The following is a 134,389-nucleotide window of genomic DNA, read 5'->3' as shown; positions in this document are numbered from 1 at the left end:
TTTCAGAGTCTGTGTCTCCCTCTCTCTCTGATCCTCCCCTGCTCACGCTGTCTCTCTCTCTCTCCTAGAAATAAAAAAAAAAAAACAAAAACAAAACACAGCTGTGGAGTAGACCCCTATCTATCGTAATACTGACAAATAATATGTGCTCATGGCTACTAGATACAGATCTTACCAAAGAGGGAAAAGCAGCAATTAAAATAAGGTGACCAAAATGGATCATCAAGAAGCAGGTTTGAAACTTTACCAGCCACATGATCTAGGGCAAGTTACCTTATTTGGATGGTGGGGATAAAATATTCACCTAAAGGCCACACTATAATCAAACCTCAACCCACCCATACTGCTGCCCAAAAGAAAATGCAAGCTAAATACAGGTTTGCCCGGTTATCTAAAAGTTCACTTTAACTTTTACACCATTTCGCTTTCACTAAAGGTTTCACAGGAATGCACTACTTTTGGACAATATGGGGAAATCTGTATCTAAGTTTATTTTCCAGTAGCCACAATAAAGTAAAAACAGGTAAAATTGGTTTTACATTTAAACCTGTACAAATTCGTTATTAAAAATGCTGAGTATTTTACATTTTTTTCATACTAAGCCTCCATAATCTGCTCTATATTTTACACTTCTGAAAAGTAGGTTCACAAATGCAAGCTGTTCAAAAGAAAGTGGTTCAAAACAAACACTAAATTGGGTATGTTTTAAAATTCAAATTACAAAAATTCAGTCTCTCAGATGCATACACTAACTACACTTCCATACAAGTCTAATGGTTACTGTACAGACAGCAATATTCCAACAGTGTCATTCCATACAGCACACAGTCCTGTTCTCCTGCTTTCAGGTGTATGCTCTCTGCTATTCTACTTACTCCACCTCCTGCTGTTATTAAGGGCATTATTTATACTATTTTTCACCAAAACCCCACCTCTGGTTTTCTCACACCTAACTAGTATTGTCCTTATTCAGCAAATGAGGACACAGTACTGACTTCAAGGAAAAAAGAATCACAGATAGTAAACAGCTGAACAAAAGGGGGTTACTGTTTTTAAGTTGGGAAAAATGCTAAAAAAAAAAAAAAAGAAATACTTCTGGGATTTAAATAGAAGTCTCTTAAAAGTTCCTAATGTAGCACAATGAAGGTAAAAACATGTAGCCAGCACTAAACTCCTATACTACTATATTTATCCAGATTAAAGTGTTTTGAGATGTCCTAAAATTTGGGGACCCTGGGTGGCTCAGTCAGCTGAGCTGTGACTTCAGCTCAGGTCATGATCTCTCAGTTTGTGGGTTCGAGCCCCACGCTGGGCTCTGTGCTGACAGCTCAGAACCTGGAGCCTGCTTCATATTCTGTGTCTCCTCCTTTCTGCCCCTCCCCCACTTGTGCTCGGTCTTTGTCTCTGAAAATTAATAAATGCAAGAAAAAAAATCCTGAATTTTCAGGCAACTTTTTTTTTTTGCCAATCCACAACACTGCCTTAAATGAAACCCAACATGTAAGTTAATCTACCCATAACTAGATGCTCTTATCCTATTACCTTGCTGCAGATTACACTATGCCCTTTTAACAGCTTAAATTGCTCAACTACGCAAATTATTAATTCTACCGTCATAAAAACCTAGGATTTAGCATCTGTATGCCCAAAGCATACAGACACCAATTTCCAAGTCCTGCAGATGGCCATAAGATCATAAACCCCACTTATCTTTTTATTTGTTTTTCTACCAAAGACTCCTTATGCCCGGCAGGCACACTATGCCCCATATTATCTTCTACAATTCTGCCTCAGGTGAGCTGGATTGCAGTCTGCAAAGGCTAAGAGTGAAAGGTAGAGGGGCGCCTGGGTGGCTTAGTCGGTTAAGCGTCCGACTTTCGCTTAGGTCATTATCTCACGGTTCGTGGGTTCAAGCCCCGCGTCGGGCTCTATGCTGACTGCCAGCTCAGAGCCTGGAGCCTATTTCAGAGTCTGTGTTTCCCTCTCTCTCTGACCCTCCCCTGCTCACGCTGTCTCTCTCTCTCTCCTAGAAATAAACAAAACATTAAATTAAAAAAAAAAAAAAAAGAGTGAAAGGTAGAGAAAACTCGGTAGTAACAGCCCCAGTACTTGGAAAACAGATGAATAGAATATGCTGGTTCTCTAGACTTAAGATGAAAAACTTTTACACATTATCAGTGACTTCGTGAACAAGGATGACTTCTGGCCAACTTAAGATCACCAGCTAACACAACCAGCATGTAAATTAATCCTGAAGTCCCTTGCATACAACCCATTGTCTGAAAAGCCTCAGTTCTGATATCAAAACAACCCCTCCCCCCCAACCAATAACAGTGCTTTTTCAAGACTGCCAATGATATATCATGATCTAAGGACTACTTAGATATATCATTTTTATGCTTCCATCCACCCATCCTTCCTTAGTAGCACAAAAAGTCTTCCCTAGTGCCACAACACATTTAGTCACTATATTACAGACTACCTATGCCTTCTATGAATGATTTAGAGACCTTACTGTGTGTGATCTAGTCTGATTTTTAACAGGCTGAGACTTGGCAATCACTTTTCCACAGGTCTATACATTTTAAAATCCAAGAACCAGGCAATAAATGTTTCAGGCCATGTCAGGTCACACTCACATATTCTTAAACAACCCTTAAAAAGGTAAAACCCAAGGTTCTTAGCTTGTAGGTCATATAAAGACAGAATGAATGAAAAGATTCAAGAAATGAGATAAGGGCCAACTGCTCTCTCCTTCAATTCCTCAACTGCATCCCAATTATTAGCTATTAAGCAAGTCCTTTTTAAAAAAAAAATTTAATAGTTTATTTTTGGGACAGAGCATGAGTGGGGGAGGGGGGGAGAGAGGGAGGGGAGAGGGGGGAGGGGGGAGGGAGGGGGGGAGAGAGAGAGAGAGAGAGGGGAACGAAATCTGAAACAGGCTCCAGGCTCTGAGCTGTCAGTAGAGAACCCGACATGGGGCTCGAACCCATGAACCACGAGATCATGACCTGAGCTGGACGCTTAACCAACTGACCCACCCAGGCTCCCCTAAGCAAGTCCTTTTTAATTGTAAAGCCAATCTGCACACTAAACTGGGCCTATTACTGCAATACCAAACTACATAAAATAGGCAGTGCAAAGCAGAAAGCTTCTAAAATCCAGGGAACTAACAGCACATACAGGAGCTCCAATGACATGCTAGGTATCACTTAGGAAAACTGTCCTTCAATAGCTAATAGCCACCCTAAGAAACTACCTGTAACTTTGTGGACAGCAACCAAACTGAAAAGGGCTAGGGCCTATTTTCAGGGACAGTAGAACAGCAGCTAATGAACAAAATCCAGTCAGAAAACAGTGTTCAAATCCTAACTCTGCCGTGCTTCCCAGGGCAAATTACTGCAGCTCTCTGTCCTCACAATAGTATCTACACCTCAAAGGTTTAAAAAATTAAACACCTTAGTTCAACTAAAACATTTACAATAGTTCCTGGTGTTAAGTGCTTAAGAAACATTAGCTACTTTTATGTGCCATCACCGCGTGAGGGAAGTCACCTTCATCAGTTACATATGTACATGAAAAAGAGAGACTAAACCAAGACTTAAGTATTTTTCGCTAAAGAGTTAGCTAACCCCTTTCTTGGCTCGGTTTATTATACATCTTCCTAGACCACAGGGAATAAATCCAAATGCATACAGAGGCCAGGCAGGAAGTCAACAACGGGAGAAAACGAAGCCTGACATACTGCAGTAAATAAAGAGAATGTATGCCTGTTTAAAAGTCGTAATAATACTTACTCATAGCCAGCTGTTTTATTTACATGGGACTTCAGGCCCCAAAGCTAAAATCCAGATCTAAAATGATAACTTGCGTACTTTGTATTTTGGGGATAATCCCCCTACCTTAAGCATCAGTAATTAATTCTAATACTTCTCAAGACACTGTTTTCCAACCAAAACATCTGGGGGTAGATTCAGCTAGCAGGTCACCAGTTTGTGCCCCCTTCCCTATTGGATTCTCTTTGCTCCAAATTCCTTGCCCACCCCCCAAAACTCTAGAATGATTAATTAAGCATTTTTAAGTACTGTGAAGAACAGGATTTCTCTTGTGGTCACTATGAAAGATCCATATCCCACTGAAAATGTTACTGACTCATGGTAACTTTTCATGAGTTTGGGGAGCATGGATTAATCCTCAACAGCTGGAAGCAAAGACAAAAATTAGGTTTCCAGATTTTAAAAACAGAACCAAACCATGAAACCACTGATCCCTGTTACATCCTTCTAATGACATCTTTCAATAGTTTAAAGTTTTTCATAATACAATGAAAAGCAATGGGGGGTGGTGGTGGTGTTCAACAAACCCCTCTAGTCACATAATCCAATTATCATTCTCAAAACAGGGCAAGAAGACTAACCATGAATTTCTCAGAATTCCTAGATTCTGCAGCCTCACAAAAGCACCCAAACATTTGATGTTTTAAAAGCTCTATGCTCTTACGCCTTTCATACAAGGCACTTTACTACCAGAAAAAGATGCGTTAAAATATAATTCTTACAAGACCATTATTTTCATAGGTAATACTTTAGATCAAAATATTAACAATGAAAATACATTCTTTAAAATTCAAAAAGTTTATGTAAGTTATCTTCATTTTAAATTATAAAAATCTGAAGAACCTAGAACATAACTCACAAAACTCCCATAAAATTACAGAGTTGCAGTAATAACCCCAAAGACTACATACACACGTCCTCTCCTTTATACAGAAGCAGCAGTGTCTACCTCCCCACAACCCTCCCTCCCCCATCGACAGCCAGGTGCCTCCACCCCTGTCTACAAACCCAACCAAGTTGCAAACTTCCAGACTATAGTTCTTTAATTTACATTTAACCTGCCCTGGAGGACTACCAATTGGGTTAATTGCAAGTTGGCAAGCAATGGCATCTCATGATATAAAAAACTTAAGAATATGTAAATAAACTTTTATCTCGGATATCAATTGTTCACTTAAAAAATCCTAACCTCTGTCCACTTAACAAAATATAGCAAAACATAAGGCACACATATACAATTTCTAAAGCACACAAACTGCAAGCTAACCACAGGAAACCCTGCAAATAACACTCCCTTCTAGCGTATACATCAACATTACATTGGGTCAACAATTAAATGCATTATTTTTCAAGGCATGGCCCACAAAACATAATCACTTGGAATTCTTGTTAAAAATGTACCCCAGAACCAATGAATCTGCGCTGGAAGTAAACTCAGAAATTTGCATTTTTAATACCGTTCCAAGGTAATAAGCATACTTTGAGAACTAATTGTTTTAAGGTATAGTCCAGTAGAGAGAATCAGAGTAAAATGGAAATATTAACTGAAATGCTAACATTCAGAGAGCAACTAAAACGTCAAATAGAAGCACCCAAGCATTCCCTTCCTTCATCACTAGTAGCCAATTATCAAAAAACTGATGAAAAAAATGTGGAGTTGGTCTGTCACAAAAACAGTGTTAATAACAGATGGAAAATTCCTAAGACTTTGGAAGAAACAAAATGTTTCCCCACAACTGCAACCGTGGAAAACAGACCATCAAATGCTTACAATCTCTTCTGCTTTGAGCATTTCCACAACACTTTATGGTTGAGTAATGAAAGGTTTTTCATCAGCCAATCATGTCTGTCTTTAAGCTTGATCTTGCCCACTTGGTTTCTTGCAGTAGTGTCCATTACACAAACATTCAGTGTTATTTCCTACTCTCAGATGTTCTTTTGAACATCTAGTTGTTGAATGCCTTCTGAAGCAAGAAGGTAAGAAGCTGCAGAGATGAAGGTACCCTACCTGGAAGGGCAATACACTAGGAGCACACACCATGCTCTACACCCATATGCAACAGCACTAGTAGCCTTGCTTGGCAGCCATCTTGGAAATGATGCCCGGCTCACAGGGGAGACCACGAAGAGTACAGTGTGTGGAAGAGTACAGTGTGTGAAAGCTGCACGTTATCATCACCATTGCTACAAATGACTACAACTATTGCTACAATTGACTCAAACGACTAATCCTAAAGATGAGGACAAAAAAGTAGGAGAAAAAAAAAACTGTGAAAAGGAAAAGCGGAGTTTCTTCCACATGCTACTGCAGGAGCAAACAAAACCTGTAGTCCTAATGTGAAACTGATCCAAGGCCTTCAGGACATCATGTGCTGAAACGTTAAACAAAGGCGACATAACCTGAACAGTCAAGATGACAAGACCTCACTGTCAAACCTTGTTCCCTCCAAAGGCTAACTAACGACTTAGAAATAATCTCTACCTACTAATCCAGTGGGTCACATCACATTGTTCAATATCCACTTCACTAACGTGACAAGGATAAAAATGCGCCTCAGAGAATTAGACCAGATCCTGATTTCCTCAGTTTGCCCTAACTGCTGAGAGTTGGCTCGCTCACTGCGCTTGGCTTTTAAATCGCTCTGTGCCAGAAGCAGCCTCTTCCAATGGCTTTCAATTAATATTTAGCTGCAAAACAAAGACGATCTCTAGATTCCCCGATCCCTTCAGCCTTCAAGAAAAACGAAATCTCACTACCACACCAGAAGGAACCAGCAACCCATGCTTAACCCCTTTCAAGCCCGCAGGGCCTACCCAAGGAGCAGAGCGCGAAAGGTAGGGCCGAGACTACGGTGGCGGTCATCTCACCTGTTGATGAAACCATATCCGTTTCTTACATTGAACCATTTTACTGTTCCCAAAACCTTCGTTGCTGGAGGGGGGGAAAACACACAAAAACACAAAAAAACCCACGATTACCAGAGGTTCTTTCTTAAACCCGCCAGGCTGGGGCACCTAGCCCCGCACGCGCGCCGCAGCGGCCCGAGACCCCCTGACAGCCGGGCGCGGGCCCCGCGGCACACGTGGGTGAGCTCGCGGCGGCGGAGGCCCGTGCGCAGGCCCTGGGCGCGGGCCGCGGCGGGCGGGCGCGGCTGCGGGGCGGGGAGCACGTGAGGGAAGGGGAAGCGTCCGGCCCACACGGGCCTGCGTAGGCGGCGCGCCGCGCCCTCAGGGTACACGCGGAAGGGAGCGGGCCGAGAGGACGGAACAACGGCGTGCGGGCCCGAGCGCACGCGGCCGCCGGAGAGGGGAGGGACCCTGCCGCACACGCGGTCGGCGGCGCGCGGCGGCCCGGGGGGGAGGGGCGCGCGGGGTCCGCAGGGGGCGCGGGAAGCGGCGCGCGCGAGCGCGCCAGACGGGCACGCGGACCGGGAGGGCCGGCGGCCGCGAGTTGGGGGAGGGGCGGCCGCGCGCCGCCGAGTCGGTCCCCGCCGGCCGCGCGCCCGCCGGCTCTCCCCGCTTCGGGTAACGGTTCCGCCGCCAGGTTTCCCTACGGCCCCACCCCCGTCCCCTTCCGGCCCTCACCGATGACCTTCTTGTCCCCGCCGGCAGGCGCCGCCGATGTGAGGCCGCCCGGGCCGCCGCTCCCTGCGCCGCTGCCCGTGGTGCCGGGCTTGGTGTCGGCAGCGCTGAGGGCGGGGGCGGCGGGGGGGGCGGCGGGCGGCTGCTGGGTCTCGGCCTCGCTGCTCATGGTTGCGGTGATGGTGACTGGGGCCGGCTGCGGCAGCTGCGGCTCCTCCCGGGGTGTGATGGTAACTAGGCCGGCGGCGGCGGTGGGGCTGCTCAGGGCTCTCTGGGGTCCGCTCTCCGCTCCCGCTACCGATCGAACTAGCGAGAATGGCGGGACGGGCGGGATAAGCCCTGCGATCGACCCGCCCCAAGCATCGTCCACTGGCCAGTAATACTGCCAATCTCACCACCTGACCCCGACTCCTGGCCTCTATTGGCTAATACTTTATCACTCCTCCATTCTCATTGGCTCTTAGGCGGCTAATTCGGCCGACCTACAACCGTTCCTGCCTCCGCCGCCGCCATAGAGACCGGAACTAGAATTAGAGTAGAGTCACCACGAGAACCATAGAGTACCCGAGAGGATGGGCAGAGTGAACGTGACTTTCACGAGGCAGCGTGGGACGGGCGGGCCCCACGTCCAGGGCTGGGTCCTGGCCGAAGGAAGGGCAACAGAGAAACGCTCGAGCCGAGATTGCCCGTCCTGACCCGGGGAGCTTGGAAGGGGACCCGACGGCACCTTCGCCCCATGTGGAGGGAAGGCCCTCCTCTCTCCCCCTGCCGTAAATGTGGTCCTTGTGACCCTGGACCATTACTGCGGATAAAGCCATCTTTTCTACAATGGCTGTGTACTCTCGGCACAGCCGAGGGTTTCTGGAACGTATGCATTCAAAGAGCGTCCGTTTCGGCGGAGCAGTCACCTTGGAGGAGCCACGCTGTCCCTCAGACCGCTCCTGCTCGGCATATTTAGGGCGGAGGGCGGTGATATACTCCACGGGGACTTGCCTTCTGATCCATCTTACAGGCATACAAGGACTGTCTCGTTAAGTATTCACGTCTTTCTGTATTGGCCACAAATCAGGTTTAATTTCAACTCACGTTTATTGAGCAAGCTAGGCATTTCCCTTGTATTTTATCCGTTCAACAGCCGTGTGAAATAGGGATTACTATTCACATTTCACAAACGATTTATAAATGAGGCTGCCACCTGATGTAGCTGAAGTCCTCCACCTCCATTTGTTCTTTATTAAGCTTCTACTATTGACCTGGGATGCTTTACTTCGCGAGTCATTTTCTGCCTTAAATTCAGTCTACGGATGAAGACAGAAATTTAAACACCCAACACTGCACAAATACTCCAGCTCTGCAAAAGCACAAAGCATTTTGGGAGTGCTGGCGGCAAGAAGGTGGAGCGCTGACTCCAGGAGCAAGAAGGTTTATGGAAAAGCCTAGAGGCAAGAAGATGGGGGTCTGGGAGAAATAGAAGTAAAGTAGTCGAGTAAGACTAGAATGAAGACTTTGGGTTATAAAGGTAGGCACGTTCCAATTAGTAACATTTTATTGGAAATTCTCCTTAGGGCAATAGTGAAAAGGGTAATTGTCAGTGGGGAGCGGAAGATTTTTTTTTTTAAAGGCTACTGGGTGTGGAGAATGGGTTGTAGAGGGGTGAGAATGGGTTGAAGAGGGGTAAAAAAGGAAGTAGGGAGGCAGTAAGCTAGTGCAGTAGTCCTTACCCCAGCAGTATCATCTAGGCTGTCACTTCCACCTCCTAAAGGCCTCCCCCAATCAGTCATAAGTATCTCTAAATGCCAAACCAGAGGCTCTTCATTCCTACCGCCATGACACTGGTGTAGGCAATCCTCTATTGCTTAGAGCAGGAGTAGGCAAACATCATCTCTAAGGGCCAGATAGCCAATATTTTAAGCTCTGTAGGGTTCAGACAGTTCTGTCTAAGCTGCTCAACTTCAGCCTGAAAGCGGCCAATCAATAAACAAGTGCACCTGTGTTCCGAGAAAACTTTATTTATGGACACTGAAATTTTGAATTTCATATTTTTACATGTCACAAAATAATCTTGTTTCAACTATTTAAACATTAAAAAAATTCTTATTCTTAGCTTCTGAGCCATTGAAAAACAGGAAATGTGATCTGACCTGCCAACCAGTTGCTGACCCCTCTCTTTAGAGCACTGCTGTGACCTCCTAGCCAGTCTCTACCTCTTTCTTTCTCTAACATTCTCCACCAGGACATCCAAAGTGTTCTTTTGAAAACATCCATCTGATCATGACAGTCATATCTTTCAGTGACTACTACTGTCTAAATTCCTTATTGTGATTTACAGGATTCTGCAGGGCTTCTCTAAGCTTATTTCTGACACTTCTTTCACATTCCTTGTTCAGCCTTACAGGTGATCTTTTAGGCTTGCTTCCTTTGAGCTATCACATACTAGTCCCTCTACTTATAATGTTCTTCCTTTGTCTCTTCTTATTTTGCTTGCTTAACTCTTCATCCTTTGGGTCTTGCCTCAAATGTTACTTCGCTAGGAGACCCTCGTATCCTAACACACTGTGTTGCACAAATTAAATCTTCCTCTCTTCAGACTGTGAGTTCCTGAAGCATGTAGCCTAGTACCGAAAAGACAGTATCTTAAGAAATTTGTTATACGAGGGGTGCCTGGGTGGCTCAGTTGGTTGAGCAGCCAACTTCAACTCAGGTTACAATCTCACGGTTTGTGGGTTTGAGCCCCACATCCAGCTCTGTACTGACAGCTCAGAGCCTGGAGCCTGCTTTGGATTGTGTGTTCCTCTCTCTGCCCCTCCCCCGTTCATGCTGTCTCTTTCTGTCTCTCAGTAATCAATAAACATTAAAAAATTAAAAAAAAAAAGAACTTTGTTATATGAATAACGTGGTGTAGAAAATGGACTGGAGAAGGTAGTGCAGCAGGCGGACAGCTGTGCCAGTAATACAGGTGAAGAAGGCTTACAGCAACAATACGTATGGAGAGAATAGGTGGATTCTAGAGCCGCTACTCATCTGTTCCAGCTCCAGATAACTTTTTAAAAATTAATTTATTTTGAGAGATGGACAGCACAAGCAGGGCAGGGGCAGAGAGAGCGAGAGAGAGAATAGCAAGCAGGCTGGGTGCCAAACCGCATAGAGTCCAATGCATGCCTCGAACTCCCAAACCATGAGATCATGACCTGAGCCAAAATCCAGTGCTTAACTGACTGAGCCACCCAGCCACCCCAGCTCCAGATAACTTTTGACTGTTAAAAGGAAAATGTTTTCTCAAAAGGCAGTTTTGCCAACACTGGGGACACTTAAAAGTGTGCCCTTTGGCTTGAGACTTTTTCCCCCAAGGTAGAGTTACAAAGACACTTAGAATCATGGGACCAGCACCTCTGCAAATAAATGAGCAACCTTTCCTATGTAACTGCTTTGAAGGGATGGCTTCTCAGCAGAAATGTAAATTCTGTAATATTCGTCTTTAAAATGTTACTTAAAAGTATCATTACTTATTCGATTATTTCACTAAGTGCTCTCTTCATGCTCAGTGAGCATAAAGACAAGTTATTTAAGAAACGAGTTTCCTTGTAACCACCTCCAGACCACTGCCAAGATGGTACTGAAGCCCTAGAGGGTAAATAGTTCATGCCAAAATTCAACCCCTGTTCCAAGGTGGGAACTCTCCACTCCGCAGTTTTGCTGGCCCCCTGCCACACTGCCTAGCATGGCAACCAGTGTAGACAACCCCAGTGCCTACCTTTAAGTGGTGTGAAAGGCAAGAGAGTTCATTCCAAGAATCTCCTTTGCAACATAACATTCACCTTGTCCTCTATCTCTAACAGACTCCGGCCCCAAAACATAGTTCCTCTTCCTAGAAAGCCCTCTCCACCCTTATCTCCTGGCTAATTCCAACCAATCCATCAATACTTACCACAAAGGTTACCTCTTCCTTTCACTCCTCCCCCTGCTGGCACTCCCTTCCCCCCAAACCCCAGCTCACCTCAGCATCTTGCACATGGCATTCACGCAACAGGTATTTCTTCAGCACTTACTAGGTACCAGATACTTACCTCTTCTAGGTGTGGGGACATAGCAGTCAAACAAAACAAAACGACCTACATTTCCTGCCCTAAGGTTCACATTTTAATACCACATTGAATGGAAATGTGCCTGTCTCCTGCCACAAGCATGGGCCACATCCTACTCACTTGCAGCTCCTGTGGCCAGGAAAGAGGCTGGCCTAGAATGAAGGTGCCAAGTGTAAGTGAATTTAGTTGAATGGCCCATCACCAGAATGTCAGCTCAGGATCCAGCTGCTCATCCCCTTTCCTCTCTCTAATTCCACCTTGTCTAGTAACTTAAAGATCTCTCCTCTGCCAGGTCAGTCCTTTCTTCCCTTCATTTCCTGAACCCTATTTGCTTAGCTACAGAGAGTTGCAAATACCTATACTGAAGGGACCTTATATATCTCACCAGCTCCCTTGGACCCCGATACACTGCAATGGCACATGTAAGCAGGTTCTCTTCTGTCATAGAAGTCAGCTCTGTGCTACCTCTGCCACTGCCAGGAGTTAGGAGTCATCCCTGCCCCTGAGCCAAGAGGGGCAAAAGTAGGAACGGGATAGCATAGAAGCTGCCTCATGAAAGCAATACCATGGAACTCCCTTAACCTCCTGAACATTATGCGCAGTGGGATCTTTCTAGGTGGGCTAGGTCCTTTCAAGATAAGCATTTCCAAGGCATGGTACTGTTTACAAGTTACCTTCCCATCCATTCTCGTATTGGACCCTTTCAACAGTGCTATGAGGTAGATAGGTATTATTATCCCCATTTTACAGATGAGAAAACTGGGGCTCTGAAAGGGGAAGAAAACTGGGGCTCTGAAAAGGGGAGCAAGACCTCTGCTGTTTATAAAATGACCCCAGGTTGAAACGAAGATTTTTGAGTAAATTATTCCCACTTCCTCATGATCAAGACACCTTCTACCAAATGGTCTCCCATCCAAAACTATCCCAAATTAGTGACCCATTTCCCCCAGGTTCTAGAACCAACCAAACTGAACCTACTGGGAATATCCTTGGAATAAAGAGTGCTTCTAGCCCTGGGGCTCTACCATCTTTGCCCAGCAGCTGGAGCCCGAGAGGGGGCTGCTACAACTGCCTGCAGGTCTGAGACATCACCTAGTCACAGCTACAGTTCGGCTCTGGTCCTCACTAGCCCGTGGCAAGGGCCAGGCTTCCCAGCCGAAGCTAAGGCATGAGGAGACAGTCTGTTATTACAACCATTACAAAACAACATGGGTACAAAACAAAAACAAAAACCAACCACTTTATTTACAGTCGAAAACTTAAACAGAAAATCTTGGGTTTCTGAATCTGTGACACTTCCAAGGTCTCTTGATCAAAAAGGGCGGCAGCAGGCAGGGAAGCAAACACAGGGGCCAATCCAGATTATCTTACTCAATAACGTCACCCAGAGCCAGGGAAGGCCTACAATGGCAGAGACAAGGAAGTCTGTTAAAGATGGAAGAGGCACTGGAAGGGGACTTTCCATGAGAGACAACACTCCCAGCTCTTCTCTACATTCCTAACCTGCTTTGCCCAAAAGCACAGAACTGGTCTGACTCTTGCCCTAGGTCAGATCTTTGCTTCCCCAGGGTAAGTTAAGAGGTGTATTACACAAGAACCAAGAAGAAAGAAACTAACATTTATAGCCACACGTATCATCTCATTTATTTATCCTTCACAAACTCTGTGCAGTACATATTGCCTGTAATTAAGTAAAAGAGGAAACTAGGGTCCCCAAGGGTTTAATGGTTTGACAGTGATGGGGCTTCCTGGTCTACTTGGCTCCAAAGTCTGTGTGCTTTTTATCAGACCTTGATGGCTCTCTGTAGAACTCAGAACAAAGAGAAAGCCTTCTTCCTTGCAGGTTTTGGTCCCAGGGTTATAGAGAAAGTAAAGTCCACACCCTCTGTTTATGGCCTTGGAGTTGGTTTTACTAAAAGAACAGGGTAAGTACACTCAGAAACTACGGTCTCCCGCCCCCTACACATGGCCACACCCCTTTTCCTCCAGGGGACAGCGAGTCCTGGAATCATACTGCAGGCTCAGACAGAAGTTTAACCCTGAGCCCCCAAGCAGAATGTACAAAACCGCATAAACATGATTTGTAAGTTCCATGGTGCTCCAGGACCGAAGCTCCATCATAGACCAGGCCCTATGTGTGTCAGTTACCATGGTCCCTGCCTCAAGGAGTTCTGTCTAGAGAAAACCAGGCCAACACATTTGTGATATGCTGTGTTAAATGCTGTGTAGAGAGACGAACGAAGTGCTGTGGGGGCACCCAGGAAGGCACCATTGACTGTGCCTACGCCTGGGAGGAGGTGGAGTGACCAGGAGTGATTGACAGGCTGAGGTCAGCCACATGTTCTTGGGAGCAGCTGAGAGGAATGAGGATCTGTTAAAACTATGTACATACGGTGTATATTTCTAAGATACATGGTCAGTATAGAAATTTCAAGCATATACATGACACTAGTAACGGGAAAAAAAGGACTCTGCTCTCTACACTGCAGAAAGAACTGTTACTAACAGTTGGCTATATATCACTACATAATTTCGAAAATAGTTATTCAAATGTGCTCAATTTTTTTTTTTTTTATTTTTTTTAAATGTTTTTTATTTATTTCTAGGAGAGAGAGAGAGAGAGAGACAGCGTGAGCAGGGGAGGGTCAGAGAGAGAGGGAGTCACAGACTGAAACAGGCTCCAGGCTCTGAGCTGGCAGTCAGCACAGAGCCCGACACGGGGCTCGAACCCACAAACCGCGAGATCATGACCTAAGCGAAAGTCGGATGCTTAACCGACTAAGCCACCCAGGCGCCCCTCAAATGTACTCAATCTTGACTTTGTCACTTAATGTACTCCAGAAATCTGCCAACATATATACAGATCTCCCTTTGAGGCTATGTGGTATTTTGCTGGCATGGTGTACCTCAATGTGTGTGACACCTGATTGCGAGGCTGGGAGCTCTGCCTTTGTACTGGATTAGACTGGAAAGGAGCCATTTTCCCCTTCCCTCCCTTTTTTAGCTGGCAGGGCTTCTGTCTTTCAGGGAAGGGAACAAACAGTGTCACACACCCAGCAGGCATGCAAATATTTGCTGCCATATCTCTGGAGCTCCCTAGGCCCATATTTTCAAGGGGGACCTGTTCTCTGGCCTGGCCTGCTGTAGCACACACCTCACCAGCCTCAGCTTACTCTCCACGTTGCTGCCAGAATCATCTTCAGAATAGGACAATTCGATCAGTGTTTTCCTGCTCAAAATCCTCCAGTGGCTCCCATTGGCCTGGTTCTTTTTGGAGGGCCAGGCTGCCTTTTGAGAACCTCGGGAGTACCATGGACTCTCACCCCAGGGGGAGAAAAGGTGCATACTGCCTAAAGCCTACCCCCATGATAACATATGAATGTCTCAGCCTACACTGGTGCTATAGCTGGCCCTGGCCTCCACTGGCCTTACCTCTTACCCTTTGCTTTTCTTTCATACCTTCCTGCTTTGGCCATATGGAATTATTAGCAGTGTCTTTACACTTTGCTCATGCTGTTCCCTCTGCCCAGAATACCTTCCCGTTTTAGCTACTGGAGACACTCTCTTCTTTCATATACTCAGCCAAAGCATCATCCCTTCTGTAGTCTTCCCAAACCACTCCAGGCAGACACTGGTATTCTGGCTTCCCTTACTTTTCCCAGCCCAGCGCTTTACTCTACTGTAGTTGTCAGTTTCCTCAAGAGACCGTGAGTTCCTTGAAGGCAGGAACTGGGCTTTTCAAATCTGCAGCCTCATATGCAGCACAGGACCCATCTCAATTAAGTGGTGCTTAGTTGAAGGAATGAAGGACCCGTCCATGTGCCACCAACAAGTCTTTCATAACCTTCGTCTATAGTAACATATCACATCTACAGGTAATCCTAGAAGCTGGGGCTAGGGTGTCCTAAACCTCAGTCATTCCAACAGCACCATCACCAATGTCCTCATAACCACCATCCATAAGTACAATTAATTTTTAACATAATCACAACTTTAATAAGGTCTGTTATAATAACCATAAAATTATGTGTTGTGCTAATTATATACTTTTTCTAAGATGCAAATGTTAAAAGATATTTATCACAGCACTACCTAAAGCAGGTTACCCACATTTCTCTGATAAGAAGCATCTTAGATGCTTGTTAACAAACACAGCATCCAGGATCCTACCTCAAACTCACTTACTCAGACTCTCCAGGGGAGGGATCTGGGAATTAGTAGGTTTAACAAATGCCCCCAAGTGATTCGATTCTTAGGGAAATTCGGGAAACACTGAAAGAAGAAAGCTATCTACTGCTTGCTACAGGCACCAGGTTTGTGGATAACCGGAAGGGCCACAATTCAGACTAGCTGGGCTGCCAGAGCTCACAACCACTTTCTATTCCAAGAGACTCTCTGGCTTTCAAAACAGAGGTTCCATTAGCCCCCAAGTGGTTGTAAGGAGCAAAGAACCCAGTTCAGACTAGAGCGGGCATCAGACTAGAGCGGGCAAACCCTGAGGCCAAGGTTCACATATGTATACCTAACCAAATTCCTCATAAAAAGCTTTCACAGGACCCACAGAGATAAAAGCATGGTTTCTACATCTAGAGTTGTACAGAAAACTTCATCCCCACTAAAACCAAAGTCAGGACCTAAGGCAAAACACAGAAGTTCTAGAAGGAAGTGCTTCCTAGGGAAGTAGTGCTGATAGTCACTGTACCTGTCTTCTATCTCCATCCCATCTTCATTTATTTCCAGAGCCTAGGCACAAGGCCCCACATGCATGATTAGGTGACACTTTGAATTGGAGGCAGTCGATTCTTGCTGGACCAGGACCACCAAGAGAGGACCTCCTGGGTCTTTTCTGATTGGAATATGGTGGCTTCTCAACGAAAAAGCAGGCTCTGTTATTCCATTACAGCCTTGCCACTCAAAGAGAGCATCAGCATCTCCTGAGGGCTGGTCGGAAATACAAAATCTCTGGCCCCATCCAGACCCACTGAATTAGAGGCAACATTTTAACAAGATCTCCTGGTGATTCGTAAGGGCAGTAAAGTTTGAGAAATACTGCTCAGTAGGGCTTGAAAACAGCATCTGTACTGGCTGTCAACCATTATCCTGTCCCAAATAACCTGGGGGACTTGAAACACCCCTGTGGGAATTAGAGACGCTTGTAACTTTAACCGCTAGGAAGAAAAATAATGGGATGATACTCCCATTCTCCCCAGAGAATTAATCTCTACTTTTCCTTACTTTCTCCCACATTACATTACTGAGAAACCCAAAGCAGGGCCCTTTTAGGTCAGGCTGCTACCTAGATTCCCTAACACCTTAAAACTTATGATAAGGATTTTTGGTAAAGTTAAATCAGATCATTCAAGTTCTTAGCTCAATATCTGACCACAAGAAGTATGCAATAAATGATAACCGCTATTATTATATTGCCCCTAAGTATTAGCTATGAAAGATTCAATTCTGAGCATGTCAGGGGTAGGAGACTGAATTGGAAGTACTATATTTAAATTAATTAAAATAAAATTAAAAAAATAAAAAATCCAGCCCTTCAGTCACATCAGCCACATTTCTAGTGCTCAACTGTCACATGTGGCTGGGAGCTATATGATGGATGGCACAGATACAGAACATTTCCACCATCACAGAAAGGACTTTCTACTGGACAGTTCTGGTCTAGAAGCCTCTGGAACATCAACTGGCCCCTGGGGGATCTGTTATGCTTGGGTTGCAGGCTGAGAAGAGAGGCTTCCACGGGGGCAAAGGTTTATGTGCCCTTTGTTATTAAAGGACGAGGAAGGGAGGGTTGTGAGCACCACCCTCAGAAATCAAACCCCCAAAAAGGATTGCCACAAACTTTGTCAGGGACTCAGAAAAATATGGAAATGAGGCTCCCAAACAAAGAATTTCTAAACTTTGTTCTTTTCCTCTCTGTCCTCCAATAGTGATCAGGGGTCAATCCCTAAAAGGAAAATGATCTGGTAGCCTAACTTAGGTTCAGCAAAGAAATAAGTGAGAGGAGGGAAATGCCAGCCACTACTGAAGGGGGACAGCAGGTTGTGCCCTAGGGACCTCCAGTTCTGGTAGAAGAGACAGCTCAGGGTGTCGCCTGTGCCTGAAGGGACCATCTGGCTGGATGAGAGGACCACGTGCAGCATTTAGCGCACACTTGTGCATGCCTCCCTTAGCATTTGCTACCACCAGTTCCTTGCCTAAAATGCCTGACATTCTCCCTCTCCATGAACTCATGTTGTAAATTTTTAATAAATGCCTGTAAGTGCCAGATGCTATGAACACAAATTAAGTCACAGAGGTATGTACAGTTATTAAAATGCTCTGACATTTGACTAGATCTCCATTCAGAAAAAAAAGGCAGAGAAAAGAAAAATAAATTCTAGATAATTTTTAAGTTTATAAATAAAATCACAGAAATATTAGAAAAAATACAAAAGACATTATGATCTGAGATACGAAGGACTTTCGTAAAGAAGACACAACCACAAAAGCCCTAAGAGAAACAACTGATAAGTTTGACCTCATCAAAATTTAGAACTTCTGTTTAACAAAGGACATCACCAAAGTTAAGATAAGCACCACATTGTTAGCTTTTTGCTTAAAATACGTTCTGGGCAAAATAGTCACAACATATAAAATAAACAAAGACTCAGAATGTATAACTATTCAAATTGTAAGAGAAGGGTAAAATAAGCTATATGCTACATAGTATATTGTCAGGTTTTTTTTTTAAGTTTATTTATTTTGAGAGAGAGCAAGAGAACAGGGGAGGAGCAGAGAGAGAATCCCAAGTAGGTTCCACACTCATAAATTGTGAGATTATGACCTGAGCCAAAATCAAGCGTTGGATACTTAACCAATTGAGCCACCCAGATGGCCCTTTTTAATTTTTTTTAATGTTTATTTAAACATTTCAGGTTGATACTCTGTCAACCACAAAGTGGTAGGAGTAAAATGCCCTAATAACCCTTTCTCTTTAGATCCTTACGATCAGCCTAAGAAATAAATATTATCTCCATTTGACAGATGAGGAGACAGGCTCAGAGAAGGGAAGTAATTTCTCCAAGGTCACAGAGAGAGGAAATGGGCTCACTCCCCACGTTTTCAAGTCTAAAGTTCCTTCCGCTAGACCATGCTGACTTCACTGGGGAATCCTTACCAGGAGGAGAAAGACACACATACCTGATCAGTCTCGCTCTGGACTACATCTCCCCACACTGTGAGATCACCACAGGTAGTTTGGGCTTATTGTTGGGGCCTGTGGGAACATTCTAGGAGAGAAAGCACAGTGGAGAGTCATCGACTCGGACACGCACTCACCAAACATTTAGTGATGCCCGCCAGCCCCTGTGCTAAGGACTGAGGATTCAGAGACTGAAATGGTCACAGTCCATGCATGTCCTAGCACAAGGGTACAGGTAATCCAGACCAAAAAGAAAAGGTACAACATTAAAAAAAAACAGCAAACCTATGATGTGTAACAATGTAATAAGTTATAAGAGAGTTTATACAACAGGGCAGAGGAAGCAACTAAATAGGTCAGGGAAAGATTTACACAAGAGAGGACAGAGAAGCTGGGCCTAGAAGGACGGATGGGATCCCACCGGGAGGAAAAGAAAGAAGAAGAGCATTCCGGTGGCGGAAACAGCATGAGCAAATGTTCAGGGGCAGGAAGCAGCAAGAGGCAGGAACGCGTATGCCATATTTGAGCAAGTGGCCTGCTGAAACCAGAATATGGAGGCAACACAGGGAGAAGAGGCTGTGGAGAGGTAGCGGGGGCCAAGTCACGAAGGATCTTGAATTCAATGCTGAGTAGGATTTTATCAAGTAAGTGAAGGGGCCACCAGAGGCCAAACCTCAGTGTACAACTAGAGGCAAATCTACAGGCCAAGAAAATGGAGGTGAGGGGCCACGACTCCTCTGTACTCCTCCCTCTTCCTGAGGGAGCCCGTGCCACCGGAGCAGGAAAGACTGGGCCTACCTCGCTGGAGCCGTCTCCTGGCTCTCTAGCCCCTCATACTACTCAGGGGCTACTGGACCAGAATGACCAAAAGACAGGAAATCAAAATAGAACTCACCTCAATCTTTCGCATCACTAGAAGTCCATCAATGATTTTTCCTGTGGGAAGAGTATGAGCTGGACTTTATTACTCTCATCTGCATAGCACTTTCCAGATTGCAGTGTCCACACTTAGCCATCATATCGTTTGATCCTCATGAAACCATCAGAAACTTGGGACTTGATGGAAGTGAAATGATTTGCCCAAGGTCACAGTTCATAAGGAGCAGAGTTCTAGGTCTGCGCGAGTGCAAAGCCCCACTGTACCATGCTGCCTCTGTGGGGCATTTCCTAAGTGGTACCACCTGGGTCTACCCCAGGCATACGTATCACTCAGGGGGGTTCCCTGCTACATCACACAGCCCTCCGCCCTTCCCTCTAGCCCTCTCCACCCCCCGTCGCTTCCGCCTTCCCTGCTACTGCCACAGCAGTCACCAGGTGGGCACTCCCGGTCCTGGAGTCTGGGGGCTGGGGTCTGCACTCCAGGACAGGAATAGGACTCACCGAACACTACATGCTTCCCATCCAGCCAATCACATTTTGAGCAGGTGATGAAGAACTGGCAGCCATTTGTACTGGGACCACTGTTTGCCTGACAGAAACCGAATATACCTTCAGTGAGTATCCCTGGCCATGCTAGCCGAAGGGTGAGACTCCGCAGAGAGCCTATAGCTCCGATTCCTTTCTTTCAGCAAACCTTACTGAATATCTACTATAAGCCAGTTCCTGAGCTAGAATCCAAGGCTACAGAGATAAAGAGGATACAAGTTATCTGCCATCAAGGAGCTAGATCCTTGAATAAATGTACGATTCTTCTGCAGGGTGAATTTTTATTAAGGAACAATTGTTCATGGGGCTTGATTTGCTATATTTAATCCAATACTGGCTATAACTGGATTACAGTCACAAATTAGATACTAGGGAGAAAAAGCCTGTTGCCTAGGCTGGGAAAAAAAGACTACATATAATCAATGATGTTTGCTTTTTAGAGCTACACCCAAAATCTTTGATTACTGAATTTTACAGGAAGAGTATTTTTTAAATTGAGAGTCTGAAAGTCTCCAGCCATATCCCATCTCCTCCCCTGAAATTCTTTCTGTATCTTTACATTTCATAATTTACTACAAAAGAACAGGCGAGTATTACAATGTAGAGTAATACTTTGTAAAGTGATATTTGACTTTCATAGTAAATGTACTTTCGTACTTTACATGTTGATACCACTAAACTGCCTATAATATGCTAAATTCAGACTTCTGTACAACAACAAATCCAAGTTACCTTTCAATAGAACTGCCTTACTGTCTAGCTCTGTGAACATTTTATTGCATAGTTCCCTTATTTTGGAAAACAAAGGAGTGGAAAATGGGAAACTGAAAGTACAATTAAAAGCATAGGTCTCCTAAATTTACTATGACTATGGCAGAACCAGAAATTATTAGATAGGTCACTAGCAGTAATCGGATGCTTAATGGATTTAAATTGGTTGATTCTGTGTTCAACCGTGCAAGAATAAAAATGTGTATCAAATACATTAAAGACACAGTCCAGGGGTACATTCTCATTACGATTTTATATTCTCCTTAGAAAGTCCCTATGTCTGGACTGCCTGAATGGCTCAGTCGGTTGAGTGTCAGCCTCTTGGCTTTGGCTCAGGTCATGATCTCACAGTTTGTGGGCTTGAGCCCCCCATCAGGCTCCGTGCTGGCAGTGTGGAACCTGCTTGGGAGTCATCTCTCTCTCCCTCTCTCTGTTCCTGCCCCACCCCCACATGCTCTCTCTCAAAATTAATTAATTAATTAATTAATTAATATCCCACAACAGTAGATGAGGCTATTCCTGGCTTTTGTGCATGCATTTACGAACATTTCACGGGAAATGCCTGAGGGGATGCCTGGGCTGTCATGGCAGGGGGGCCCTGTGGAACATGGGGTACACTTCCCAAGGGCTCCTAATTCTTTCCTTTCAATCGAGCTTTCTAATCAACCTACCTAACTAGCTGCTTGCTGTATAAACATTTACTAGCAAGCAGGCAGGAGCAGGAGAACAGTTATACAGGTTTTTATAGCTCAGGGGACATGCTTGGCCTTTATGTACTCATTTATTCATTCTTTCAGGCAGCATGGCTTACTACTTCCGAGAAGCAGCTCTGGAGCCAGATCATGACCTAGCTGGAATCCCAGCTTTACCACTGACCATGTGACCTTAGTTTAGTCACATAACCTCTCGGTGCTTCAGGATCCTCATTTGTACCTATTTCAAAGGGATGTTGAGAGGATGAAAATAAATTAATGCAAATAAGGTGCTTGTTGAGTAATTGCCCAATAAATGGGAGCCATCATTCTGATTGTCTTTCAGTCATTCATAGATATCTACTCAGCACCTTTCAGTATCAGGTAGTAAGGCTCAGAGATCAATGAGGCCCTGTCCCTGCCCTTGAGGAACACATGATCTAGAGGGGGATGGAAACAAAAACAATTACGCAATAGTATATGGGACAGGACAGCACAACTTCACCAGTGTCAGCCTGAAGGGAGTAGATACCAATGGTTCCTTCCATTTTTCTGAGTCCTCTATGGATGCTAACATAGTGGCATGCACCTAGAGGGTTCTAGTCCTCCTGGCAAAGATCCAAGCCCACCTAAATTACTCCTGCAGCATTTACCTGCACTTGCCTGGCCTGGCTTTCTGAAAAAAGGGGCTTGCACCCTGTTTGCTAGGCTTAGTGTTGTCCACTTTTCATGGCAGCCTCCTTACTGGCTTCTCTGCCCCCACCTCTCCATTCCCATCTGCTACTCAGACGGCAGCCAGGGTCTTCATTCTAAATTACAAAATTGATCACCCTTGCTCAATAAAGTATATACCTCTCCATAACCAAAGAATGCAAGTCCACACACTTCATCCTTATTCTGGCATTTAAAGCCCTTCAGGAGCTAGACCCACCTGCCTCTCCAGTGGTCTCTACTGGCCCTTCCCTTCCCGTTCACATCCTACGATCTCATCACCTTCCTCGCCTTCAGTCCCTTGACTGTGCTCCCCTGCGATTTCATGGTCCACAGCTTTGCCTAGGCTGTTTGCTCAACTTGAAATGCCATCTGGAATAGAGCTCCTTCCAGAACTCAAAAGCTTTCCCATCTATGAAGCTGTGCCTGACCCCTCAAAGTAATTACTCTCATCCCATGGGGCCCTCACGGTACCTTTACATACCCTGAGGTGCCCTCATCTTAATACACAGTGGCATGAGTTAAACCACACTGGATTTGTCATTTTGCATGTGTGATTCCCCCATTAGATGTTAAGTGTCACAAGGGCAGGGATCAGGTCTGTATCCTTGTACCCTACCCTGAGGCCTGACACAGAGTCGGGGTGTGTAAACCTTCACTCGATGACGACTGTGTAGATAAGTGGAAGGGGAGGCAAGCAGGATTGAGAGTGTCCCTGTAAATACTGGGTCTGGGGGAGTGAGTGTGGGGAAACTACCAGGGAAATGGGTGATGAGGAGGCAGGGAGGTTGGAGAGTGAGAGGGAAGGAAGGTGAGACGGGTAAGGGAAAATGAGGGCAGGGTGAATAAGGGGAAGGGGGAGTGAGCAGGAGTGGGTAGATGAGGGGGTTAAGTGGGACAGGTAGGGGGCTGAGAAAGGCGAGTGAGATGTGGGAGTGGGGGTCTAAGTAGGAAGGGGTGTCAGGTTGAGGGAGCACGAGTGGTCAGCGAGCCCAGAGAGGACCAGCCAGGAGGCAGCATGAGTGGAACGTCATCTTGGGACTCTGGGGCGGAGCACCAAGTGCACGGGCACTGGGCCCCGACAGCACAGCGGGCTGTGCTCTGAGTAGCAGGGCTGAAGGCCGAGCCGCACACCCTCACTCAAACAAAGGTAAGAAAACACACAGAGTTCAGGTTTGCCCCCCCACCCCCAAGACTGCTGAGGCCCCAGCCCAACCAAATCAAAGCCAACTGAGGAAGGAGGTGGGTGGCAGAGCTGAGTCCTGGGACAAGTGAGGGAAGCAAAGAACTTGGCTTCCATCCCAAGAGACAGCACTGTGCCTCAAGAGGCACCCACAGACCTGCTGGCGACAAATCTAACCCAAAACCTTGACTGGCCCGCACTTACCATGGAAAGCAGGCCTGGAGCAGAGTGCCTAAGTTTAAAATTTTCATCTGCAAATGGCCCCCGGTAAATACTGGCGACTCCAGTACCATCTCCCTGAGAAGACAGAAAGGACGTGTTAGCAGGTTTTGAGGGTTGGGTCCCCATCCTCGGACCCCTGGAGGAATGCTGCTGCACCATATTTTTGAAGGTGCACTCTTACTCCTGAAGGTCACTTTGGGAGCCACACCTCTCTAACCCTATCTTATAATCAAAGCCGGCCTCTTCCAAGGCACCTTGCAGCCCACAGACTGGCTGGGGCATCTCACAGATTGGGTAAAACAGGTCAGAGCTGGGCCTCTGGAAAGCTCAGTGAAGACAAGGCAGAGTAGAGAACAGTATAGTGATCACATACACAATCCTTGCCACTCCCAAGACTCTCATGCCTGTTGTCATGTAAAATTACCCACTTGACTGACTGCTATCTCTGCTCCCCCAGACAACACAGGTGGATGGGCTCTTGGAAGCCTAGTCTGTATGGACACCACCCTCCTGACCAAAGTTGATTGACCCAGGGGAGAACACCTAACTACTGCAGGGCCAACTAAAGTTCCTTCCCTGGGAATCACGAAGGACTGATGCTCTCTTTTTTTAAAAAAAAATTTTTTTTTTTAATGTTTTATTTATTTCTAGGAGAGAGAGAGAGACAGCGTGAGCAGGGGAGGGTCAGAGAGTGAGGGAGTCACAGACTCTGAAATAGGCTCTAGGCTCTGAGCTGGCAGTCAGCACAGAGCCCGACGCGGGGCCCGAACCCACGAACCGCGAGATCATGACCCAAGCGAAAGTCGGACGCTTAACTGACTAAGCCACCCAGGCGCCCCATGACTGATGCTCTCTTTGATGCTGAACGCGTATCACGTAAACCTGGAAGCTAGCTGTGACCATCTTCCGCAAGATGGACTGGAGAACAGAAAGAGAAGGCAATACACAGGTATAGAGAGCACCAGAGGAAGAGAGAAATGACTGCCTTGGTCCCATATGGCTTTCCAGGTCCTAGTTCTGTTTCTTCCTTTGGGTTTCATGAAACACCTTATCATAAGTCCCCAATTTCTGCTTAAACTAGCTTTATTTGCATGATCTCTTTGCTCTCCCAGTAACTGTGTGGAATAAGCGCTATCATCTTCCTCATTTTTCAAGTGAGCAAAACTTATGTCAGGGTAATAAAGTAAGTTGACCAGAGCCATATTTGCAGTGCCTTAAACAGAATACCTGGGGTCCAAAGCTAATATTAAGAAGGTGCCTGCCAAAAGACCAATCTCTTCCAACCAAACACTGGGTGAATGGCAGAAAGAGAAAGCACTGACCTAGGGAAGAATCAAGGGGCCCGTAATGGGGCAAAGATTACCAAACAGTATTAACATAAGCCAGAGAAGGAAGACGGCTGTCAGATGAAACCTTTATTTGACTAAAAATTACCAATAAAACTAAGCTCTGTATGGTTGAAAGGCATGGATGTGAGTTCCAGATCAATCATTTATAAGCTGGGAAAGTTACTTCCTATCACAGAGCTTCAGTTTCCTCAACTATCACGTGAATATGAAATCACCTGCTGTTTACAGTGTTGCCATCAAGATCCAATTAAATAGTGTCTGAGAGGGACATCTGGGTGGCTCAGGCAGTAAGTGTCCAATTTTGGCTCAGGTCATGATCTCACAGTTCGTGAGTTCAAGCCCTGCATTGGACTCCATGCTGATAGCTCGGAGCCTGGAGCCTGTTTCAGAGGCTGTGTCTCCTTCTCTCTGCCCCTCCCCTGCTTGTACTCTGTCTCTCTCTCTCCTTCTCTCTCAGATATAAATAAAAAACAAACAAATAAAAAAGTTAAAAATAAATAAATAGTATCTGAGAAAAGACCTTGCAATTGATACACAATTATATAAATGTGAGCTATTATATCTTTAATTCCACATAAAAACCTACCTACATACAGAAGGAAGAGAAAAACAAGTTCATTTCCAATTTCCCAACAAACCTGGGGGACAGATCAGTTACCACATCATTCTCTATAAATACACTATCAGTTGCTCTCCAGGAGCCAGAGTAGGGAAAACGACAAAATTAATTTCCAGAACAACCAACAGAAAGCAACTTAAGCCTTTAACAATAGTGGATTGATCAAATAAATTCATTGTCTATTCATAATGGAATATAGGTGGCTATTAGAAGAATGACTTAAATGACAAAGGAAAATGTAGACAATTATTAAGTATAAAAAATTAAAACATATACATGATCTTAAGTCTGTTAAAAGTTATATTTGGCACACATACACGTGCAATGATGAGACTGGCAGCTGTAAACTAAAATGGCAAGAATATATTCCTTGAGAAGTGAGATTCCTAGAGAGATAATTTTGCACTTTTGCAACCAGAAAAAAAAATTATTAAAACAAAGAAATACATATACTTGGCCCAACTTTCGAAGGTCTCAAGTCCTGCTTCTTCTGCTTCTTACTCATTCTATTTTCTCTTTCCTAAGAGTGGCTCTGAACAATTGTTTCTTGCTGACAAAGCCTTGTGGCTGACCAACTATACTGTCTGATTCTGGAGCTATCAGCAAGTGACTAGATGTGCCTGGCAATGATGCAAGAAGTTGGTCCTGTCCCTGTTAAGACAACATGACAATACAGGAACCTAGGGGAGAGAGAGGGCAGAGAATAGATTCTCAACCCATCTTACCAGCTAACAAAAAAGTATACGGTCACCCAAGCCCTACTACCATCAGTTGTTGTCAGGGATCGCAAACTTGAATGCCTACAGGGGCAAGTGACATGAATAAGGAAAGCAGGTGGTAGTGGCTGTGGTGAAATGGCGAGGACACACCCTGCTTAAAGACAGCAGTTATGTGATTCCAGACAATTGTTGGTACATGAGAAATACAGGCCTATTGCACCCCTATTTTCCATTTTGTAGAGAGAAAACAAAACTCCAGGGTTTTCTAGTGATTTTCCCAGTTTTACATCACACACATGGAACAAAGCATATCTGAAAGCCTGATCTGGCATAAAATCTGCCTCTTTGTAACCTTCCCTAAATAGGAAAGAGACAGGTCTTTAAAAACTCCTACGAAGAAGGGGCACCTGGGTGGCTCACTTGGTTAAGCGTCGACTTCAGCTCAGGTCATGCACTCACAGCATGAGTTCAAGTCCTGCATTAGGCTCTGTGCTGACAGCTCAGAGCCTGGAGCCTGCTTCATATTCTGTGTCTCCCTCTCTCTCTGCTCCTCCCCTGCTGGCACTCTGCCTCTCTCTCTCTCAAAAATAAATAAAACATTAAAAAAATTTAAAAACAAAACAAAAAACTCTTAAGAGTTAAACTACATAAATATACACATGAAGGAGAAAGAATGTCTCCCAGATCCAAGAAAATAGCAACATGACTAACCAAATGATATTAGTAAGAAAGACCATGCACACAAGAGGCTGGCCAAAGACAAAAGTAGATTTACGAAGAAAAGATATGGTTTATTCAGCACCCTCCTAGGTGAGAAGACGGGGATGAGGCTTGGTATGAGAGACACATACTTTCTAGTCACAAGAAAGACATGCTTCTCAATGAAGAACTATTCCACCAGGCTCTCCTTGAAAACAGAGGAAATATCGCTCCAGAACAATCTACCTCTGTTGCTCTGATTTTTTGTCCACTAATCAGTTTCTTATGAAAAACTCAGCTTTCCAGGCATTGTGATATCAGAAGTGGAAGGGAAATGGCGCATAAGCATTTAGCTCCTGGAAAAGGACTTACTGCTGTTTAGAAAAAAAAAAAAAATTGCAACTGATTTCTATAGAAGTTTCATGTGACTAAGTAGTTTGTGTCTCTCATGGATCATCTATAGGTGTGCTGGAAAAGTTCAGTTTCTGGACCTAAAAGGCTAAGATTTGGAAGTCAGTGAAAGTCAGTAACTCAATCAAAATGCTGATGTCTGTTATCTAGTGGTTAGAGAGTAGTAGCCAGAAACCCTAAAGAACATTCCTATCAGCCCCCCCCTTCCTACTTGGCTATTGTTTTCAAGCCTTAAAACCGCACCCTATAGTAAAAATAGCAGCAGCAGCAATAACAAAACACCACATTCCTGTAGGTCTTTGACAGCAAAGGAATAGTACTTACATTAACAAAATCCCCACCCTGAATCATGAAATCCTTTATGACCCTGAAACAGAAAATTAGGGATCCTGAGAGGAGGCTCTGTGGTTTAGAAAAACATTGATTTAGTCGTTATACTTTAGATTAACATTGATTTAAAAAGAAAATGTTTATCACTTTGGCTTTTTCAAATCAATTGCTGAGTTCACAAAAATTCCTTCTCAAGATCTAGGAATTATCTTATCATTTTATTTTCCTCTAAAGGGACTAATCCCCTAAGGAAGTGATTCGAAAAGCCTGCGGGGATGGCTCGCCAAAGACTTACCTGTGGAAGGTGCTCCCTTTGTATCCTATGGGAACCCCATCTTTTCTATAACCAAAAAGAAAGAGACTTGGAATGATGACAGGTAATCATAGGCCTTTCCAGTTTACCACACACTGGAGCCAAGAGACTCTGCTAAAGATGGCCGGGAGAACAGCGGCAAATAAGGCAAATAAACTGAAGACAGACCCATGGGAGTATTACTTATTACTGTCACCAATAATCATTCAAGGCCTGCTGGTGGTTCCCCCCAAACCCCACTGCAGCCCCAGGACACCCTTCAGGAGCAAGCAGAGAAATCAACCACGTCTGAGACTGACCTGAATTCTCCAGTGCAGAACTGCCTGAAAGGGAAAAGAGTAAATGATTCAGTCACCATGACATCACAGCTGAGAGCGCCCTAAAGGGGGGGTGGGTGGGGGGGAGGAGGAGAGGGGAGGTGACATTCGCGCCAGCATGCCCATTCAGACAGACATCCAGACACCTAAGCATAAAACTGACATAAATTGACATGGGAATAGTAAAAACGGTGACTATTCAGCCAGAGCGATACAAAGGGGACTCAGATCTCAAGGGCAGTGAGTGGACGGATAGAGGCAGGCACACAATACCGGAGACCGGTCCAGCTTCTGCTTGGGTTAATCTGGCAGAGCCGGAGCATCATCTCCTTACCTAAAATTCTCCGCCGTCTTAGGCACAACGTCGGCAAAGAGCTCGATTTTCATGCGGCCAACTTCCTGCAAGCGGCAGGAGACAGTCAGAATGTCCGATCCAAGACCACCAAGGCCTCAGCGAGCAGGGAACAGGAGGGTCTGACCCCTCTCTCCCGCTTTCTAACTGGTCTCTCCCACCTCCGCCTGCATAGCCTCTTCTCGCGTGGCGCCCCTTCCCTCCCCAGGCGGGGCGCTAGGATGTGCAAGGCTCCTCCTCTCCTTCCCTTGCCCCCTCCCCGCAGGCTGGTAGGTCCTGGTCCAGTATCGCTATCTGGCCTCTCGAGTCCACTATCCCTGGGTGGGTGAGATCTTCCTGGCTGGCCCCGTGCAGTGTCCCTTGGGCGCAGCGGCTGCCTGGACCTCACCTGGCCGCCAATGCTGACATCAAAGAACACCACGGGATTGACAGGGCTTGAATTTGCCACCGCCATGGCTGCGACCCGGAAGCAGAAGCCGGGGGCACTGGGTTCCGGCGAACCCGTTCCCGGTTCTGTGCGTTTACTCTCCGGCGCAGGCGCTGGAAGAACGAGCGGAGGCCAGGCCCCGCCCCCGGAAGCCCCGCCCTGCGCCCTGCGCCTTGCGCCCTCTCTTGCGGAGGGCTCTCTGCGTCTCTTGGTGAAACTGGGCGTTGCGGTGTGGCCCTGGCCGGAACCGTGCTTGCTGTTTTTTATCCCTGCCGATTAGTGTGTGCGCCCCCACGGAGACAGGAATCTGTTCATTCTCAGCGCTTAGAACAGCCTGGCATATGTGCCCCTTCTGTTAAGTCAGGACACCGGTTCGGCCGCAAGTTTCCGCTTTTGTCACTTACAATTCATTCCTGCAGAGCAGCCAGAGCTTCCCCTGCGCCCCCATCAAGTGGAGCTTTTATTTGTTTATTTTTTTAAAGATGTTTTATTTATTTCTGAGAGAGAGCGTGAACAGGGGAGGGTCAGAGAGAGAGGGAGATACAGAATCCGAAACAGGCTCCAGGCTCTGAGCTGTCAGCACAGAGCCCGACGCGGGGCTCGAACCCACAAACCGTAAGATCATGACCTAGCCAAAGTCGGACGCCTAACCGACTAAGCCATCCAGGCGCCCCTCAAGTGGAGCTTTTAAAATTAATCTGCTTATAAATCATTCCTGGCTTCCCACATTTAGAATAAAATCAATTCCTTACATACAAATGCCTATATTACATTATCTGTCCCCACATACCTGGAGCCAGATAGATCTGATACTCAAGCCTTTCTATCCCCCGAGGTCACAGAGATCAATACTCTCTTTAGAGACTTGGTAGTGTTAACTGTCTTTAGTACTCATCGATCTTAGTGGAGGTAAGGGAGTGCTCCTTATAGTTCAGGTCTCTCAGCTCAGCTGATGGGAACACTGCACTCAATCTGAAGTAACCCAGTCTTTCAGATGCATCACTGGTTTATTTCCTCATGCCACTCACCATCCCAAATTATACGGTCTGTCTCCCCACCTCTGTGTCCCTGCCACACACACGTACACCTTCCAACGTTACAGCATGTTAACTCCATGAAAGCAGAAATTGTCCTTGTCTGTCTTTGACAGACTATATAGGTGAGCTATAGTGGCTACTACTGAATAGCCCATAGCAGGAATTCAATAAATAGATTCAATGAATTGAGTGAAAGGTGACCCTGGGCAAGGTTTGGAGTCAGAGCATGTATCTGATATAACTATTATGTTTTATACCCTTTGATCATCCTTTCTAGGTCAGTGGTCTAAGGAAACCAGGGTTACATATAAAAACTCAATGTCTCAACTTATGGTATCTTTTTTAAATTTTTGGTTACTTTCCCTTTCCCTTTGGTCTCCTTCTCTATCTCCAATTAAAGGGGAGGAGAATAAGAGAAAGGGGCAGGAAGAGAAGAAAGAACCATAGGAATCACCCTTCAATATAGTTTATACTATTTTAAAATGCTTTTTAATTGGTAATATCCAATGTTGATGGGGTTGTAGAAAAACTAGTACATTCAAACTGCTAGTGAAAATAAATGATATCTAGCATTTGTTAAACAGTTAACTAAGTTCTAAATACACACTTCATGGGGCCCCTGGGTGGCTCAGTCAGTTAAGTGTCTGACTTCGGCTCTGGTCATGATCTCACCGTCCGTGGGTTCGAGCCCTGCGTGGGGCTCTGTGCTGACAGCTCAGAGCCTGGAGCCTGCTTCAGATCCTGTGTCTCCCTCTCTCTCTGCCCCTAACCCACTTTCTGTCTGTCTCTGTCTCTCAAAATAAAATAAAGACACAAAATTTTTTTAAAAAAAAGAATAATATGAAGACTATTGAAATGCAGGAAAATGTTCTATACTATATTAAACTAAAAATCAGACCATGAAAATGAACATACAATATAACCATTTAAAACATATGCGTTTGGGGGTGCCTGGGTGGCTCAGTCAGTTAAGCATCCGACTTCAGCTCAGGTCATGATCTCACAGCTCGTGAGTTCGAGCCCCGCATGGGGCTCTGTGCTGTCAGCTCAGAGCCTGGAGCCTCCTTCTGATTCTGTGTCTCCTGCTCTCTCTCTCTGCCCTTCTCCCACTTGCGATCTCTCTCACAAAAATAAAATGTTTAAAAATTTTTTTAATATATGCATTTGAATAACCAGAAAGTAATAAATGAAAATAGTTGTGTGGAAAATGCAGGATTATAGGAGATTTCTTTGTAAAGTATTTGCTTTAATATGATTACATTGTTTTGCTTTTAAAAAATTAATAATACCCATGATAACAGGGAAAAAGTGCTGAATTAGCCATATATATGCTCTGCTGAACAGAAACCTAATTAAACCATTGAACTTAAGTCACTATTATTGATCAACACAAGGGTATTTGAGGACATCAAATAAACTCGAGAACCCATTTTTACAACTGGTTTAATGAATTTATCAGCAATTCTGAAGATTCCTGGTTGGTGTCCAGAAAGAATCTGTGGTAACTCTTCACTATGTCATGTTCCACCTTCATGCCCAAGCTTTTTGTTAGCAGCTTTGATCAGCCTAGTTTTAGCCACCAATGATTTTATACTTCTGACTTTTGGTCTTGTTCTTGGGGGCAATGTGTCTCTTTCATAAAAGGCACATTTATGTATCCAGCTTCGGAATTCTGTGAACATGAGAGGGACTCGGAGAACTAGGGGTTTGCCATTGCTTCTTCTGACTTATGTTCTTCAATCTCTTGAAGACTTCCAACTGACTCTACCAAACCTGGTCCTGAAAAACTAAGAATGGCCATATGTGAGGACTTTGTGAAAATAGGATGTCTTGGTAGTACTTTGGGGTTACGGGGATAAGGCATCAATAGGATTTCAGTTTTTCACAATTATCACACAAAAGAAACCAAATAAATAACATTTACCTTAAATTGATGTTTATGGATTACTTTCTACTTTAAGTCAAGATTTGTCAGGGGTAGGAGTGAGAAAGTAGAAAGAAAGAAGGAATTGGAAAAGGATTCAAATACTAAAACTAAAACAAAATTACACCCAAATGCTGTGCTTTCTCAAGCCAACAACTCAGGATGAGTTAGGAAGCCATGAGTCTCAAGCATGCAGATGATTGTCTTGACTTTACTAACCTGGAGTTTGAAAGGGGCAAGATTTTTTTCAATACTTCAAATTCAGGGATGCCACTAATTGTTGTCTTCTAAAAGAAAAGAAAGGATGAAAATTTAAAATTATAATAATAAGCCATTGACAATACGATCCTAAAACTTATGCAGTATATACATTTTTGGTTATAGATCTAACGCCCTCACTGTTAGGATGGCTATCATTAAAAACAACAACAACAAATGCTGGTGAGGTTGTGGAGTAAAGGGAACCCTTGTGCACAGTTGGTAGGCATGTACATTGATGGAGCCACTATGGAAAACTATATGGGGTTTCCTCAGAAAATTAAAAATAGAAATACCATATGATCCAGCAATTCTACTTCTGGATAGCTGGAGAAAATGAAATCACGGTCTGAAGATATCTGCACACACTCCCCCCCCCCCCCCAGGTTTGAAGCAGCATTATTTACAACAGCTGAGACGTGGAACTTGTGTCCATGGACAGATAAATGGGTAAAGCAAATGTTTCTCACATACACACACACGGAATGTTACTCAACTGTAAGAAAAAAAAGAAGGAAATCTTGCCATTTGCAATGACAAAGATGGACTTTGAGAGCACTACGCTAAGTAAAATAAGTCAATTAGAGAAAGACAAATACTGCATGATCTTACATACACGTACAATCTAAAAAAAAAAAAAACAAAAACAATTCCTAGAAGCAGAGATAAGATGTGTGGTTGCCAGAGGTGGGGGTGTAGTGGATGGGGGAATTAGTTGAAGTTGGTCAAAGTGCACAAACTTCTAGTTATAAGATAAACTCTGGGGATATAATGTACAACATGAAGACTAGAGTTAACAATACTATATTGTTTGAAAGTTGCTGAGAAAATAGATGTTATAAAAGTTCTCATCACTAGGAAAACAACTAACTACGTGAGGTGATAGATGTTAACTAATCTTAATGTGATAATCATTTTGCACTGTATACGTACGTATATCAAATCATTATGCTGTATACTTTTAACTTATACAATGAATATCATATGTCAATTACATCTCAATAAAACTAAAGAAAATGTAATTCCTAAATACCTGAAGAATATTTGGTAATTATAAATCTTATACTTTTGTATTAGCACTATCATTGTAAGCCAACTTTTTACATCTATTTTTATATTAGTAGACATAATCATTCCATTCTATTTATTTAGGTAAGTTTTTACTTAATCTCTGGTAAACATTTTCTGTGCCTTTAAATCATGAAAAAAAAAGTGTCTTTGTTTTGGTAAAATCTATGACTTTAAAAACCAAATACCCTTTCTCACAGGAACCCATCAACACACACCAAATTTTACATACAATTATGGAGGCTTATTGATTCCCCTAAACTTGGACCTCTGTTTAACCTTTGATGCAGGTCAACTAGTTTCTGTAAGAAATTCTTAGTTACCTTGAAATAAATCAGAAGCTTTTATAAGGAGAAAAAATTAGCATTCAGAGAAATTCACAATGCATTAGAAATTTTACTGACTGAGAGGACAAGGCTTGAATTCTGGCTCTACTAGTCAGACTCTGACATGTCCTGTCACCTCTCTGAGTTTTGTCTCCTACATCTAAAATGAGAGAATCACAATACCTAATCTTTCAGGGTTGTTGTGCAAATTAATTAACATGAACTTACCTAACAATGGGAGGAACTCAGTAAGTGTTCAATATAGAAACAAGTGAATGTATGTGTACTGGGAGAAAGAAGCTACCTTTATTGAAGGGCATCTATTTGCCAAATAATACACTAGGTAATTTATGTGTATTATTCTAATCATTCTACTTTATCCCCTGTTGCCATCTCTGAAAATAATTAATTTATTCTTATAATAGCTTTATGAAGATAAAATTCACACACTATATAATTCACTCATTTAAAGTACACAATTCAATTGTTTTTAGTATATTCACAGAGTTGTAAAACCATGATTACAATCAATTTTAGAACATTTTTATCACTCCCAATATAAACCTAATTCGCTTTAACTATACCCCGTTATCCCCCAATGCCTCACCCCTAGGCAACTACTCATCTACTTCTATGTTTATAGATTGCCTATTCTGGATATTTTATATAAATGGAATCATATGAAAATGGTGACCAGCTTTCTTCATTTCACATAATATCTTTAAAGCTCATCTGTGTTATAACATGGATCAGTACTTCATTCCTTTTTATGGCTGAATGATATTTTGTTGTGTGGATATACCACATTTTATGTATCCATTCGTCAGTTGATGGACATTTGGGTTGTTTATACCTCTTGGCTATTATGAATAATGCTGCTATAGGGGTGCCTGGGTGGCTCAGTTGGTTAAGCGTCCGACTCGGCTCAGGTCATGATCTCATGGTTCATGGGTTTGAGCCCCACATCAGGCTCTGTTCTGACAGCTAGCTCAGACCCAGCCTGCTTCAGATTCGATTCTGTGTCTCCCTCTCTCTCTGACCCTCCCCTGCTCATGCTGCCCTCTCTCTCTCAGAAATAAATAAAACATTAAAAAAATTTTTTGAATAATGCTGCTATAAATATTCATATACAGACTTTTATGTGGAACGGCCACCTTTTAGTGTTATTACTTCATTTTCCCAGATGAGGGAACTAGAAGGTGAACAAAGTTTCCTTTTTTCACACAGCTAGTAAAATGCTGAGCTGGGATTTGGCACATAAGGTGCAATGAGAAAACCTATCAAGGACACAAAGCCAGATTTTGGGAGAGGGGGATTCAGAAAAAGCTTTATGGAAGAGAAGATATTTAGGTAGAATTCTGAGGGAAGGTAGGAACAAGCCAAGAGAAAATCTGAGGGAAGAAAGGCATGGGAGAAGGCAATAGAGGGAGAGAGATAGATGCCATAGAATTCAGGGACACAGACAATGTGGAGCCAAGAGTGGAAAGAGGAACCAACCAGGGATGAGATAGGTAAGAATGACAGAGGCCAGGTCATGGAGAATATGAAGACTGCATTGGAAAACTTGGGTTTTATCGTGAAGATTGTGGGAAGCCATTGCATGGTTTGAATCATATGCTCATAGTATATTTTGTAAAGACCCCTCTGGCTATAGACTAATGGAACAACAGGACTTCAAAAGACAAAAGCCAGGAAGATGAAAGAAGGAATGTAGGATGTGTGTTTCCAAGTAAGGGAAATACATGATCTGGAGGGAGGAAACTTCAGAGCTCTGGGAGAAACTGTTAATAGATTAGTTTTGTTTGATCAGACTTGTTTGATGTCAGAAAGGTATTTGGACTACGGAAGATTTCTATGTGGCTTCAGTTCTTCTGGCTTAGACGTCAACAACTCTGGAAGCCTTCCCTAAGTACCCCAGACAGGTTTAGATATCACTCTTCCTGCATTCACAGCATTCTGGGCCTACTGCTATTATAGAACTTACCACAGTGGATGGTAGTTGCCAGCGATATGGTGTCACTCTCACTGGGGCTGAGGTCTGTGAAGGCAGACACTGTATCTCATGTATCATCATATCTAGACCATATGGGAACAGAAGAAGGCCCATATTCTACATTGGATTATAATGCCTATATATGCCTAATAATATTTGCTGAATGAATGAGGTTTATCTCAAAGACAAAGGAAGTCTTTGAAACTCCATGAGATAAAGTACTATGAAAGCAGGTAGTGCTTCATGAAGATTAGTCTGGAGGCATGGGCAGGACAGATTAAGAGGAAAGACTGAAAAGAGATGTTTTAAGTTGTTGCTGTAACCCAAGGGCTAAGTGCTTGGGATGCAGAGGGTAACATGATGGGCATAGACCCTGCTCTCATGGCGTATATTTATAACCCAATAGAGAAGAAAGATACGATTATAATACAGGAAGCATTATGGTCTCTTACAAGGTTATGTCCCTAGTTACCCCGATAGCCCTGTAAGGGAAGTAGTAGACTTGGGGTATAATGAGATAGTGGCTAAGAACAAAGTACCAAAGAGAGTTGTTTTCAGCCCTTGTTCTTCTACTGCTTTGTTATGTGCCTTAAGCAATGATGTCACTTCACCTCTCTAGAGCTCAGTTTCCTCAGCTGTGAAAATGGAAAGATCATGTTGTAGATTAAATGAGATAATGTACATAAAATGCTTAGCACAGTACCAGGCACATAGTAAGCACTCAACAAATGTCAAGTTCTCACCATTTTAGCCTTTGAGGTATTGCAAGGTAGGAAGAGATCTAGGATATATCTGATCTCAGGGATCTATACACTGGTTTGTTTTTAGCGTGATACTCAATTAACAAGAATCAAAAGATATGAGAAATGTCAGCAGTAGCTGTGTGACTCAGGCATATCATTTAACCTCTCTGGGTTTTCTCTCCATCCTGTATAAAATGAGGGGGCTGAACTGGAAGATCCTTAAGATTCTAAATTTAAAAATGATTTTGGAGTTGTTTTAACAGATATGAAGATGTTATAAGTTGGTACTTTTGTCATACATGAAACATTGAGCTTGATGTAGTATAATCCTGATCCATGTCACATTTCTTACCTGTTTGAGAATAATATTGTGGATGTCAAGGCTATTGTTCTAGTATATACTCCATTAAGGCTCCAACTCACCACTTAGAATACTATAGTGCTTATTCATGCACGTCTCTGCCCTTCTCTACTAGACTAAAGACCTCTCGAAACAGGATCTATCTTCATATTCCTAGGACATAGCATAGTTCCTGGAGTTGATAAATGTTTGTTGAATAAATAGTAGAATGGTGAATGACTAGACAATTTTTTAAAAATATGTATTTATTTAAATAATCTCTACACCCAATGTGGGGCTTGAACTCGTGGCCGTAAGATCAAGAGTCACATGCTATTCTGATTGAGCTAACCAGGTACCCATGAATGACTAGACAGCTGAGCACAGTTGTAGCTTAAGCAAAAACATAAACTATTGGAAATTAAGCCATATAATCTGGTAGTTCTGCTTTTAAAAAAATAGGTTTTTTGTTCTATTTTATTTCAGAGAGAGAGAGAAACAGTGTGAGCAGGGGAGAGGGGCAGAGGGGGAGAAAGAGAATCTTAAGCAAGCTCCACAATCAGTGCAGTGCCTGACATGGGGCTTGATCCCACAACCCTGAGCTGAAATCGGAGTGGGATGTGCAATTGAATGAGCCACCCAGGCACCTCTGGCAGTTCTACTTTGGACAAAGTCTACAAAACAACTCATGTAGCTTGGAAATAACCACCTTTCCTAGAGCAAACCAGATGTGGGTCTTATGCTCATAGCAATAGTACCCAACAAGCAGGATCTACATAAAGTATCCTGGGATGAAACATCTAGGAGGTGAAATAGCCAGGGGAAAAAGAAAGCAGTCTCTCTCTCCTGGATTCAGAATGCAACTCTGCTCCCTGAAGTCCTTCTTGCTGACACATTCACCAGCTAGACTCTGGACCTTCGCTGAACCTATACTCTTTGCCACATCTGTCTGGACTTGGCTACCTGTCTGTTTGGAGGTTTGTAACACAATTTCTCTGTCTCTGACTCTCTTTCTCTGACTCTGGTGTTCTCCTTAGGCTTGACTCCTCGCCAGACCAGACTAGCTTCATTTACCACTGGGAGTCTCAGATTTGCTCATTTTTCAGACAGGGCTAAAATAATCCATGGCAAACGGGGTTGTTGAGAATGAGGCATATATGTGAAAATATTTAATATTCATTTATTCTCAGATGTTTAGGGAGCACCTGTCTATAGATACAATGACATATGAGATACAATCCTTGCCCTCCAGGATCTCACTGCTGAGTCAATTAGATAGAGAAGCCAAAAAAGGCAATAATGACATAGTGTTAGGGAAGAAGCTATGAGGCATGCACAAATCGCTTTGGGATCACATAGGATGAGAGCATTTAATAAAAGCTGACTCAGTAAAGAACAAAGCTGGCCAAGAGCAGTCTCAGAGTCTGCTGCCCTGGTGCAGCCAATGGGCCTCTTTGCCATAGTCCACCATGAGGCCAAGTACAGCCTACAACTATATGAAGATGAAGGGAAGGGAGAACTTAATACCCTTAGCAACTAGGCTTCATATGAAGGGCCTGATAGCAGCACCCATCTTACCTCTCCTTTGTGAATCTGGATGCTTCTTATGATATGCTCTAAGAGGCCAACCTGCTGGATGAGCTGGAGGTTGGTTTCATACAATTGCTTATTTTCTTTATCCAGGAGAAGTGCTCTAAGAATGGGATAAATCAGAAGAATAGCTAAAAATTTCTGTATCATTACTAAAAACTCAAAACTATGTCCCACTTCCAACTGGCTCTGGGTCTTAGCCCACTGCCTAGATTTTGGAACCAACTTGGGAAGAATAATTCCTCCCGTGTTCCCAGATAAAGTAGAAATTAATAAGCTTCTGGCCTGTACATAGTCATTAAATACATACTGAGAAGAGAGACATACCATATGCAACAGAGAAACTTACTGAAGGATATGATCCTATTTAGGGGTGGGACTGAAACAAGAGACTCTACATCCCTCCAAATAGTGTAGCTACCCAGTCTGCATCCAGTTCTGATCTCATACAGTCATCCTATACTTTTGTAGTAGTAGCAGCAGTAGTGGTAGCAGCAGCAGTAGTAGTGGTAGTAGCAGAAGTAGAAGCAGCAGTAGTAGCAGCAGCAGCAGTAACAGTAACAGTAGTAACAGCGGTAGCAGTAGCACCAATAATAGTAGCAGTAGTAGTGGTAGTAGTAGCAGCAGAAACAGCAACCATTTACCAAGTACTTACCATGCACTTAAGCACTGTAACCTACCCACAGAGTAGACATTTAAATCTGTTCATGTATTGGCTTATTTTTTTAAAATTTTAAATGTTATTTTTTTTAAATTTATTTTTGAGAGAGACAGAAAGAGAGACAGAGAGAGAGAGACAGAGAGAGAGAGACAGAGAGAGAGAGAGAGAGAATGAGTGGGGGAGGAGCAGAGAGAGGGATACACAGAATCCCAAGCAGATTCCAGGCTCTGAGCTGTCAGCACAGAGCCCTATGTGGGGCTTGAACCATGAACCGTGAGATCATGACCTGAGCTGAAGCGGCACGCTTAACTGACTGAGCCACCCAGGTGCCCCTGTATTGGCTCATTTTATTGATCCTTACAACTCTATGAAGTCAATGTGATTATGGAGCCTATTTTACATATGAGAAAACTGAAGCTCAGAGAAAAGCAACTTATTTGAGGCTATAAAACCAGGAAATCATAGAGCTGCTGAGATGCCAATCCAGATATTTCAGACTTGTAAGCCTGAGTTCTTAATCACTATACTAGGCTCACTTTCCAGAGCCACGGTTTAGTTGGGACACATGACGGTACAATAGTTTTGATCAGAGATTTGTGTTTGAGTTTTGGTTCCACCATTTACTTGCTATGTGATCCTTGGCAAATACCAAATCTGAGCCTCGGTTTTCTCATCTGTAAAAGGAAGAAGCATCCTGTAGAAGAAACGTACTCTAAGGAAAACATACAAGTCCAATCCAGATGGCCAGAACATGCCCTCAGGAGGGCAAGATGGGAATATCATTAATATTAAGGCACAGGTAACAAGTCAGTTGCATAGGGAATGTCAAAATCAATGACATAGTTTGAGAAAGGCAATGGATTATATAGAGTACATAAAAGGGGAGACATGGATAGTAAAAGATAATCAGAGACTCTCCAGGTCTGCTCAGAGAAGCAGGTGCCCACAAGAGCAGAATGGAGAGTTCCAATCTGCTGAACAGATCTCCCCACAGACTCGGGTGCTGTGGGCTCTAGAGCTAAGCTACTGGGGTTCACACGCTGCTCTGTCACTGACTAGGCTGCTTGAGGTCCTGAGCCTCTCTGGACCTCAGCTTTCTCACCCATGAAATAAGGCTAATCCCACTGTCTCCCTCCTGGGACCGGTGTGAGGATTAGTGAGAGAGAGCGAGCTTAGAACAGAGTCAAGCACATAGTGAGTGCTCGAAAAATGTTAATCATTATAAGTTTTTTTTTAAATGTTTTATTTATTCCTAGGAGAGAGAGAGAGACAGCGTGAGCAGGGGAGGGTCAGAGAGAGAGGGAGTCACAGACTGAAACAGGCTCCAGGCTCTGAGCTGGCAGTTAGCACAGAGCCCGACGCGGGGCTCGAACCCACGAACCGCGAGATCTTGACCTAAGCGAAAGTCGGACGCTTAACCGACTAAGCCACCCAGGCGCCCCTCATTATAAGCTTTTTTTTTTTTTTTAAATAAGTTTCATTTTTTAAATATTTTTTTATTTATTTCTAGGAGAGAGAGAGAGTGAGCAGGGGAGGGTCAGAGAGAGAGAGGGAGATACAGACTCCGAAACAGGCTCCAGGCTCTGAGCTGGCAGTCAGCACAGAGCCCGACGCGGGGCCCGAACCCACGAACCGCGAGATCATGACCCAAGCGAAAGTCAGACGCTTAACTGACTAAGTCACCCAGGCGCCCCTATAAGCTTTTTTTTTGAGAGAGGGTGCAAGTGAGGAAGGGGGCAGAGAGAGAGGTAGGGGGTGGAGGGAAGCGGGGCTTACCTGGGAGGGGCTTGTGTTTTACCCAAAGCAGGGCTCGAGTTCACCCAACGTGGGACTTGAACTCACGAACTGTGAGATCATGACCTGAGCCAAAGTCAGAGGCTTAAGGACTGAGCCACCCCGGTGCCCTTATTAGAGTCATTATTGGTGACACTATCTGTTAAGATCAACCCACTATCTTTGCCCTAATTCTGTGCTTCAGGAAAACTTTGATTGTAATTGAAGTTTCCTATAGAGGAGAGAGGGCTTGGGCTGGCTAATATGTGAAGTTTTCTTTGCTGGGGATACTTCTCATTACAAATGAATACATTGGGTGTCCTATGGGTTTCATGGATTTAAGTCACTAGTATGAGCCTGATCCTCTCTTGATCTCCCTTAATTCCATAGGTATTGAATGATACAAATGAGTGTCAACACACAAAGTCACAGGGCAGAATGAGCAGGCCCTCAGTCAGGCAACGCCCATGTGAGAGAGCCCAGCTGCATGGCCGACCCACCTCGTCCATGATCTTTTTCTCTTTAATTTCACAGCTTTTGCATGAACTCCTGGAAACAGCTGATAAGCAAGCAACAGTTATGAGATAGGCTGCAAACTCAAGGGATAGTCTCTGGAATAATCTCTTTGTTGAGGGAGAAGCATCTTGGTGGAGTTCCTTGGCTCCTGTCAGTACTGCACCTACCTGCTCTGGACTGAAGATAATATCCCTTTATTGCCCTGGATTAGTTCTTCTTGGTCTATGACTTGTTCCATAAGTTTCCTTTTCTCTAAGAGCAGTATATCATTTTGAGCAGTCACCTGGTCCTGCAATGCCTTCTCCTGGAGACAATAAAGTCCCTCGTTACTACAGCAGAAAGAAGAATGATAAAGGTGACAGCAAATTTCCCTTGTTGACTTCCTCTCCTGCCCCCTGGTCTGTTTTCACCTGTTTGCCGACATTGTCAGCTAGGGAGTTCTTCTGTTTATTTTGGTTATTTTTTTTTTTGTCGTGGTGTTTTGTTTTTTTTTTTTTTTTTTTGAGCAATTAATCATTCTTCTGGGTTAACATTTTAAAATACCTGAGCACTCAATATCCAGTCAGTTCCCAAGGCTCTCATATGTATTCTAATACCATAGGTATCAAATCACTAACAAATACAGTGGAACCCCCTGAAGCTCCAGTTTGCCATTTCTCTATTATACGTCTCCGTCTGCATTGTGGTGATAGTCTTCTTAAGGCAAAGGATGGAAGATGGGCATTTAGTCCCTTCACTTGGCAAGCAGTGTCAGGATCTCAGTTGCCTTGGCAAATGAAGCAGGTAAGCCGGCTACTGAGAGTATCTTTGCAAGTGATCATGCTGAAGAGACTTCCAGCTTGACCCCGTGTTTCATTTTCTACCAAGAATTTTCCCTGAAAGCAACAGCTAGTGAAGTTATAGCTAAAATAAAAAAGGACTATATCTTGTGAAAACAATACTAACCTTCTTATATTGAAAGAGTCCGTAGATATTAATATCACTGCTGGGGAGGAGTTTAGGAGCTCAGTAATGTAGGATTGCCCTCCTCACGTCACTAATGACTGTCAGCGTTAAGTGCCCTCACCCTTTGCTGTTTGTCCCCACCTGCTGATGGTGGGAGTGAGTGGGGTGGGAGAAGAATACGGAGCTGCTGGCAGATGGTGAATCATGGAGTTAAGAGGGGCAACTTTCTTTCTTTCTTCTAAGAAAGGCACTAATATAGATCATTCAGAAAAGACTCCATCTACTATTTAAGAACTATAGGAAAGGATATTACATTATATTCTGAAACAAACGACTCCAGGTTTTAAAGTCCTGCATCTGGGATCCTTCAATGTCTAACAGTAATCTTGTTTGCTCTTTTTTTTTTTTTTAATTTTTTAGTGTTTATTTATTTTTGAGAGAGAGAGAGAAAGAGAAAGGGGCAGAGAGAGAGAGGGAAACACAGAATCTGAAGCAGGATCCAGGATCTGAGCTGTCAGTACAGAGCCTAACGTGGGGCTCAAACTCACGAGCCATAAGATCATGACCTGAGACGAAGTTGGATGCTCAAGCGCCTGAGTCACCCAGGCGCCCCTTGTCTGCTTTTATTTAAATACATTTTTGGTAAGGATTGAGAAGTTATCTTGCAAGTAATACTCTGCAGTTACAACTGAATTAGAAAGGAAACTGGAGGGCGCAGGCTACTGACACCCCGCCCTTTGGAAATACCTTTTTTTTTTCCCTGAACCAGAAAATCAGGACACATCGTCTAATAAAAGGATAAAATATTTGGAGAAATCTGGTTCGGATGTTTATAATAGAATTCTAGTTTACAATAGAAGTTTACTGAGTCAGAAGACTCAGCTGGCTCACCCTAAAAAGAGAAGGCTGAAGGAACAAAGCCTCCAAAAGTAGTACTACTTTCTGCAGACTTGGTGCTTGGAAAGGAGCCCAGCCTTTTCTGTGCTCATGGCTCTGGTCCATAAGCCCTAAACTAAGTAAAGTCAGGACCTCCAGGTGTGTAGTACTGTGGCATAAGGAGATCTCACATCAGTCTTCTCTAGGCTAAGTATCTCCCATTCCATTAACAATTTCTCTTGTGAACTGTGCATCTACCACTTAACATGTTTCTAGGAGAGCTTACACACAAAAGAGAAGGAAGTAACACCTATGGGAAGTGGTATGTGTCAGGTGCCACTTCAGGCATTTCATATTTTAACTGCACAAAAGCCTTGTGAGATGGGGATCAGCTCCACCACTTTACAGGCAAGGAAAAGGATACCCAGAGACTCGTGCAAGGCCACAGAGCTTTTAAGTGGCAGAGCTAGATTTTGCAGCCACAGCCGTTTACGGCCAAAGCCCACAGCTCCCTTTCAAGGGCAGTGAGCAAAAGGGCCAAGTGCTCTTCCTTAGCCTCTGCTTATTTGCCATCTTTAAGCTGTACTTCCTGGAGACCTGCCAGTCTCTGGGTAGATGCGTCGGGTTTCCAGAACTGCTGTAGCAAGTAATCTCAAACTGGCTGGCTTCAAGCAACAGGAACTGATTTTCTCACATTTCTGGAGGCTACAGGTCTAAAATTGGGGTTTTGGCTGGGTTAGCTCCTTCTGGGGGTTCCACGCCTCTCTCTCAGCTTCTGGTGTTCGCAAGTCCTCCCTAGTCCTCCCTGGCAGAGCTGCAACCATCATCACGTGGCCTTCTTCCCTTGCACGTGTCTCTGTGTGTCTGCTCTTCTCCTACGGCCACCAGTCATCCTGGATTTCGGGCCTTGATTTTGGGCCAACTCCAATCCACTGTGACCTCATCCTAGCGAATCCCACCTGCAAAGACCTTATTTCCAAATTAGATCGCACTCTGAGGTTCTGGGCACACAGAAATTTGTGGACGACACTATTCAACCCAGTGCCGGCAGGGGAAAAGGGAACACACCTGCTGAAAGAAGGGGGCTGTGTCTGCCATGTAAGCCTGCAAGCCGAAGGCAGGCAGTACGAGAAAGAGATAACGCAGAATATTTCTGGTGGGCCCATGAACCAGGATTGCTCCTTTCTTCTGTATACTTGTCCTAATTGTGAGTCTAACCTAGAGTCTTTGAAAGTTTGACAGTGTGGTGCCCAGATAGAAGGAGACTGCAAAATCCACCTTATTTTTCTCTCTCACTGAAGTGTAGAGTAACAGGAGGATTTTCTTTTTAAATTAAGAACCCAACATTGGTGACCCATCTGTTATGATCCAAAAATGTCGCATGTGTGTAGTCTAGAATTCTTAACCATACCGTAACAGCCCATGGAATGACTGAAATTGCATGAATTCTTCCGGAATCCTTGGCACGTACAAAGCTATGAGTATTTTAGGAGTGGGGACAGAGTTTTTCAAAGTTCTGAGATGGGCTAGGGAATCTCAAGAAGGGAAAGCATTCCTGGCCTAGTCAGCTGCTCTCCACTTTGAATTCATGTTGTGTGATGATCTCAAGACCATTCTGCAGTCGATTCCGTGCCATCTGCCTCATTTTCTTCTCGCCTACCGGTAAGTCACAGGGGCAATGGGACAGGGGTAAAGAAACCATGGATATGGAATATGGGTCACTTATTTTCACTGCCATTTAAGACTGACAGCAATTTGCACGGTGAGGGCAAGGTGGACTAGGAATGAGTTACTAAGCGTGTCTCGGAAGAGTATGTAAAAGAAGACAAGACACTGATCCGGCACTGGAAGTGTGGGGTATTTTCAGTGTCTGATTCGGTTCAGCATCCCCACGAGTCTTACAGCCTTTTTGGCAGGTCTTAAAGGATGGCTCACATCGAAAGAAGCTGCAAAGAAGTGAAAACCTGGCTTCAAAGAGGCCACTGGTGGATTGCAGCCCAAGTGGGCTCTCCCCAACGGGCTGGGCAGTGGCACGCCGGGGAGCTCATCACCTTCCTGCCCACCTTCTCCATTTGCAGCTGCAGCACTCTGACTTCATTTTCCAGCTCCTCAATTCTCTTGTCTCGCTGTTCTACTTCATTAACTAAACGGTCCTTGACTCGTTGAAGCTTGGCTTTGTGGTAGAGACGTTTCTCGATGAGGTTTCTGTAAAAGTAAATTTCTTTTTATTTATCTATTTGCTTAGTTATTTGTTCTTATTTTATTTTATTTTTTGAGTTTATTTATTTTGAGAGAGAGAGAGAGAGACAGTGTGTGTGCGCAGAGAGACAAAGAGAGAGGATCTCAAGCTCTGCTAATAGCACGGAGCCCAACATAGGGCTCGATCCCACAAACCATGAGATCATGACCTGAGTTGAAATCAAGAGTTGGAAGCTCAACCGACTGAGCCAGCCAGGCGCCCCCAAAGGAAATTTAAACAGAAGCCCAGCCAAGCACTGTGGACGTTTCTGTTGCTTCCTCAGTGTGTGCACCTCTCTCTCCTTGCTCTGTAGAGGCCTGCAACCAGATGTGGACACTTGTCCCGCTTCACTCCTGCACAGGACTTCTTGCACCCAAGTGGGAATGGACTATGGTAACCTTTTAAATACCACCACCTTTAGTCATCCCCAACTCAGGACACGCTCCTTGACTTCTGATCCCTGACATCTAATTCTGAATCCTGCTCCATGGGGTCAGCTGATCATTTAGTTCTTGGCTATAGCCGTGGACAATGATATAAGCCACTCCAGACGCTGGTAACTGAGTCTTCTCTCGATCCTTGCCCCAAGACTGGACTTCTGAAGGCCAGTTCTATGTAGATTTCTGCTCAAGACTCTAACTCGGATTCTGACATAAATTGAACTTACTGCCAATAAGCACCTGAAAAGACATTCAATTTCCCTAATTAGCCATTAAGGAAAATGCAAGTCAAAGGTACTATGAGATAATACTTCATCCCCACTAAGATGGCTAAAATCAAAAAGATAATAACAGGTGCTAGCAAAGATGTAGAGAAATTGGAACTCTCAAACACTGCTGGTGGAATGGCAAATGGTACAGTCTCTTTGGAGAAAGCCTGGCAGTTCCTCAAATGGTTAAACATAGAGCCATATGATCCAGCAATTCCACTCCTAGGTATTCCTCCAAGGGAAATGAAAACATATGTCCACACAAAAACTTGTCTATGAATATTCATAGTAGCACTATTCACAATAGCCAAAAGGTGGAAACAACTCGAAGACCATCATCTGATGAATCGGTAAATAAAATGTGGAATATCTATACAATGGAACATGAATCTGCCACAAAAAGTAATGAGGTCCTGATCCATGTGACAATATGGATGAACCTTGAAAGCATTATGCTAAGTGGAAAAAGTCAGGGACAAACAACCACATATTATATGATTCCATTGGTATGTAATGTCCAGAGCAGGCAGACATAGAGGATTCCTTGTTGCCCACAGCTAGGGGTGGGGAGGGAAACTGACGATGGCAGACAATGGCCAGAGGGCTTTCTTTGGTGGGTGTGAAATGTTCTAAGATTGATTGTGGTGATGGATGTACAATTAAAAGCCATTGAATTGTACACTTTAAGTGGGTGAACTACATGGTATGTTAATTATATCAATAAACCTGTTGGGTTTTTTTAAAGAACAAAAATCTAAGTTATCATTTCAAACTACTATAACAGCTAATCTGAGTAAACAAGAAAACAGATTAATACCTGAATACCACCACTAGGCAAATCTCTTTGAGAATGGCTGTGCTTTCCAGGTAAGAATATTGTTATTCAGAAAGTGCTCCTTCCAATGAAAAATTGAGAAGTTCTACTTTGCTGTTTTTAAAAAAAATTTTTTTAATGTCTATTTATTTTTGAAAGAGATAGAGCGTGAGCAGGGGAGGGACAGAGAGAGAGGGAGACACAGAATCCGAAGCAGGCTCCAGGCTCTGAGCTGTCAGCACAGAGCCCGACGCGAGGATCGAATTCACAAACCATGAGATCATGACCTGAGCCGTAGTTGGACACTTAACAGACTGAGTCACCTAGGCGCCCCCAAGAAGTTTTACTCTGAACTTATTAGGTCACACAAAATCACTCCACTCTAGGGTTTCTTGACCTTTGCCCTATTGACATTTTGTGCCAGATAAGACTTTGTTGTGGAGGGCTATCCTGTGCTTTGTAGAATCCTTGGGCTCTACCCACTTGATGCCAATTGTACCTTCTACAGGGTGACAACCCAAAATGTCTCCAGATATTGCAAAATGTCCCCTTGCCCTGGGAGGCAAATCACACTGCTCACCGAAAACCACTGCTGTAACTAACGTTCCTACACCAGGTTTCCTCTAAGCCCACAGAAGTGTCCCTCAAACTGTGTCGTGACCAGTATCAGCATCACCTGGGAACTTGTCGAAACTGCAAAGCGTTGGGCTCTATCCCAGAACTGCAGAATTGTAAACTCTGGGAGCGGATTTGTGTTTTACTAACTCTTCTGGGTATTCTCATGCAGCCTAAAGTTTGAGAGAAAGCCCTGGGCGTATTTGGGAGGGATCCCTCACCACTTTCACTTCATTATAAAGACTACTTGTGGCAGGCTAAACACAGCGATAGCTTTTCTTCATTCCTGCTGGCAATACCCAGATTTCATTTAGGTGTCCACAGAGAGCTCTTGATCTCAAGAAAGGTGGGTGGGCCTCAGGTGTGTGTGTGTGTGTGTGTGTGTGTGTGTGTGTGTATGTGTGTGTGTGGCTGCGGGGACGGATCTGTGACAAAGGTATGCCTGCTGGTCACTTCTCAGGACTTGAGAAACCAGCCCTCTCTGCGTTGGGTGCCCTCCTGCTGGGCTTGCGCAACCTGCCCCTACAGTCACTGCCTTGTCACCATGATGTGACAAGCCTGAAGACAAAGGTGCTGCCCAACCAAGCACAGCAGAGCAGAAGGAAGGAAGGAGCCTAGGCCTTCACGACACTACTGAGCAGCTAAAGCTACCTCAACAATCCCCTTCCTCCAGATGTCTTCTTATGTAAGAGAAAATTTTGGTCTAAATCTATGTCAGGTTTTTGTTTTGTTTTCTTTTGATTTGATTTGTGGTCAATGACTTCCTGATATCTTAAAAACAAACAAACAAACAAACAAACAAACAACTACTCCAAACAAGCAGAAACTATCCTGAATGCCTAGACATTTGGGTAATGCCTTTTTAACAGAAACAGAAAGTGTTTAAGGAAAGAGGAATCCACTCTGTGTCACGGTAGATGCTCGAGGGCACAGTCACCCAGCCCTATGGTGCTGAGCAGTTTGCACATGTCAACTATCTGATCTTAACTGATCTTTCCTCTGATACTTAAACTGGGAGAAGCCCTAAGTGAAGGAAACTACTAGTTAACTAAAAACCTGTGCTCCAGGCTTTTCACAGGACACTTCATTGATTTTAAAGCAAATCTGTGCAGCCAATTGCCTTCTCTGTGAATCAGGAGAGGAGGCTGTGCAGAAGTAGACTTTACTCGGTGGAGCTAAGGTATCCAAACTCTTCACATTCCTTGACTGGCTCCCGGGAAACAATCTCTAAGGCCTTGGAATATCCTGCTTGATAGTAACATCTTTGTATACCTGTGACCTTGGACCACACCAGTATTTTAGGTTAACAGTATTATTGGGACACCTGGGTGGATCAGTCAGTTGAGCATCTGACTTCAGCTTACTTCATGATCTCGCGGTTCGTGAGTTTGAGCTTTGCATTAGGCTCTATGCTGTCAGCACAGAGCCTGCTTGGGATCCTCTGTCTCCCTCTCTCTGTCTTTCTCCTGCTTGTGCTCTCTCAAGAATAAATAAACATTTCAAAAAAACCAATATGATTTATGGTGAGTGCATTGCTGGGAGAATTATGTACTGCCCACCTACTCTACTGGGAAAGCACAATGGGCTTGCATCTTGTCTCTCCTGGACTCTGTCCTATGTGCCTTTCTCCTCTGCTGATTTTATTTTATTTTTACTAAAAAATTTTTTAATGTTTTATTTATTTCTGAGAGAGAGAAGAGACAGCGTGAGCAGGGGAAGGTCAGAGAGACAGGGAGATACAGAATCTGAAACAGGCTCCAGGCTCTGAGCTAGCTGTCAGCACAGAGCCCAATGTGGGGCTCGAACACAAGAACCATGAGATCATGACCTGAGCTGAAGTCAGACGGTCAACCGACTGAGCCACCCAGGCGCCCCTCCTTTGCTGGTTTTAATCTGTATTCTTTCACTGTAATATAAACCATAACCAGGAGTATAACAGCTTTTCTGAGTTCTGTGAGTCCTAATGAATCGCCAAACCTAAGGGTGCTCTTGGGACTCCTGACACAGAAGGAAATTACTTCTACAGAGAAGAATCTGACCTAAAACCTGTGATCTCCCACTATACCCCAATGCTATAATACCAGCAAAGCCAAGCAAACCAGACACTGCTAATTTCTCCAGTAAGATTTGTTTTTAATTTTTTTAAATTTTTAATGTTTTACTTATTTCTGAGAGAGAGAGTACATGGGAGGGTCAGAGAGAGAGGGAGACACAGAATCTGAAGCAGGCTCTAGGCTCTGAGCTGTCAACACAGAGCCTGACGGGGGGCTCGAACCCACAAACCATGAGATCATGACCTGAGCCAAAGTCAGACGCTTAACTGACTGAGCCACCCAGGCGCCCCTTTTAAAAAAATTTTTTTTAAATGAAATTGAATTTCATTATTTTTTAAGTTGAGGTATAATTGACATTATATTAGTTTTAGCTGTATAACATAATGATTTGATATTTGTATATATTGCAAAATGATCACCACAGTCTAACATCTATCAACATATACAGAAACTTTTCTTCTTGTGATGAGAACTTTTAAGATTTATTCTTAGCAGCTTTCAAAGATGCAATACAATACTAACTCTGGTCACCATGCTATACACTACATCTTCATGATTTATTTGTTTTATAACTGAAAGTTTATATCTCTTGATCTTACAGGGAAAGCTTTCAGCATTTCACGATTGACTATGATGTTAACTGCAGGCTTACATTTCAGGTCTTACACTCAAGTCTTTAATCCATTTTGAGTAATCTTGTGTGTGGTATAAGACAGTGGTCCAGCTTTATTCTTTTGCATGTAGCCATCCGGTTTCCACAACACTGTTTATTGAAGAAACTGTCCCTTCCCTACTGTACAGTCTTGGCTTCCTTGCCATAAATTAATTGACCATATATGTGTGGGTTTGATATTTTGTTTTATACAAGAACTAGGAGCCAGATGGAGGGGAGGAGTCAGACTTCTATAGATGCTAATTCTAGTCAAACTGTGATGGAAGAGCTACTTCAAGAGAGTCTTACAGCCTTGTAAATTATGTCCTCTTTTTAAAGCTTATTTGTTTATTTTTGAAAGAGAGAGAGAGAGAGCACGTGCAGGGGAGGGGCAAAGAGAGAAGGGGAGAGGAATCCATGCAGTCAGTGCAGAGCTCAAAGTTCAAGCCTCGGGTTAGGCTCTGTGCTGTTAGCAGAGCTGGGGATTCTCTCTTTCCCCCTCTTTCTGCCCCTCCCCTACATTCTCTCTTTCTTTCTCCCAAAATAAATAAATAAAATAAATAAATAAATAAATAAATAAATATTTTTTAAAAGAAATTATTTATTAAATTTTTAAAAAATGTTTTATTTATTTTTGAGAGAGAGAGACAGAGTACCAACAGGGGTGGGGCAGAGAGAGAGGGAGATACGGAATCCAAAGCAGGCTTCAGGCTCTGAGCTGTGGGCAGAGAGCTTGACGTGGGGCCTGAATTTGTGAACTGTGAGATTACGACCTGAGCCGAAGTCAGATGCTCAAGCAACTGAAGCCACCCAGGTCCCCCAGAAATTAATTTATTTTTTAAAGTAAGATGATAAGCTATAGAAAGTTTGGGAAGAAAACCGAACTCCCAATATGATTAGTATTAGTGTTGTATTTCCTTCTAGTCTTTTTATAAGCATCTTTTGCTTAAACCTTACCTATATTAAAATTTTTATCTTATGCCCCTTTCATTTATTATATCATAGGCATTTCCCTATGCTGCTGTCTAGCCTTCAGGGCCCCCATCGTTTACAGTTGAATCAGGTTCCATCAAGGGAGTGGATTAGGGTTGACCTAACTGGCTCCTGTTGTCTGCTCAGGCTTCTTCCTGTAGTGTCATGCATGGTTTGAAGAGTATGTTGACACAGTACAGCTGGTGAGAGCCTGGAGCCTTCCCTCACTAATGGTGGCTGGCTGTTTGGCATACCTTCTGCTTTGGTCAGAAGCTCTGTTGGCCAACTTGCCTGAAGAGCACATGTATTTTCTAAGTTTATTTTTGGTTTTATTAACTACTACATCTATGAGGCAGCACAATACTCATGTTCTAAAATTTAGGGACAACCTTTTGCTTATGTCCAAGTAAAACCAGATGGAGTTTTCTATTCTTTTTCTTTCAAAAAGGCAAGGAATTTGTTCCTCTGGAAGAGTGGTTGGGAAAGCATGGAAAAAGTCGGGGTTGTCCAGGTCAGGACTGGGATCAGGGGAATGAAAACAAAAATGGACTTTGAGTCATGACAATTCCTTCCATTTTCGTTCTTAAATCTGTGATTTTTAACACCGGATGGCCCATCAGAATCACATGAGGAAGCTTTAATAAGACATTGATCCCTAAGCCCGATCCCCACAGATTCTGATCTAACTAAATCTATGCTGGTGCCAGGCACATGCAGCTAGGGTCAGGATCCACTGTCCTGAAGGCAAGGGGAAAAGAACATGGAAGGATATTCAGCCTCACAAGCCATCAACAATTTTTGAGATAAAATGACAAATATTTATGACTATAAGCGAGCATTAAAAATCAGAGAATATGTTGAACAAAAGAAGTTGGACACGAAAGATTACATATGGTAAGAACCCCATCATTTTGGCGCCCTTACGTGGAGGCTTTGAGTCTTTTCATCTGGACTCTGAGCCTTGGTGCAAACTTGGTGAGTACCTTTTCTTTTCTTCCTTTATTCTCATTTTGGGGGGTTTTCAAGGAATGTAGTCTTATTGGAACACTTTTGTGTCGATCGCTCAGGCTGCAATCCTCTAGCCCATGGCTACTCTATGGGAAGGAGAAAGCCTGCCTTTTGGGTGGAAGTTAGTATCCTGGCAGGAATGGTAATAAGACCCAGGAACCTGATGCCCTCTCTTTATTCCTGTCCTTATACAAAGTTGTCTGTCTTGGGCATGGGACAGCCACCTAAGTCACCAGGATGGCCACTGATCTTAAGACTCCCATGTGAGGTTTCCTTCTCATTGGTCTAATGTGATTCCCCTCCACATCGCTGGTCTAACCGCTTGTAGCCAGGAGGCCTCCACCAGGAGCCAGCCAAAACCAGTACTCCATTGAACTAAAACCCAACTGGGGACCCTTTCCTAGGGAAGTTGGCTATAAAGCCTATATGTGTTAGAATGTCGCTTAGACCATGATGGATTTCTATCTTTACTGTTTTCTGTCAATGTCCTCTACTAACTACTATTTAAATTACAAAATTGGGTAATTCTCCCTTGTAAAACTTTTCCGGTATTTTCCATGGGTTAAAAACAGCGGTTTCTTCTCAGTCTTTTTGGCAAGGCAAACTCAGTCCATATGTCAGCACCCATCTGTAGTCTAGGATGCAATGGGGAAGTGGGGGCTTAGTTGGCTGGTCAGTGATCACAGCAATTTTGTTCCAGGGATGCTTCAGATCGTTTTGACACCAGGAACCTCTGACACATCCTGAGCATGGGACACCAACCTGGAGTCGGGGGTTGGGGGTTGGATCTTTGTGGTAACAGACCTTCTCTACTTTTCTCTCTTGAGGAAGGAGGAGCATGGGAGCTCCTTTTTGGGTCTCAGGGATTCTCCCTTGGGATGCCTTTTTTTAATCCACTGGAGACAATTTGCCTTGTAAAATTTAGGAAAGGACACTGCATGGCCTCAGTAGGATCCAGCAGTTAGATCTCTTCTGCAGGAAACCTGGCAAATGGATGGAGGTACCCTAGGTCCAGGTCTTAACAGCTCTAAATCAGGAGCCAGACCAAAAGTCCTCTTGCAGAATGTATTTGCCCAAAAGTGTATCGTTAGCAAACAGTCAGTAGAGTGACATACTGGATGTCTAAACAGGCCTCCTCCTGATAGAACTCAGTTGCTGGAGGAAACCCAGGCCATCCCTAATGAAGGGGACACTTGTCTCTCTCTGTTCCTCCTGCTAAGAGATATGAGGGCCTCTCCCTCATTCATTTCCAGGGTTAACGGCTATAATTGGAACCAACTGTGGTTAGTCTACCTAGGGACGGGGACTTTAAGGAATATTCCCAAGCAGCTGCTGAAACTCCATTTGTTTCGGGGGAAACAAATGTCTGTCTTCTCCTGCCTGACATGGACTCCATATTTCTACTTTGGAAACAAAACAAAACAAAACAAAACAAAAAAAACCCCTGGCATCTGCTCATGTGTCCCAGTGGACAGGCTTTAGGACCAGGAGACCTCTCTCCTTGCCCTCTAGGTTTTTATCTGCCTTCAGGCCTCTAGGTTGAACCTCACCTCTTCAGCCTTCCCCTCCCCCTTCTCCTATTTCTGCACCACCTTGGGTGTGGCTTGCATAGCTGGTTCTATACCATCCTCAGTGCCTCAGGCACCATTGGCTCCTCCTCCCACCCTCTAAGTGGAGGAGTAAAGGGCACCCCCTTAGGCTCCCCCACTGATGTAAAAACTAGTAACAGGGAACAAATTGACTTTTAAGAGGACGCAGGTGGAACATATTCAGTATTTAAACTCATTTAAGTTTACTGGTTTGAAATAAACCTGTTTATCAGCATTAACTATAAAACTGTTTTATTCTATCTAGGTTTGCTGAAGGTCAAATAAGCTCATGTTACCTCTGCAATTTGTTAGCAAATGGATGACTTAAAATAATGGTTAATCTTGTCTGTCTCGAAATTTTCAGCAGTAATTGTTAAGATAGCTTTCAAAGTCTTTGGTAACCTGAAACATTAAATTTTCGATTGCATAATAAATGGGATTGAATTCATTGGACATCTAGGTCTTTTCCAAATAGAATGGAATGCTAAAACATTAATTACCAAACATAGGTTTGTGCTTTTGACTTCATATTGCAGAAAACTAAGGCCATTTGGGTCTGTTGATAAACATGCTCAGTGCTTAAGTGGTTCATAAATTTGCCATCTAAAGAATTCTGGTAACAGTTCACAATTGGTTACTACCCAGTTTTCACTGGAAACTAAGGTTTCTAAGGGTTATAATTCTGCTGAATGTAGTTAAGACTAATGGAAATAAGGGAAACAACTCTGTATGTAAAAAAGGAGGAAATGTGTAAGAAGGATATAAGGAATGGAAATAATTTTTGTTGAAGGTAAAAGAAAGTAATTTTGTCCTACAGGTGGTTGGCTGTTTGGAGAGAAATGGCTTGGAACAAAATTTGAAGGCTAAGGAAAGTTGTAGAAGGTTCGTGAAGGGAAATCTTTGGAAAGGAATTTTATGTGTGGTTAGAATGGACTAAGGTTGCAATGAATGGATTTTAAAAGTAAACTAGTATAAGGTTAAAATTCTGCTTTTCTCTCTGTTCCAAAGACAAGGTTTTTTTGGATTGCTGATCTGCTCTTGATAAAAAAAATGATATGCAAAGTTTTTCTCTTTGGTCTGCAGGGAAAACGAAGCTTTGGATTTCTTCTTTATCAAGTCTTTGATTACATCAAGTTAAAACTTCTCAGTGTGAAAGGAGCTAAGTTTTGCTAACAACTATATAACCCTACATGTTTGCCTTTGGAATCTCTCATTGCCACCTTGGTTAAATAAATAAATAAGATTTGTAATGATCAGTAATCCTATTTAAGATGTGCTCAGTAACTGTCGAAGGTTTTAAAAAACTTCCCAAGATTTAAATTGTAAATGAAGTCTTTTTGACCAATTAGGCATTGTTTGGTATGTTAAGTTACTTGCAAAACACTGTCATTCATGGTAAACTTCAGGTTGTGTTGCACAGGTAAATGCTCCAATATAAATGCAATTCCTGACGATGCTCAGCATCCCTCCTCATCAGGGAAATACAAATCAAAACCACACTGAGATACCACCTCACGCCAGTCAAAGTGGCTAAAATGAGCAAATCAGAGAACTCTAGATGCTGGCGAGGATGTGGAGAAACGGGCACCCTCCTACACTGTTGGTGGGAATGTAAACTGGTACAGCCCCTCTGGAAAACAGTGTGGAGGTTCCTCAGGAAACTAACAATAGAACTCCCCTATGACCCAGCAATAGCACTGCTAGGAATTTACCCAAGGGATACAGAAATGCTGAGGCATAGGAGCACATGTACCCCAATGTTCATAGCAGCACTCTCCACAATAGCTAAAACATGGAAAGAGCCTAAGTGTCCATCAACAGATGAATGGATCAAGAAGATGTGGTTTATCTATACCATGGAATACTACATGGCAATGAGAAACAATGAAATCTGGCCATGTGTAGCAACATGGATGGACCTTGAGGGTGTTATGCTGAGCGAAATAAGTCAGGCAGAGAAGGACAAATATCATATGTTTGCACGTATAGGAGGATTAGGAGGAACTTGACGGAGGAACAAGGGGGAGAAGAAGGGCAGAAATGGTGGGGGAAAGGGAGAGAGGCAAACCATGAGAGACTCTTGAATGCTGACAAAAACTGAGGACTGATGGATGTGGGGGGGAGGGGGGGAGGGGCATGGAGGAGGACACTTGTGGGGATGAGCACTGAGTGTTATGTGGAAACTAATTTGACAATAAACTATTTGTAAAAAAAAAAAATGCAATTCCTGAAGTTTTAATATGTTTTGGTAGTAAGGTCATCACTTGATATTCTGATTATTGAAGTGCTATGTGTCACAAAAGTAGCCCAGTTTCCTTGTCAATTGCATCATAATGAATTCTCATATCAGATTGTTATCAATGTCCATTTCTGAGATTTTGTCATTTATACTTATTTATTCTGATGCTCTAACAAAACATGTTTCATCTTCAAAGAGATTTATAAAAAAGGACTTTTAGGACAAATACAGGTATTTGACATCTTTAAGATTAATACTAAAATGGGTAATAATTTCCAGCACTACAAGTTGCATTCAAACCGAACAAGAAAGTAACATGGGACTAACTGAACTGAAAAAGGTGGTTATAGTTCTGCAACTCTTGTTGTGAAGTATTGCTGCTTCTCTAACGTTTGCTCTTCCAGATTAAGGAAACTTTCTCAAGATATCTATGATATACAGAAATGTCATAAAGTATCCATTTGTGTACAAACGAAAGTATTTAACTTTTCTCTCTACCTAAGCCCTCTGCAATTCAAAAGCTCTCAGTGAGTATTCTTTCTCCCATGGCAATCACACTTGCTTGCGTAAGTGTGGTAGAGCCCCCCCTAAGGAATGTGATGAAAACCTCAAGACAAGGGAAGGCAACCTGGCTATGCGCACGTGCGTGCGCAAGCAACATTCCTCATGAGTGTGACACAGACTGCCCTTCAGACTGTATATTACCATATGTGGGAGACAACGGAGCAAAGATTGTAAAAAGACAACCTCCCTGCCCCTCGCCTGGTGCTCAGGGCTCAGCCTTTTGGGTCTTAGCCCGCTGAGCCTATGCTGGCACAAATAAAGCTGCTTCCTGTGTAAGCACACAAGTCTAAACCAGACTGACTCCATAACAGGCTTTAAGTTTCCCCTCTAAACTAGAAGGCCTAAGTTTCAGTTTCCCTGGAACTATCAGGCAGCTACACACTGCCCAAGGCCAAAGAAACTGCCCACCACATCACTCCACCACACTACCTTGGCAACACCCAATCAAGAAAGGCCAGCAACTATAGATAAAACTCTGTTACCTAATGTTAAAGTTAACCCGTTAGGTGCCGAACAAGACCCTAGGCTCGCTCTGTAATTGGTTGAATTTAAAAGTACTCTAGGTGTTGTAATTGGGTCTCGCCAAAAGTAACAAATACTCTAGACAATATGTATGGTTGAACCCACTGTCAATAATGTTGTATAATTATGACTGGATCACTGTTCCTATGTCAACAACTTCTGTAACTCCCCCGTCACAAACCCCATAAAAACCCTACTCTGCCTTTGTTCGGGGCTCACACTGTGATCCACTGTGCTGGTAAAGTCTGTGAGCCTGAACTCGAGCCCTTAGTAAAGCCCTTTGCCTTTGCATGCGTGACTCGGTCTCCCCAGTGGTCTCTGGTCATTGAGGATACTGCAATCTGGGTATAACACCTGGAAAGAAAAGCCTCGGTGTCCTGATTCTCTGTGTGTGTCTCACTGCTACATAAATACAGTAAGAAACTGTTCTCCATGGAACAGGACACCATTGGAAATATTGGTAATTCTACCAAGGCTTTGACCAGAAATATCATATTTGAGATACATGCATAGAGTCAGATATGACCATACTTAGTTCTAAGGAACTAAGGTTGACTTTATGCAACATGGAGCCAAAAAGCCCCTTGGAAATGTTGGCCTGATATCTTGCTTACAGAGTTCCCAGAAGCCTCCCCAGGTGAGTAAAGAATGTCACTTGCTGGCAGGTGCAGGAACCTCAGGATATCTTGGGCACCTTGTGAAGAAGAATTCGCCCAAATCTGCAGGTACTGCAAGGCATGGCTAAGAACTTGGCTTGGCTTCTGGCCTAGAGAGGCTACTAAAAAGTTCAATCCGGAAATTCCTTATAAAAAGTTCCAGCAGAGTAAAATTTAAAAGATCTATATGATCAATAGTTGTTCCTGCTGTAAATAATCAGGCCAAGTTTGTTAAACCTGGACTTGTTCTACAAACGAATTGGTCTTCATTTGGCTATCTCTGGAAATGAGGGATTTTCGAGAGAAAAACTATGCAAGTTTCATAAGGATTGTCTAAACTAGACGACTTGAGGTAAACTTCAGAAAAATTGTCACAATACCACAGTTATGGACCATCTTCTTGCTTGTTATTCTGTGGTGATAATAACAAAACCCTATGGGCATATGATTATCTAAACAACTGGAAAATGGGATGGATTCCCCCCCAAATTCTATGCAAAGACTTCTCTCCCTGTAGACCTATCAATAGATATAGACTATAGTGCTTTATTAAATTATTCACTTGAGGCCAGCTTAATTCATAAATCTCTTAAGTGAATATGCAAACCATATCCTCCCTAAACCTGATCTGACCTTTATTAGAAACCCAGAAACCTGGTAAATTGAAAGTCTAAACAAAACAGCGTCTATATGATGGTTAAACACCATCTGTTATACACACAAAGCCTTCAATGACTCTCAATAACATTAGGCATAGAACAGTTCTACAAAATAGAATGGCATTAGATGTTTTAACTGCTGCACAAGGTGAAACTTGTACTCTCATAAAACAAAATGCTCTGTATACATTCCAGATTACTGCAAAAATATTTCTAGATTTCTAACAGACATGAATACTCAAACTGGTGCTTTATTTTATTTTTAATTTTTTAATGTTTTTTGATGTTTGTTTATTTTTGAGACAGAGAGAGAGCACGAGCTGGGGAGGGACACAGAGAGAGGGAGACACAGAATCTGAAACAGGCTCCAGGCTCTGAGCTGTCAGCACAGAGCCCGACGCGGGGCTCAAACCCATGGACCGGGGAGATCATGACCTGAGCCGAAGTTGGCTGCTTAACCGACTGAACTACCCAGGGGCCCCTCGACCTGGTGTTTTAAACAAGCTTTTAATGATTGGGTAAACTTCTGGACCAGAAGATTTTTGTCAACTACCAGAGGACTTTTATTTAGGCTAATCTTTCTAGTTATTCTAATCATGTTTTGCTGTTTTCTCCCATGTCTCTGCCTGGTGCCAAGACTCCATCACTGCAATAACTGTAAGGCCACAAGTCTAAACGTCTAAACCAAACTGACTCCATGACAGGCTTTAAGTTTCCCCTCTAAACTAGAAGGCCTGAGTTTTGGCTTTCCCGAAACTATCAGGTAGTTACACACTGCCCAAGGCAGGAGTAACCACCCTTTCAACACCCAATCCAGAAAGGCCAGCGACCACCCTCCACATTATTAAGGGAGAGGCCTGGAGATAGAAACTATAGATAGGACCCTGTTACCTAATGTTAAAGTTAACCTGTTAGTCGCCAAACAAGACCCTAGGCTTGTTCTGTGATTGGTTGAATTTAAAGGTACTCTAAATGTTGTAATTGGATCCCGCCAAAAGTAACGAATACTCTAGACAATGTGTATGGTCAAACCCACTGTCAATGGTGTTGAATAATTATGATTGGATCACTGTTCCCATGTCACAACTTCTGTAACTCCCCCGTCTCAAATCCCATAAAAATCCTACTCTGCCCTTGTTCGAGGTTCTCAGCATGGACCCATGCGCTGGTGAAGTCTGTGAGCCTGAGCTTAAGCCCGTAATAAAGCCCTTTGCCTTTGCATGTGTGACTCGGTCTCCCTGGTGGTCTCTGGTCGGTGAGGATACTGCGATCTGGGTATAACATAAAGCCAACAGATGATCCTTTCCACTCAAGAAGGTTCATACTTGTTGTCCACCTTCTACCTTGGATTCAGCTGCCTCTCCTTTTTGTAACTCCCCGGTATCTTCCCCGACTGAACAATAATGACCCATATAGGTAGGGACATCTCTACACCCCTACTTAGCAGGAAGAAGCTACAGAAGATGAGACCTTCCACCTTCAACAATCTTAAAGATTTAAGGGTCAAAATTTTTCAGGGGGTAGCGGGCAAGCTGAGGGCAAAGTACAGGCTAACAGCAACTCCCCCACCCCCACAGGTGGGACATGTATGATATTCCTTGGACACTCCCAGCTACCCCAAAGCAGGAAAGGACAAAAAACAATTAAGAGTCTTTATCAGCTTACAAGAAAAAGGCAATCCCAGGGGCGCCTGAGTGGCTCAGTCGGTTAGGCGTCCGACTTCGGCTCAGGCCATGATCTCACGGTTTGTGGGTTCGGGCCCTGCGTCGGGCTCTGTGCTGACAGCTAGCTCAGAGCCTGTTTCAGGTTCTGTGTCTCTCTCTCTCTCTCTCTGACCCTCCCCTTCTCATGCTGTCTCTCTCTCAGAAATAAATAAAACATTAAAAAAAAAAAAAGACAATCCCATCAATGGCCTAAAGTCCAGGAACTCCCTACTGTCTTACTGTTAATGCTTTGCTAGAGTGAAAAACAACCTTAGCTTGACAATAGCTAGGCTTCCAGTAAGTCTTTAGCATGTGAAAGTCTCTTTGGAAACTTCCTCTTGACTTAATCTCCCTCAGACTCTATAAAAGGGTCACCACCGTGTTATGTGGAAACTAATTTGACAATAAACTATTTGTAAAAAAAAAATAAAAAAAAAAAAAAAAAAGGAAGAGAATATAAAATTTTATCCAAGCTATGATAGTAAAATCATAAAACTATGTTTAATTGACAGACACTAGGAGTAAACACAGAAAGGATTCTGGGTAAGCAATTTATATACATATTAGATACAGGATCAACTCACTTGGCAGGAATTGTGGCATTTTATATGCTCTAGACCTAGCACTTCATTCTTTCAACTCCCTCTAATACCACGGCAAGATGTGGAAAGAGCACTATATAGGTTCCTCAAAAAATTTTTTTCTAAGTTTATTTATTTTAAGAGAAAGAGAGCGTGTGCGTGTGCATGAACAGGGGAGGGGCAGAGAGAGAGAAAGGAGAGAGGGAATCTGCACTGAGAGTGCAGAGCCCAATACAGGGCTCACAAACTGTGAGACCTATGACCTGAGCTGAGATCAAGAGTCGGTCACTGAAATGACTGAGCCACCCGGGCGCCCCTAAAGAGGTTATTAGATGACTGACTTCTAACTTAGATTTGTAAGCAGCATGAACAGGAGCACACATACTCCCCTGACCATGGTTTGTACATTTTTCAGTATTATGATGATCAAAGCAAGGTAAGGAATACCAATGACTCTGAAAAAAACCCTTTGTGCTATAGCAGTTAACGGTGTTTTTTAAATTATCATCAATGTGATAATTACATAGGTGAGTAAGAACACAAGAGAATAAGACATTTCAGCCTAATAGAAGGAATAGAGCAGAAGATTGCAGAGCTGGGAGAAAGGTGGGTCATGGAAAAATAACCAACAATAAATAGATATGATAATAGCTGTGTGCTAGACATTGTTCTAAGTAAGTGTTTCACATATAGTGATTTATTTAATTCTCAAAACAACTTAGAGTTAAGTGCTGTTATTTTACCCATTTTATCCTTTTTTTTTATAAAATTTTTTAATGCTTTATTTATTTCTAGGAGAGAGAGAGAGAGAGACAGCGTGAGCAGGGGAGGGTCAGAGAGAGAGGGAGTCACAGGCTGAAACAGGCTCCAGGCTCCGAGCTGGCCGTCAGCACAGAGCCGACATGGGGCTCGAACCCACGAACCGCGAGATCATGACCTAAGCAAAAGTCAGATGCTTAACCGACTAAGCCACCCAGGTGCCCCTATTTTACCCATTTTAAAGATGAGGGACTTGACCTCAGTCACAGAGAGGTTATATAACTCACCCAAGGTCGCACAGATAGTTTCTAGAAGAACCAGGATTTGTTCCCAGACAATATGGCTCCAGAGTCCATACTCTGAACTCTGCTACTTTCCAGAAAGGAGGAGAGTGGGAGGAAGCTGGTGGCATGATGAGCAGGGAATGGAAGAAAAAGCAGGAAGTTCAGAAACACATTTTTTTATTGAGCATATACTATATATAATCCAAACTATGGATAAAAAGATGAAGACTATGGCCCATGCCTTTGAAAAGACTACAGTTTGGTGAGGAAGACAGGTGGTGAGTGACTCACACTATTTCAAGACAAAATGGCAAACTATGAAATAAGTACAAAGACACATGTTCAAAGGGCTAGGAGGATACAAAAATGAGCACTTCACCCAGCCCAGGCTGGTGGGGTCAAGAAAGGCTTCTTGGAGATGTGCCCTGGGGGGCTCAGTCAGTTAAGCGTCTGACTTCAGCTCAAGTAGTGATCTCAGGGTTCGTGAGTTTGAGCCCCGCATCAGGCTCTGTGCTGACAGCTAGGAGCCTGGAGCCTGCCACTGGTTCTGTGTTTCCCTCCCTCTCTGCCCCTCCCCTGCTCATGCCCCTTCTCTCAAAAATAAATAAAAGGAAGGCAGGCAGGCTTCTTGGAGAAGGTGACTCCTAGTCTGAGAATTAGGATTTGAAATGAAGAGTTGAAATGGGGAGAGGGTGGTCCAGACTGAGCAAAGTATGTGAGGGGGAATAAAAGCACAAAGGCAAATGAAAATGGTGTACTTGGGGAAAAGCATGAAATTCCTTTCCAGACTTTTTTTGTGTACCTCACATGGTCATCCAGCTGCTTCAAAAATTTCCTATATTCTTCACATAGTGCTTCCTTCTCTTGCTGCAAACTGGACAGCTTTATCGACAGTTCTTGGTTGCTCTTGAGACGCTGAAAAAAAAATTTTTTTTTTAAATGAGAGTATTCTGTGCTGTAAGGTTGTGGAAGTCTGAAAACTACATCTCCTAGACCTTCTGGATAGCAGAGTTCCAGCTTCATTTCTGGGACTGAGAAGCACTTGCACACAGTTTGGAAAGCACAGGCGGAGGGAGCCCCATGGTTCTCCTCCAGCACTAGCAGGTGGCTGAAGGGGCTGCCAGCAGCTGGGTCCTTTCCAGGGGCTTCAGGGACTGTTTCTACGAATCTCCCCTGGGGTGCTGCAGCAGTTGGTTTCCCTGGGATGCCTTTCTCTCTCTCTCTCTTTTTTAAAATGCTTTATGTATTTTTGAGAGAGAGAGAAAGCATGAGCAGGGGAGGGGCAGAGAGAGGGGACAGAGGATCCGAAGCAGGCTCTGCACTGACAGCAGCGAGCCCCGAGGGAGCTCAAACTCCCAAACTGTGAGATTGTGTCCTGAGCCAGAGTTGGACGCTCAACCGCTTAACCGCTCAACCGACTGAGCCACCCAGGCGCCCCTTCTTGGGACTTCTCAACTGGAGTTATTAAACGCCAGCAGCAGTTCTTTCTGACCCTCTACTCACCCTTACATCCCCCTTCCGACAGTTTGTAAGCATGTGATTCCTTGTGTTAAAACCATTCTTGCTTGAAATGTCTAGAGTAGTTCTGCTTGCCTGATAAACCTAAGGGGTAAAATGCTAGGCCCTCATTATTAGCTATGATTAGCTATCACTCAGGTCTATGGGAACAGGAGAGCTGAGAAAGTGTGTCTATTCACTGCTTACCTCGTCCAATTTTCTTTTCTTCTTTTCCATATATTTAAGTTGGGCCTCCTGCTGCTGAATTTTAAATTGTTGCTGAGAACTGGTTATTTCCAGTTGATGCCCTTTATCTTGTAAGATTCTCACTTGGTTTTGTAGCTCATTTACATTCTGATCTAGGAGTTTCCTGAGGGCAATTAATGTACATTAAATCACGCCGAATTTATGCAGTTCTTTGACCTAAAATTGTTATACCATCACAAGGGATTTTATTGGCTCAATGAGGTGGGGTGTGTGTCCATAAAATAAAGGGACCGACACCGGGGACCTCCTTTGTGACAGCAGCTTTTCTCAATTCTCTCTCTCATTCAGCAAAACAACCCTCTGAAAAAGAAATACCTTCCCTTGTGAATTTGTGGCACAGAGAGTTTTAATTAACTTGCTAGGACAAGATGGAGGTGGGGCTCTAATCCTGAATCTTCTATTATTTCTACTCATCTTCACTGCTTTACGAGCTGAGTCCCTTGATCTTCTTGGCTCAATATAGGGTTGTAAGTTACAAACACTATTGATACTAACGCACACATGTTAATACTGCAGGAGCTGAACCATCAGTGAGCCTGGGTTTGATGAGGAAATTCACCCTTTTCCAAAAGGGCCAAAAGTATTTAACTCCTTCAGGGGGAATCTCATCAGACTACAGTTGTGGAAGAGTTTCTGAGGATTTCCGACAAGGCTTTTTGGATTTAGGAGATTATCCAGAAGAATATGATAAGCATGATGAGGTAGCACTTACATGCCAGGTTATTAAAGTACTGAGACTGGACAAACAGGCTCGCTTTCTTTAACTTTAGTTTTCTGAAAAAATGGTGGATTACTGGCAAAATTGATACTTGAGACATGGGACTCCTCTCTCTCAACCTCCAGCACCTCCAGCTCCCGTCAAGGTTCCAGATATTAAGTGCAAACTTACAGGCCCTCCAGGTTTGACTTCTACCATTCACATCCACCCCTGCACCAGTACCACCCCCCTCCCCTCTGTTTCATTGCATTCTTTATACACCTGAACAATTCTCAGCTATTATTGTTTGCTTCTTTTTTTGGTTCCATTCTAAATTTCTGATCAAGGGACCTGACTAAGAGAAAAGTTTTGGGGCTCAAAGGGGAATTTTATTTTATTTTTTTTACAAATAGTTTATTGTCAAGTTGGTTTCCATACAATACCCAGTGCTCATCCCCACTAGTGCCCTCCTTCATGCCCATCACCCCCTTTCCACTTCCCCCACCCCCATCAGCCCTCAGTTTGTTCTCAGCATTCAAGAATCTCTCATGGTTTGCCTTCCTCCCTCTCCCCAACTATTTTTCCCCTTCTTTTCCCCCACGGTCCTCCGTTAAATTCCTCCTAATCCTCCTATACGTGCAAACATATGGTGTCTGTCCTACTCTGCCTGACTTATTTCGCTCAGCATAACACCCTCAAGGTCCATCCATGTTGCTCCACATGGCCAGATTTCATCCTTTCTCATTGCCATGTAGTATTCCATTGTATAGATAAACCACATCTTCTTGATCCATTCATCTGCTGATGGACACTTAGGCTCTCAAACAGGAATTTTAAACTGCTAGAACTAAAGAAACTTGAGTTAGAACTAAAGAAACTTGAGTTATCTGCAATAGAATTTAGGAGTTGGAAACTAATTCCTATATTACATATAGCTTGAACAAAGACTAACAAATAAGCCAGCTATGCCAATGAATGAAATTAAGAAGACTCTCTGCTCCTCCCCATTCGGGACAGCCACATCTTCTAGTGCAGTGCCAGCTGCATCCCCAAGACACAATGGTGAAGGTTGGAGTAAATGAATTTGGCCCTATTGTGCCCCTGGTCACCAGGGCTGCTTTTAACTCTGGCAAAGTAGATACTGTCTCCATCAATGCCCCTTCATTGACCATTGTCTACATGTTCCACTATGATTCCACCCATAGCAAATTTCACAGCACAATCAAGGCTGAGAATGGGAAACTTGTCATCAGTGGAAAGCCCATTACCATCTTCTTTTCTTTCTTTCAATTTTTTAAAATATTTATTTTATTTTTGAGAGAGAGACAGAACATGAATGGGGGAGGGGCAGAGAAAGAGGGAGACACAGAATGCAAAGCGGGTTCCAGGCTCTGAGTTGCCGGCACAGAGCCTGATGTGGGGCTCAAACCCACAAATGGTGAGATCATGACCTGAGCTGAAATTGGATGCTTAGCTGACTGAGCCACCCAGGCATCCTTCATCTCCATCTTCTAGGAGTGAGATCCCACCAACATCAAATGGGGTGATGCTGGTGCTGAGTATGTTGTGGAGTCCACTGGGGTTTTCAACATCATGGAGAAGGCTGGGGCTCACATCAAGGGTGGGGACAAGAGGGTCATCATCTCTGCCCCTTCTACTGATGCTCCCATGTTTGTGATGGGCATGAACCATGGAAATACAACAATTCCCTCAAGATTGTCACCAATGCCTCCTGCACCAATTGCTTGGCCTCTCTGGCCAAGGTCATCCATGACAACTTTGGGCATCATGGAGGTCTCACGACCACAGTCCATGCCACCACTGCCATTTGGAAGACCATGGACAGCCCCTCCAGGAAGCTGTGGCGTGATGGCCATGGACTGCCCAGAACATCATCCCTACTTCTATTGGTGCCACCAAGGCTGTAGGCAATGTCATCCCAGCTGAATGGAAGCTCACTGGCATGGCCTTCTGTGTCCTCACCTATAATGCATCAGTTGTAGATCTGATCTGCCACCTGGAGAAAGCTGCCAAATATGACAATATCAAGAAGGTGGTGAAACAGGTATTAGAGGGTCCCCTCAAGAGCATTCTGGGCTACACTGAGGTCCAGGTTGTCTCCTGTGACTTTAACAGTGATACCCATTGTTCCATCTTCGATGTTGGAGCTGGCACTGCTCTCAGTGATGAATTTGTCAAGCTCATTTCCTGGTATGACAATGAATTTGGCTACAGCAACTGGGTGGTGGACTTTAGGGTCCACATGCCTCCAAGGAGTAAGAGCCTCCTGGACTACCAGTCCCAGTGAGAGCAAGAGGAAGAGAGAGGCCCTCAGTTGTTGGGGAGTCATTGCCCCAATGTATCCCCTAATACACTGACAATCTCTTGACCTCCACAGTTTCTATCCTAGATCTCCTGAAGAAGGGGAGGGACTTGGGGAACCCTACCATGTCATGTACCATCAATAACATATACTGTACTCAGCCAAAAAGAAAGAAAGAAAGAAAGAGAGAGAAATTAAGAAATCAGTAGATTGATAAAACTCTCTCTCCCCAATAGCCTTAATCTCGCTTTCAATCCATCCCTTATATAGTAATCAGAGTGCTCCTTCTAAATCACAATCTAGTCATGTCATGTAGTCCAAACTCTCCAATATGGCCTGTGAGGTAGCTTACCTTTCTAGCCTCACTTTCCTGCTGCTCCCTCTACCCCCAAACATTTTGTTCCAGGCAATATGAACTTTTTTCACTTCCTGAAATAAGTCATCACCTACACTTATTCCTTTCTTGCAACTCCATTTCCTTACCTTCCTCTTCCAGGTCTTCCTTTCCCTAATATTCTCTATTAGCCATCCCTCCCAAATACCTCGCACTCAGCTTAAGTAGCTTTCTTTGAGGGAGGCTTTCTTGAGTTCCCCAGACTAGATGAGGTGTCTCTGCCAGGCACTATCACAGCATCCTAAGCTCCCTTAATATAATACTTACCATCAAGTCTATGTACAAGGACATTGGTTACATCATTATTTGTAACAGCAAAATGTCTAAAAAGCATTTCACATAAATGATACTATACCTATGTTACAGAATGCTACACAACTGTTTAAAGTAACATCATGGGACTAAAAATTAATAACAGAGGGGTGCCTGGGTGGCTCAGTCTGTTAAGCGTCTGACTTCAGCTCAGGTCATGATCTCATGGTTTGTGAGTTAGAGCTCCCCATTGGGCTCTGGGCTGACAGCTCAGAGCCTGGAGCTTGCTTAGGATTCTGTGCCTCCCTCTCTCTCTGTCCCTACCCACCTCGTGCTCTGTCTCTGTCTCTCTCTCAAAAATAAATAAACATTAAAAAAATCAATAACAGAAAGGTAGCTGGAAAATCCTCAAATATTTGGAGATTAAATAACATACTTCTAAATAATACATGTCAAAGAAACCTTGAGAGTTTTAAAATATTATGAATTAATGTATTTTACATGAAAATGCATCCTACAAAATTTGTGAGAGGAAACAAAAGCTGTGCTTAGAGGGAAATTTACACCATTAAATGCAAATATTAGAAAAGAAAGACCAAAAATCAATAACTTAAGCTTCCATCCCAGGAAACTAGAGAAAGAAGATCAATATAATCCTGAATAAAGCAGAAGAAAAGACAAAACAAAAATCAGAGCAGAAATTAGTGAAACTGAACATAGGAGAACAATAGAGAAATATAATGAAACTGATTCTTTGAAAAGATGAATGAAGTTGATAAATCACTAGCCCTGCTAACAAAGAAACAAAGAAGGCACAATTCACTAATGTCAGAAATGAAAGAGGGACCATCACTGCTAATCCTATGAACATTAAAAGGACAATAAAGGAATATTTTGAACAATTCTATGCCTACACATCTGATAACTTAGATGAGATGAACTGACTAATTGAAAGACACAATCTACCAACTCTTACACAAGGAAAAATAGATATTCTGAATAGGCCTATATTTATTAAAGAAATTAAATCAATATTTAATAATTTTCCAAAAACAGAGCAGTAAGCCCAGGTGGTTTCACTGGTGAGTTCAGTCAAACATTTAAAGAAGAAATGATATTGGGGCACCTGGGTGCCTCCATCGGTTAAGCTCCTGACTCTTGATTTTGGCACAGGTGATGCTCTTACAGTTGGTGACATCGAGCCTCACGTCAGGCTCGGCTCTGACTGTGTGGAGCCTGCTTGAGATTCTCTCTCTCTCCTTCTCTCTGCTCCTGCCATGCTCACACTTGTACTTTCTCTCTCAAAAAAAAAAATAAGTAAACATTTTAAAAAGGAGGAGGAGGAGGAAGAGGGAGAGAAGGAATGATATCGATTCTTTACAATCTCTTCCAGAAAAAGTGAAGAAGAGGGGACAGTTACTAACCAATTCTATGACACCAGCATCACCCTAATACCAAAACCAGATCTAGACCTTACAAGAAAGAAAAGCTGTAGACCAGGGTCTTCCATGAACATGTCCAAGATCCTTGATGTGGCCTGTTAGGTTCAGCAGGACCCAAGTCAAGCTCATCTTTCTAGCCTCCTTTTCTTGCTGCTTCCCTCATCCCCAGACATTTTGTTCCAGCCAAAATGAACATCTGTCACTTTACTGAAGATGATGATGATGACAATAGTAACAAAAATAACATGAAATATTGCAAGAATACTAACAGCACCTTTTTGGTAGAGGCTGGTAATGTGTCATACCTCTGTGTATGTTCCTGGTTAAAGTGGGCTACAAGACACACACTTTACTTGTGCAGGGTATGGAGGGCAGAAGTGAAGCAGTTTGGTTTTTACACTTGGAAATTCGGAGCAAGTGCTTTTGTAACTCATCTCCATTGCTAGGTATCTGCTGCTCACCTCTGCAGGAGGCAACAGCCAGGCCTGTGACTGACTGCTCCACCTTCCCTTGGATCCTCCTTCACCTTCTCCGGCTCCTGGGTCAGGTGTCCATTTAGGTCCTTGATGAGGGGGCCCATCTTGTCCTGCAGGATGCCTACTTTATCCAGTTTGGAGGGAGGGAGAACTGCCATGGGTTCCAGTCCATCCTCATGGGTTCACCCTGGGCTCATGGGGTTAGCTTGTCGTTGCTCTCCCTCACTTAATATCCATCTTCACTTCCTGAGTGCACTTCAAGCTCAGAAGATGAACGATGACAGCCTCACAGACTGTGTAGCCCTGCTCACAATTGCATGAGACAAACCCCTGGGGTGCCTGGGTGGTTCAGTTGGTTGAGCTTCTGACTCTTGATTTCTGCTCAGGTCATGATCCCAGGGTTGTGGGATCAAGCCCCACATAGGGTTCTGCACTGAGTATAGAGCCTGTATGAGATCCTCTCTTTCTCCCTTTGTCCCTCTTCCCAGCTTGTGTTCTGTCTCTCTCTCTCTCAAAACAAAACAAACAAACAAAAGACTATTGCTTCTACTAGTTCTATTCTGATTGAACTATGACTGATATAAGTGCTTACTCTGTGCCATATACTAATAATATAAGCCAACCAACCGCTTATAACTCATCCAATCCGCACAATGATCTTATGAAGTTGGTATGGACAGGCACTGAAAAGATAAGAAACTTGCCCAGGATTGTGTAGCTCTTAAGTGGCTAATAAGATGCCCATGTTATATTGTAAGGTGAAAAAGGCAAATTCCAAAGCAATATTTTAAATGGCTCAACTTCTGTTAACAAAATAAGAACAATAAAAAATATATGCATATGCATAGAAAAAATCTGAGAAATATGTACCAATCACTTGAAGTGGTTATTGCCAAAGGACAGAATTCTGAAGGATTTATGCTGTTTATTTTATACAGCTCTTTAGTAATTGAATTTCATAATGAGTAGTTACAATTACAATTGTACTTGCTAGAATTTATTCCAAGGAGGTGGTTAAGGATGTGTGCAAAAATTTGACTACAAGGATAGATATTATATCATTGTTTATTATGGTAAGAAACTGGAAAAAATGTAAACATCCAGCAATAAGGGATTAAATTCATTATGATACATTATGAAAATAATGTTCTGGAAGATTTAATAGAAGATAAACTGAACAGTGAAAAATGTAGGTTATAATCTAAATATTTAAATTGGAGTTCCTTTCCTCCAGGTTATGAAACAATGTATACTACATGGTTCTTTTCGTAGAAAAGAATTTCTCTACATATTTCATTTTCTTATAGCTAGCTTAAATATCACTTCTACATATTTTGTCTCAGTCAGTCTTCACAGAAGATGTATAAAGCTGGTATTACTGTTCCCACTTTAGAGATAAGAAACCAAATTACAGGAAAGTTAAGTAGCCTTTTTCCTTGTTCAGTTGTTGGATTACATCTTTTGTTACTTTTAAAAATATGTTTTTATTTGTGTTATTTTTAAGTTGAGTTATCTTAGGGGCACCTGGGTGGCTCAGTCGGTTAAGCATCCGACTTCGGCTCAGGTCACGATCTCACAGTTTGTGGGTTCAAGCACCGTGTCGGGCTCTGTGCTGACTGCCAGCTCAGAGCCTGGAGACTGTTTCAGATACTGTATCTCCCTCTCTCTCTGACCCTCCCCCACTCACGCTGTCTCTCTCTCTCAGAAATAAATAAAAACAAAATTAAAAAATATAAATAAATAAATTGAGTTATCTTATAGTTGACACACTATTACATGAGTTTCAGGTGTACAACATAGTGATTCAAGTTTATACATTACACTGTTCTCACTGCAAGTGTAGCTACAATCTATCATCATACAATGCAATCACAACGCCATGGACTATATTTCTCATGCTGGGGTTTATTCATTCCATAACTGGAAGCCTGTGTCTCCCACTCCCCTTCACCCATTTGGCCCATCTCCCTACCTTCCTTCCCTCTGGCAACCCTCAATTTGTTCTCTGTATTTACAGGTCCAATTTTCCTTTTTGTTTTTTTTTCTAAATACACATTCTTCTTTAAAAAAATTTTTTTTAATGTTTATTTTTGAGAGAGAGAGAGAGCATGAGCAGGGGAGGGACAGAAAGAGAAGGTGACACAGAATCTGAAGCAGGCTCCAGGCTCTGAGCTGTCAGCACAGAGCCCGATGCGGGGCTTGAACCTATGAGCCATGAGATCATGACCTGAGCTGAAGTCGGACGTTTAACTGATTGAGCCACCAAGACACCCCTATTTGGTTTTGTTTTTTGATTACACATGTGAGTGAAATCAAATGGTATTTCTCTTTATCAGTCTGACTTATTTCACTTGGCATAATACATTCCAAGTCCATCCAATTTGTTGCAGATGGTATGATCTCATCCTTTTTTATGGCTGCATAATATTCCATTATGTATGGTACACACACACACACACACACACACACACACACACATCACATCATTATCCATTAATGGGTATATAGGTTGCTTCCATATATTGACTATTATAAATAATACTGCAATAAACATAGGAATATGTGTATCTTTTCAAATTAATGATTTTTTCACTTTCTTTGGGTAAATACCCAGTAGTGCAATTATTGGATCATATGATAGTTATATTTTTAATTGTTTGAGGAACCTCCATATTGTCTTCCACAGTGGTGGTACCAATTTACATTCCCACCAACAGTGTATGAGGGTTCCTTCATATTTTTTCTTTAAAAACCTCATATAGTTGTTTTATAATCTACTATTCATAATCCCAGCTGCTGGAGTTCTTGGGGGTTATAAATCTGGTGTTTGTTGTTTCTACCGACTATCATTTATGGTAGCCAGTTTCCTTGTGTTATTTGGCGATTTTTTCATCGTAAGCTTACATTTGATTAAACTTAATACATGGGAATCTTTAATATCTAAATTGGGGTTGTTTTCCTCCAAAGGTAATTTGGGGAAGCCAGGGGGCTGCCTGTTTGGGAATACTCCAGCTCCTCAAGGTTGCCAGCTTAATATTAGAATCTCTAGTTCACCTCTCCCGCCTCGGGGCAAACTTCCTCAGCAACTTCTCTCAAACCCAGGGCTGATATTATTATTTGCCCTCTGACTTAGAAGCTTGTTCGCCCTGTTCATCATTTTTGTTGTAGCTTATTGTGTGTTTGCTCTTAGCGCTTTCTCTTGCTTTATTGTGGGCAGTGCTTAAAAGGTATACTTACTACCGTTTACTCAGGATCGAGCTGTATTACATCAGGAGGGTGGCCGGCCATCCTGCTGGCTGTAGCAGTGAGACAAGTGTTTTTCTACTGTACCTCCCTGAGTGAACTCATTATTCATTCACACATTCATTCATTTGCTTACTCACACATTATTCACTCACTAAGTATTTACTGAGTACTTTTTGAGTGCCAAGCCCAATGTTAGAGCTTTTAGCTAAAGCTGAAAATAAATTTCTGAGCTTCATAATATATGTGAATGTCTACATGTCTTTTCAGTGGCTAAAACTGTATTCTTCTTAAAATATATGTGATTCACTGTGAGTGTCAGAGAAATAAGCATCACTTACTGAAGTTTAGGGCATCTAGGAAGATCATTTAAGTAAGAATTCTAATAGTAATCGTAATAAATTTAGAAAAAAAAAAGAAAGCTGCTACCTGGAGACAGATTATTGATGATTAAGAGGTCTGTAAAGTGCTTGGAAGTTCTCTGAAGGAAATCAGCTGATAAATACAAAAATTAATTTCATTTAGTTTGCAGTTTATGCCAATCATGTTAGAGTTGGAAAAGCAAAGCCCAGAGTATCATATTTCATAGGAATCTAGTCATTCAAGAAAATTTACTTGTGCATCCTGTGTGTTTCAGAGCAACAAGAAATAACCCCTGCTCGTAAGAATCTGACACTCAATTGTGAAAGGCAAACAGGAAAAACAATTAGAATACAGTGTAACGAGTGCTATAGATAAGAAGTTGTGTGATAGAGTTCATGGTCAGTGGGAACACAGTGGAAATGACAGCGGTAAACTGACATTGCTGCTAAGCTCAATCAGGTTGGCCCATGGGAAACTGACATCTTTGTTGCTCTTACCTCTTCTGTTGTTCTTCCTGATATTGTTGCTTTGTTTTAGCTTCATTTTCTAGTGCTTCTTTTATCCTTTCCTCTAGTTGCTTCTTTCCCAAAATACAAGTGTCTGTGAGACAGACTTTATGAGCATGTTCTAATTTCTGCTGCAGATCCAAAATCTTGAAGGAAAAATTTCACAGATAAAACATGAAGAAAAGTGTGACCATTTTTCCAATCAGGGAAATGCCGTATGAGTAACTAGCATAGTGCTAACCAACAAATCTGATCTCAAGCAGAGAACATGGCTAGATTTATTTTAATTTTAAAATAAGTTACCTAAGTTTTATACTATATGATACACTCACATAGTTTAATGTATGTTTGTGTAAATGAAGCTGTGCAGTGAAAGCTCCTTCCTATCTCTATCCTGTCTTCCTGCCAGTTTCCTCCACTAAGTAGGCAATTCCTGGTATTAGTTTCTTGTCTCCCCTTCCAGGGATTTATTTGTGCCTATATAAATAAATATTATTATACAGTTCTCCTTCATACAAATATTTTTCACACAAATGATGGCATACCATATATACTTAGGCAGCTTGCTTTTTTAAAATAACAGTACACTTGCTGATTTTTCCATTATATATTTATGTAGAATTGCCCTCTCTTGGGGCACCTGGGGGGCTCAGTTGGTTGAGCGTCTGACTTCGGTTCAGGTCATGATCTCACGGTTTGTGGGTTCGAGCCCTGCTTCGGGCTCTGTGCTGGCAGCTAGCCTGGAGCCTGCTTCAGATTCTGTGTCTCCCTCTCTCTCTGACCCTCTCCTGCTCATGCTGTCTCTCTCTCTCTCTCAGAAATAAATAAAACATTTAAAAAGTTTAAAAAAAAGAATTGCCCTCTCTTTATAGTTGCATACCATTCTACCTTGAGGATATACTATACCTTATTTAAGTTGACCCCTACAGATGGACATTTAAATTGACTGCAGTCTTTAGCTATTACCAACAATTGCTCTAGAATATATTACGTATGGGTTTGCTGGGGCAAAGATTACTATTATTTGTTTAATAGATAATGCCAAGACAGGTGCACACCTATTAGGCCAATTTACTCTCCCAACAGCAATGTAGGAGGGTGTCTAGTTTTTCCACAGTATGACTAGATTAGGGATAAGATCTTAAAACAAAGCAGAAGTCTCTTACAAGTCAAGTTCCTATTAGCATATCACCTAGCACCAGTAATATACTCCTTAATGCATTGGTAGAACTAAAAAAATAAGATTTATGAATTTGAAAGAGAGATGTATAATTTTATTTTAGAATCTACATGTTAGATTAAAAATTTTTAAAAATTTATGAGATAAGTCTCCTTTTAATTTGTTTACATATTTTTATGAACTCTTGTGTCACCCCAGGCTGTGACTGGCACATAGTAGATGCTCAAATAAATATTGTTGAATGAATAGCTCTTAGCAGAATAGCTATTATGTCTTGAATGTATTACTGATCCAATAATGCATTCTTTGTGACGATTTGGCACCACACTCCCCACAAACATTCATGAACACCAGTGCATGGCAGCCCCCCTTTTTAAGAGCAGGGCTTTGTGCATCAGCCCTAGGTCTTTGCAGAGCCCACAAACTATAGGAGAGATGAAGATGCAGAATGATTCAAGGGCAATGGCAGTGGGCGGCCAGTCGTCCATGGCCAGTTCAAGTTCCTTTGAGCTGCCCTATTTAGTTCTACTAAGGGAAAATGCTTCCTTGAAGATATTCACTGTATCACTCCATTGGCTTCTTTATCCAGGACATGTGCAAACTTTTGAACCTGTCACCCAGTTTAAGAAAAGAACATTTCCAATACTTTTCATGTCCACTCTGGGACCTTGTTAATTACCCCTTTTCCCTCCCCACTTGAGAAAACCAATTTATCTTGAATTTTGTGTTAATCATTTCCTTGCTTTTTCTTTAATATATAATCTATATAACATGGCTTTTACTGTACATCATTTTGACCTTTATATCAATGAAATCATACTGTGTTATTGGTTTTTTAAAAAAATGTTTATTTATTTATTGTGAGAGAGAGAGAGAGTAAGAGCAGAGGAGGGGCAGAAAGAGACTCTCAAGCAGGCTCTGTGCTCTCAGCACAGAGCCCAGATGTGGGACTCGTACTCACAAACTGTGATCACACCCGGAGCCGAAATCAAGAGTGGGATGCTTAACCAACTGAGCCACCCAGGCATCCCAGCCAACTTTTTAATGGAGTACTAACATAGGTAAAGTGCTCTTATCTTAAAGCATACTGAATGAAGTTTTACTTATATACCCGCTTCCCACACTAAAATAAAGAATGCTCCCAGCACCAAGGAAGAGTCCCTCTCATCCTCTCCCGATTAATAACCCTCATAAAGACAACCACCATCCTCTGACCATAGCTTAGTTTTGTCTATTCTTGAACCTCCTATAAATGAAATTACACAGTATGAACTCTTTTGTTCTGGTTTCTTTAGCTCAAAATTAGGCTTTTGAGAATAATTTTAAGATTGCTGTCATCGACTTTTTGATGTTTGTTTTATATTTACATGGTTTGATTAAATTATTTATCTATTTAAGGATTTAGTTTTTATGGGAGATTTGACTCTCAAACCCACAATCAAAATGCACAACTGTTACATACTACTGCCACCTGGTGTTGCCCAGTCTACAATGCAGGGGCGTTATTTCAAAAACGGTTCACTTTGCAACACAAATCCACCCCAAAATTACAAAATAAAAATCATACAGAGAGACAATACAAATGAGAGGAGAATAAGTCTTTTAAAATGTTACATTATAAAACAAAAGTCATATGGTTTCAGTCAGTGACTTTAAGTTCATGCTATAGCTTTAATGAAACTTATCTTTTCAAGTTCATATCATTTAAGAAACTTGAGATTTACCGGAACTGCAGGAGCAAATGAAGTCGAAAGAGAGGAAGGCATGGATGAGCAAAGAAAAACCCTAGAATTCTAGGAAGTTTGCATCGTATCTGCTTTTTAAAATCCTTAGGGAAACAGGATTTCAGTAGTGGTATCCAGTATATGCTACTTATTAAGCATGGGGATAATTACCTTTTCCTCTGCATCAGCAACTTTTGATTTCTCCTGAGCCAGATTTTCCTGCAGACTGTTCTGTGATTTAACGCTCTGAGCCTGTGTAAGTACCTCCAGCTCCAGTTCCCTGATTTTCTGCTGACAGTGGTTCCATTCGGCCATGAGTGAAGAGTACATCTTTGTACTATCTAATAACTTCTGCTGGGCCAGCTTTAGTTCAATTTTGATCTAGAGGTAGGGAATAAACAAGAGTGGCAGAAATAAGGGTGGATAGAACGTGAACGTGAGCCAGAATAAGCACTTTCCAAGCAGTGCAGTCCCCTATGAGCTGAAATAATGAAAGTCACATGGCTGATTAGCTCCCTGGAGCTGTCGTGTGTCAGTAAGGTTTGCCAGATGCCAGACAGACAGGAGAATTTTCCTAAAAGTTTTTACACATGTATGGTCTAAACATTTCCATCCTTTTTTTCAATCTACTGCAAGCTGGCATTCATTCCCACTCTTCCACAAAACTATTTATGCTGGGACACTATGCATCTCCCCACTGCCAAAATGAATCCAGTGGACAACTGACCTCTTAGGCAGTATTCACCCCCTCTGTCTCAGAAACTTATCGTGGAGTCTGTGATACCAAACTTTCTGGCTTTCTCTCATCTCCTTGCAGTTCCTTCCTGGTCTCTTGAGTAGACTAGACTATTCTAATGCTACCCAGCTTCTAAATATCACTGGACTCTCCTAGGCTTTGAGAGTTGATCATTCTCTCCCTAGGTTCACTGTCACGATTTGAAATGCCATCTTTATGCCCTGTTACTGCCAAAATAAAACTCCTTGATTCTGTCCATATCAAAAATCATTTCCTGATTTCAGTAAATGATGACGTCATCCAAGGTTTTGTTCAGGCCAGTAGTCTCAAAGTCATCCTGAGTCTTCCTTTCCCATCATAAGACCATTTGGCACCTGCTGTCACACTCTGTCCACAACATGTCTCATATAGGCCCATCAGTGTCTACCACCCTCGTCTCCAAAATCATGGTCTCCAGCCTCGGTTGTTCAATAATGACATGGTCCTGCCACTTCCATTTTTACTCCCTTTAATCTGTTCTCTACACTGCATCCAAAGTGTTCTTTTAAAAACATAGATTGAGGGGCGCCTGAGTGGCTCAGTCGGTTAAGTGTCCGACTTTGGCTCAGGTCATGATCTCATGGTTCATGGGTTTGAGCCCCACGTCAGGCTCTGTGCTGACAGCTAGCTCAGAGCCTGAAGCCTGTCTTCAGATTCTGTACCTACCTCTCTCTCTGACCCTCCCCTGCTCACGCTGTCATTGTCTCTCAGAAATAAACAAAAATTAAAAAAAAATAATAAATTAAAAAAAATTAAAACATAGGGGCGCCTGAGTGGCTCAGTCGGTTAAGCGTCCGACTTCGGCTCAGGTCATGATCTCACGGTTCGTGGGTTCGAGCCCCGCGTGGGGCTCTGTGCTGACAGCTAGCTCAGAGCCTGGAGCCTGCTTCACATTCTGTGTCTCCCTCTCTCTCTGACCCTCCCCTGCTCACACTGTCTCTCTCTCTCTCAGAAATAAATAAAACATTAAAAAAAAATAAAAAAATAAAAACATAGATTGAACTATTCACTCCACTGCTTAAATCTTTCAGGCTTCCTTGAAACTGTGGAAACAAATCCCAGCAGCTTACCTGGCCTTCTATGATCTGGTCTTTGCCAACCTCTTTTAAATCTCAGGTTATTTAGTATCATGAAGTAAAAAAGGTCATCTCCATTTTTAAAAATTGATGACTAACTTTAATAAAAATTTTGAAATTTTAAATGAAAAAAATTTCTATAAAAATAAAATATACCAAAGTTCATACAGGAAGAAATAAAAAATGTGACTTCATATAACTAGTAAAAAACTGAATCAGTAATTGAAAATTTTCTGAAAAGAAAACTCTAGAATCAGAAGGATTCAGAAATGAGTTCTTATAATTATTAAAGAAGAAATAGTTGTAATTTACTCTTTTTAAAAAAAGTGTCTTTATTTTTGAGAGAGAGAGAGAGTGTGCACAAGTTGGGGAGGAGCAGAGAGAGGGGGAGGAGCAGAGAGAGAGGGAGAAAGAGAATCCCAAGCAGGCTCTGCTCTGTCAGCACAGAGCTCAACATGGGGCTCGATCTGAGTCTCGAAATCAAGAGTCAGACTCAACCGATGAGCTGCCCAGGTGCTCCAAGTGCCCTAATTGTAATTTACTCTTACAAATTCTTTCAGAGAACAAAAAATGAAGGTATGTTACCCAGATTATGTTAAGGAGCTGGGGTAACCTTTATGCTAAAGTTCGATGTGGTTGTTTTAAGAGAGAAAAATGACAGGCCAGTCTCATTTATGAACTAACATGCAAAAATTCCAAAGAAATACTAGCAAGCAAATATCAGCAATGTAGAAAAAGGATAATAATTTGGGACAAAGATGGGTTTATCCCAGGAATGCAGAGTTGAGTTAGCATTAGAAAATCAGTCAATGTAATTCACCATATTAACAGAACATAAAAATCTTATCTTCTCAAAAAATTATGCAGAAAAGAATTTGATGAAATTCAACAATGTACTCATCAAAAAACATTGGATGAACCCTATAAAAGAATTTTCTTAATGTGATAAAAAAATGTCTATTTAAAAACCCCTACAAGGCATACTAACTGATATTTTAGAACTTTTTCCTTGAGGCTGGGAATGAGAAAATGTTACACACTCTCACCAGTTCTATTTGGCACTGTACTAGCCACTGCTTAGACAAGAAAAAAGAATGAAAGGTGTAACATATGGAAGGAAAGAAAGAAAATTATATTTATTCTTAGATGATATGATTGCTTGCATATAAAATACAAAATAATATAAGCATCAATAATAAGAAGCAATTTAAAAGAATGGCAAGGTTTTTATTAGGAAAAATTCATGGCATTTTTATGTATTAGTGATAGATAGAAAATGAAATTTCTTAAAGTGACTATTTACAATAGTATGGACACTATCAGCATCTAGGAATGCATCTAACATAAAACATGTATACGATCTCCACAAAGAAAATTATGATATTGGGAAAAATGAAAGAAGACCTAAGTATAATATACACATATTTTGTAGACGATTCAATATTGTAAAGATTTAAACTCTGTCCATATTTATCTGTAGATTTAGTGTATAAATTCAGTGTATAAATCCCAAAAGGTTACGTGTTAGTATATATATATGTTGTGTGTGAGTGCATGTGGGTATGCACGTGTAACTTGACAAACTGATGACAAAATTTAAATTTCAAATGGGCAAGAATAGCCAAGGTATCCTAGAACAAGAACAACAAGATGAAAAGTTGTGCTCTATTAAACATCAAGATTTACATGATGCTAAAATAATTAAGATAGCATGCTATTGCACGAGAATAGACAAAACAGAGCAATGGAACAGAAGAGAGAGCTCAGCCTGCACACTCAAGCCACTCATCTTCATTTGTAAACAGGGGAATGCACACTAAAACTTCTAGGAGCTACTGCCGTACATGTATATGAGATTAGCAGAAATTTTAAAGTCTGACAATACCAAGAGTTGGTGAGGATGCAGAGCAACAGGAACCTTCCTACCTGCTGGTGGGAGTATAAACTGGTAGACAGGAGTTGACGTACACATACCTTACAACACAATAATTCTACTCCCACGCCTTTCCTAGAGAAATACATACTGCGGACACCGGCATACATGTATGCGAAGGTTCATAGCAGCAGTTTTTTTAAAAAAGTAGCGGCGTTACTCAGATCCTTTTGTCCATCTCACTGTTGAGGAAAGAGTCTTACATTCAATAAATGAATGTATCTGAAATAATGTGCTCTTATAGTCTCTGTTTTAAAGCAAAGATCCTTGGATAAAACCTACTCAAGCATCCAGAGTGCTAAGCTTATGATACCTCGTTGTGCATTAATTTCTGAAGACCAGCTATGCCATCTCCAAAAATGTTAACAGCCATGTAAAAATGATCAAAATAATGTATTAAACAGAGTAGAAATGAATGTGTATAGAAATGAAGAAGTTACACCCTACAAGTAATATCTCTCGATATCATTGGTGGGTCAATGTAGATCAAGAGGAAAAACTAGTGTAATAAGTTAGAGTTTTTGGTATTACCAAAAAGAATTCTAGATCAAGCTTTAATAAGCCTCCCAGTAAAAATCTTTGATCTCCCTCTACTACTCTAAACCCGCTCAACTTCTCTCTCTCCTTTTTTTTAAAATTTTTTTAATTTTCTCATTTTATTTTGGAGGATTGGTATGGCTTTTGAAACTTCATTGACAGGAACAAATCTACTAAATCTTGATTTCTTCTCATAGGGCACTCTAACCTATTAGATAGCCTGGAACTTTCATTTTTCAAGAACAATGTAGCCACGGATAGAGAAAGACATATGATTTCACTTATATGGGGAATCTGAAACACAAACCAAACCAAACCAAACAGAATGGATTCATAAATACAAAAAACAAACTCGTTATTACCAGGAGGGAGTAAGGTGGGGCAGATAGGCAAAAGAGGTGAAGGGGATTAAGAGGTTAAAAAAACAAACAACACAGCCATGAAAAACTCAGTAAGACACAGACAGATCTAATGACTAGAAGAAGAAATCAGGGAAAAGAAGAAATCAAGTGTTAGAATATTTGGTGCACTGGATTAGTTCAGAGTTTTGAAACCTAAACTTCTTACTGTAAATAGAAAAGGTACAAGTCTTTTCATAATATATTGTCCACCTCTTCCACAGTCCAAGAAAGCTAAAGGCCTCTGGGACTTGTGATCATCAGACCTAGGGCTAACATGTGGCGTTTTGGTCATGCTGGTATTGATTGAAAGAGACAACAGTGGAGCAAACACTATTATGGCCAATGATATGTGCATGTAGGAGGGCCTTTTTAATTATCGGTTGGGATGTTCAAGCACCAGTAAGAGGATCCAGTACAGCGTCTCAGTGCTGGTGATGGCAAAAACAACTTTCTGCCTGAAGCTCTGCAAGCCTATAGCATTCTTCTTAATAGCCCAGGCTAGAAACATATGTGATGTCCATAAACCATAGAAAGAATATGTGATGGCAAGTTCTTATGGTGGAATACTATACTGCAAAGAAAATGGATGAACAATAGCTATACACCACAACATGGATGAACGTTCCAAACCAAGTAGGTCATAAAAATATAGAAGGTGCATATACTCATTTATTGTATTTGTAAAATATTCAAGGATAGGGAAAGCTATTTTGTTTGAGATTCACAGGTGGTGAAACTATAAAGTAAAGCAAGAGACTTATTAATTAAGATTAGTGGTTACTGCTATAATGGGAAGGGGATAGGATTATGATGGAAAAGAGGCAGGCGTGCGGGCAATGTGCTGTTTCTCATCCTGGGTGGTGGTTAGATGGGTACTCTAGAACAATTTGTTAAACTATACACTTATGTGCTTTCTGATGGTTTAAAAGTAATAAATTAATACTCTGGTTTCTTTCTTATTTGAGAGAGAGAGTATGTATATGTATATGCATGTAAGTGGAGAAGGGGCAGAGAGAGAGACAGAGAGAAATCTCTTAATCAGGCTCCATGCTCAGTGCCGAGCCAAACTTGGGGCTTGATCCCACAATCTGGGATCATGACATGAATCAAAATCAAGAGTTGGGCACTCAACCAACTAAGCCACCCAAGCGCCCCATACTCTGGTTTCTTAACCAGTCTTATAAGTATGCCTAACATTAGCCAGAGCCCCAGAATTTGATCATCTCTGAGTGGATTTTTTTTTAATGTTTATTTATTTTTGAGAGAGAGAGAGACAGAGCGTGAGCAGGGGAGGGACAGAGAGAGAGGGAGACACAGAATCCGAAGTAAGTTCCAGGCTCTGAGCTGTCAGCACAGAGCATGACATGGGGCTCGAATTCATGAACTGTGAGATCATGACCTGAGCCAAAGTCAGAGGCTTAACCGACTGAGCCACCCAAGCACCTCTCTGAGTCGATTTTAAAAAGTGAGTTCTGAGTGTGTAAAGCTGAGGTTCCAAAATGATCCCAAATTGAGAAGAGGTGTAATATGGAAAGATAACTCTATATAGGGAAAAGAGAAACATACCTGAATCTAAATTCTGACTCCATGATTTGTTAGCTTCGCAATATTGAACAGTTTCTCATTTATAAAATACTGACCCTTCGGGGCTATAGGCAGGTTTATAAGAGATAAAGCAGACAAACTGTCAATAAAAGGTAGTTGGCTCTTGTATATGACTTTGCTTAGGTGCCTGGCCTAAGGGACCACCCAAAACACTGATGTCTCATGACTGAAATGGCCGATATTTTACCCCACCATGAAGGGGATTTAAAACAGAACAAAATATATCTTCTCCTTTTACCAATTTATCATTTACCCATCCCTAAAGGATTCATTCATTAATTCAACAAAACTTTCTACGGTGTCAGCCACAGATAAGGCATCATAATCTGTGTTGTTCTGATCATTACATCTTGAGAAAGATGTAGTATTGCTTGAATATTTTCAGAGTTAGTTAAAATGATCTCAGAAATGTTTTTGAAAGGAAAAGTAAAAGGCTGACTTACAAGGAAACGTGATAAAGGTTTGGAATTTAATTTAAAACAACAAAGGCCTGTGAGCATATGATCAATATTCAAAAAATCTTGAGGAGTAAGGATAAAGAGGTTTATTCAAATAATCCTGAATCATTAGGACTCACTCCCTAGAAGGTCTTCCCTTAAAGTTTGACATGAATGACTACTTGTTTTTGTCTATATCTCCTTTACTAGATCGTGAGTTCCTAAAATGTAGGGACCTGTCTTAATTCATTTATTAAAATTTTATCTTGTTTTTTTATTTTTATTGAGAGAGAGTAAGAGACAGAGAGAGAGAGAGAGAGAGAGAGAGAGAGAGAGACAACACGCCTGTGATCAGGGGAGAGGAGCAGAGGGAGAATCTTAAGCAGGCGCCACACTCAGTGTAGAGCCCGACACAGGGCTCGATACTACGACCTTGGGACCATCACCTGAGCTGAAATCAAGAATCGGATGCTCAACAGACTGAGCCACCCAGGTGTCCCTTAATTCATTTTTATGTCACTTTTTGAATAAAGTACCTTGTTCCCGCCTCACTGGATGTTATGAATTTACCTATAAAAGGTCAAGAGAGTAAATATTTTAGTCTTTGTGGGCCACATGGTCTCTGTCAGAACTACTCAAATCTGCTGTTGCAGTGCAAGAGCAGCCACCTATAATATGTAAACAAACAGGCATGGCTGTGTGCCAATAAAGCTTTATTTACAAAAACAAAAAGCAGGCACGATTTGACCCTGGATGGGTCCCTATTGACCAGGGGATAAGAATTATACTGGTTTTACCTACAACTAAACCCTTATTATCAACAAGATTGTGTGCCTAGGATATGACTGATGCTTAGTACATATTTGTTGAATGCTGAATTTCAGAAATTAGATGGAGACTTACAGAAACTAGGTCCCTAATATATGTTTACAGAATTGAACCTCAATTAAAAGAAAGCACTACATTACATGATGGTCCAGTTTGAATATTTACATGGTTCACAAAATTAAAAGACTCCCTGGATGACAGTTCTCCATAGATTATTTTATTTGTTTATTGTTTTAGAGTGAGAGGGTACAAGTAAGCTAGGGGCAGAGAGAGAGAGAGAAAGAGAGAGAGAATCCCATGAGGGGTAGAGGGAGAGAGAGAGGAAGTGGGGCTCACCCGAAATGGGGCTCATGCTCACCCAATGTAGGACTTGAACGCACAAACTGTGAGATCATGACTAAGCCGAAGTCAGATACTTAATGACTAAGCCACCCAGGCACTCCACCATAGACTATTTTAAAACAAGCATGTTGGGGGATGTCCTCCTAACTTTTTGATGGTCTTGAGTCAGGAAGAACAAGTTTGCTCTCCTGTGAAGTGCACCTTGATGCAGTTGATATTTGATTCCACCAATGGATACATCTCTTAAGGAATAGGTAAGACTACAGCTAGAACTAGGTCAGGACCACCAGTGTTTGGGATCAGGTCATTCAAATTGAGTGTTAAAAGTTGTAGCTAACGATTTCACAAGATTGTGTAGTGTTTCACATTGACAGGTTGACAGTATACACACAGCTTCCAAGCAGAGAAACAACTGAGCTGTGTACCTACTTGGTCAGGCAAAGTCAGAGTGAATTATCAGAGAGCTCACGTTGTCCACTATCTGTGGATCCTATCACGAGTTACACCACTGAGGAGTTCTAATTTATTTATCCGCAGAGCCAACTGAGCAGTTGAGACCCTCCAATCAAGGATATGCCCACTAGAGTTACCTTAATGCTTTCTTCCTCAAGTAAGCTATTATGTTGCTTCAAGTCCAAGTTCTTTCCTCGCTCATACCGGAGTTCTTTCTCAGCTGAGTTGCACAGAATCTGGATCCGGTGCAAATTCTGGCGAAGCTGTTGTACGTCCTCTTGCTGCTGGTATTTCTGTTTTTCTCTGGATGATGGATACTAAAACAAACATTTTAAAAGAGAAACATGGACAATTTAAAGGAATATTGGTGAAATGTGGGTTCCAGCTGTCAGAAGCAGAAATGTCAGCACCTGATTATTCACAGGTAAATATTTTTGGAGTTGGCTTACCTACAGCAAATTACTCTTTTTATATTTATGTCTAGTTGGTACATGTTCATGTGATCTAACTCTTGTTATTTTCGAGTGAAAATATCAAAGAAATTATTTAGGCAAAGCAGTGAGGCAAAGACAACTAACTTTCTTATTTTTCACATCAGTGAAGGGAAACAGAAGCATGGACCATTTTAGGGTAAAATATTTCAATGGAAGTTTCAAAGAGCCTATATGTGAAGAAGGAAAGCATGAATATGTATGCAGTGTTTGTGTGTGTGGGGGGGTATCTGTTGGCAAAAAGAAATAGAACAGTTAGAAGAAGATCTTAAGTTGTCAGCCTTCCTCATCACTTTCCTGTTACTACCAGATGATTCTTCTTCAGTTACTATTTGACAACCACACAACACCCTCCTGTCAGGTCTCCAGAGCAATAAAATCACCTTGACCAAAGGAGAAGTCACTTGGATTTTCTAGAAGGTAGGCTCACATCAGTGTGCAGTGGAGATAAAGAATTCAACTGTACCCAGTTCAACAGATAATATATATTTAGAGTTTCCTGAGTCTTGGTCCAGTGTACTTCCTGTCCATGACTTCCCAGAAAGCCCATGTCTCTTGCTTACAACAGAACTGCAACGCAAAATTGTCCAAGTCTTCTAAGCTCTTCTTTTCCTATCTTGGTGTAGTCAAAAAGGCAGTCTAAGTTAAATTTGCTTGTCCCAGAGTTTCATGTGTCTAAGATCCCCAGGAAAAAAAAATCTTTAATGAAATTATAATGTAGTTGTTAAGAACCCTAGCTTTGGAATTAGATACATCTGGGTTTCAGTCCTGAATCTGTCTTAGAGAAGTTCCTCAGTCTTTCTGCTTTTCATTTGCCTCATCTTACAATGGGGGTAATAATGGTAACTGCTGGATGGAGTAAAGGATAAGTAAGATAATGCATGCAAGAACTCAGCATGTGTCAGTGACACTACCTAATTTTATTTTAACTGACTTCTGTTCCAACTGAAACAAGAGTTCTGAAGCCTGGAAAGCCTTGATCACCAGTCCAGCTTCTTAATTAACTATTTGACAACACCAGCTTCTATTATTATTAAAAAAAGTTTTTTAAATGTTTGCTATTTATTTTTGAGAGTCAGAGAGAGACAGCGTGAGCAGGGGAGGGTCAGAAAGAGAGGGAGATACAGAATCCAAAGACAGGCTCCAGGCTCTAAGCTAGCTGTCAGCACAGAGCCCAATGCAGGGCTCAAACCCATGAACTGTGAGATCATGACCTGAACCAAAGTTGGATGCTTAACCGACTGAGCCACCCAGGTGCCCCAACACCTGCTTTTAATAATCAGTTAGTAGTCAGCAGCCCATATGGGCACTGCCCATAGATATACAAGAGAAGCACCCCCTTTATGCCAACATATGGAAGTTGTTTGCCTATTTCAAAGATGAGAATAGCCAGAAGATAGTTTTCCTTGCCTATATTTTCTAGTCAAGTCACTGGCCAGAGTAGAAATGCAAACTATTTTTCATGAAAGAAACTACCTGTCAACCAGTCAAGTGGCCTCTATTTTATTTTATTTTATTCTATTTTTACAAATAGTTTATTGTCAAATTAGTTTCCACATAACATTAAGTGCTCATCCCCACAAGTGTCCTCCTCCATGCCCCTCCCCCCTCCCCCCCACATCCATCAGTCCTCAGTTTTTGTCAGCATTCAAGAGTCTCTCATGGTTTGCCTCTCTCCCTTTCCCCCACCATTTCCCCCCTTCTTCTCCCCCTTGTTCCTCCGTCAAGTTCCTCCTAATCCTCCTATACGTGCAAACATATGATATTTGTCCTTTTCTGCCTGACTTATTTCGCTCAGCATAACACCCTCAAGGTCCATCCGTGTTGCTACACATGGTCAGATTTCATTGTTTCTCATTGCCATGTAGTATTCCATGGCATAGATAAACCACATCTTCTTGATCCATTCATCTGTTGATGGACACTTAGGTTCTTTCCATGTTTTGGCTATTGTGGAGAGTGCTGCTATGAACATTGGGGTACATGTGCTCCTATGCCTCAGCATTTCTGTATCCCTTGGGTAAATGCCTAGCAGTGCTATTGCTGGGTCATAGGGGAGTTCTATTGTTAGTTTCCTGAGGAACCTCCACACTGTTTTCCAGAGAGGCTGTACCAGTTTACATTCCCACCAACAGTGTAGGAGGGTGCCCGTTTCTCCACATCCTCGCCAGCATCTAGAGTTCTCTGATTTGCTCATTTTAGCCACTCTGACTGGCGTGAGGTGGTATCTCAGTGTGGTTTTGATTTGTATTTCCCTGATGAGGAGGGATGCTGAGCATAAGTGGCCTCTATTTTAAAGGGTCTCTATTTTTTCCTCACATGTAAATTGCTTCCCGGCAGAAATTTATTAGGGAGACAGTTAGACTCACTCAGCCTACTAGGGACCCTGTAGGGGTGCAAAGTAAAGTACATAAGCATCCTTTCTTGATCAATCAACGGATTTATTAAGTCAATTATCCTCTCCGAGTCTCAGCTGACTCATCTGCAAATTAAAGGCATGAGCCCAGATGATGGGTAATGTCTCTTCCATCTTAAGGAATTCATAATTCCTTAAGAATTAAAAGAAATAAAAATGGAGCCAGCATTAATTATCTTAATTTTATAGGCTTAAAGTCTAGCTTTTAATATTTTAAAATATTGTCTTCACAAAAGAAAAATTTAATATGAACCAAATCCATATACTGGTTCCAGTGACAAGATCATTCCTTTTGTGGAAACAATTAAAGCCTATGAACCTTAAATATTCTTATCCAGTGTGGATGGAACAGGCTGTCCAACCTGTGAATCTGTTAATCAACAAAGTCCACTTGTTCTGACTCTCTACTTGGCAAACATCCTTCAGATTTTGATTTTTCTTTGCTCTCTACAGGTAAACATGCTGTTCATTTAAACATGTTCAAGTGATAATTATGATTAATCATTACGGAATAATCACTAACAGGCATTCTGATTTTTACCCAATAGTCTTGAAAATTTGGTTTGAGTTTATCCTCAAGATACAGATCCATTCTAGGGGGACTAATACATCGAGTTTTGGAGCCTACAAGCCTAAGGGCCAAACCCTGAATAAATTCACCAAGATAATCTATAGGAGACATCCTGAGAGGCCTTTTGGGAGACAGCTTGTCAGCCTTCCTTAGGAAATTAGCTCTATGTGAGAACTGTATGCTTTCTTTGAATTTCTCAGCAGGGGAAACAAATCAAATAGCAGCTAAAAGGTCAAGGTCTAGAGTAGACAGACCCAGGTTCCACCACAATGTGTTATTCTGGGAAAATTATTTAACCTCTCTAAAACCTCAGTTTCCTCATCTATAAAGTGGCAACAATAATATCCTGTCTTCTTGTGTTGCTTAATATACACAAGGTATTTAGTATAATGCCTGGAACATAAGTAAATATTCAATAATGCTATGTAAAACTATGAAACTAGATTTTAACCCTATAATATTGAGATAATTAATGGTGATTCCAGTGTATTTCACAAATACTGGGAAATTAATCATCTAGAATTCAGTTATTATAACTGTACCTGGAACACCGTTGAATAGCAGAAATCAAGTCACCAAAGGCAATCAACAGCCACAAATGATGTCACATATACATATGAACAATAGAGCTCATATACTTTCTCATAAAAGAGGCTCTCACCATTCTCTTTCTATGTATTTACTATCAATAAGCATTCTTTAAAGTCTAATATCTAGTCTCAAGCTGTAGTCACTTAAACAATGTTTTAAACATTTATTTTTTTTTTTGAGAGACAATAGGAGCAGGGAAAGTATATATAGAGAGGGAGACACAGAATCCAAAGCAGGCTCCAGGCTCTCAGCTGTCAGCACAGAGGCTGACGCAGGGCTCGAACTAACCAACAGTGAGATCATGACCTGAGCCAAAGTCAGACGCTTAACTGACTGAGCCACCCAGATGCCCCGAGCTATAGTTGCTTAAATGTGTATGTTATGTATGTATATTCGTATGTTATGAAATTGGTTGGATAATCAGGTAGGCATTAGACACTATAATCTGACAACGGGGGTGAAGACCAAAAACCTCACATACACGAGAACTAAAAAGTAGAACAATTTATAGCCACCAGTAGATCCAAGCACCCTTTACACAGAAAAAGGTTCTGAAATTATCACTGCACAGCACACTGCAGAAAAATTAAAGTCTGTCTAAAATCCTTGCCTGCTTAAAGAAGTAAATGAAATAATGTGCGTTGTATTGTTTTGGGAAATGTAAAGTTCAAAACACGAATATGTTATTTTTTCCCATGAGGCTCACATCTATCTTGTTTCCTGTTGTATGTGCTCTAACACAGGGCCTGGCATGTCATAGATGCTCAATTAACAAGAGTTGAATAAATGAGTAAGAGCAACTTAGTCTTCTTTCAGTAATTCAAAGTCCTTATTGTGGAATAAAATTACTGAACTCTGCAAGAATTCAGTAAAACCCTAAGAAGCCATGTGGTATAAAAGACTATTTGTCCTTTCAGAAAGTGGCTATTTGCCCAGATTTCCCATATAATTCATATATATTTAATAGTTTTTCACCTCCCTCCTGGGTAGTGAGAAATGATTCTTCAAATAATGAGAAAGGATAAATTAAATAAAATTAATAAATTAACCAGGGTGTTACTTCTCATACTCTCCAACTCATTATTCTGTATGTGCATTGATCATTTTAAGCTCACAAACAAAGATTTTATAATCTTTGTGACCACAGCGCTGAGCCTCTTTTCAAGCCGCCTACACTCACTGGGTCACTTCCCAATAAAGGGAAGGCATGGGGGATTTAAAATGAACTTCTTTTTTTTTGTGGAAACTAATTTGACAATAAACTATTTGGAAAAAATAAAATAAAATGAACTTCTTTTTGAACACTTGATGTCCTAGATCACTCTAGGCTTCTAAAGAAACCCAGAGTCTTCCTTCTCTTTCAAATGTATCTGAATCTCCTCTCAGGTATCTATTTTCTTTCTTTACTGTGACTTGCCTAGTTTTCAGACTATATCTGAATTTCTTTTCAAATGCTTTTTTGACTTCCTTTACTATTACTCTGCCTTTTTTTTTTCTAAATATACACTTGAATCCATTTTAAAATGCCTATTAGCAGTCTTTTGAAGTTAGTTTACCTATGTGTACAAAGGCTTCCCTCTGTGGATCTCAAAATAAATTCCTAGAAAGGTATGTGTAGGCAAATCTTAGTTGGTACAAGAGAAAACCTGCAAAACTGAGCTGTAAGAGCTGAAGCATGGTTGGTCGTCACTCTCTTGATCTCTCCAGCAGGTAGATCTCTAGTAAATGGCAAAAGCCAAACTGAATTCCAAGTCTGTGGTCTCTTCCCCACCCAAACAAAGTATTCTGTACATGTAAGCTAGGTGCAATGAACAGAAAATGTGGCACAAATCCTGCCCTTCATGATTTTACCTCCCAAGGGCAGACATTGACAACCCATCAGCATTCCTTCCTATGGAGCCTAAAGGGAGCCTAAGAGCCCTTTATAACAAAGTGCATCAATGACAGGGCTTAGTTCAGATTCTGGTTGCTATTTTATTACCATTCAGACCACAGTTATGAGCTTGCTTAACAATACACATTGATGCTGATATAAAAATTACGCCTATAGCCACAGCTGACCGGAGGAAACAGACCCAGTCAGAGTGTGTGATTACAGCACCTACCTGGGTGCCACTGTCATCTGAACTATCCCCAGAGCTCTGAGACTGAAGGAGGCTCTGATTTACATGATTCAGCTTTTCTCTAAGCCTCACAATTTCCTCAGGCTTCAAGGTCAACTGTTGTTCTTCGCTTTTCATATCTTGGTTCTGTTGTGAGTCCTCCTCCTTCTGCCCCTCTCTTGGCAAAGTGCCCTCCTCTACTGACTCCTCTGGAATTTCCTTCTGTTTACTTTCTCCTAGTTCAGGACTTGGTGCAAATACAACAACAAAAAACTGTCAAAATGTTCATTACAGTAGCAGAATATGGAGGGAAAAAAACCCCTACCAGTACTACAAGCAAATTTTCTAACTTGAATTCTTTAAAAAAAAATTTTTTTAATGTTTATTTAATTTTGAGAGAGAGAGAGAGAGAGAGAGAATGAGAGAAAATGAGCAGGGAAAGGGCAGAGGGAGGAGAAAATGAATCTGAGCAGGCTCTGGGCTTTGAGCTGTCAGCACAGAACACCCCCGTGGGGCTCGAACCCATGAACTGTGAGATCATGACCTGAGCCTACATTGGATGCTTAGCCAACTGAGCCACCCAGGTGCCCCTCCAATTTGAATTCTACAGCAGAACAGTTATCTTACTCTCATACATAAACTTGAAAAACAAATGAGTCATTTTTTTTATAAACTCACATACAGGGAGATGACCCAAGAGAGATTTTTGTCTATACCGAAACAACCAGTTTAAGTGAGTTTTTCAGTTTTCAATTTTAAGTATGGCATTGGGCATACTTAACGATTTTTTAAAATTTTTATTATTTGTTATTAAAATATTTTTTAATGTTTATTTATTTTTGAGAGACAGAGAGAGACAGAGCACTAACAGGGGAGGGGAAGAGAGAGAGGGAGACATAGAATCCCAAGCAGGCTCCAGGCTTTGAGCTGTCAACACAGAGCCCAACGCGGGGCTCGAACTCACAAACCGTGAGATCATGACCTGAGCTGACGTCGGCTGCTTAACCAACTGAGCCACCCAGGCTCCCCTATTATTTGTTATTTTTAAAAATGTTTATTTTATTTATTTTTGAGAGAGAGAGAGACAGAGAGAGTGCAAACAGGGGAAGGACAGAGAGAGAGGGAGACAGAGAATCTGAAGCAGGCTCCAGGCTCTGAGCTGTCAGCACAGAGCCCAAGGTGGGGCTCACACTCATGAACCGTGAGGTCATGACCTGAGCCAAAGTTGGTTGCTTAACTAACTGAGCCACCCAGATGCCCCTAAAGATTTTTTTAAATTACTCAATAAGCAACGGGCACTTTGGTAGGCACTAGGACATATCCCTGCGCTAAAGACTTACAATTTAGTGAGAAAAAAGATAAGTAATTAAGTGAATAGATTAAACTAGTAGTAAGTAATCCGAGACCTGATGGATAAGTAGGCACAAACTGGGCAAACATAAAGGGACAGGTGTGTGCATACTTGCATGTGTGAATGTGTGTTGGGAGAAGGTGCTGATATAGATGAGAACAGAGAAAAAAAGGGTGTTCGAGTTTGACTTAAAAAATAAAATGGGTAAAGGCCCAGAGACAAAAGAGAGAACATCTTTTAGAAAGATCATTTGGATGCCACGTGGCAGGAACCAGAGATTACCATAGTGATCCATGTGATAAACCATAGTGACTAGAACAAGATGGTGGGGGTGGAAACAAGTGGTGGATTCTAGAGATATTTAGAACACAATATTGATAAAAGTTGTCATGAACTGGCTGTGGCAGGGGAGAGAGAAAAAGCAATAAAGGATGACATGTCTGGGCAGAGAGACCAAGAAGGGGGAATGGGAATGTAAACTGGAAGGGTGCCTCTGGTGAAGATACAGACACAGAAAAATATGAGCAGAAGCCTTGGGATGGGATAGCATGAGCCAAGGAGAAGGCGGGAAGTCAGAGGAGGAGGACCATGCTAGATAGGAGCCTAAAGACGAGTAAGAACAGGCAGGGGAATGAAAGCCTGGAGAGGAGGCTGAGAAGCCAGGGATGGAGGGAGGAGGGAAACCAAGAGACCATGAGACACAGAAGCCGAGGGGAGGGAATACACCTTCAGTAGTTAGTGTGGATGAAAAGTAGTATGAATACAAGCATGACCATTTTATTTTTGCTCCTTCATTTTAAATTTGTTTCAGCTCCCTTGGAGCCTAGCATAGCGTGCTTCACAAATCATAGCTGGTGCTCAGATTCTTCAGGAAGGCAATTTGGCAGTACAGATCAAGAGCCATAAAAATGTTCAGACCCTTTGACTGAATAATTGAATACCAATGAATTTACTGCAGTAGAATAATTCATGAGAAGGAAAGAGCTGAATGTATAATAATGATCATAAGCATGCTATTTAAAACAGTGATTAAATGGAGACACAGAAATGGCTGAGAGAATTAAAGATAAATCAACTTGAAAGTGGAATAAAGACTATTCATCAACATGAAAAATACTTTAATTAAAGTAAAATGGTCGGACAATAAACTATATATGTGTATGTATATGTGTATAAACATATATAATACCATGAGAAATGTATATACAGAAAAAACTGGAGAGGAACAGGGGAAAAATTATGTCTAGGGAATCTATTTTTCCGTTTTAAAATTCCTTTAGCATTGTATTAAAAAAAGAGAATTAAATATTTTATTTTGGACTCAGTAGTTTTTAAAAGATAATATATTCAAACTAGGGGCACCTGGGTGACTCAATCAATTAATGATCCTTGGTTTTTGTTCAGGTCATGATCTCATGGTTCATGGGTTTCAGCCCCATATAGAGCTCTGCACTGACAGTGTGGAGCCTGCTTGGGATTCTCTGTCTCCCTCTCTGTCTCTCCCCTGCCCACTCTCCTTGTCTCTCTTGAAATAAATAAACTTAAAAAAAAGATATATTAAAATATATAAAACAATATGAAACAAAGAATAAAATGCTTTAAAATTAAATTTCTGATAAAATAACAATGATGTTTTCCATCCTCCATAAACTCTTTTCCTTTTCCTACTCCCCTGGAAGCCAGATACACTTAAATACTAGAAAAATGTAAACATATACCTCGTAATTTTTAAAATGGAAAAACTAACTTGTTTCCAGGAAGATGGAGTAAACATACTTTTCCCTCTGTCTCCCACCAAGTACAACTAAAAACAGGGAGATTAGATATAAGACAGACATAAGAAGGTAGAGAAGAAAGGTAGAGAGAAGGCAGACTAGCTAGGGTACTCAGGCCCTGAGGAATGACATGACTGGGAGCCTCCTGGGTTTTCTTTTTACTTCAAATATCCTAGACTTGCAGGTGGAGAAACCAGCAACCCACACGGCACCAACAAGTATTGAGGACCAGGAAATGGACAGTAAAACAGGTAAGAAAACTTGTGGACAGTATCTGCTTTACTCCAAACGCCACAGAAGAAAATTGTGGCCCCACCCTCACCCATGTCAGCAAAGGTCAGGTTGGGAGCCTATACTTCCACCTTCACCAGGCTATAATGAGGCACCCCAAATACCCATTGGGGTGCTGTCACAGGCCAACAGGGAGCAGGGACTTTCATCCCTGCCAAGCAGTAACAGACATGGAGAGTCTTTCATTCTCACCTGGCAGTGAATAGACCCTTTCTCCCTTTCCACTGTGGTGATGTCAGAGGAGGACTAGTGGAGAGTAAGAGCTTTCACCACTGCCCAGAATAACAAGATCCCCCTACTCACCTCCGTGTGGTGTCGTGGAGACCCAGTGGTAGCAGTAACAAGGCATTCCTCCCCCTCACAGCCAGAGCAGTCTAAGCAGAGGCCTGGTGGAGAGTAAGGACTCCCATCCTCACTAGCAGTAATGAGGACCCTCTCCTTTCCTTGGGTGTCCATGGAGGTTGATGCGGAACATGGACTTCTACCCTGCCTGGGGTGGTAGTGAGGCAGCACCCTCCTACTCCCCCTGCCACAGGAGTATTAGAAGAAGCCAGCTTAACTGAAGGTGTGACTAAGACCTAGAGTCTCATAATACCCCAAATATTCTGATCTAATAAAAAATTACTCCTCATTGCAAAATACAGGAAAAGGATAAAAGGCAACAATAGATGAAAAAACCAACATATCAGAATTATCTGACAAAGATTTTTAATCAGCTGTTATAAAAATGCTTTGATAAACTTATGAATAAGCTTGAAATGCATGAACAAATGCAAAGTCTCAGAAAAGAACTATAAAGTATTGGCACAGAAATAGAGAATAGAAGGAAGAATCAAGTAGAAATTTTAGACATGAAGAGTACAATAATCAAAATAAAAACTGAAATGCAAAATGGACTTAAATGTAAAATCACAAATAAATTGAAAGAGTCTTCAAGATTTAAAGTTAAGCAATATTCTAAGACTTAACACCAAAAATATGATCCATAAAAGGAAAGACTGATACGTCATCAAAATGAAAAACTTTCACACTGAGAAAATCCTGGTAAGAGAGTGAAAGATGAGCTACAGACTGGGAAAAAATATTTGCAAATCACATATCTGACAAAGGACTAGTGTCTAGAATTCATAAAGAACTCTCCAAACTGAACAGTGAAAAAATAAACCCACTTAGAAAATAGGCAAAGGCATGAAAGGAGACTTCACTGAAGAGGACAGACAGATGCAAATAAGCACCTGAAAAGGTATTCAACATTATTAGCCTTTAGGAAAATGCAAATTAAAGCTATAATGAGCTATCACTATACACACACTGGAATGGCTAAAATTTACAAATGGCAACACCAAATGCTAGTGAAGATGCAGAAAACTGGATCACTCCTATATTGCTAGTGGGAATGTAAAATGGTATAGTTACTGGGGGAAAATGGTTTAGCAGTCTCTTAAAATACAGCAACAAAAAAACCTAATATGTGATGACCACGTAGCCCAGAAATTGCACTCCTGGGGATTTATCCTAGAGAAATGAATGATTACAGTCATATAAAACTTGAATATTTATAGCAGCTTTATTTAAAATAGTCCAAACTAGAAATAACTCAGATGTCTTCCAATGGATGAGTGGTTAAAGTGGCACAGCTATACTATAGAATACTATATATAAGAGTCAAAAGGATGCAATTATTGTATCAATAACCCAGATTAGTCTCCAGAGAATTATGTTGAGTGAAAAAAGCCAACCCCAAAAGGTTACATATTGTAGGGTTATATTTATATAACATTCTTGAAATGAAAAACTAACAGAGATGGAGAATAGACTAGTTAGAATTACAGTAGAATAGCCTAGAGTTAAGGAGTGGGTGAGGTGGGAGCGAAGAGAGTAGTGGGTATAAAAGAGCAACATGAGGGATCCCTATGGTGATGTAAGTGTCCTGTATCTTGATGTATCAATGTCAATATCCAGGTTATGCTATTGCAATACAACTTTACAAGAGGTTACCAATGGAAACTGATAAAGGGTACATGGGATCTCTCTATTATTTCTTACAACTGTATGCATATGAATCTACAAGTACATAAAAATAAAAAGCTTTCCTTAAAAAAATGGATGGATGCCTTGGTGGCTCAGTTGGTTGAGCATGCAACTCTTGATTTCAGCTCAGGTCATGATCCCAGGTTTGTAGGATCTAGCACCACATAGGCCTCTGTATGGAGCATAGAGCCTGCTTAAGATTCTCTCTCTCTCTCTCTCTCTCTCTTTATCTCTCCCTTTGCCCATCTCCCTTACTCACATGCATTTTCTTTCTCTCTCTTTTCCATAGTTTAAAGATAAAGTTTAAATGATCTTTTTCTCAGATGAGTCTATGAGATGTGCCTCTGGAGCCATATTTAGAGCAAGGCAGTCAATAAGTATTCCCTGACTTGGAGGGAATAAGGACCAGTACTCTCTAGGGCACAATCCTGGGGCTGACACCATTTTATATCTTCATTAATGGTCTGGATAAATTAATAGCATTCATATGAATTCATTAATTAGTTAATTAGAGAGAATTAGCAATATCTTAGAATATGGGAATTTAAAGTGTTCTCTTTTTTATGTTTATTTTATTTTATTTTTAAAATTTGTTTTAATGTTTTTATTTATTTCTGAGAGAGAGAGAGACAGACAGACAGCATGAGCAGAGGAGGGTCAGAGACAGAGGGAGATACAGAATCCGAAACAGGCTGCAGGCTATGAGCTGTCAGCACAGAGCCCGAAATGGGGCTCGAACTCACCAACTGTGAGATCATGACCTGAGCCTAAGTCAGACCCTTAACTGACTGAGCCACCTAGGTGCCCCTATTTATTTATTTTAGAGAGAGAGTGCATGCGCATGAGCAGGGAAGGGGCAGAGAGAGGGAGAGAATACCAAGCAGGCTCTGTGCTCTCAGCACAGAGCACAATGTGGGGTCCATCCCATGAACTATGAGATCACAACCTGAGCCAAAACCAAGAGTTGGTCAGTGCAAAATTCCTGAAGTGTAGAAATGCTTTAAGGGCTAGAGGCTCTGAAAGGTTGCATGATGAACAAGGCAGAAAATGGTATGGTGAGGAAATTGGAGAGGTAGGCAGAGGCCAAGTCACAGAAGACCTTACAGGTCATGGTAGGGTTTTATTTCAAGTGCAATGGTAAGCCATTGAGAAGTTTTTAAGAGAGAGAGTAATACTATTCAAGTTGTATTATTAAAGGACCACTTTGGCTCATCTATGGAGAATGGATTGAGAAAGAGGTATGGAAGCAGGGAGGTCAGTTAAGAAGATATTGTGATAGGCCCAGTGAATGATGCCAGTGTTAGGAAGTGGAGTAGTAGCAGTGGAGATATAGATAGAAATAAGTAGGTTAAATATTTTATATTTTCATGGTAGAACTGACAGGATTTGTTGATGGCTTAGATGTGGGGAGGAAGCAGGTGATTCTTAGGTTTTGGTTTGATCAACTGTGTGAAGGGAGGAGCTATTCACTGAATAGATTGAACTGGGGAAGGAATAGTTTAGAGGAAGAGGAAAATTGCATCAGTAGTCTGTGCAATAGATATAAATTCACTGTCAAGCTGAATCGGAAATGAAAATCAACTTGAACATTTATCATATAATTCTTTTTAAAAAATACTTATTTATTTTGAGAAAGATAGAGTGAGAGTGTGAGCTGGGAAAGGGCAGAGAGAGAGGGAGAGGGAGAGGGAGAGAGAGAGAGAGAGAGAGAGAGAGAAACCCAAGCAGGCTCCTCACTGTCAGCACAAAGCCTGATGTGGGGCTCAATCCCATGAACTATGGATCATGACCCAAAGCAAAATTGAATCAGATGCTTAACCAACGGAGCCATCCTGGTACCCTGATTGATTATATAATTCTTGATAAAGGTAGTAAGAACGTAATGAGATGGTAAATAAGAATGTGTTAGAAAACAATACAACTCATTAAGGTCAAGGGAAGCTACCAGATGCTCTGGCCCAGGCTTCCTAATAAAGCAAACCCAGGCTGAGATCAGCTGGGCTCTGCAAGCTTAGAGCTGCCATTGGAAGTCCAATTTTGGGTTCAGCTGCAAGTATACACTGGGAGTAGGAGGAAATCTCCATTCATTCGGTATTTTTAAAGTACCTACTGTGTGTCAGGCATTGTTCTGGACACTGGAGACAGTCCAGGACAAGACAGATGGGAATTCATTCTTCCCCCCTTTCCACCCTCTATGTTATGCATATACAGAGTCCTGAGAAATTTTTTAACACCATAAAGCTCACTTCCATAGCAATTGCCTAGAACCCTAGTGTCCCAGGACCTTCTTGCCCTTGGGATATTTGTGACTATGTCCTTTTTAAAGTAGATAAAGTGGTAACCTCTGACTCAGGGTTAGAAGATGTGGACCTGCTGCAGTCCTGCTGATAACTTGCTAAGTATGTGACTGTGACTGAAATAGTTACTTTAGTTCTCTTGGTCTCAGAGACCTCTTCTGTGTGAAAGAAGAAGACTTAGCTAATTAGCAGTGGTTGTCAAACATTTTAGCTGTGGCCCCTTTCTTGAAGTAAAATCTTATATAGAATTTTTCTCGTCAGTCTTTCCTCATCTCCCAAGGCAGTTTCTGAGACCCCTACAGAACTCCTAAAGTTTTAGAAGGTTGAAGTTTGTAAATAAACCACTAGAAGATCTGCAGGTCTCTCCTGTTCTAAGACCTGCTGCTCTATAAGAAAAGCACTATAAACAACAGAACAACAAGACACAGTCCATTACTTAAAAGGAGCTAAAATCTAGTAGAAGGGATGTGCTACAAGAATCAATCAATTTGGCTTATGGAGCAGCTTCTATGTGCTTGGGACCATGCTAGGTGTGCTGTAACACTTTCTACTTCTCTTCAAATGGAAGGTTTTGGCTCGTGGCTTTCCAGTGTCTTCTTCACCCCAAGTCCTGCCATCATCCTGGAAGATTCCAAGGCCCATACAGATCACCCACCAATGCCTTGGCATCTCACTTCCTTAGTCTCCTTATCTCCAATCACCTCTCCCTCTTTGCCAACTATCTGCATAACCACACTATGGGTTGTATCATCAGCAAATGCTTCACTTCCGAAATAACTAAAATGAGATATCCAGATCCCAGCTTTTTCTTTTTACATAATTTTTACATAAGTACCTTCAATTCCTTTCTCCTTTTTCTATCAGCTCCCTTTACCTGCTTCTTTATCCAATGTAGAACTTACTGTTCATTACTTTAATCACTGCCTAAACAAAATATTCAGCTTTCTTCCCCCATTGCCCTTCCACTGCACTCATGTGGCAAAACCTTAGCCCTGGACAAACCCAACTGTCTTCTCATGCCGATACTAAATGTTGCCCCACAGATCACATATTCTCAAAGATAGATGCCATATAAAGTCACAGTCTCTAGCCTTAACTGGGTCCTCAACACTCTCTGCCCTCCCTAGTTAGCTTCCCTTTCCATTTGCCATAGTGATTATTTCAAACTTTTTTTTCACTCTGTTATAAACTGATATTTCTATTCCTCTCTTTCAGCCCATGACTTTCTTGCCTACTTCACAGAGGACGCAAACCATCACAGAAGTCTTTTGATTTCAAGTTAAAAACTCACTTGGATCTCTGTCCATTCTCCCTTTCTTCCTCCTGTTACAATGGACCAGGTGGCTGACCTCCTAAGGCTAGTGTCTCTCAGGTATTCAGAACCCTAAACCTGTCCATTTGAGGACTCTCTCATAAGCATTTAAACATACACAAATTTCCTCTAATTTCAGCTCCATATTCCCTTCTCCCTTTCACAACCAAACTTTGAGCGGTTACACTCATCAGTTTTATTTCCTCAAATTCCACTCATTCCTTAGTTCACTCGCATTCACAATCCCATGAGATGGGATCTAAGAAGCCATTTGTTTTTTACCCTTCCTTGGAGCTACCCTTACTAAAGTCTTCAACTACATTCTTAATCCAATTTAATAGTCACTCTTTATTCTTTATTTTCTTGGCAGTACATGACACTATTTGCTTTCTTCTTGGAACACTGTTTAATCTGGCTTCTGTAACACATACCCTCCTGACTTTCCTTCTAATTCTTTGGCTGCTTTGTCTCAGTTAGTTTGAGCTTTCCTTAGGTTTCTGTGTTAGGGTACTTTCATCAAGCAACAACCAGGCCATCTCATTCATCACATGACTTCTGCTTATGTCCACTTATAGATGATTCTCATCTCCTGCCCAGGCTTCATTTGCTCTTGGCATGGCTGTTCCAGAGACACTTCAAAATCAGTGTTTCAAAAGCTGACCTCCTTCCCCTCCTCCCTCAAAACTGTGTTCTGTAACTCAGAGGATGACACCGTCAAACCAGAACCTTGAAAGTCTTCTTCTTCTTCTTCTTCTTTTTAACGTTTTATTTATTTTTGAGAGAGAGAGAGAGAGCATAAGCAGGGGAGGGTCAGAGAGACAGAGAACACAGAATCCGAAGACAGCCTCCAGGCTCTGAGCGAGCTGTCAGCACAGAGCCCGACGTGGGGCTCGAACCCATGAACTGTGAGATCATAACCTGAGCCGAAGCCAGACGCTTAACTGACTGAGCCACCCAGGTGCCCTGAAAGTCTTCTTCTTTAGCCTCTTCCCACACTCTGATTACCATACCTTCTTCCTCACTTCCTATACTCATTAATCCTGAAGTCCTGTTGAGTCTACCTCTTCTCAATTCCCTCCACTTTTCTCTGTCCTCACAAACACCATCATTTCTCACCTAGATTATAATAATAGTCTTCTAACTGGTCTCATTGCCTTTGTTCCTGTAATAACAATCTATTTTCCACACAGTAGGCAGAGTGATTTTTTCTAAAGCACAAATCTGTTCGGTCTCTTCCATGTTACTAAACCCTGTGATAGTTTCCTATTGTCCAAACTTCCTCATGCAGGCACTCATGTTCCCTCATGATCAGGTTCCTGCCTACTTCTTCACTCTCATGGTCTCCTTCATGCTCTATGCTGTAGCAGCACTGAGGTCACTGAGTTCCTCAAACAAACCATGCCTTCTCATGTACATGTCATATACCCCTTGAAAGTTAGTCCCTCATCTTTTTGCTTGGCCTTTGGTTACCCATACTTCAGGACTGTTTGTTATCTCCTTTAAGAATATTTTCCAGGGGTGCCTGGGTGGCTCAGTCAGTTAAGCATCCAACTTTGGCTCAGGTCATGATCTCATGGTTTGTGAGTTCAAGCCCTACATAGGGCTCTGTGCTGACAGCTCAGAGCCTGGAGCCTGCTTCAGATTCTGTGTCTCCCCTTCTCTCTGTCTCTCCCCCACTCATGCACACACGCATGCACGCTCTCTCTCTCTCTCTCTCTCTCAAAAAATGAATAAACATTAAAAACAAGAATATTTCCTGGTTTATTAACCTGGGCCAGGGCACTTCCTTCGTGTTTCCGAAGTATCCAATACTATCTTCCCCCAGCAGACTATTTGGACCATAAGGGTAGAAACTATGTCTTATTTTATATCCTCAGTATCTTCCTATAGTAGCTGGCACATGGTAGACAGGCAATTTTCCTGTGGATTGTGATTGTGTCATGCATCTGAGATATGTGGAGGCTATGAAGTGGGACAGAGGAGATAAGCAAGGAAACATTATGAGAAGGAGAGGGAAGTATAGGGCAGAAATGTAGACTTCTCACAGTCCGGGTGTTGGGAAGTAATTTGGACCAAGTCAAGGAAACAGGTCACAGCAAGGAGCTCTTTATAGAGAAGTCTAGTATCTTTATCTAGTATCTTGCTCTATGTGGCAAATATCTCTACCGATTCTTTCAAGTCATCTGGTTGGATTTTTGTCAGCTTTGATAATTAATGTCAACTTCTTCTCTTGAGAGTGTTCAGATTGGTCACTTCATCTCCACTGCTGCCCCCTCAATCTAGGCCAGTCTTCCATCTGTGGCTCATATCTGGATTAATTGGTCTGTTTTTCTTCTTCAGTTTATCTCTTATAGAGATACTAGAATAATCTCCCTCAAAAACCCAGTAATATACTTCTCCAGTGCTCAGGAACTAGACTTCCTTTTTCCCCTACAGCAAACCTAAATGCCGTGATCTAGCTTCTTGGCCCTTTACTCTTGTGACCACTATTACCCCTGTTCCCCGCCACATCTCCAATATGCTTTTCCCACTTCTGCAACTAGGTTTCATGATTGTGAATCTTGGACTCAGCACGCTCTAAAGTTAAAAGCAACTTTTAAGAGGGCATAAAATCCAGGGGTCCAAAACTAGCAAAAAAACCTCCTTCTATGTTAAAACATTTTGAAAGATATAAATGTGGCCATACCTAGACCATATTTTCCTAGTTCATTGATGATGTATTCTTTAGTATATAATATATAAGTCAAATTGCTATCTTTTGTTTCCTTTTGATGATCTAATTCTAGGCTTTTGCCCAGGAAGAATTCAATTGCATCTATTATTGTGCCAAGGCAGAGTAATACATTTGTCCAAAGTCTAACAGTTTCTGTGAAAAATACTTTTGGTGAAAAAGTAGGAATACAAGAGTTAAAGGGCAAGATTAACAAGAAAGAAAGGAAGAATGAAAAAAGAGGAAAAGGTTATCAGATACAATGTTAAATAAAAACAGCAAGGGGCGCCTGGGTGGCTTAGTCGGTTAAGCGTCCGACTTTCGCTTAGGTCATGATCTCACGGTTCGTGGGTTCGAGCCTCGCGTCGGGCTCTGTGCTGACTGCCAGCTCAGAGCCTGGAGCCTGTTTCGGTCTGTGACTCCCTCTCTCTCTGACCCTCCCCTGCTCACTCTCTCTCTCTCTCTCTAGAAATAAATAAAAAAAACCTTAAAAAAAAATTAAAAAAAAAAAATAAAAACAGCAAAAAACCCTCTCAGCTTTTTTGATATTTAGAGTATAATCTAATTATGTAAAAAAAAAAAAACCACATATATGTACTTTTATAGAGAGAAGAAAGAAAAATTAGGACATTAACATATCTCCCTGGTGACATTATGTGCTATTAACAACTCCTTTCACTTTTCCATGCTTTCCAAATTTTCTACAAGAAGTATAAAATTATTTTAAAAAGCAGGAAAAGATTTAAAAATTTAATAATATATCAAAAGGAAACTTCTTGGGGAATTCTTGATTATAACTAATTTTTCCACTCATACCATTTGGAAACAAATGTCAAATTCTTATAATGATCAAGCCAAATAAAACATACCCTCCAAATAATTAATACGATATGGGATTTTCTCAATTTACCAGAGTTCCTTTCCCTCTTCCTTTGGGCTTTGAATCTCTACTTCCAAAATTGGTACTTTAGACACAAGATCTTGACAGTTATTTTCACTTGTAATTAAATCAGCAGCTGCAGTTTTGCTCCCTACAGTAAAATGATTTAATTGTTCAAATTCTTGTGAAAGCTTCAAGACCTGTAAAGTTAACATGAAAAGACAAATATTCTATTTTGCATACTCTTATAGATAATTATTAAAAAGGTACATTTAGTCCATTAAATGCTTAAATAATTATTGACAAGTATATACATTGACATCCTAATTGGGGTCTTCTTCTAATTTAACTTAACACTTTGCAGTTGTTATAGAACTAATCCATTTTTACCATAGGCATAAGGATGTGTAAATCCATGGTTTTAAAGAAGGGGATTTTTGGAAAGAGGGAGAGAGAGAAATAAAGAAAAAGCAAGTGTAGCACCAATCATGTTAACATTGGAGAGGTGAAGGTATGTGGACATTCTTTTTACTATTTTTGCAACTTTTCTATAAGTTTGAAATTATTTCAAAATAAAAAGTTTTTTTTTAAGTGAGAGAGAGCCAGATTACCAGGATAGTGATATTATATTCTTTTTGCCTAAGTTCATCTCCTGTGTTAAACTATCCAATCATATTACATAAGACAAGATGCTTTAATTGTGCAGTGTGATGATAACTCACTGTATTCTGGACCCTCCCCTCCCTAGGTCACATACTACTTGATCCATATCCCAATCGCTCAGCAACTTGCGCCCTGCTTTCAGGATAGAACTTCACATAGGATAAATGAGGCCTGGACTTGGTCCTCTGTTTCACATGTGGTACTAAAATATAACCCAATGTATTTTAACTGTGTGTTCAAGCCTTCACTTCCTTCTGCCATTTTAATCAAGACCAAGAGAATAACTGAGGAAGGGACATTTCAGCCCGGAGTTGTTAATAATAGGTGGGACTCCAGAAATTACACTACAGGCAACCTCCAATGCTGACTAACTCTGGTCTAGCAGCCATTTTTACACTTGGGGAACAAAGTGGGGTCAGGACATTTAAATATTTTTCTAATTTTAAGTATAAGCCTAGTTTTCAGGATAACTGGGAAAAAATGCGTTCATTTGAAGGTTTAAGGTTGAAGACCCTTAAGTAAACTTCTGTTTGTTTTGAATTTTGGGGGATGGTGGTGAAATACACCTAACATAAAATTTACCATCTTAACCAGTTTAAGCGTGTGGCTCTGTGGTATTAAATACATTCACAATGTTGTGCAGCCACTGCCACCATCATCCCAGAACTCTTTTCATCTTGTAAAACAAACCTAATACCTATTATATAATTACTGTCCTTTCTTGTCTCCCCCAGTCCTGGGCAGCCACCATTATACTTTCTGTCTTTATAATTTTTACTACACTAAGTACCTCATCTAATTGGAATCATAGTATTTGTGTTTTTTGTGATTGGCTTATTTAATTTAGCATAATGCCCTCAAGATTCATCCATGTTGTAGTATACTGCAGAATCTCCCTCTTTTTTAAGGCTCAGTAACTTTCCATTGTGTGTATATACCACAATTTGCTTATCTATGCATCCATCAATAAACACTTGGGATGCTTCTAAGCTTTAACTATTGTGAAAAATGCTGCTGTGAAAATGGGTGTGCAAACATCTCTTCAAGACCCTGCTTTCAATTCTTTTGGGAATATCTCTCCAGAGAGTAGAATTGCTGGATCATTTGGAGGTTGTCTTTTTAAGCAAACCTTTTACATTATAATACGTGCTCCAAAATTTAAGCTTTTCGGAAATTGACTTAAAGTGAAAAAAAAAATTCACAGATTAATTCTAAGAGTGAAAGACTGGAAGAAGTCTATTCTGAGTCATAGCTTGGCTTATAGACTACACTATATGGCAATTTATTTTCTAATAATAAAAGAAACTCCAATTTGCACGTAAACTGTTACTGAAAATTAATTTCCTTTTATCTTATCCTCATAAAAGATGAAGTCAAACACTGAACATTTAAAGAATTAATTCAGTCTCACCTTTGTTTCTAATTCAGAATTCTCTCTTTGTAGCAGGTCATATGCTATTAAAAAATGGTCTCTGTCTTCTGCTGCCCCTGGAAGACTTTGAATTTCACTATAAAGGCATATAAGTTCTGACTTTGAATTTTGCAATTCCTGATTAAGAAATAAAGACATTTAGTAAAATAAAATGAGATTTTCCCCATAAAAGTCATATTTCTAAAAAGGAATCTTTGAAACGACTCTCACGTTTTTTTTTGTTTTTTTTTTGTTTTTTTGCTTTCCTCCCCCAACTTATTCTTCTAGCAGAACTACTTTCTTAGTGGTTAAAGTTAACTTAAGTCAATTAATGAAACTGAACATTCTTAGTTTCTATCATTCACAGGTTGAAGGACTGGGTTTCTAGAGTCCTGTGGAGAGGGTACATTCTTCAGTAACTCCTGCGCTAGATATATTATCTTTTTTAAAGTGTATCTTTTTCTAATTTACCTTTTATAGACTAACTGCACCTTAATCTTGTGACAACCTCATGTAGGAGGGCTACTGAAGCAGGCTCAGAGAGTGTAAGTGGACTGCCCAAGGTCACATAGCCAGGAAGTGGTATAGCTGAGATTCAACCATCTGACTAATTTCAAACTCTGTGTTCTTAACAACAAATTATGCTGCCTTAGTTAATAATGTATATTCAGTGACTTAATCAACTGGGACTTCCTCTAATCCTCTGATTTTTTTTTTCTATATCTGTGAGAGAAAACCCTTTAGTTATATGTAGATTCTTATCAAATTTGTACATCGATGACATGGAATATACAGTTTGGTTGGTGGACGACTGGGGCCTGAGAGTTGGTCTGTGGTGTCCTATGAAGGGAACAGGTGATATAAAATTTACTTTAGGAGAGGAGTCACTTGGTACTTTCCCAAAACCTTCAAATCAGAAGGAGAAGAGAATGTTGATGAGGAAGGCACTGGGCAAAAAAGAGAGAAAACGGAGAGTGGTCACAGGAAGAAGGCAAGTGGTATCAATTTCCTACCTCATTGTATTGAAAAATTCCTGCAGGTCATCAGGATGGGATTTGGGGCATTGCACTGGCTGTCACCCACCCTGCAAACTGATTAAATGTCCTCTAAATTGGTGATCTAGACTTCCATGGACTTACTTCCAGGTCTCTCTTCTAAATATAGGCTGGTTATCTACTGATAGACCTTTCCAAGATGGTAGGACAAGCAGTTAAAAGGAGAAAGTCCATGCCTCTATGACCACCAGAATAATGAAACACCTACTACTTAGAGGTCTCTTTTTGGCTAGTGCTGGAGCTGGAACTCAGCCTGAAGGAACAACAGTCACCCCATTATTACTAACAGAAACACATATTCTAGAGCTACAATTTATTTTAAAATCAAAATAAATGATAACATGAAATCTCTAAATTAGGAATGCAAAAAGAGGAGAATAATATCCTAAGTGGCAGAATACCTCACTTTCAACTTGCAAAGCGTTCTGTACAGTATTAAGATCGGATGTCAGTTGTTTTATCCCTTCTCTCTCTTTTGCCAACTCACTTTCAGATATGTCAGTGTTTTCTTGGCTCATTTTTGAAATCTGCAAAAAGCATTTTACATAATTATTTCTCTACACAATGATGTTTCCTATAAATTCTAATAATACTAATTTCCTCCCTAACTAAATTATAAATTCACCTAGAGGAGATACGAAGCTGGGAAAAATAGTTCATGGTACCATAGCTCATAAGAGACATTTTTCTCTCTGAGCCTGTTTTCTCAACTGTAAAATGGAGCTAATATTTGTCCTACATACATTATAGCCATCAGAGGAGGAATAAAGTGAGATTTTGAAAGTATTTTGTAATAATGTTAAGCATCTACCAAATGGAAAGTATTGTTGAAATCTTTCTAAATGAATTGATAACAGTAATTGGAATAATAATGAGATCAGCTACTAGTTAGTGCTTACCATACGTCAGATATTATGTCTGGTACATGTTTTACTTGTGCGATCTCAGGAACCTACGAAATTGGAACTACTATTTTTATTATTGTTATTATTCCTTTTTACAGAGAACAGAGGTAAGGTTCAGATATATTAGATATTTTTCTCAAGATCACACAGTCAGCACTGGGATTCAAACCAAATTTCACTTGTATGTTCTTACTTTTAATATCTACTCTATTCAGACTTGCCAAAGTACATTTTCTCTTGTCACAAAAATTTATCAGGAAATTCAGTTGAGGGCAAAATGCAGGTTAGTGACTACAGACTGAGAATTGAGCCAATTCCCTTAACACTACCAGAACCCTCTTAACTGTCAGAACACACCTGTCAAGTAGACGAATTGCTCGTTTGTCTCAGCCTGCCAGGGAACAGCGTGAAACTGATAGGTCTCTAACTCTCCAACTTAGGAAACCAAGAATGATATGTGGGAAAAGAGTCTTATGGGTCTTGTTCTATTCACCAACAGTGGCATACTGAGCCAGTTATTTAACCTAGCCTCAGTTTCCTTGTCTGAAAAACAGGGAGAATGATGCCTATGCATACATAGTTGCTTCATGTACAGCAAATGCTCTATAAATGGGAATTTATATTATTGGATTGTTCTGAATTTTCACATTTACTCTGCAGCGAGGCAGTACCTTTAGCCATCCTTACAATTTCAACACACTAGTTTATAGGAAATACATTTTTTCTTTTCTTTTCTTTTCTTTTTTTACAAATAGTTTATTGTCAAATTAGTTTCCACATAACACCCAGTGCTCATCCTCACAAGTGCCCTCCTCCAGGCCCATCCCCCCCTCCCCCCCACATCCATCAGTCCTCAGTTTTTGTCAGCATTCAAGAGTCTCTCATGGTTTGCCTCTCTCCCTTTCCCCCACCATTTCCCCCCTTCTTCTCCCCCTTGTTCCTCAGTTAAGTTCCTCCTAATCCTCCTATACGTGCAAACATATGATATTTGTCCTTCTCTGCCTGACTTATTTCGCTCAGCATAACACCCTCAAGGTCCATCCATGTTGCTACACATGCCAGATTTCATTGTTTCTCATTGCCATGTAGTATTCCATGGTATAGATAAACCACATCTTCTTGATCCATTCGTCCGTTGATGGACACTTAGGCTCTAGGAAATACATTTTCATTGGGCTCCTTACTGACTGCCTACTCTTGGGAAGGCTTTCTGTAACCACTGATCACAATTGCAGGATGAAGGATTTATCATTCCCAGGGGTGCACTTTCTCCCTTTGCCTATTTTCAGCTATGCTGAAGCATCCTTATGGAGTCTGCCTCACCTGTGTTAGCAACTGTCACTGAAAATGACCTTTTTATTTCTTACCTCATTTGAATCTTGTACTTGCATGGTTTCTTGACCTTTCATGTTGGTTTCTCTCTGTCTTCCTATATTACTGATAATTCAGGCTCTAAGATGGAAATCTTAATCCAAATAAATCATCAGTTAAAACATATACATACATGTCTTATTCTAAAAAAATGCCAGATGGGGGAGAAACCTATAGTTTTCAAGTGTCCTTCCCTGGAACAACAGCCTTGAAAACTTTCCCTCCCACAACTTTTACTTCTTCTATGGTCTCCGAGCCTTTGGAGAATTGCTTTATTAAGTATTTGAGCCTTGCTGCTGTTTGGTAGTGCAACCAAAGTGACCAAGTATTGGAAAAATAAACTATAAGATCTTCATTGTCCTGAATTAAGCTGCTACTGTACCTTCCTTTTTTTCACTTTTGAAAAGTAACCTTTTTAAAAAAATTTTTAATAAATGTTTATATATTTTTGATAGAGAGACAGAGTGTGAGTGGAGAAAGGGCAGTGAGAGAGGGAGACAGAGAATCTGAAGGAGGGGGCACGCTCTGAGCTGTCAGCACAGAACCCGACACAGGGCTTGAACTTAGAACTGTCAGATCATGACCTGAGCCAAAATCAGAGGCTCAACTGACTAAGCCAACCAGGCTCCCTGAAAAGTAACCTTTTATTGATGATTGGCCCAGTAACAAATTATATGCAGAAAAAGCTTCTGAGTATTTAGATGTAATTTACAAATAGAAGACACCACCACTGATATTACTTTTATTCAGAATTAGGCTCTAACAGAAACTTCAATTAAGTTTTTAGTTTAATTCAGAGATAAAAACACTCATTTACTTAAGCTGGAGGAAGGAAAGAGTGGATCCACCAAAGAGTTTTGCCTAATTAAATTTTGGAGAAAAGTATTCTGGGGTTTTGCTTGTACTTCTGGATTCATAATTTACTGCCAGATATGTATTCATTTGTTTCAAAAATTTTCACTAATTCATTTTCAAAAATTAATTCATTAGTTTAGTAATGTTGATTACCAGCAATTCCCCTTTTTCATGTTTAATATCGATAAAATAGGAAGAGATGAGTTGGAAAGAATGGAAAAGACAACTGGAAAAAAAAATGCTAAAGCCTCGGTGTAACTTTTAGAAATACTCCTGTCAAAGGGTATAGAAAAAAGACATGGTTAAGAACGAGGCCAACTTCTCAGCAGCCCTGTAAAAGGATCCAGGAAAGGGTATCACCCCCTCCTGCTCTGGTGAATGTTTCTGCACATCCACACGTGACATGCTGATGCATTCAGCACTCAAGGCAAAGATCTCCTCGGCTCCACCCTTCCACCACCTGAGATGTCTCCATGTAAAGTGCGGGGGGGGTGGGGGGGGCGGGGGAACGTTTCAACTCCCCTCATTTCCTTTGTGCTTTCCTTTGTGTTTTTTAGCATAAGAATGTCATGTATTTTAATGCCATAACTTTTAAAAGATACCTTTCAAAGGAATGTATATTTGTAATCTCCCATACTTTATGCCATACTAAAAATAGTTACGCATTTAGGCAATTTATGTCCTTCATGGACTTTGTGGTGACCAAAGTTTCAAGCAGAGAAACACAGGAAAGGTGCAACAAACAATGTGAGAGGTGAGCGGCGGGATGGCGAGAGCTCTGGGTAGCTGAAGGCAGCCTACCTACCTCATTTGTCAGGCAGCAGTGAGCAGAGGGAGGCACTGACAGGCGTGCTAGGGAACTGCCTCACCAGCGCGGGGGAGCCACCAACGACTCTGGAGAATCGTGTAACAGCTTGGAATTTTCCACTTTCAGTGTTCTACTACCCGAAAGGTGGGGATCATCTAATGCTCTGGGCCAAACTGTGCTCCCCGGGCATGGTGTGACAAGTGTTCCTGCCACCCCTGCTCTGTGCTTGCACTGTGCTGTGCCCTCACACAGGCATAGCCAAGGGGGTGCCAGATGTGGGTGCCAAACAGGACAAAATATGCCCAGTTAGCCCATCCAGGTAGACATGGTTTATGTACTCAGTGCTGGGCACGTTGTGACCTCCATCGGTTATAATAAATCCCCTATATAAATCCCTCTGTAAATCCTCATAAGAGTTGATATGATGGACAAAATCAGCTGGAAGCCCAGACAAATATCTCCTAACTCTGTCTCTTACATTGTTCAAGTTCCTTTGAATTCTCCCAAATATGACATGGGACTACCCCCCCCCCCCACCTTGGGGAGGGTTGTTATAGGGATTACATGAGATTATGTTTATAAAACATCTAGGACAGAACATGGCATATGAGAGATGCTCGACATATTGTGGCTTTTATCATTCCTACCAGATTCCTAGCATTTCTTCTCTTCTAAGCATTTTCTCTGAGAATATGCATACTAGCCACATTGAGAGGATCTAATGAATGATAAATCTGTCTGCATATAGCAATCGGTAAGGAATACAGGTCATTATCTTAAGGAATTGGTTTAAAAGATTGTTTTTTTCTAAATTATTTGTTCTTCTTTTAAAATTTTTAAACATTAATTAATTACTTATTTATTTTTGAGCGGAGGCGCAGAGAGGGAGGGAGGGAGAGAACCCCAAGCCAGCTCCATGCTGCCAGCACAGAGCCTGCTGTGGGCTCGATCCCCAGGAACCGTGAGGTCATGACCTGAGCAGAAACCAAGAATTGAGTCACCCAGGGGCTGCTGAATTATTTGTTCTTTTAAAGTCACTCCTTCTCATTCTTGAATGCTGTGAATAAACTAAGGGCTGAGAGGGCTGGGGGTGAGGGGAAGGGGGGTGATAGGCATGGAGGAGGGCACTTGTTGGGATGAGCACTGAGTGCTATATGTAAACCAACTTGACAATAAACTATTTAAGAAAAAAAAAATAAAGTCACCCCCTCTCATTTATTTTCAGAAGAATACTTATGGGGACACTGCGTCTAGGGATCCCAGAAATGAGGCTTCCCTGGTTGGTGTGGAGGCAGAAAGCCTGGAGCTTTGCATCTCCAGCAGGAACGTCAGGGATCCCTGAAGCACAGTTTTAAAGTCACGGTGGCAAAAGCATGGGTTTTGTAGTCAGTTGAAATTTGAGATCTTCCACATTTATGAATTTGTGATCTTGGATTCCTCACTATGCAGGAGGGTGAATGATACTTACCTCCCAGAATGTTCTGCTAACATTACATGAGTTGTATCAAACCCACAGCAGAGTCATTACAACATTGTAGGCACTCAGATCTTAATTTCCATCCTTTTCCTTCCTATTTGGAGGAAACAGGAAGTAAAGAAGCCAGAGACCAGGAATGATGGCTGAGCACCTGTCTAAAAGCTGAGGATCATGCCAAGGGTGAGCGTGACCCTGAGTCAAGATTGGAAGCTCCTAACCTGCTGATTACAGCACTCATTTCACTCAATTCTGCTGCTGAGAATGATCCTTTAGTTAATGCTGAGTGATATCACTATTGCCTGGCTGCTAAACACAAGCAAGAAAGCTTGGGTCTTTTTCTTCTTAAAAGATTACAAGATAACTTTTATGGGAAAAATCTATTTAGTTACTTCCTCTTTCCTCAAGAAGTGATTTTATTGACTATTTTTTAAAAAGTTTATTGTTTTTTAGTAAACTCTACACCCAATGTGGGACTCAAACTCATGACCCCAAGATCAGAAGTCACATGCTCTTCCCACTGAGCCATCTGGGCCCACAGTTAACCAAAGAAATGATTTTAAAAGATCATTTAACTATAATTTACTACTTATTCACTGAATACCTATTCTGATTTTAAAGACTTCTATTTGTAAAAATTTTTAAAGGGAAGAAACATTTATTTACAATGTTCCTCCTTAGCCCCTTCTGGGGGCTCTATGTGGGATGAAGTGAAAGGATCATCAAAAGTCAATATAAGCCTTTATTATTTTAGAAATCCACACATATTTCAAGTCTTGATGACAAAGTAGAGAAAACTGGTTTACATCACAGCCACAGGACTAAGATTAGACAAAGAGAAAAACCTCTGGTATTTAATATTAAACATGAAAGGAAAATGTGTTATTTTCTTTTCTAAACATGTTTTAAAATAAGACAAGATGCTCATTTATTCAGAATGTCATAGATAACATCTATCCTGGGGGGGAGGGATTTACCAGTTACTCTATAAGGATCTGTTCTACTGTCAAGAATTCTATGGGATGCCTGGATGGCTAAGTTGGTTGAACGTCCGACTTTGGCTCAGGTTTGTGGGTTCGAGTCCTGCTTCGGTCTCTGTGCTGACACCTTGAAGCCTGGAGCTTGGTTTGGATTCTGTGTCTCTCCCTCTCTCTACCACTCCCATTTCCCACTCGTGATCTGTCTCTCACTCTCAAAATAAATAAACACTAAAAAAAAAAAAAAAAGGATTCTGTGATACAGAGGGCCACATGGAACTGTACCCCTGGTAGATACCTTTCCCTTCAGGAAAGAACTTGGTGCACTCTTCCCAGCCACCCTCCAGTAAACAACTGAACATGGTTAGGGATATTAAGGCCTGGCCATTTCTAGTTAGTGTGGCATCTCTTCATAGGTTATCACAGTGCCAAAGCCCTGTTGGTCTGAATAAGACTTCTCAGAGCTACACCACAGGCTGAGGCTCTTCCTATCCAATCTTCCTTCCTTCTTCCTCTTCTTTAACAGATATCAGACCCGCATCAGGATCTAAAGGCTTTGATAGCCCACGTCTGCTGTTCCCTGATCCTTCTCGAGTACCACTCCCAATAACTCTCCTCTAGGTTTGTCTTGGTGCCTGCTTCCCAGATCAGCCTCCTTCCAACGGATATATGGGTAACAGAATAGGAATGGGTCACAGTCGTGGTCGCCATCAAAGACAAAAGAAAATGACCATTTGTTTAAAGATATGAATATAAGCATCCGAGAAGCTCAATGAACAGCAAGGAGTATGAAATGAAAGAGACCCATACCAAGACACATTATAATCACCAAACTATTGAAAGACAAAGACAAAGAGATAATCTTGAGTACAGCAAGAGAGAAGTGACTTGTCACTTATAGGAGATCCTCAATAAGATTATCAGCAGATGGGCTGATATATTCAAAATGCTAAATGAATACTCTGGTTTATCTTCAGATCACATAAATCTTTTGCCTTTTACACAATTCTAAATGAAAAAAAAAAAAAAAACCTGTTGGCCAAGAGTTCTATATCCAGCAAAACTGTCCTTTCAAGAGTGAGGATGAAATAAAGACATTCACAGATAAATAAAAGCTGAGGGAGTTTGTTACTACTAGACCTGCCCTGTGAGAAATCCTAAAGGGTGTCTGCCAGGTTGAAGTGAAAAGATACATGACAGTAACTCAAAGCCATATGAAGGGATAAATATCTCAGTAAGGGTAAATACATGGGTAATTATAAAAGCTAGTATTATAGTAACAATGGTTTAAAATTCCACTTTTTGGTTTCTACATGATTTAAGAGTAATATCTTGTTTAAAAATTATTATTAGCCTAAAACCTAGTCCTATTGTACCTTTCATTCTAATTCCATAATTTGGTTTCTATGTAACTTAAGAAACAATACATTTTAAAAAGCAATTATTATTTCATGGTTTCGGACACACAATATATAAAGGGGTAATTTTGTGATGTGAGGTACTAAGAACAGCTGTAAATGAGCAGAATTTTTGCATACTATTACAGTTAAGCTGGCATAAAATCAAATTAGAGTGTTATAACTTTATCATGTTAAATGTAATCCCTATGGTAACCACAAAGAAAATAGTTATAGAGTATACTCAAACGGAAATGAAAAGGAATTAAAATGTTTTATTACCAAAAACTCAACTATACACAAGAGAGACAATAAGGCAGGAAATGAGAGGGGACAAACAGCTATAAGGTACATAGGAACAAATGGCAAAATGACATAAGTCTTACTGCAATAATTACTTTAAATTTAAGGTAATTAATGTCTTCAGTCAAAAGACAGACATTGGTATCATGAATAAAAACAAAACATGATCCAACTATATACTGTCCACACAAGATTCACTTCAAATTCAAAGATGCAAAGAGGTTGCAAGGTAAAGGATTTAAAAAGTTTTTCATGCAAAGAGTAACCAAAAGAGGGCAGAGCTAGTTAAACTAATATCAGACAAAATAGACTTTAAATTAAAAAAATTACAAGAGACAAAGAAGGACATTATATATTAATAAAATGTTCAACGTTTATGACATTTATGTTATATTATTCAACAACAATAAGACATATATTTTTTTAATGTTTTATTTATTTCTAGGAGAGAGAGAGAGAGAGACAGCGTGAGCAGGGGAGGGTCAGAGAGAGAGGGAGACACAGACTGAAACAGGCCCCAGGCTCTGAGCTGGCAGTCAGCACAGAGCCCGACGCGGGGCTCGAACCCACGAACCGCGAGATCATGACCTAAGCGAAAGTCGGACGCTCAACCGACTAAGCCACCCAGGCACCCCAACAATAAGACATATTAATACCTAATCACCAATCAAAATATATAAGGCAAAAATTGGCCACATGGAAAGAAGACAGAGACATTTATACAAAAGAATTGGAGACTTCAATACCCCCTCTTCCTTCCTTCCTTCCTTCCTTCCTTCCTTCCTTCCTTCCTTCCCTCCCTCCCTCCCTCCCTCCTTTCTTTCTTTCTTTCTTTCTTTCTTTCTTTCTTTCTTTCTTTCTTTCTTTCTTTCTTCCTTTCTTCCTTTCTTCCTTTCTTCCTTTCTTCCTTTCTTTCTTCCTTTCTTCCTTTCTTCCTTTCCTTTCCTTTCCTTTCCTTTTCTTTTCTTTCTCAATATCCTACTTTCAATAATGGATAAAACAGCCAGATATGAAATAAGTAAGGAAACAGGACTTGAACAAAACAATAATGCAGTAATATTTAACAGACATACAGGACTCTCTACTCAATGACAACAAAGTACTCATCCTTCTCAAACACACAGGTCATTCTCCAGGACAGACCATATTTTAGGCCACAGACTAACAGATTTTAAAAGACAGATACCAGGCAGAGAAGGACAAATATCATATGTTTGCACGTATAGGAGGATTAGGAGGAACTTGACGGAGGAACAAGGGGGAGAAGAAGGGGGGAAATGGTGGGGGAAAGGGAGAGAGGCAAACCATGAGAGACTCTTGAATGCTGACAAAAACTGAGGACTGATGGATGTGGGGGGTAGCAGGGGCTGGGCATGGAGGAGGGCACTTGTGGGGATGAGCACTGAGTGTTATGTGGAAACTAATTTGACAATAAACTATTTGTAAAAAAAAAATAATAAAAAAATAGAAGACAGATACCATACAAAGTATCTTCTTTGATCACAGTAGGATGGAGACAGAAATTAAGAACAGAAGGAAAACTAGAAAATTCACATATTTGTGGAAATTAAACAACATACTCTTAAACAACCAACAGATCAAAGAAGAAATCACAAGAGAGATTAGGAAATAACTTGAGATGAATGAAAATGAAAGTACAACATATCAAAACTTATGAGAGGTAATGAAAGATGTACTAAGGGGGAAATTTATAGCTATAAATGTTCACATTAAAGAACAAGAAAGATTTGAAATCAATAACCTAATTTGTAATTTAAGAAAGTATAAAAAGAACAACAAACTAAATCCAGACATATTTCCAGAAAGAAATAATAAAGGCTAGAGCACAAATGAAATAAAGAATAGAAAATCAATACATAAAATCAGTGAAACCAAAAATTGGTTCTTTGAAAAGATCATAAAATTAACAAACCTTCAGCTAGAAGGACTAAGAAAAAAAGAGATTCAAATTACTAAAATGAAAGTTGAAAGTAAATGCATTACTACTTATTCTGCAGATATAAAAAAAATCATGAGTACTCTGAACAGGGGTGCCTGGGTAGCTCAGTGAGTTGAGCTTCCAGCTTTGGCTCAGGTCATGATCTTTCAGTTCACAAGTTTGAGACCCTGTACTGACAGCTTGGATCCTGGATCCTGCTTCAGATTCTGTTTCTCTCTCTCTCTCTCTGCCCCTCTCCCGCTCATGCTCTGTCTCTCTCTCTCTCAATCTCTCTCTCAAAAATAAATAAAAACATTTGAAAAAAAGAGAGTACTCTGAACAATTGTAAACCAATAATTTAGATAACTTACATGAAATGGACAAATTCCTAGATACACAAAATCAACGAAGACTGAATCATGAAGAAACAGAAAATTTGATTAGACCTATAATGAGTAAGGATACTGAATCAGTAATTAAAAATCTCTAGTACAGAGAAAAGCCCCAGGCCTAATGGCTTCTCTGGTAAATTCTATCAAACATTCAAAAAAGAACTAACACCAATCCTTCTCAAACTTTTCTCAAAACTTGAAAGGGAAGAAACACTTTCTAACTCATCCTGTGAGGTCAGCTTACCCTGCCATGAAAGCCAGACAAAGATAATACAAGGAAGAAGAAACTATAGACCAGTATCCTTTATGAGCAAAGATGTAAAAATCCTCAACCAAGCATTATCAAAATGAATTTAACATTATGTTAGAAGGGATATACACCATGACCAAGTGAGATTTATTCCTGAAATGGAAGTATGGTTCAACATACAGAAATTGATCATTGTGATATACCGCATTAAAAGTATGAAGGAACATTGACATGATCATCTCAACTGGTGCAGATAAAGCATTAGACAGAATCCAACACCCTTTCATGATTTAAGAAAAAACACTAAAGAGGTGCACCTGGGTGCCTCAGTCACTTAAGTGTCCGACTCTTGATTTTAGCTTAGGTCTTGATCTCAGGGTTGTGAGTTTAAGCCCTGCATTGGGCTCTATGCTTGACATGGATCCTAATTAAAACAACAACAACAACAACAACCCACTAAATAAACTAGGAATAGAAGAAAACTATCTCAACATAATAAAGATTTATAAGTAACCCATAATGAGCATCATATTCAATAGTCAAAGACTGAAAGCTTTCCATGTAAGATCAGGAACAAACTTTCACCACTTCTATTCAACATAGTATTGGAAATTCTAGCCAGAGCAATTAAGCAAGAAAAAAAAAAGATATCCAAACTGGAGAAGAAGAAGCAAAATTATGTTATGTATGTATGATTGTATAAGATACAATCTTATATGTAGGAAACCTTAAAGATTCCACAGTTGGACATAATACATGAATTTAGCCAAGTAGCAAGATACATAGTCAACACACAAAACTCACTCACACTTCTACACACTAACAATGAGCAATCAGAAAAGGAAAGTACAAAAACACTTCCATTTAGAGTAGCATCAAAAAGAATAGTTAGGAATTAATTTAGCCAAGGAGGTGAAAGACTTGTACAATAAAAACTAGAAAACATTGCTGAAAAAAATTAAAGAAGACAAAATAATGGAAACAGATTTCATGTTCATGGATTGGAAGACAATATTAAGATGTCAATACTATCTAAAGCAATCTGCAGATTCGATGCAATCTCTATCATAATCCCAATGACTTTTTTTTTGCAGAAATAGAAAAACCCATCTTAAAATTCATATGGAATTTCAAAGGATGCTGAACAGCTAAAACTAACTTGAAAAAGAAGAACAAAGCTTCAGGACTAATACTTCTTGATTTTAAAATATACAGGGCACCTGGGTGGCTCAGTGTGTTAAGGGTCCAACTCTTGATTTCTTTTTTTTTTTTAATGTTTTTATTTCTAGGAGAGAGAGAGAGACAGCGTGAGCAGGGGAGGGTCAGAGAGAGAGGGAGTCACAGACTGAAACAGGCTCCAGGCTCCGAGTTGGCAGTCAGCACAGAGCCCGACGCGGGGCTCGAACCCACGAACCGCGAGATCGTTACCTAAGCGAAAGTCGGACGCTTAACCGACTAAGCCACCCAGGCGCCCCTCTTGATTTCTGTTTAGGTCATGATCTCAGTTTGTGAGACTGAGCTCCATGGTGGGCTCTGTGCTGACAGCATGGAGCCTGCTTGGATTCTCTCTCTCTCTCTCTCTCTCTGCCCCTCCCCTGCTCACATGCACATGAGCATGCTGTCTCTTTCTTTCTCTCTCTCAAAATAAACATGTCTTTAAAAATTTACTACAAAACCACAGTAGTTAAAACAGTGTGGTACAGGCATAAATACAGACATATAGACCAATGGAATAGAATACAGAGCTCAAAAATAGACCTTCATGTATATGCTCAAATGATTTTTGACAAATGTGCCAAGACCACTCAATGGGAAAAGTCCAGTCTTTTCAACAAATGATGCTGGAAAAACTGGACATGCATTTACAAAAAGAATTAAGTTGTACCCTAACAGCATATATAAAAATTAACTCAAAATGAATCAAAGATTTAAATATAAGACCTAAAGCTATAAAATTCATAGAAGAAAACACACAAAAAGCTTTATAACATTAAATTTGGCAATGACTTCTTGGATATGACATCATAGACACAGGCAATAAAAGAAAAAATACACAAACTGTACTTTATGAAATTTAGAAATTTTTGTGCATCAACACAAAGTGAAAGAAAACCTATAGAATAGAAAAATGTTTGCAAGTTATATATCTGATAAGGAATTGATATAAGCAGAATCTATAAAGAGCTCCTATCCTAAAACTCCATAACCTAAAAACAACCTGAGTTTAAAATGGGCAAGGGACTTGAATAGATATTTCTCCAACAATGACATATGACTGGTCAATCAGCACATGAAAAGATGTTCATCATTAATTATTAGGTAAATGCAACTCAAACCACAATGAAAAACTACCCTGTACTCATTAGGATAGCTACTACCAAAACTACAGAAAATAAGTGTTGATGATGATGATATAGAGAAATTGGAACCCTTGTGAAACTGTTAGTGAGAAAGTAAAATGGTGCAGTCACTGTGGAAAATGGTATGGTGGTTCTTCAACAAAATGAAAGCCAATTACTATATGATCCAGCAATTTCCCATCTAGGTATTGAATTGAATTGATAGGCAGGGACTTGAACAGATATTTGCACACTTATGTTCATAGCAGTGTTATCCACCATAGCCAAAACGTTGAAGCAAGTGTCCCTTGATGGATGAATAGATAAACAAAATGTGGAATATACAATGGAATACTATTCAGCCTGAAACAGGAAGGACATTCTGACCTGTGCTACAACAGTGATGAAACTTGAAGCTATCATGCTACTTGAAATGAGAGTCACCAAAAGACAAATAGTACATATGATTCCCCTTATATGAGATGCCTAGAGTAGTCCAAATCATAGAGACAGAAAGTAGAATGGTGGTTGCCAGGGGCTGGGAGGAAGGGCAGAAAGGGGAGTTACTGTTGAATGAATATACAGTTTCAGGTTTGCAAGATGAAGGGAGTTCTGGGAGTAGATGTTAGTAATGACTGCACAACATTGTGAATGTGCTTACTATCACTGAAGTGTACACTTAAAAACAGTTAACATGATAAATTTTCTGTTACATGTATTTTACCACAGTAACACACAGTTTTGGGGGAAAAAAAGTAGAACAAAGACTTTTGCAGACAAACGAAACCAAAAAAGTTTATCACTAGTAGATCTCTACTAGGAGAAATGTTGAATCATGGTCTTTAGGCTAAAGAAGTATGGTACGAGATAGAAACTTGGATCTATGCAAAGCAATGGTGAACTCTAGAAGTGGTCAATATGTGGTTAGATATGAAAGACTTTTGTTTTCCCTTTAAATGTCATAAGCATCAAGGTTAAAACAGGCCACATCTTATACAATTTGTTTGGAAAATATGATGGTTAAATACTCAAGTTCATCACTTCCAGGTTCTACTTTCTGCTCAATGGTAGAACATAATTCAACCATGCTCTCTGCTACTTTATAACGAGGATCATCTTTTCCCCAGAGTCAAGTAGCATGTTCCTCATTGCTCTCTGAGGCCTCACCAGAAGCAGCTTCAAAGTTCATGTTTCTAGCAACATTCTGATCATGGCAATCTACATATTCTCTGAGGGGATGGAAGCTTTCCCTATAGCTCTCACTTCTTCCTGAGCTGTCACCAGAATTACCTTTAAGTCTGTATTTATGCCAACAATCCCTTCAAGGCAATTTAAGCTTTTTCTATCTAGCACCCCAACATTATTCTAGTTTCCACATATAATACAAGTATAAACCACTTCTACAGTTTTAGCTATTTGTGATAGAATATACCTCACTTTCTGGTACCAAAATGTCAATGAATTTCTGAAAGCCCCCATGACAAAGTACCACAAATTGGGTGGCTTAAAACAACAGAAATTTATTCCTCATCACTCTGGAGGCTCAACTCTGAAGTCAAGCTATCAGCAAAGCCATGTTCCCTTTGAGACTTTGGGTGGAGTCTTTCATTGCCTCCTCTAGCTTCTGGTGGTGACTTAATCTTTGGCATTTCTTGGCTTGTACCTGCATCACTCCAATCTCTCCTTCTGTCATCACATGGCACTCCCTGTGTGTCTCTGTCTTCACACGGCATTTCCTCTTCTCATAGGTACACTGGTCATATTGGATTTGAGTCCATCCTAATGACCTCATATTAACTTGATTGCATTTGCAAAGACCCTGTATCCAAACGAGGTCATATTCACAGGTACTGAGGGGTTAGGACTTCGACATATTTCAGTGGAGACACAATTCAGTCCATGAGACATGAATAAATAGAATATATAAAGAGCCCTTGCAATAAAAAGACAAATAACTCCATTAAAATTGGCAAAGGATATGAATAGATATTTTCTTTTTTAAATTTTATTTATTTTGAGAGAGAGAGAGAGAAAGGGAAAGAGAGAGAGAGAGAGAGAGACCACACGTGCGCGCATGTACACACACGTGAGTGGTGGAGGGGCAGAGAATGAGAGAGAATCCCAAGCAGGGCCTACTCTGTCAGCACAGAGCCCAATGTGGGCACAAACATGAGATATGACCTGAACTGAAATGAAGAGTTGGATGCTAAACAGACTGAGCCACCCAGGCGCCCCATGAGTAGACATTTTCTAAAGAAGATATACAAATGGCCAATAAGCATAAGTAAGATACTCAAGAGCACACAGGAAACGCAAATCAAAATTACATTAAGATCCTACTTCACACCCACTAGGATAGCTATAATAAAAAATATAGACTATAACAAATACTGGCAAAGATGTGGGGAACTTGGAAATCTTGCTTGCACACTGCTGATGGAATGTTATATGGGACAACTGTTTTGGAAAACAGCCTGGCATTTCTTCAAAAGTTTACACAGAGAGTTAACATATGACCCAGCAATTTCACTCCAAGGTACATACCCAAGAAAAATGAAAATATGTCCACACAAAAAATTAGCCTAATATATAATAGTCACAAAGTGGGAACTACCAAATGACCCTCTGCTGATAAATGGAAAAACAAAATGTGGTGTAATCCATGCAATGTAATATTATTTAGCAACAAAAAGGAGACAAAGCACTTATCTGTGCTGTGATAGGCTTAAGTCTTGAAAAGATTATGCTAAGTGAAGGAACCCAGATGCAGAAGACCACATACTATCTGATTCCATCTGGATGAAATGTACCAGATAGGCAAATTCTTAAGAGACAAAAAGTAAATTAGTAGTTGCCAAGAGGCCGGGGGCTAAGGGAATGGACAATGACTACTAATGGGTATGGAGTTTCTTTGGGGAGAGATAAAATGTTCTGAAATTACACAGTAGTGATAATTGCATAACTTTGTGAATATACTAAAATTCACTGAACTATACACTTTAAAAGGGTGAATTTTATGGTAATGTAATTATACTTCAATTTTTTTAAAGAATAAATGTAATTCTACGCAGGTAAGAACTGTGCTGAAAACTACAAAACATTGCTGAGACAAATTAAAGACCCAAATAAATGGCAAGATATAGAACATGTTAACACATTGGTGGACCCGATATTGCTAAAATAGAAATTCTCCCTCAATCGATCTGAACATTCAGTGCTATTCCAATCAAAATCATCCTAGGCATTTTTGTCGAAATTGATAAGCTCATTCTAACATGTATATAGGGGAGCACCTGGGTGGCTCAGTCAGTTAAGCTTCTTACTGTTGATTTCAACTCAAGTCATGACCTCATGGTTTGTGAGCTCCAGCCCTGCACTGGGCTCTGCACTGTCAGCACAGAGCCTGCTACAGTGCGGAGCCTGCTTAGGATTCTATCTCTCCTTCTCTCTCTGCCCCTCTCCTGCTTCTGCTTGCTCTCTCTCTCAAAAATAAATACATAAACATTAAAAAAATAAAATGTATATGGGAATGCAAAGGACCTAGAACAACAACTTTAAAAAAGAAAAAGTTGGAAAGGTTTTCTTTCTGATTTCAAGACTTACAATAAAACAACAGGATGGCATTATTCTAAGAAGAAACATGGATTAATGGAACAGAAGATAGTCCAGAAACTGAGCTGTATAGCTGATTTTTTATAAAGGTGCCAAAGTAATTCAATAAGGAAATAATGCTCTTTCCCATAAATGGTTCTGGAATGATTGGATATACATTTGGAAATAAATGAAGATCAACCCTTACCTCACACTGTATATACAAATTATCTATGATGGATCATTAATCTAAATGTAGAAGCTCAAACTATAAAACCTTTAGAAGAAAAGAGAAGAGAAATATTTTGTGTCCTTGGTGTAGATAAAGACTTCTTAGATGGCTTTTATGTCCTATCATAAAATTATAAAAGAAAACTTTCATGAATTAGGATCCATCAAATATTTTAAAACAACTATTCTTCATAAAACACTGTTTTAAAATATGAAAGGACAAGCCATAGACAGAGAAAATATTTAAAATACATCTATCTAATGAAGGACAGGTATCCAAAAAAATATAAAGAATTCCTACAACTTAATGTAACTAAATTAAAAACAAGCAAAATATTTGAACCAAGGTTTCATAAAAGAACATATACTAATGGCCAATGGGCACATCAAAACATACTCATTGTCATCAGACCCTCTCAGAAGTCAAATTAAAACCACTGTGAGATACCATTACATGTCCATTAGAATGACTAGAAATTACAAGACTGACAATAACAATGTTGTTGAAGATGAGAAGCAACTGAAACTTCCATATCATTGTTAATGGGAGCATAAAATAGTACTACTACTTTGGAAAGCAGTCCAGCAGTTTTTTATAAGGTTAAACATACACTTATGACTCGATAATTCCACTAGTAGGTATTTATCCAAGACGGGGGGTAAAAAGCTGGCATGAAGATACTAGTGGCAGCTTTATTTCATAACAGTTAAAACCCAAAAATAATCTAAATGTTCTATCAACCAGTGGGTGGACAGTTTGTGGTATATCCATATACAAGGATATTACTCAGCAGTATAAAAAATGGACTCTTGACACAGGCAGCAACATGGCTAAACCTCAAAATCATCATTTTAAGTGAAAGATGCCAAACACAAAAGAGTATATACTAGATGATTCTACTTATTTGAAATACTAGAAAAGGTATTGTAATACAAAGTGGTGGAGTGGGGACAGGGCAGGGAGGGGTGCAATGGCAAAGGGGGAAGGAACTAATGAATACGTTAGGCTACTGAATATGTTTTCTTCTTTTTTTTATTTTTAATGTTTTATTTATTTCTGAGAGAGAGAGAGAGAGAGACAGAGAGAGAGAGAGAGGCAGCAGGAACAGGGGAGGGTCAGAGAGAGAGGGAGACACAGAATCTGAAACAGGCTCCAGGCTCTGAGCTGGCTGTCAGCACAGAGCCCAATGCGGGGCTCAAACCCATGAACCGTGAGATCATGACCTGAGTCGAAGTCAGACGCTTAACCGACTGAGCCACCCAGGCGCCCCAATATGTTTTCTTTCTTGATTGCAGTGGTTGGTTGTGGTTATACAGGTGTACGTACCTGTCAAATCTCACCGAATTCAACTCTTAAAATATGTATGCTTGTATTGTATTAGGTATTTCAATCAAGCTAATTTTATAAAAGAAATACAAATAACCTTTAAACCTGGGGAAAATGTTCAGTCTTACTATAAATAGATCAATAAATATGAAAACTACATTCAGATCCCCATTCTCAGCTATCATTTCGCAAAAACACAAAAGTTTGACAACATATTCAGTTGGTGAATTTTTTTTTACCAAGGCGGTTTTCACATGCATTGCTGAGGGAGAGGAAAATGGTACAATTCTCTCTGAGGGGTATCTGGCAATATCTACCCAAAGTACAGATGCATCTAATCTCTAATCCCATAATCCCATTTCTGTGACTCTGTCCTACAGAAACACCTGCATACCTGTGCAAAAGACTAGAAGCAACCCAAGTGTTCACCAAAAGGAGGCTGGGTAAATCGAGTACATCCACACAATAGAAAGCTACAGTGCTCTTTCTATTTAGTAAAAAGGAAAAGAAGCCAGGAAAGGAGGAACTCTGAGTAAATATTCACATTTCTTATATTCAAATAAAGAAATACTGGAAGGATAAATAAGAAATTGATCAAAATAGTTACTCATTATCCACTTGCTTTTAATTAGAGCATTACTGAGTGTTTGGGGAATGATTTTGGTAAAAGTGAAGTCTTGATTGGAAATTCCTTCTTTTCTTCCCTCCGCTCCTCCTTCCCTGCTTTTCTTCCCTTCTCTCCTACAAAAATGTACTGTTTATATGGAGGGTGGTTTTGAAGACAAGACCGGATACTATCTCCTTGATTCAGAGCCAAGAAATCCTGTAGCTGTAGTTTCCATGATACCTAAGAGGGCTGGGCTATAGGGCCCAGGCAGCTATAATAAAAATGAGACCCCTCAGCAACAAGGGATGCCACTCATCTTAAGTATAAAAGAGGAAAGCCCCCCAGAGCAGTCTAGCTCCTTGCCCTGAGTGTCTGAAACAGCCCTAACTCATACTGGCTCCTGCTTCATTCCAGCCCTGAAGTCGATCACTTTGTCCACCACTTCACGGCTGATCACGCTGAAAAGACTAGACACTGCTCACAGCATCTAAGCCTTTCTAGTTCTCTACCATAGTTTATTGCCTTAAGTGTGGCTCCAACTACCACTCTCCCGTTGATTTTATAAATCAGCCTCATTTTGATGATTAAACATGCTCAAATTGGTTGTCTCTTTGTAAGATTTCTTTTTTTTTTCTTTAAAAGAAATAATCCATTATATTCTTCCTATAAATTTTCCCTGTGGGTAAGAAGTGAACAGGATTACATCCTCTGCACCCCAATTTCTTCCTTCATTCTAATTGGTTGAGCAATAGAAAAAGACAGGCAATAAGAGGAGAGTAGTAAACGATGAGCACCAATCGCTCTGGTGTACTCTGCAAAAATGCAACTCACTTCAAAATATGAAATCAGAAAGAATAGGCTTTAAAATACCTGTTCTCTCTGTTCAGCACCCACAGTTTTCCCAGGGGAGTCATTTCCAAGTTCCTTATTCTCTTGAGATTCATGAATCTCTCCTCTGAGCCTCTCAACCTTAAATACAAAAGTATTTAAAAATTTTTTTTAATGTTTTATTTATTTCTAGGAGAGAGAGAGAGACAGCGTGACTCTTATTAAAAAGAAAAGATCCTAGGGGCGCCTGGGTGGCTTAGTCGGTTAAGCGTCCGACTTTCGCTTAGGTCATGTACTCGCGGTTCGTGGGTTCGAGCCCCGCGTCGGGCTCTGTGCTGACTGCCAGCTCAGAGCCTGGAGCCTGTTTCAGTCTGTGACTCCCTCTCTCTCTGACCCTCCCCTGCTCACGCTCTTGCTCTCTCTCTCTCTCTCCTAGAAATAAATAAAAAAAAACATAAAAAAAAAAAAAAAAAGAAAAGATCCTAAACTGACATAATAACAGTAACACTACTTTTTAGCACAGGTAGCTAAAATGTATAAAGTATAAACACTGATAGACTGCATCTAGGTCAGAGCATGGCATCTATCTGGGATGCTACAGCCGCCAGTAGCGGTCCTCGTTAATGACATATATATACAATGATATATATATAGGTGATACATATCTATGTTGCTCTAGCTACTGACTGTTATTTTATACACATTTAAATAAATTCTAAGAACGAATGACATTCAACAACTTACTACTTCTCCAAGCACTTTTTTCTCTGAGTCAAGTGACCGAACCCGATTTCTTAAAGCCAGAATTTCCTCATCCAGTCTCTGATTATGTTCCTTTGCTTTCTGTAGGCCAATTGAATCTAAAACAGAGAAAAGAATACAGTTTTTTTTTATTTCTCACACTAGACTAATGAGCTGGATTTTTTGATAGGGTTTCCAGCACTAGAGGCTCTTGGAGGAAATGTACTTTTAAAGCAGTGGAGCCTACCTCCTAGAAGTTCAACAGCAGAGAGAATCATCTTCCTACTTGCTGGTGCTCCCATCTCGCATACATACCACATACACTCCTAGACACTTCTATTCAGCAACAGTAGGGTCTCACAGATGACAAATTGTGAGCCACGAGCAGTGTATGGACAGGTTTTCTGAGCTAAATCAAGTTAATGCATCAAAACCATCTTTGTGCCTGCACCACAGCCCATAAACTGGTAGTCCTCTCTAAGACCTGCTCTTTCCAGGACTCATCAGTTTCCATATTGCAAACTTGCTACCGGAAACTTTTCTGAATTTGTAGCTATTTCTTTTTAGCCATTTCCACGTATGTTTCTCTTATTTTTCTTCTTCTGCTTTAAAGTCTCTTTTGCTGGGGTACCTGGGGTGGCTCAGTCGGTTAAGCATCTGACTCTTGATTTTGGCTCAGGTCACAATCTCACAGTTTGTGTGTTCGAGCCCCACATTGGGCTCTGTGCTGGTGGTGTGGAACCTGCTCAGGATTCTCTTTCCCTCCCTGCCCTTACCTCTGGCTTGTGTGCGCTCTCTCTCTCTCTCTCACACACACACACACACACACACACACACACACACACACACACACAAATAAAAGAAATAAACTTAAAAAGAGTCTCCTTTGTTTTCCTTCTTTATCACCTGTTTTGTATTAATTATTCCTTGTATTTTTCCTTTCTTCTTTTTTCCCTTGCTATCTTCTTTTTCCTCCTTAGCATGTAATTTTTTTTTAATTTGAAAAGTGCTGAAAACACACAACAAAGAAAAAAAAACATTCACAACCCCACCTTGTATATGTGTCTCAGTGTGAGACACACACACATATATATATATATACAGAGAGACAGAGACAGAGACATTTGTTTTTTGGCCTGTGCAATTTTTCAAAGATTTAAATGATGCTATACAATCTGTCTGGGACTTTACCACTTGTGGATGTATCATGGATGTCTTTTTTTGTGTGTGTGTGTGTCATGGATGTCTTTACAGTATTGTCTTTACAAAGTCATTTTCCATTTCTCATTTGGAACTACTTTTGAATTAATTTTACTGGTTCTTGGTTTTCATATAATGGATGCATCTGTGTCCTATCAGTAATTTGTTCCTCTCCACTTTAGTCTGTCTTATTCATACACCACTTACTAATCTACTGGTCTCAATCCATTCTCTCATTTTATTCTCCACAATGTGCCATTGTCTGAATGTACCGAATGTGTGTGTCACTTTCCCCTACTGATGAAGATTCAGGTGTGTTGCCAATGATTTGCTCTTATAAACAATTCTAAAATCATTATCCTAAGCGTCCAACTTTCGCTTAGGTCATGATCTCGCGGTTCGTGGGTTCGGGCCCCGCGTCGGGCTCTGTGCTGACTGCCAGCTCAGAGCCTGGAGCCTGTTTCGGTCTGTGACTCCCTCTCTCTCTGACCCTCCCCTGCTCACGCTGTCTCTCTCCTAGAAATAAAATAAAAAACATTAAAAAAAAAATCTTATAAAATCATTATCCTTTTTCATTAATCTTTAGGCACTTATGACATTATTTCCAAAAAACAAATTCCCAGAAATTGGACCACTGGATCAGCTGATATGTGTACTTAGGAAATGTAATAGATACTGCCAAATGACTCTTCAAAAACATTGTACAAAGTTACAATCTGTGCAATGACACTGCCCATTTCTCCACATTGGAGGTTACCAGAATTTTAATTTTCATAAATCTTAAAAATGTGGTTGAATTATGGCTTGTTTTATTTATTTATTTTTTTTAATTTTTTTTAATGTCTTATTTATTTCTAGGAGAGAGAGAGAGACAGCGTGAGCAGGGGAGGGTCAGAGAGAGAGGGAGTCACAGACTCCAAAACAGGCTCCAGGCTCTGAGCTGGCAGTCAGCACAGAGCCCGACGCGGGGCTCGAACCCACGAACCGCGAGATCATGACCTAAGCGAAAGTCAGATGCTTAACCGACTAAGCCACCCAGGCGCCCCATGGCTTGTTTTATTTTTATTTTTTACCTTTATTTATTTATTTTTTAATTTATTTTTTAAATTTACATCTAAGTTAGTTAGCATATAGTGCAACAATGATTTCAGGAGTAGATTCCTTTTTTTAATTAAAAAAATTTTTTAATGTTTTTATTTTTAATTTACCTCTGAGAGAGAGAGAGAGAGAGACAGCGTGAGCAGGGGAGAGTCAGAGAGAGAGGGAGACACAGAATCTGAAACAGGCTCCAGGCTCTGAGCTAGCTGTCAGCACAGAGCCCTACACGAGGCTCGAACCCACGAGCCGTGAGATCATGATCTGAGCCGAAGTCAGACCTTTAACTGACTGAGCCACCCAAGCGCCCCCAGGAGTAGATTCCTTAATGCTCTTTACCCATTTAGCCCATCCCTCCTCCCACAACCCCTTCAGTAACCCTCTGTTTGTTCTCCATATTTAGGAGTCTCTTATGTTTTGGTCCCCCTCCCTGTTTTATATTATTTTTGCTTCCCTTCCCTTATGTTCATCTGTTTTGTATCTCAAAGTCCTCATATGAGTGAAGTCATATGATATTTGTCTTTCTCTGACTGACTAATTCCACTTAGCACAATACCCTCTAGTTCCATCCATGTAGTTGCAAATGGCAAGATTTCATTCTTTTTGATTGCTGAGTAATGCTCCATTGTGTGTGTGTGTGTGTGTGTGTGTGTGTGTGTATATACACACACATATATATATATATATACTATATCTTTATCCATTCATCCATTGATGGACATTTGGGTTCTATCCATACTTTGGCTATTGTTGCTAGTGCTGCAATAAATACTGGAGTGCACGTGCCCCTTTGAAACAGCATACTTGTATCCCTTGGATAAACACCTAGCAGTGCAATTGCTGGGTCATAGGGTAGATTTATTTTTAATTTTTTTTGAGGAACTTCCATACTGTTTTCCAGAGTGGCTGCACCAGTGCATTCCCACCAGCAGTGCAAAGGAGATCCTCTTTCTCCGCATCCTTGCCAACATCTGTTGTTGCCTGCGTTGTTAATGTTAGCCATTCTGACAGAAGTGAGGTGGTGTCTCATTGTGGTTTTGATTTGTATTTCCCTGATGATGGGTGATGTTGAAAATCTTTTCCTGTGTCTGTTGGCCACCTGGATGTCTTCTTTGGAGATGTGTCTATTCATGTCTTTTGCTCGAATTATGGTTTGTTTTAAATGCAATATTGTTTTGCTCATCATGAATGGAATATAGGCTTTTAGTTAAACAAACAGACAGATAACCTATGTTATGTTCAAACTGAATACTCTCATCTAACCCTTATTCACCAACCTGACCCAAAATAATGTTAATATTTAGTAAATATTCTTCAAAAGATTTTATATACGTATTCTAACATACAGACAAGCGTTTTATTGAAAATATTTAACAACTGCTAAAGTATGGACCTTCATCTATAAGAATGTGCTTCAGAACAAAGTTCTAGAGAACTGCCAAATATTATTCCTTCAGTGACTGGGAGGATAAGGGGCTAGAAGGAGCTAGGATGATGGGGTAGGTGGTAGACAATTGAAAGACTCAGGGCAGCAGCTATTTACAACTTATACAAAAGTATCCCAGTGTCTTCATGACTTTACTGCTCCACATTAATGTGTACCACCTCTTGCAGTCCTGTGGGCACACACACACATACATACACACATACCCAAAAAATAAAAGCCAAAATAACACTGTACCATATATATTACTGTACAACTTGCTTTTTTCACTTGATAACGTATCACAAATACCTATTTGTGTCATGCACATAGATCTATGTCATTCTTACTAATAGATGCACAGCCACTTATTTAGCCAATCCATTGTGGAGAAACACAACTTAATTTTGCTACCCCAAAGTTACTTCTTACTCCCAGTACTTTCACAAGTTCTTCTACAGTCATCAGGGATCATGTAATATCTTTGCCTGGTTTTGAAATCAGGGTAATGCTGACCACGTGAAAGTTGGAAAGTATTCTGTCTTCTTTAATTTTCTGGAAGAATTTGTGTAAAATTGATATTATTTATTCTTTAAAAGTTTTTTAGAATTCATTAGTGAAGACATCTGAACTCAGAGTTTTCTTCATGGGGAAGATTTTTAACTACAAATTCAGTTCTTTTGGTAGATTCCTTCTTCTTTTTCTTTTTAAATATAATTTATTGTCAAATTGGCTTACATACAACACCAGTGCTCATCCCAACAAGTGCCCGCCTCAATGCTCATCACCCATTTTCCCTTCCCCTCCCACCATCCACCTTCAGTTTGTTCTCTGTATTTAAGAGTCTCTTGTGGTTTGCTTCCTTCCCTCTCTGTTTGTATCTATTTCTTCCCCTCCTTCCCCCCAGGGTCTTCTGTTAAGTTTCTCAAGATCCACATATGAGTGAAAGGAGATTCCTTCTTCAGTGAGGTTTGGTAGTTTGTCCTTGAAGGATAAGATTCGTGTCATCCAGGTCATCAAGTTTGTTGGTATAAAGTTGTTCAAAATATTCCCTTATTATCTTTTGGGTCTGTAGGAACATTCTTTATGTCATTTCTTATATTGGTGATTTGTGTCTTTACTCTCTCTTCTCTCTTTTTTATGATCAATCTAGTTAGAAGTTTACCAGTGTTATTGATCCTTCTAAAGAACCACTCTTGGTTTCATAATTTATTGTGGTTCTTTTTTTAATTTTATTGACCTCAACTCATTTTTAATATCTGTCTTATCTTGCTTGCTTGGGATTTTTCTCTTCTTATTCTGGGTCTTTAAGATAAGAGGTTGGATTATTTTGAGCCCTTTCTTGATCTGGTATAAGCATTAAATGGTGTCATTTCCCCTCCAAGCAATGAGTTAGTTGCTTCCCCCAGAAATTGATATGTATTTTTCATTTTCATTCAAGTTAATTCATGGAACATATTTTCTAATATCCCTTGTAATTTTTTCTCTGAAGGCATGGCAATTTAGAAATATCTTGTTTGGGTTCCAAATATTTGGGGATTTTCTAAACATACTTCTGTTATTGATTTTCAGTTTAATCTATTATGGTCAGAGAACATAATTTGTGTGATTTCAGTTCTTCCACAGAAACGTATTTTATGGCTCAGTATGGTCTCTCCTTGTGAACAGTCCATGTGTACTTGAAAAGAATGTGTGATCTGGTGGAGTCTTCTATCATTATCAATTAAGTCATGTTGGTTGGTAGTGTTCTTAAGTCTTCCATATCTTTGCTGATTTTGTTTCCTTGTTCTATCAATTACGAAGAAGGCAGTGTTCATGTTATAACTGCATTCACATATTTTTGAAAAGGAGGGTTAACAATCCTGATCACCAATTACAACGTAAGGGTTCTTTTCTCCTATACATCCAAGCAACCCTTGGACACTAACTGCACATCCTATAATTCCACTTGATTCTGACACCGTCTAGCTGGAGATAGCATCAGATCACACAGGTTAAGGGCTCAGTCCCACAAGAATGCTCACCACTTTAGATACCAATGGCAAGCCCATGTTGGTATGTGTGCTTCTGACTGACTGGTTATAAGTCAGAGGTTGCACCACGACCCCCATCTTGGTTTGATTCATTTGTTAGGGTGGCTCACAGAATTCAGAGAAACATTTTACTCAAAAGATCACCAGTTTATTATAAAAAGTTATAACTCAAGAATAGCCAGATAGAAGAAATGCACAGGGCAAAGTATGAGTAAAGGGGTGAAGAGCTTCCATGTCTTCTCTGTGGACATCACTCTCCCCAATCTCCATGTGTTCACCAACCCAGAAGCTCTCCAGACCTTGTCCTTTAGGGTTTTTATAAATGCTTTATTCATAGACATGAGTAATTAAAACATTGGCCACTGGGGGCTAAACTCCATCTCCAGCTCCTGTCCCCTTCCAGCCTTTGGTAAACCGGAGGGGGTGGGGTGGGGCGGCGGCTTTCCAAAAGTCCTCATTAACATAACAAAGGACTCTTTTCATCACTATCCACATAGGAAATTTGAAGCGTTTTAGAAGCTTGGTGTCAGAAACAGGGCCAAAGACCAAATATATAGTTCTTATTACAAATCACAGACAGTATCATTTGGTAAACTCAGAATTATTTAAAACTGGTAACATGTTTTAATTACTTTTGTAGGTGCTACCATTATAACACTCAAATTTTGTTGTGTTATTTATAGCTGGTAGCATTTTTACAGAGTCAGGCTTCGGACAGATTAAATAATTTGCCATGAATTGCAAGCCTATTGGCTTCCCAGTGAACACGTGTATGTGAAGTCTTGTGAAATTAATCACAAGGTGTCTTGATCTCAGGGGTAAAATATGTATTACTAGTGTTGACCACAGGTTTTAGAGTCAGATACATGGATATCTGACTAACCCAGATACATGGGTTCAAATACGCACTCTACATTACTTAATTAATGCTTAATGTAGACATTAGATAGCTCACTTAACCTTGCCATAACTCAGTTTCTTTGTCTATGAAATGGGAATAATAATACTCACTACTTGGAAGTGTTGTGAGGGTTAGAATTTATGCATATAAAATGCCCAGGAGAATACCTGTTACTTAGTAAGCAGTGATAGTAGTAATAGTAGTAGAAATAAGTAGTAACAATGGCAATAGTGCATTATTATTATTATTATTATTAAAGATACTATATTAAAACATATTTAATACATATTAAATTATTGTTTAATGTATTATTAAATATATCTACTAACATGAATGACTCACCATTCTCTTTCTTTATCAAATTTTCTTTCAATTTTTCAATTTCTAGTTCAGCCTTCTTAAGTGCAGAATCTAAAGAAAAGAGAAACAAAATATTTCGGTAGGAAGAGAATGGTTAGTGTAATGATCAAATCTGAAGTGATTCTCTTGCTTTGGAACACTTCCTTTCTGCTGATTTTCCTTTTAAGTTTCTACATAAATGTCACCTCCAGGAAGCTTTTACAGACTCCTCTTAGTGTTCCTACTGCACCTTATTATTATTCTTGATTAGCTGATCTCATAATATTTGTTTCCCTAACTAAATTCTATGCTGAAGAGTTTGGACTATTATAAACAAATAGGAACAACCAAACTTTTTAAGCATGGTACTATCAGCTTTAATAAAAAGAAAATGATACTCAGAAATACTTAAAATTGGTTCCTGTTATTAGTAATATTTAGAATTTAACCAGTAGTTGCTAGAA

At 41.0% G+C, this 134,389-nt stretch overlaps 4 protein-coding genes and 1 pseudogene across 8 annotated transcripts in view; 1 reads left to right on the top strand and 4 right to left on the bottom strand.

Moving 5' to 3' along the window:
- Positions 1-7,741, bottom strand: part of YBX1 (Y-box binding protein 1) — a 19,737-nt gene extending 11,996 nt beyond the window's left edge. For both annotated transcript variants that reach the window (XM_039238616.1, XM_039238617.1), the window contains exons 1-2: positions 7,422-7,741; positions 6,705-6,768 (exon numbers count right to left, since the gene is read on the bottom strand). In XM_039238616.1, coding sequence (XP_039094547.1) covers positions 6,705-6,768; positions 7,422-7,587 — 230 coding nt within the window. In that variant the 5' untranslated portion in view covers positions 7,588-7,741. The remainder of the gene's footprint in view (positions 1-6,704; positions 6,769-7,421) is intronic.
- A 4,972-nt stretch (positions 7,742-12,713) lies between these two features.
- PPIH (peptidylprolyl isomerase H) lies at positions 12,714-29,326 on the bottom strand. 2 transcript variants are annotated; one of them, XM_039238729.1, is made up of 10 exons: positions 29,194-29,323; positions 28,788-28,852; positions 28,436-28,459; positions 28,119-28,163; positions 27,818-27,860; positions 23,679-23,771; positions 20,073-20,160; positions 19,588-19,628; positions 18,692-18,780; positions 12,714-12,901 (listed from the first exon to the last, which is right to left on the bottom strand). In XM_039238729.1, the coding sequence occupies exons 1-9, from the start codon at positions 29,257-29,259 to the stop codon at positions 18,712-18,714; spliced, it is 534 nt and encodes a 177-aa protein (XP_039094660.1). In that variant the 5' UTR covers positions 29,260-29,323; the 3' UTR covers positions 12,714-12,901; positions 18,692-18,711. The 2 variants fall into 2 exon arrangements, with proteins under 2 accessions (XP_039094660.1, XP_039094661.1); XM_039238730.1 differs by lacking the exon at positions 23,679-23,771 and having other exon boundaries at positions 29,194-29,326.
- Positions 29,327-31,694: 2,368 nt separating this feature from the next.
- Positions 31,695-112,030, bottom strand: LOC120236079 (coiled-coil domain-containing protein 30-like). Of its 3 annotated transcripts, none has more exons than XM_039238710.1 (16): positions 112,007-112,030; positions 108,872-108,969; positions 107,001-107,126; positions 105,545-105,682; positions 103,501-103,670; positions 90,827-91,070; positions 84,790-84,969; positions 76,437-76,646; positions 73,353-73,507; positions 63,606-63,768; positions 62,704-62,816; positions 45,346-45,487; positions 41,629-41,765; positions 38,500-38,614; positions 32,413-32,480; positions 31,695-32,056 (listed from the first exon to the last, which is right to left on the bottom strand). In XM_039238710.1, the coding sequence occupies exons 2-16, from the start codon at positions 108,911-108,913 to the stop codon at positions 31,969-31,971; spliced, it is 2,091 nt and encodes a 696-aa protein (XP_039094641.1). In that variant the 5' UTR covers positions 108,914-108,969; positions 112,007-112,030; the 3' UTR covers positions 31,695-31,968. The 3 variants fall into 3 exon arrangements, with proteins under 3 accessions (XP_039094641.1, XP_039094640.1, XP_039094642.1); XM_039238709.1 differs by lacking the exon at positions 112,007-112,030 and adding an exon at positions 110,536-110,607; XM_039238711.1 differs by lacking the exon at positions 112,007-112,030 and adding an exon at positions 107,862-108,047 and having other exon boundaries at positions 108,872-108,932.
- On the top strand, positions 65,422-66,670 carry LOC120236032 (annotated as a pseudogene).
- Positions 112,031-125,552: 13,522 nt separating the features above from the next.
- Positions 125,553-134,389, bottom strand: part of LOC120236035 (golgin subfamily A member 6-like protein 22) — a 36,096-nt gene continuing 27,259 nt past the window's right edge. The window contains exons 6-9 of the mRNA XM_039238626.1: positions 133,929-133,997; positions 126,938-127,053; positions 126,236-126,334; positions 125,553-125,636 (exon numbers count right to left, since the gene is read on the bottom strand). Coding sequence (XP_039094557.1) covers positions 125,553-125,636; positions 126,236-126,334; positions 126,938-127,053; positions 133,929-133,997 — 368 coding nt within the window. The remainder of the gene's footprint in view (positions 125,637-126,235; positions 126,335-126,937; positions 127,054-133,928; positions 133,998-134,389) is intronic.

Source organism: Hyaena hyaena, unplaced genomic scaffold, assembly GCF_003009895.1.
Source record: "Hyaena hyaena isolate Hyena2069 unplaced genomic scaffold, ASM300989v1 scaffold_144, whole genome shotgun sequence".
In the NCBI taxonomy this organism is placed as follows: Eukaryota; Metazoa; Chordata; class Mammalia; order Carnivora; family Hyaenidae; genus Hyaena; species Hyaena hyaena.
Note: the sequence above shows the minus strand (reverse complement) of the source record. Positions and strands in the feature narration are given on the sequence as shown.

What these genes read in the sequence shown, in the direction of transcription:
- PPIH (XM_039238729.1), bottom strand. Translation starts at nt 29,259, where the DNA reads ATGGCGGTGGCAAATTCAAGCCCTGTCAATCCCGTGGTGTTCTTTGAT. An exon ending in AGGGTGGGGATTTTGTTAAT is followed by an intron (nt 23,772 to 27,817) that starts GTAAGTACTATT and finishes CTGTCTTCTCAG; the next exon opens with GGAGATGGTACTGGAGTCGC. An exon ending in TGGGAAGCATGTAGTGTTCG is followed by an intron (nt 19,629 to 20,072) that starts GTGAGTCCTATT and finishes CTCTTCCCACAG; the next exon opens with GAAAAATCATTGATGGACTT.
- LOC120236079 (XM_039238710.1), bottom strand. Translation starts at nt 108,913, where the DNA reads ATGAAAGGTCAAGAAACCATGCAAGTACAAGATTCAAATGAG. An exon ending in TTGCTGATGCAGAGGAAAAG is followed by an intron (nt 73,508 to 76,436) that starts GTAATTATCCCC and finishes TTTTCCTTCAAG; the next exon opens with ATTTTGGATCTGCAGCAGAA. An exon ending in TGCAGCTGCAAATGGAGAAG is followed by an intron (nt 41,766 to 45,345) that starts GTGGGCAGGAAG and finishes TATTGTCTCCAG; the next exon opens with GAGAAGGCATTGCAGGACCA.